The following is a 140,282-nucleotide window of genomic DNA, read 5'->3' on the forward strand; positions in this document are numbered from 1 at the left end:
TGGAGAGTTTGTGTGATGTCTGCAGCCCCAGCTGGATCACAATATAGAACACCCCAGGTCCTGAATGCAGCACTGCTGTGCTCATGGAGCCTAGCCTTGCACTGCAGAGGTCAGTTGAGGTACCTACCATGCAGAACTTTCCCTCAGCAGCAAGGAGGGAATAATATTTTCAAACTTGGTAAGGCTTGGAGAATTAATTATTTGCAACCAAAAAAATTCTAGACAGTGGCAGACTTAACACATCAGGAAAAGAGACATGAAGGCCCCCAAGAGTTTACTAGAGAAATTACTCGTCCACATAGTAATGTCTTCCTGGACCTCGCTATCAAAAGCTTTATTTATGGCCAGAAGAATAAGTATTTTTTAATCTCATTAAAAACAAAGTACCCTGGATGCATCATGTTTTCAAGTATTGGCCTCAGCAGTATCTTGTGAATGAGAGGAGCTCTGGTTCATCTTCTTTTGTATGAAGTATCTATCTTTACCTGTCTTCTCTACCCACCTTGAGCTGTCTCCCTCTTGCTTTCATCAGCTGTCTCATTGTGAGGGTAGATGCTGAAAGAAGTGGAGGACCAGAGCAGAAGATACACAAACTGCACAGGATATTTCCAAAATGAATGGGGTTCACAGCTGATCGCTCTAAATGCAGATTTCTGCTTTCAACAGGTGCTGGAGGCTGAGAGTGGTGTTCTGAAAGAGAGCTTATGTTTTGCTTCCATTAATTTAGTGTTATTTGGACTTTTGATTCAATCCTTCCCTCATCTTACCAGCCACTTACAGAAGAAGGGACCTCCAAACCCCTCAGCAGGATGAACAAGACCAAGGGAGCTTTTGATAGACCAGAACTTTGGAGCCTTGGTTGCACGCAGAGCAGCACCTCCCTGGCCAGTCTGGCACCACCCTTTGCATTTGGACAGCAGGCTATGGACACAGCCCTGAATGTAATCCTTATCGTGGTCCTCCTGGTCATCATGGTGTCTCTTGGATGTACAATGGAGATAGCCAAGATCATAACTCACCTCAGGAGACCTAAAGGTGTAGCAATAGCCATATTGGCTCAGTACAGCATCATGCCCTTGACAGCATTCATACTGGGCAAGCTCTTCCAGCTGAGCACCTCAGAATCCCTGGCCATCCTCATCTGTGGCTGCTGCCCAGCAGGAAACCTCTCCAACATCTTTAGTCTGGCACTGAGAGGGGACATGAACCTCAGGTAAGGAAAGCTATGTACCTGTTCATTGCCCAGGCCAATCTTGTTGTATGGCTGTTTCAGAAACTAATTTAATCAACATTAGGAGGCCCCAAGAAGCTGGACAAAGACTGAAATACTAAATCCAAAACATTTTTAAAGCACCCATACTGCTCAGTAAGTTAATTTGTCCCTGATTTACAACGGGACTTTGTACCTTTCTCTGAATCATTGGCATGCTGCTCTTGGTGGCATGGGTGCAGGAACACGTTTTCATCTCCACATAGCAGTACATAGGGCATATATAATATATATATATATATGCTGTGTCTATACATGCACTTCTGTGTACACTGATCATGCTGCCTGAAGAGGCTGCATCAGTGAGAAATGTTGAACTAGCAGAACACCACTCTCCAACAAACCCTAGTGATAAAACAAGACCAGCACAAAAATACAAAGTATTACTTTTTCTCTCAGTTGTGAATTTCTGAAATGTGAACTGTACCCTCGTCATGGGTATGTATGTACCCTTTCTCAGCATGAATGAAACTTGAGTCATCTTCTCCCTTCTCCATTCATATCACATCCTTCTACAATCTGACAGTGATGTTGGGGAGATCTCAGAGACAAGTTGGGAAAAAGCAAGGTGAAGTCTTCTATTAAAATTATCTGTCCAGCAAGTAATCAGATTAGCATATTCCATTTTTAAAAAGTGTTGTTCTTCTACTGAGGGGTCATTTCTTCATCTCAGTGTTGTAATGACTGCATGCTCCATGGTCCTGGCAATTGGATTAATGCCACTGCTTCTGTACCTTTACTCGGGAGGACTGTATGAGGGTGATTTGGAGGGCAAGGTACCTTACAAAGGAATAATCACCTCCCTGGTGCTGATGCTAATCCCCTGTGCCATCGGCATCATCTTGAATGAGAAGAAACCACAGTACACTGGCCTTATCAGCAAGGTAAGAAGTATCCTGTGCTAGTTGCCTTTCAACCAAGGGCCTTGAGGAAGTTTTCAGAAATAGAATCACAGACATATTAACTTCTCTAAGACATGCCACAAATCAATGAAGGGGTTGAGGATAGAGTTCAGGACATGTACTTCACCACTTTAATGGTTAAAAAACTTGCCCAGAAAGAAGTCATCTATCTTTTCCAGGCAAACACTACGTAGCCAACTTCCTACATTTTCCTTATGCTTCAGTTTTAACTTTAGAAGTTTTTTGCTACATCAGCACTAATGAACATCGTAGGCACTGCCTCCAACTACTGCTGCTACCAAAGCAGAACCCAAATAAAAACCAACCAAACAAACAATAGCCACCCCAAAACAGATTAAAACCAATCCACTGTTCTCAGAGGTCTAGCCCAAGGCAAAAATCAAATCACGAAATTGCTGCTTAATTCATTAAGATACCTATCCAGCAGAGGCCACTGTATCACCAAGTGCCCACTTACGCCTGGAATCATGTCCCTGCTTCCTTTATACATCAGGTGTTTAAACAGCAAAACAGAAATCCAGACAACCAGATACACCATTGTTTAACTCAAGAACTCTGCTAGGCTCTACCTGTGAGTAAAGTGGTTTCCTCAGGACCTGCTTGGGGTAGACTAGAGCTGCAAAGGGACCTGGACAGAGACAAGTAGCAATGCCTGAGAAACAAGCAGCTCGTGCAGCAAGAGCAGTAATTTTGCATATAGACTAGAAAGGTATTTGGTTATTTAAGGTCTCTCTCGGTACTAGCCCAGGATGGTCTCTTGTTGATTACTGATAACGTTAATGTCCATGAAAGGCACTTATGCCCTCTGTGTACTTCATGTGATGGACAGAGAACTGGCTACAGCTGCTTCTAACAGCTGAGGCAAATTTTGCTGGGGATTTCTCTCCTGTCCACACCTCACTTTTATTTTAGGCAGGGATGGTTATGCTTCTACTGTCATCTGCTGCTATAATTGTTCTGTCTGTGGCCAATATGGGAAGCTGTATCATGGTTGTCTTCTCACCACCTCTCCTGGGAACTTGTGCCTTAATGCCCCTTACTGGATTCCTGCTGGGCTATGCTGTCTCTGCAGCCTCCAAGCTTGATGACCGGTATGTTCTTCCACACCTCCCTCCCCTCTCTCTCTCATCAGGAACAGAGAGGTTTGTCAGCTCTGCTTTGTGGAGCAATGGTGAAAACACAAATTTTAGGAATATATTTCTGCAGAACACTGACCCCATTCACCCAAAACAGGCTCTAGAAATACAACCAGGCACAGTACAAGCTGGTCCCAAGCCAGTGACTCTCACAGCTTGAGTGGGAAGAGAAATTACTTTAACCTCTGCTTGGCTTACCTTAGAGGGGAGGAATAGTTAAGCAGGTGTTTTTGGCACAGGCACCAGATCACCATGGAAGGTTCACTGAACAAGTAGATTGATGGTTTTGGCTTAAGGTCACTAGTGACCTGCTAAACATACTACCACCCTCTGCTCTTGGTATTGAAGCTGGGGGAAAAAAATTATTAGCACTGAAAAAAGCCCCAAAGCCAAAAAATTGAGAAATACCAACAGAGCTCAAACCCCAAGTGACACGATTATTCCCCAGCTGGTTACTACTTCAAATCACTCAGTGCATTCTCAGCTGCAGCCCAGGAATTTAGAATGAAAACCTGACATACAAAACCTGCTTCTCCTTTTTTCCTCATCCTACATAAACCAGGTAGGAATCCTCCTAGTCCTATTTTAAACCTTCATATTTTGGACTCCTACCACCTCAGATTACTTCCCTGTAGGAAGCTGCAGAGTCCAGAGCAGGACACAAGGCCTCCAATACCATTATGAACAAAGTTCACATTTGTAACATCATCTGTCTCTGCCCATTGCCAATGGAACAGGAGGCAAAACCTTCTAGGGATTGCAGTATTGCTCCCGACAGAGCAGCTTTTAGCCACAGGCAAGTCAGGCAAGTGCACCAGCAAGGTGGGCAGGGCTCTGTTTCAGTTGTTTGGAAGCAATTTAAATGTGTAATCTATTTAACTTTTTCTCCTTCAGGTGCAGGCGGACAGTATGCATGGAAACTGGCTGCCAGAATGTACAGCTTGGCTCAGCTATCCTCAAGGTCGCCTTTGCCCCAGAGATCATTGGCCCCCTGTACTTCTTCCCACTACTCTACTTGCTGTTCCAGCTTGGAGAAGGATTTCTGCTCATCCTGGCCTTTTGGATCCATGACAGAAAAAAGCAAGCCAATGGCAAGTACAGCTTTACTCCTTTAGCTCTTATACTTTCCACGCTAAGCCATACATGCTTACAATGTAATTACATTGCTGCTTTATAAAGGCAGAATCCAGTTGTTCTTTAACTAGGGTTTACATACCCAGCACATTAAATTCAAACCAGAGTCAAAAATACAGAGGTAACTGAAGACCTTAAAAATTCCATGGACTTCTTGCATCAGCAGGATGCTTCATACAGCTACATACTATCAAAACTATCAGTGCTCAGGTTTTCAGTCCAGTGTCTCAAGCTACAGTAGACACCATGTGAAAGTCGACTTGCACTGAGCACATGCAAAGAACAGAGGTGTTTGCGTGTGGCTAAAACTACACAAAAACATTACATATTCTTTAATGCAACTAATCCCAGCTTTGCTTCAAGCTGTTAAGTGATTCCCTGAGAGGACAGAACTGCCAAATACTGCAGCCAAAGGAACGGTCTCTTGCTAGAAAAGTACATAAAGAAATTGAAATCTCATTTTAAAATATATACAATATTGGTGCAGATGTGAAAGACACTCTTCTCCAACTCCAGCAGGTCCCTATTCCAAGCTCAGCTGACTGCACAGATGGCTGAATGAGATCCTCCACCCATCACCCTTCTGATGCTGCCAGTACAGCTTTTCTCCACTGCCTTGCAAGAGATGCAGCAGAGTAGCTGCTACAGAGCTGCTTCAGGATCACTTTAACACACCTTATAGCTATGCTGGAGGACAACTTAATGGGGGGGAAGCACTTATTTGGATCCTTGGGTGTGTGTTGAGCAAAGCAGTTGATACTGGAAACAGACATGCAGGTGCTGGCAAAACTATAACAAAAAGATGGTATTCCAGCCTCCAGGTCATAAATGACTGGAAACAAAATGGCATCAGTCTTTCGGCAGGAATCTCAAATTCCTTCCTCTTGTTTTAAATGATCCAGTAATTCCAGTCGTAGCTGTCACAATCTCTAACCTGGTTTCAAAATTGCCTATTCTCACATTTTTCTCTTTCTTCAGATGCAGCAAAAATTATCTGTGCAGTTACAGACACATTTAGCGCTCAAGAAATGAAATCAGCATCAAGACATTGCAGAAACAGTGGAAAACCGGGAAAACAGTATATGGTTTCTGCAGCAGTTGCTCTCACAACCCTCCAAGCTCCACCTTCTGAAGCCAGCTCATAGGTCTCCGGCTGTTTTGTCAAACTTTACGGTACGTTCACTTCACAGCAGCCACAGAGCCATCTGCACCCACACTGTTATTCCCCAAAGACCTTGCTCCAGACTAAGCCTCGCTCTGTCAGCCCAGAGAGGAGGAGACTCAGTGACTTCAAAGTCATTGTGACAACCCTTTTGGGACAGCTGAAAAACAAGCCAAGTGACTGTCCCAGTTTTACCTGTAAAAAAATCACTGCCTACATCAGTTCCCTTTCTTAATTTCACTTACCTGTAATTGTCCTGCTGGCACATAATGGAAGCAGATCCTGCCAATATCACTGCAGATCAATGTAATTTCTTAACAGACCCAGAATGAGCTGTGAGTTTCTCCATGCAGAAGCCAGTGAGATCGAATGCACAGCCAAGCAGCCCATGGGCTGTTGGTTTCTCCCGTCCTCCAGCAGGTACTATGTGGTACCACTGATTCCTCAGAGCAGAGGGCACACAAACCATGATCATGGCTACACAAACTGCCTTTGTATGCTGAGTTTGGGCCCAGCAAGCTCTACCTCCAACACCAGATGAACCTTCAACGTGTCTTCCCTTGTAGCAGTCAGTGAACTCAACACCACACCTGTTCTAGACACCACCTAGGTATGGTCACACTACAGACACAGTACCAGGAAAGATCGGCATCAACATCTCCATTGTCCAGACTGTGCCTTGTGACCCAGAGTAGTTCATCTTAATTAAGAATAAACTGGTTTGTACCAAGAACCTACACTAAATAAACAGTGTAATTTCTTACACCAGGAATCAACATAAACCTCCATACTGCAAAGGCTGGGTGTTTAACAGGAAGCCCATCATTACAACAGCCAGCTCCCCAGGGAAAATGCAGGCACCTGCTCATGCTGCTTGCACGGCAAGTTAAGTGGTGTGGTCTAGAAACACAATTCAGAACAACTATTTATAGAGCAGATAATACTTCACATTTAGACTGAAAGAAGTCTGTGATCCCTTTCATCACAGAAGTGCCTTCAGCCACCTGGGTTCCAGTTGAAGCCAAGTCCCACTTGGACACAGATGCCCAGCATCATCCAAGTTAGTATGATCAACTGACTCAAGATCTCTTCATAGCTGACCTTCCACCCCGCTGAGTGTGAATGCTGTTTTACCCCTGCAAGTTAGAGCCCTCTTGCTACACACCTCTTGGGATGAGCATCTGCACCACTAAGGCAGTGAGAATGAAGCCTCCCATTCCCCAAAGCTCACTGGTAACAACCCAGTTAACTGTGGATCCTACCCCCTCTCAGGCCTGCTCTCAGGAGTGCCTGGCAGCCTCCATACAGTGACACCTCGACAGACAGACCCACGCAGTACAAGAGCTCCTCCTCCTTCCTTAGCTTGGCACTCGAGAACTCTGCAGCAGCAGGGAGAAAGGGCAGCAGGGCTGCAGAGACCAAACACCTGACTCCCACAAGGCCAGACCTTGCTCCTAGAGCAACCATTTTGCACTTCCTACTATCTATCCAAATCTGAGCCTAGGCTACAAAGATCTTTTTAAAAGTTTCTACAGATTACTAGAATAGCTCTGTGAAGCACTTTATAAGAAAACATGTTATTTAAAAAATTTCATTCCTAAGTTCTTGTGGGTGAGGGCTTGAGAAATACACTGACTGCAGAGGACTGCTGCCACTGGAAGGCACAAAACACCTGAAGAACCTCATGGTACTACTGCTGCATTACTCCCACCCACCGACTTAAAAATCCCTCTTGCCCCAGAATGAGGACTAATGCTCACAGAAATGGTTTATCTACACTTCAGTGTTCTCATATGAACATGCACAAATACACTAAGGAAGAATGCTGACTACATGTCTTTAACACTCCACTTATTGTTCCCAAGTCATTGAAAGCTAAATGACTCATCCACTCCACTTTTTGCTATGAACTATGACACCCTGATTATCCATGTTCTTATTTCAGAACACAGACACATCCAAGGACATCACACAATGTATTTAAAAGGATGCTAATTCTCACCCCTGCCCAAAACAGTTATCACTTCGGCAGCTCCATCTTTAAGAAACATTTTAATACAGTCACAACCACTTTATTAACACCAAGAAACAAACTAGAAGCACAAATGTTTCTTTATACTTTATTTGAACTATTTTCTTCTTAGGTATCAAGAAATAAGAGTGCTTTATAGAATATTATTACCACAGGGCAGTGAAATGGGCATTTTCTTAGTGTAGTGCAAGTCATATTAAATGAAAATATTTTAAAATAGTTTTATTACCAGTACCGACCAGCACTTAATCTGCTGACCTACAGCTGAAACAATGTCTCAAAAGCACAAAAAAATACCCTCTGAAATAAAGCTTTATGTACAGCACATATAGAGCTCTCTCAGATGTCTAAAACTATTAGTCTGAGACATTAATGTTTTTAGTCGCTATTCACAGTTGAATATACTGGAAATTAAGTGTTCAGATGACTTTAGAGTACAAAAAAATTTGTCTGGTTTAGTTATAAAGAGCTCTGCCAATATACACAAACTATACACTTCAGACATTCACAAAAAAATGTGAGCAAGAAAAGGGTTATCAAAAACATTTAATACAATTAGTCAATAACCCTTCCCACCATGGTCCACATCTACAAAGTTCCCTCTTCCCTCCCCTCTCCCCATCCAAACCCTTTCCCACAGAAAGTCACATACTTACCACAAGTTTTAGCAAGTATGGTTTAAAAAAGGGCCCCCAGGGCAAGTTATTTATAGGTTCAGTTGCCACTGTCAACAGATCTGGACCTTGATCTAGACCTCTGCCGGTCTACGGATGACGGAGATTTGGATCTGCTGGAAGAACCACGCTTCTGGCTCTTGTTTGGCAGTGGAGATCTGCTAACTGACCGCGACTTGCTGCGGCTCCTGCTCCGTGACCTGCTGTAGGACTTGCGGCTGCGGGAACGAGAGCGGCTGCGAGAGCCGGATGAGCTCCTGCTGCGAGACCGTGACCTGCTCCTGGACCTGCTGAGGAGCCAACGGGGAGCGCCAGTCAGTGCCAGCTATGGAACCCCAGGGCCCTAACCAGGCACCCCACAGCTCTCCTGCTCGGCTGCTTGGTCACAGACTTCAAAGGTCCTCTCTGAACGTTTGAGCATTATTAAGAAAGTAGAAATCCGTACCTGTGCCTTTTGCTGCCTTCAATTAGTTTGATTTTCCTTCCATTAATTTCTTTACCAGAAAGCTTTTCGATAGCATTCTTTAAATCACTGTAAGAGGCAAATTCAACCACCCTATGGAAAAAAAACCAAAAAAACCAAACATGAAGCTCACTATTACAGGTTGTAGTTCCCAATACAAGCAAAATTTACACTGGGGAAAAAGCCAAACAAACAAAACCCCAAAACCTACACTGCTCAGTGTAATTATCCCTTGTCATCACTGAAGCATGAAAAATTCACCTCCCCAAACATTTCCCACACACATTTTCAAAGGGTAGCTAAATTAAGCCATGAACAGCTGCTGACACTGAAAGTAGCCACCTTCCCTCCCCAAATATTCTGTATACAGGTTACTCTACAGCTTTCAAGAGATCACTTGATAGGCTTACCCTTCATTTAACTTAGGTCTGTGTGCATCTGCAAAGGTTACTTCCCCGGCTTGCCTCATGAAGTCTTTGAGATCCTAACACAAGACCACTTTTGTTATGCAAAGAAGTGAAATTAACATTTACTTATATAAAAGTAGTTTAAAGCAAACAAAAGAAACTTATGACTACTGAAAGAGAAGTTGTTAGATAAATCACAAACATGGCAACTGCCATACTTAGAATCAAAATTGCATTATCTGTATCACGATCTGTATCAGGGCACGAAATAAATGAGAAAAGCATATTGCTTTAAGCAAAATGCTAATAAAAAAGGGTCTTAACATTAAGTATTAGTCTAAAATGATTTTATAGATTAAGTAACAAAGAGAAAGAAAGAGAGAGAAAAAAAGAAATAAAAAGCACATTTTTATATCTACTGAATTGACTTTGAAATACTACCCATATATTTTTTGGACTATTTCAGTCTCCATTTACATTACAAGTCTTATACGAATACAAAATTACATTTACATAACACCAATTATTTTGTGCCCCATATGTCATTAAAAATATAGTTTACTTTACCTTTATAAACATTTCCCTAGGCTAGCCAAGCAGCAAACTGCATTAAGCGACCGGAGATACCGTCATGACATATGCCCGACTGGCTCTTCGCCACCCACTTGCCGAACACTACCCAGTCGATGGAAGCCATTAATCGCACTGCCCTCCCTATCAGGAGACTATGGATGGATCCATTCTCTATGCTTGATGTCACCAAGGACCACTTTACTGCGATCAGGATTCCAACGACCACCTAATTTCCAATCTTTCAACTCTTTTCGACCAGGACCTCGTTATTCGGAAGCGTTACAGGAAGAACAGCTCTCAACTTAGGAATCAGATCTCGTTAACGCTCTGGGACCGCTGCAATGTGGCACTTTAAGGAGTGCATCGATTACGTCTAGACCGGCAAACACAGATCTAGAGGTGGCCAAGTGACATTGTAGGAGCTGACTGGAAAGTCAACCAGGCCCGACCAAGAGTGACCAAGACAGAACGATTAGGATAACCCACAGGCACTCCTCGTCATAAGGCCAACGACACAGATAGGCTGGCAAATAAAGGGTTTAATATGTGGTTAAAATGGATTTTAAAAACAAGAAAAAAATAAATATATATCCTCAAACATATAAATTTATTATTATTATGAATTAACGTTAACTAGCTTTCATTCAAAATAATTAAGTTACATTACTAAAAACATATTAATTACATAAACATTTTAATAAATTAGGATTTAATTTAATTAATTATTTTACAAAATAATTACGTTACATTACATACCCATTACATGAAATCAAAATAGTTAATCATGTTTCAACAAACCTGCCAGCTGACACGGGAAGACAAATTTTCCACTATGAGGCGATTTTCTGTTCTTAGAGGTGGGGCGTTTCTGTTTTGAAACAAACAATTCAGACTTCTATCAGTAAATACAATATAACCATGTTAATATTAATGAGGGCTGTACCAAGAGCTAGTATCAGCATATCATCATTAGTACTACGACCTGAACTATGCAATGGCCCGAGCAATCTAGGACAGGCATTAAGTACTTAAGGGAGGAAGAGTAGGGATGACAGGCATATCTGAGAAGTTCTGTAATCTTCACTATCCTGCTGCCACATCAAACAACTTAAAAGGCAAACGACACCTTTTAATAGCTCATTGCAGCTCACATTCTCTGGGGTGAGCCCAAAGCATTCTTTTTTTTAAACTGCACTGGTTCAAAGCTGCACGTACCTTCTGTCGCTGCGCGGGCGGCGGCTACTGAACCGGTCAGAGTACCTCCCTCTGCCTCTGCCCCTCGAGCGTGCTCTGGCATGCTCAATGGTCACCCTGTCAAGAGAAACACATAATAAACACCTGTTTTTACATATGTCTTCTTTTCAATACAGTTGTAATTCTCAGGACAAACCAAACAAAAACAAAATAGTTTGACCAATACTAATAACACAATTCAAATTAAAATAATTTTTACAAATTGACTTATACAATCTTGATCCCCAAGGTTCTATAGCTGCGAAATAAGACACCTCACCTTTCACTGCAAAGTTCTTTTCCATCCAATTCATAAACAGCATCGTCTGCATCCCGCGGATCCTCAAACTCCTGCACAACCAAGACAATAAAACCAAGCAATTACATTCCAATGAACGAGTAAGTGCTTATTTGCCACGTGGTGTACCTTGATGGGGACGTTAATTATTTTCTTTCGAAGTAGCTTCATAAACCTCAAACGCGAGTGAGCACTAAAGGGGTGGGGAAGGGAGAAGGGGCGCACTCACCACGAAGCCAAAGCCCCGCTTCAAGTCGATGTCTCGGATGCGACCGTACCCCTTGAAGAACCTTTCCACATCCTTCTCCCTGGCGGCCGGGTTCAGCCTCCCGATGAAGACGCGGCAGCCGCTCATGGCTGTGTTAGCGCGGCCCTGCTGCGGGGACAGGCGCGTCAGGCCCGCCCGGTGACTCAGCACCGCCCGCCGCCGCTGCCGCACTGCGCCAGCCCCGCCCCCGCCAAGGGCCAATGGGAAGGCGGCAGGCAGACACCGCCTCACCTCCGCCCAATAGGAGCCCGGCGCTCGGCCTCCGGCCCCGCCCAGCTGCCTCCCCTCCCAGTTAGCCCCGCCTTCCCAGCTGAAGAAGAAAAGCAAACGCCATCGCTGTGCCACAAAATGGCGGCCGTGCCGCACCCGCCTCCGGCTGCGACCCTGCCGCGGCGCGCACCGACGGAACGGAGCGGCGACAACGCCAGCCGGGGGTCCGAGCACACAGCAGAAGCGCCCCGCACCGCACACGCTCCGCTTCCCCCGCGCCCCGCTCTGCGGGGAAGCCCCGGGAGCTTTTACGAACCTGTGCTGTGGGTCTCGGTGCAGGCCGAGCCGGACGGTTGCGCGGTGCGGCGCGGCAGACGATCGGCGGATCGGTCGGGCTGATACGTCCTCCCCGGGTGACAATCCGCTCCGACTGCTGCGCAACACCGGCGGTGCACCGCGAAATGGAGGCGGCCCCGCGCGTCAGCACCGCCCCGCTCGGCCATTGGCGGAGGCGGCGGCCACGCCCCTCCCCGGGGAATCCAGGTCAGGGCGGGGGGGCGGCACCCGCGCCCCTCAGCTGGAGCCGTGCTGGGGCGGCAGGCGGGGTAAACAGCCCGGGCCACAGGGGGGGCTCGCCGGGAAGGCTGTGCTGAGGGGTGAAACACAACCATCGGGGCTCTTCTACTCGTCCAGTACACAACAAGCTAAAACCTGTGCCGCTCTTGTGTGCGGGCAAGGGCTTGCGTCAGGCGTTTCTGGCTACTGATAAACAAAGAATGAGGGGAGCAAAATATATAAGGACCTCCTGATCTGCTTAAATCCTCATTTGGAATCAAATGTGTAGCGACAAGGGAGAGAGCTGAGCTTTGTCTCCATTTTACATAATTCTGCAGAATTTATCAGTTTGGCTTCTAGGCGGTTGCAGTAAAGGCAAGAGATTATCCCAAGGGCTATTTGAAGAAGACATCTGGAAGATGAACATACACCATTAGTTTTCCAGTACAGAAAGAGACTGCAGCTCTGTGACCCTCCTTTGTGCCTGATTTGTGCACTGCTGGATCAGTTGACTTCACACAAAAAGCCAGCAGGCTTACAGCTGCACCAGGCTGCTTCTTTTGATGCATTTTGATAATTACAGTATGATCCTTTTAATAGCATTTTCCTGACTTGTCACCTGAAGTCCCTGAGTCCCAGCCCCTACCCCTTCCCTTTGTGAACCACCTTTGTTACACCCAGGGTCTGTTATTAATGACCTCTCTGGGATGAATTTCTCATTTTCATGCTTAGTCACCGACATCTACTTCCCCGGAACAACACAGCACGTGATGGTGCTGACATCATGGCTTATGTGACTGCCCCCATAGTCACTCCTCAAGCTGCAACAGCACACAGAGTTCCAAAAATGGGAAAGTTATTTCTGCTACATGCAGTGATGAGAAAGGCTACCATGTAGCTGAAGGTTTGGCAAGGGCACTTGCTTCTCAGTATCACTTGCTTCTCTCTTGTGTTCCAAAGGTGCACATTTCTGTCCTGTGCAGAGGCAGCGTCTGTGAGAAAAACCAGGATGATGCACAGATGGGAAAATCTGCAGTACAGGGAGGACTTTGAGCAAGGAAAGACAATGCTGGTGATTATCCCTATGGACCATAACCTTTGCCTGCTGAGGAAGATACATTCAGATCTGCCATCTAACATTTAAGAGTGCTAATTTCATGATGAGTTACAGAGCTTTAACAGGTGCCATGGGAACAGGCAGTTCTGTTCCTGTCAACACCAGGACTCTCCTGTCTGCAGAGTGAGCTGGTACACAAAGCTAAGCCAGCAAAAGGTAGTGCTGAAAAAGGCAGCAAGCCGACTTCTGAAGGTTTAACTCCATGAATACCAGCTTCTAGTGGGAGAAAAACAAGGGTTAGTACTGAATAAAGAGAGGAAGGGGCAGGAGTGCCCGTTTAAGGAAGAGCTGCTCATTTTAGTGGTGCAAAACTGCAGTTTAAAAAGCCTCATCCTTGTAACTGCCAAGCAGTAATCTCTCTGCATGGGAACACTGGATGAAAAGCATCAAAAGTCAGGAGACAACAATCCCTCTTCAGGACATTCCTGTATCCTAAAATGTCCTGTGTCCTAAGTCTGTTAGCAGCAAAAAGGTCACATACTCTTCTCCTCTCATGGATTTCTCACGAGGGTCATGAGCAAGCATATCTGTTTCCTACCCTCCAAGTTTTATGTAAGCAGGCAGGACTATTTCTCCCTCTGGCTTGAGGTTGTCTGAAGACCACCTAGGCCTTGTTAATATTAACGCCACCCAGTAGTGTCCACATTCATACATTCCTGCAGTTCTGGTTGTTGAGAGCCACACAAACAGGCTAAAATCCTTGCAGTTTATTAATCAAGGTGACTAAGTAAATATAGTTACTATTTAGAAGTGAGAGAGCCATGAGGCAGCAGAAGATGAAAATTGAAACAAAGTCTCAGCCAGATTCCATTAATGTCTGCTTGTGGAAAACAGTCGCTAAGGAATAACTCTTTGCTGTCTCTTCCAAAAAAAAAAAAAAAAAAAAAAAAAAAAAAAAAAAAAAAAGTAATCAAATGAAACTAATGAAGTCCAAGTCAAAACTGTAAATAGAGGTGGTTCTTCACCAAGTGATAGTAGAACTCTAGCATAAGTTGCTGTAGGGTGCTCTGGGTACAAGAGTTTATATGGCCTTACCCTACAGACAGTTTTAAACCAGAGAGGAGGAGGAAACAGAGAAAAAAAGGAGCAAGAGAAGAAAACAGAGACTCTGGCTAGAGCTGCTGAAGACCCTCTACAAAACCTGCTGTCCCACAGATGCACAGTGAAGCTGCTGTATAAGCCACGTAGCCAGGGACTCAGCACTTTGCCCAGTTCTACAAGACTTCTTGAATGAGAGCAGAAATGTAGCTTGCATCCTCTCCTGCTACTGGTGAATATATTTGTTACTTCTTCCGCTATGGTTATCTGTGTTAATCTCCTCTACTGTTCTTTGTTCTCTCCTTTCCTGTACTCTTAGTTACCTATGCATTCTCTGTTCTGTTTTTTTCCAAAGCTCCATGACAAACTAAACTAAACTAACATATTTCTGTTATTGCTACGTAAGTGTAGCTCTCTTAGAAGTAGCAGCAATGAGGGTTCAAGAACAGCTTTACAAAAGTCTCAAGTAGGTGGCAAACATTGAGTAGAGAAGTTAATCATTGAGCACCAATTGCTTTTCTTCAAAATATTTGGAGAAAGAAAATGGAAATTGACCAAAAAATAATAGAATAGCACATTCAGAAATTAGTTTTTCACAGTTGTTTTTTTTTTTTTTCTGTTTTTCCCCTTTTTGGGAAAGCTAAGCTTTTCAAATTGCTCAGATCTAAAAATATAGATTTCTTATATCTTAGTGTCAGGCTGAGAGCCCTTGCCCAGCACCCAGGAGTATATTTAGCAAGTAGAATCCTTTTTTTTGGCAGACTGTAATTCAGGGTGAAACGTGCTGCCCTGGGGCTGTATCACTGAGCAGTCAGTAGATATAGGGAGACTGACTGAGGGTCCAGACAGACCCTCACAGCCTAACCTGCCTTGTTTCAGCTGGCTCCTGCCAGAGCGCCCTGGATAACAGCTCCTCATACTCATCTTTTCTAGCCAAATGTAGTAATTAACATCCCATTAATTATAGCTCAGCAGCAGTATTAAGCTCGTCCTGAAGGTACCTTAAGTACAGGGGGATCTGTAGCTCAACAGTGAAGTTGCAGACTTTACCTTTTAGCTCAGGGGAGTATATGTCTCAGGAAAAAGGAGCAGAGGCAGGAACTGATCATCCCCTCTTCTGGACATGGATGTCTCTGCAGTTTGCCACTGTGTGGAGCAGTCAAGGCAGATTGACCACGGAGTAGTGCACCATCACATCAGGTCATATCCCAGTAGAAATTTAATAATGATAAGGCCTTATGCACCATCACATTTTTACATTGTCTATAAATGCAGCAAGGTTTAGGTTAGCTTTTATGCAAATTTATGCCAGCTGCAGATGGGCAACTGGAACCTGGTCCAGCATGAAGATTGCAGGTACAAAGTGGAAAGGATGGTTTTTTCCTTGGGTTAATATTTGAATCATCAGAATCATCACACCAGCTCAGTGTGTTTACTTTTAGATGCTGAATGCAAACACGTGAGGAAATCTCAGAACACTGAGAGCGAGCTGTAGACTGCTGCAAAAACACCCTATGGGGTCAAAGCTATTTATAAACCTTCAGAGGGTAACAGGAGATCATCTGCAGGATCATGTGTCCTTCCTTGTCTGGCCCTTTTCTGAAAGCCATGTAAGCCCCTTTCTGATTTAACTTCATGTTAGAGCAAATGCTCTGGAAAGGAGATATGATCAAATCAAGTGCAGTTGAAAAAATCCAGAAAATTTGCAAATGGCAGGACTCCAACCAAGTGTACTGAGATGAAAAGAGGTGCAGTAAAAAGGACCAAAAGTTGTTCAAATCATTCCCATTGAAATCCCAAAAGCAGGCCAGAAAGGTAAATAAAGAGACAGGAGAAGAAACAGAAGAAATTAAATACTAAAAAAAAAAAAAAAAAAAAAAAAAACCACAAAAGTCTGAAATGAACAAAAACAATTAAAGTGAGTGGGATGACCTAAAGTGCAGGGAAAGGGACTGAAGCTTGCCCAACTGATCCTCATTGAAATTACATGATTTCATTTCCTTTCCTGAAAGGAATTGGAATGTATATACACCTATATATGACATTCTGCTTCCTTCAGCCTTCTGACAGATGTTGCTGGAAAGCAAATTGTATTATCAGTACTTGTTTAACTATTCAGGAATTATGCATAAGTTGCATTGTATTTATATGTCACTTTAGTTACTTGGAAAAGGTGCGTGTACATATAAGCATTATAACTCTTTGAATGTTCTCATACCAATACTGAGGTGATTCTTTTCATATTGTCTAAAGATACATGTGTACATGCCCTTTCTATAGATGTCATTTGATGCCACAGTCAATTCAGTGACAGGCCTGTTTCTGGAGGTTCCTGCTCCCAGCTTCTCATTCTTGCTGTTCTCTCTCCTTCCATTTTACCAACTCAACTTTCAGGGCTACTCTAATAAGAATTATTTTGGTTTTTTGAACCGGAGCTATCACTCCTCCCCCTTGACAGGGCTCTGCTATCAGAGGAGTATGAATGAGATCCACATCTCACCACATCCACACCAGAGAATTTATCTCTGAAGTGCTTATTCTCTTCTGGGAACTGTGCCACCAGGTAACATCAGGCTCTTGAGCTTTACACTATCCCATGATCTATGTGACAAATAAAACAACACAGAGCTAGAATAATTAGTGAGGGCACTGGAATTCACCCTTCTGCAAACCCATAATGCCAGCCAGCAAAACCCTCAAGAAGACAATCAATTCTCTGAAAATTTCCCTTGCAGCCACAAGTGCTGCAAAGGTTGTCTAAATGTAAGAGAAAATTAAGCAGATTTTGGCTCGTATTATCCTCAGGCATGGATTCTGTCTGCAAGAAGCCCTTCATGAGCAAGGGGGTGTTTGGTGCCACAAAGCACTCTCATCTGCAGGCATTAAGGAGTGATCAGCACCAGCAACTATAGAAGTGAGGTGGGACAGCTCCCAGGGGGCAGCAGCTGGAAGGCTCAGGGGAAGACCTCTGTAGTGGTTCACCTCTTATTCTTAAGCATAGGGATTTGTCTGCACCATGCTACTCTCTGTGTAGACTTTAAAAGCTGCTATGAGGGTCAGCTCAAACCAAGTTAACCTCAGAGCCCTGACACTGATGTGCAGTGAGCTGCAGTGCATGCCAGGCTGCATAGCACAGTAACTCAAGCACATATTCCACATATTGCTCTAGAGTAAAGTGTTTGGCCACCACAATGTTCTGAATATGCATCTGCCCAAAACAAAAGACATGATTGTGCAGATGTCTTTTCTATTTGGCACCATTTCTGCTGCTCTAAAACAGCCAGGGCTTCTCTCATGCAACCCCTCACAAGCTGCACAGTGCATTAAATAATGCCACAACAGCTTTTCCAAGGGTCTGATACTGCTACATGACTCTTCAGCATCCCCAGTTTCCTAGTTCCCAGCATATACACAAGCAGAAAAGTTCTCTTGTGACTACTGTCAAATTCAGGCATGGAATGGCAAGGAGGGGAAGCAACAGGCACAGGCTGTTTTGGACAGGCAGAAAGCTGGAGCACAAAGAGCCTGGCAGGTCAGCCCATTCTTCATTACTTGCTCAATCTCCTCACCACCACCTTCTGCCTTTCCACAGGAAAATATGTCCCCTCCCCAGAGCAGAGACAAGCCAAGAGCCTTGGCTGCTGCTGCTCTCTGTGGAAAGTCACTTCAGTTTAACAAATGACATTACAAGACACTTTATTTTTTGTCTGTTTAACCCATATTTATGTTTCATAATTTCTCCTGTCACACTGAGTTACAAGCCCTTGAAGTAGGATAAAGACTCCTTTTTTTTCCCTGGAGACTGTTCATTTTGGATAGCAATAACAACCCTCCTTAGCTGTCCTGCACAGCTCAGATACACATATTTATCCCTTTTCATCTTTCCTTGTAAGTCCTTCCAGCCTCTGATAATTTCGTTGGTCTTGTGTGACCCTTGCTTTGTTTTCCCCATGTCTTTGACTCAGCTGGAGACAGCTGAAAAAACTGATAAATATCATGACTAATTAAATATGCTGCTGCTCCCACAGGGGCCTCCCACCCCTCCTCATCTCTTGCTGGGAGGGTATCTCCTGGAAGCTCAGAAGCCTTTTCTTCAGGCTAGGTTGAATTCATGTTACAAGGCTGGCCTGATCATCCTCTGCTGCTCTGGGCTGTGCTGCTGAGAGGAAGGAAAATTAACTCCCTGTCTGGTGAAAAATGCTCTCCATGACCCTAGCTCTGCTGTCTGACTGAAATATGGACATGAAGCACTGGCTCTGGAAGGCAGCTTCATGGAAGAGGAGAAGAGTGACTCAGGCAAAATACTGATGGGCTCTGCACTCAAAGTGTAACACACTGTGACCAAACTGTATACACAGGGAAATTTGAAGTGTTCCTGACAGCTGCACTGGGGCTTCAGTTCTATTTTGGATTGTTGTTTGTTTGGTTTTTTTTCCAAAGCTAGAACAAAATAGGAAGAAAAACAAAATAAAGAAGAGCATTTAAAAAAAATCATTCCCTATTTAAAGAAAAGACCATTTTTAGGTTTTTTGTTTGTTTGTTTGTTTTTGTTTTTGTTTTACCAAATCCTTTTCACATTCAAGGAAGAAAAGGGTGCTTTTATGCTTAAACTGACCTCCTTAATTTCAATGGTAAAAGTAACGATGGCTATGTAATAGCTGGGTGCTTCATGATCTAGGCTCCACACTGTGGTAGATAGGTAGGTACACAGGTGAAAATTCAGGCAAGATCTGCCTTGGGTGACTGTGATGCACCAGCCACAAGATGGTACCACCTAAGCTCCTGAAAGAGGGAATAAAGACCCTCACCAAATGATTATGCTCCGTTTTTGTTAAGAACATTTTTAACTTCAACAGCTAAATAACATACTGGCTCACGGCTGCTTTATTTACAGTTTCATTGATCTTACTCTGTTGGGAGCTTATAATGAATACCAGATCCCATATCACTTATATTTTCTATGGAGACAGGCAGAAGGAAAACACTTAAAACAAGGCAAGCTTTCTTTGAGAAGCAGGGGAGGGTGGGAATCCCCCTCAAGCAGTAATATTCCCCTGCTCCCTCACCAGACTGAAAAGGAGACACATAAAAGTTATAAATAACTTTTTGTTCTTGGTTATGGAACCCAATAAAATAAGAAAGATATTTTGGACTTTAAAAAGCAAAGAAGTCCAAAAAAAGTTTGCATTTTTTTTAAATTTCAAAGGAAACTGCATCAATTGCCCAGAAGGGCATCATGTTTGGAGAATTTATTAACTCAGCCATTAACCTGGGTGGCAAAGCATCTCCCCTATGCCCTGAGAGATCACATTTGGGTTGCATGTCACCCCTGACACTTCTGGAGAGAGACTGGAAAGAGTGCTTTTTCTTCCCCCATTTACATCTCTTCCTTACTCCATTGACTTCAGGTTAGCAATAAGATGCTGGTGGTGGGTTTGTGCTCCTGGGGGAAGGGTCAAAATGAAACGGTGATGGGCATCCTCAAAAACTTCAAGAAGTAATCCCAGGTGTAAAGTGAAGATTACTTCATACAAATGCAGAACAGAGGGAGAAGCAAAGAAAGAAAAATATTTAATCTCCCCAAATCTCTCATAATTGTCTTTGCTAATTGCATGAGGAAGCTACAAGACATTAATCCTTGCTTCTCAACTCACTGGGACCAGGACCAGCCCATTAATTGATAAACCAACCAGAACAGCAACACACTTTGTTCCCTATTGCACTAGTAAGCAAGAAAACCTTATTCCAGTGCCTCAGAGGAGCAGCACCGCATGACACCTGCACCCAGACCCCTCCACACTCCATTGCATTTTTACCACCTTGCTCTGAAATTCCGAATTTGGCTGCCAAAATTCAGTAAAGAAGAAAGGCAACCTCCCTGCACGACTGCCAGGGTCCCCACTGACCTTTCTTGGGCTGGGAACGGCCGGGCCTCCATTCGATACCCGAGGGCAGGGCCCTGACTGGTTTATCTCAAACCCATTAGCCACAGGGCAGAGTAAGAAGAGAGTGATTGTGTAGCAGGTGCTACCCTTGGCGTTAGGCTCCAAGATGAGGACAATCATCATCTTTCAATCACCATTGCAGTCATTCCCTTCGGGCACAGCCTGGCTGGAATAAAGGGGCCATCCCGCGGTCACCACATGCAGAACAAACAGGAGCTCACAGCTAAAGCAGAGGTCTGGAAGAAGACATGGGGAAGATGTCATTAAAAGAATTTGTTTTCCTGCCTGCAACACCACCTCTGGTATGACCTGGAGAAGGTTACTTTAGTTTTCTGTGCTTTTGTTTTTTCCCCCTCTCCATTAACAAGGGCAGTGTGGGCTTTCCCTCCCACGGAGATGCCACAAAAATTTGTAAAACTGTTAAAAAAAGCAGAGGGAGGCAATAAGAGAAATACTGAAGAGTTTCACAAATAAATCAACTATTTTAAAGCTTCCTGGAGGAAGCAATTATTTGGAGCCAGGTTACATTTATGAGGGGAACAGACTGTGGGATGGTAACAACTCCATCTTGCAGAGCTGAACCCAGGATAATAAATCTCCAGGAAACAGCTGTTACAGGGACATTTCTGCCATTCTGTGCAGGCGGCTCACGGAGATGGAGGAAAGTTGTGCAAGTCTGGAGTCCCGTCTCCTGTGCAGCACCCAGGGAGAAGAGCACAAAATGGGAAACAGCATATCTGCACCCTTGGGTACCAGGCTTCCACTTCTGGCTCCCATCCAGGAGCTGGCTCCCTAGGAAAGCTCTGCTACTCCCAAATCTGGCCCCTGATCTTCTCAACATGAGGAGATTTTAAATGTGGGTTTAAAGATGAACATATATACCTTCTAATTACAGGTAACATGTAATTCTTACTGGAGGATCTGCCTGTTGGGCAGAGCTGGGGCAGAAGCAAATCCAGCAAAGCAGCCAGCAACTCTGCCCAGTCCAGCCAACAGCACCCCAGCTGCCACTGACCTGTCAGGAAGGTCATGCACTGCCACTGCCAGCTCTCACTGCCACCTGCCCTCTCACCCCCAGCTGCCACTGAACCTGATGAATAAGACAGGTCTCCCTGGTGCTCTTTGGTATTCAGAGGATGCTGCGGCCCACAACAACTCCCCCCTCCCTCCCTGAGAGCAGCAGCTCTGTGCCCAGGGATGCTTGGCTGCTCAAGCTGCTGGGTGCTGTGGTTTGACACATGTGGGGACAAGGGAGAGCATGTCTGTCCCCCAGCCTTATTAGGGTACATGAGCCTGGAAGATAAACCCTGCATGCCACACGGAGCTGCTAAACTCAGCGTGATCTCAAACACCAATCACTAGAAGAGCTGCCAGATCAGAGGGGCGTGTCTGGACAAGGAGTCAAGGGTATTTGTGCCTTGAATACTGGAACCAGTCTGTGCCCTCTTGCCCCAAAATCTGTTTTTTCCCTCACTGGTGTAACATGAAAAGCCTGAGCTATATCCCACAGATGCACCATGGGCTCAGCACGGGCCACATGACAAAGAGCTGTCAAAGAACAATCACCTTACGGCAAGGTACCCTCAGGGCTGCTCAGCTCTGCCTGCGTCTCACAGAAGGTTAAGGTGAGGAGCTTGCTGGTGAACATCATTGTCCTGCGAAAAGGAACAGAGAGAACTGGGAAGTCCATTGCGTGTGCTTTCCCATCCCTTCCCCTGCACCCCAGCTTGGTGCCAAGAGAGACCGATCAGTTTTGCCGAGTACCATCACCGATGAGGAATGGGGGCTGGCAGTGTGTCCTGGCCAGACTCGGCTCTCCGCTCCAGGGACAGCCCCGTAAGGGGCCCTCCGCACTGCCCTGGCAGGTGAGGAGCGTGCTAACGCCTTGTGAAGCACGGGGCTTGTTGGCACGTAGCCTGCTGGCATTCTGCTTTCGGGAGGGGGAATCTGCATTTTCATGACACCCTCAAAAACAAGTCGGCGGCTGGGGGAGCTCTTAGAGCGGGGGAGGGTCGGGCCGGGGCGGCGCTGCAGCGGCGAGGGGCAGAGCTGTCCGCTGGTGGCGCTGCGGCGCAGAGCAGGGACCGCGCCGCTCCGGGCTCCCGGCTTTGGGCTGCTCCCGGACAAACCGCGGGTGCGGAGCATCCCGGCTAGAGGCGAGCAGGACGCCTGGTGAGGGCAGTAGCTCATCTATCCCCTTCCCTGAGCGAGTTGCTCAAAGAGGCTTTGTGGCGGGGTCAGTCTTTGTGTCGGGGCTGCTTTTCTGGAGCAGAGATGTTCCTGTGTGCCCTGGCCGTTTTGCCCTTCCTCCAAAGGGCCAGCTGTCAAGGAAGATTGCCCAGGCCACCCACCGCAGGCTGGCTTCCTTCAGGCTTGTCACCCACAGTCATTTCTCATTGCCAGTACAAACCAGAGGTGACAAATAATTTCCAACGTGTCAAAAAGGGCACATTCCTGGCTGCCAGAACTGTGGCAGGAGACCACTGCCCAGCGAAAAACAATAATTAAAAACAATTCTTGGAGGCCAATGACTCCCATGTGCCAACTGTCTGGTACAGGAAGGTATGCACAGAGCTCCAGTTTCGCAGTAGTAAAATTACAGTAAGATCTGCTTGCTGTGTGGGAATAATGTTTGGAACAAATGGAAACAGGAGGAAAGTAGATGTCACCCCTTCCCTTCTCTTTAACCTGGCTGTTCCTTCTCAAAGAATAAAAGTCATGTCTACAATTACACAAAAATCTTAACATCTTTGCGGACTGCTTTGAACAAGCTGGACAAAAGGATCGCCTCCCTCCATCCCTATTACATTACTGATAAATTCTGTTAAAAGAAAGGAACACTCATTACAACACTCACCTTAGTTTTTGAAGCAAAACAAACATTAATAAAAATAGTAATGAACTGTATATAGCACTGAAAGAACAATGGGTGCCTACTCCTCTGCAGTTTCTGCTTTCTCCCACTCTCCCAGTGCAGCACAACCACAGAAGAGGGACGAGCAGAGCCTGCCCCAGCCTCCCCTCTGCACTCATAGATGCACTAACCCATGTATCTGGAGATCTCCCTAATGTCTCCTATACTGTCCTGCTCCCCACTTGGGATTAGTATTTCACCAATGAAACCTATCTCCCCTCTAAAAATAGCACTCTCTTCCTATACAAACTGTTCTTACACAGACTCAAGGATTAATTAGCCATTTATTACATTGACTGTCTTCCTCTCTGAAATCCACTTGTACCATACACGATCTCTTCAAACCTTTCACCCCTGCCCAGCTTGGTCTCATTCCTCAAGGAATTCTATGCAAGAACACCAAGGGCAGCCTTTGCTTCTGAACTTGGAAACTTGATCCTTCTAAGGCTGCACCAACTCTGAACCTCTCTTCCCCCCAAGCCCTTGAGCATCCCTAGGTTTATCTTCATCCTGGCTTTCACAACTGCAACAAATTAATTAATGATCTGCTAGATTTCCAGGCCACAAGGCCTAAGCAGTTAAAAGAAGACAGAAAAAACCTCATCAAACAAACACAAGAAATTATAGCTTCACTTCAAAAGAATTTTTTTAATTTAGAAATGCAGTTATATACATAGAACAATTAAATTAAACTTTGTACAAATATTAAAATACTATTTTCACACCCACTGCAATGTACAGGATACCAGAAAATACATATAAAATAAAGCAAAATAAAACTGATTGACATCCTGCACAGCATCAGTTATGGTTTTAAATCCCACATATATATGGAGTACCATTCTGCAAATAATTCCATAGTGGTGCAATTCAGATAAAAAGAAAACACATAGAGGAAAGAAAAGATTAATGCAGAAAGGCAATCAAGCTCCCGTTGCACTTGGATCAGCAACTACCAGCAGTCTACCCACCACATCATTGGACTTTGCTTCACAGACAACTTCACTTTGTTTTCTTTTGGAAGGAAGCAACTTAAGACAATCTGAACTAAAACACTCTAGCAGAACTCAGTTGCCTCTGTCTGACTTCACTCAAGGACAGGAGCAAAAGCATAGCTCACAGAAAGCATATGCAGAGCATCAATACAACACGTTCTGGTGGGTACAGAGATCTGAACATCATCTGCAGAGGGTTGAGTTTGAAAGCAGTGCTGAACACAGGGCCCTGAAGTGTGGGAAGGGGCATGTTCTGTCCTGGTGTGCTAGGACTGGAAAAAGGCTTACTTCTTATATAAAAATACACCTTAAAATGAAGCCTGCTCTAGGAAACCTCTTTGCACTTTCAAAGCTTGTAGCAGAGAAAAACTGTTTTCTAATAAAGCTCTTCTGCAAGCAAAGGTTTTCACATAGAGCAAATTCAATCTGCTGTTCCCTGGTAAGGACTGAAGGGTGAGGATGGGGTGAGGCAGGATGTGCAAAGTGAATGGGATTTATTGCATTTATATTAAAAAAAAAAAAAAAAAGTGAAATTTATTTATTTAAATAGATATCTGGATAGAGTAACAAGGCAGATTTTTTGTTTAAACTGCTATCAGAACAGTAAAACCACATTTTTTGCAAGTATGTTCTAAAAAGATCAGCAAGGACAGCTCAAGTGTGTCCAGCCAGTTGTACATTAATTTTTTTTATACAGCAAGCCTGCTGGTGTATGCTAAATCATCTAACAAAGCACAAGCTTCCTTACAACCTGGTCATGATTGCATTAGCTCATTAGTCTGCAGTAAACCTCTGTTTTCTGCTCTTCCTTAGACAGCTCCTTGTGTTCCCTTTTCTGTGCTGCAAACAACTTAACCATCCCAGATTATTTCCAATGGCTGAGCCAGTTGCTCTCTCACCCCAATCCTCAGTACTGACCCAAGTCATCCACCTCTTGGAGCACCTTAGGATGTTTCTTCCCAAAGCATGTGGAACAGATTTCTTCCTACACACCTGAGTACTCCACACACTGAAAGGCCAAATTAAGACTCCAGATGCAGTAAACAATTCACCACACCAGAGCTGAAAGGCCAAGAAGAAACCTCAGCAGAAATGTCCAAGGGGTGAAAAGCACTCTGCTTGCTGAGTACACGTCCTGCTACTCAACAACTTTCCTGGTGGTTAAGGATAAAAATGCATTAAGCTCTTCTCCCTCCCAAACTCATGTTTTAACTCAGCAACAACTCCAAAGGCTCACATGCTTCAGTGCATCTCTCTTAATTTTTACATCTGCAGTTAATGATGGGGAGGCACAAGCTATTTGAAACCAGAACACACAATCCCCTCTCTCACCAGTGCTGCTGACACCCTTCAAGGCTGTGACACAGTCCAAGCTGGCTCATCATTTGAGGTCAGCTTCTTGATGCAGACCCTGATGAGAGACTGGCCCACTTCCCCATGGGTCACTGCCAACTTCACATCGTGGTTCTCTCAGGCTGGTCCAGTTCTACAATGCTTGGGCTGTAAACACTGCAATGAGTTGCATTTATTTCTCAAAAGAACTATGGAACTGGAAAGGAGCAAGGAAGTTTTTCTATTGCACATAATATCCTGAATTTCTGAAATGCCCTTCCCCCACCCCCCAACTATCAGACTCCAAAAATAATGGAAAGCTTTAAAATAAGTGCTATTTTTACTTTTCTCAATATAACTAAATAATTTTAATGTTCTTGAATATCACAGGATCCAGCACATATGACAAAGCATGAGATGATTATGTTGGGAGTGTTAAATAAGAAAAAATGCCTCCCTTTGAAATCTTTTGCCAGACATAGGTGGTGGAAGAAAAGGTATGGAGACTGTGGCCCCATCAGGGAAAACAAAAAAAGGGTAAAAACCCATTTACAGTACTACATCTTGCAAGGCTGAGCCTCTGTGCTTCCTATCCACAACACTGAGATCCAGGCTGCATCTACTTATGGCAAAATCCAGAGAAAACACACTCAGCTCAGAGATAACAAACACTTCTGAGGCAGAGCACAGCTCAGAGCTGAGCGACCTTTGGCTCCAGGCCTTGCTCCCGTAAGTAAAGACAGGACTGTGCAAAGTAGGCTTTCCTGTATCTCTACCCAAAGACTTCTCAGTCCTTCAGCCTCGGCAGAATTAAAATAAACATGAATGAATAATAATTATTTGATAACCAGTAAAGTGAGGCCTTGCTCTCCCTCCCCCTTGAAAAAGTTGTTAGACGTCTTCTGGGTTCCTCCCCTGCTGTTTCACCTCTTTTTATTAACTTTTTATTATTTATTAAGAAAATTAACTCTAAAGCTAAGGACATATATGAGCAGTGTGATGCCTCCAAACTGTGTTCCATATTCTGGCTCACACAGATCCTGGGGGCCTGTTCCCACAAGATTTGCTGCAGGGAATAGAGCTCTTCTGCAGGATCTGGAATAATCAGATGGATTAACAGCCAGCACAGAGACTGGCCTGGAAGCTGCTGGCTCACCCTCAACAAGCCAACAGAAGCTGCCTGTTTATGCTTGATCACAACAGCTACACTTGCATATTTCCCTCCTCCACCTCTGCATTTCCCCAACTCGTTAGTAAAGCCATTTCCAACAACTTTTATAGAATCCAATGATATGAGCTTTAACAAGACCAAGTGCCAGGTGCTGCACTTTGGCCACAACAACCCCCTGCAGTGCTACAGGCTGGGAGAAGAGCTGCTGGACAGCTGCCAGGCAGAAAAGGACCTGGGTTCCCAGACTGATGTCAAACTGAACATGAGCCAGCAGTGTGCCCAGGTGGCCAAAAAGGCCAATGGCATCCTGGCCTGGATCAGGAGCAGCGTGGCCAGCAGGACCAGGGCAGGGATTGTCCCCCTGTACTCAGCAAAGTGAGGCCCCACCTTGAGTGCTGTGTCCTGTTCTGGACCTCCAATTTAGGAAGGACATTGAGATTCTTAAATGCATCCAGACAAGAGCAACAAGGCTGGTGAAGGGTCTGGAGCACAAATCCTACAAGGAGGCTGAAGGAGCTGGGGTTGTTCAACCTGGAAAAGAGGAGGCTCTGGGAGACCTTATCACTCTCCCCAGCTTCCTGAAAGGATGGTGTAGTCAGGTCGGGGTCAGTACCTGCTCCCAGGTAAAGTCTTAAGCTGCACCAGGGAAAGTTTAGGCTGGACATTAGAAAGAAATTCTTCACAGAAGGAGTGACTGAGCATTGGAATGGGCTGCCCAGGGAGGTGGTGGAGTCACCATCCCTGGAGGTGCCATGGTCTAGTTGACAAAGTGGTGTTTGGTCATAGGTTGTACTTGATGGTCTTAAAGGTCTTTTCCAACCTACTTAATTCTGTGTGATTCTGTGAAATTAAAGTACTCCCTCTTTGTAGAGCTTGCTTCCTTTTCTTCCCCACTCAAACTGAATTTTCTCTTCCAAGCTGGCAGTTCCTTGTTTTACAACAGCAAAGAGGAGGCCAGGCCACAGAGGATGTGTTTTCTGCTGGTGGTGCAGGTGCTCATCCAGCTCAAGGTTAGGCCTTGGGATCAGCTTCCAGCTTCTCCCACCAACCCGGAACTAGCACTACTCCTTTCAGGAAGGCAACACATTCCTAACTTCTATACCTTGAACTGCAGAGGGTCAGTTTAAGCAGACAGGACCTTAAATGCATAAAAAGCAACTCCTGCTCTGAGCTTTTTAGGCGGCAAGAAAGTCACACAGACTTTCCTCCCCCCTCCACTTGCTGAAACCCTCCAATAAACCAATGAAGGAGAATTTACTCAAGCTTAGACCATTTCCTACAGTCAAAAAGCTAAATACAATTGTCCCCATGCTTATTTTTAAAAATTCCAGTGGCAGATGTGTAAACAACATTTGTCCTCTACAGCTCTTGAAGATGAGATACCACAGCCCACTGTAAAATGACACAAGATTTTCACCATCCAAACTTAAAACCTAAACCACCCAAACGGGATTTATCAAATTCCTGTGTTAATGCAAGGTAACATGAGCAACAGGGAAGGATGTTTAAAACACTTTAATTTTAAATTAACATCCCTCTATAACAAGGATAGGGGGAAAAAGGATTCTTCCATCCACACACACTGTTCCATGTGTCCTGGGATTTAACAGCTATTCAGGAAAAGGAATAGCAAATACACAGCTGGACACTATGGCCAACCCCCATTTCAAAGAACTGGAGCTAAGCCACAGTGATTTTATACATAAAGATGTTGTATCATTGTTGTCAAGCGCTGTAATGGATTTTACTGTAGCAATGAGGATGAGGATGGTGAGGATTGCAAACCAAAAGCAAAGCAGCAAAGACAGCATCCCTGTTTACCTGTACATTACCACATGATGTGTAAGGCCATGACATTTTGCTCCTTCAACTCAAAAATGTAGCAGCTTCTCATAGGGCAAACACTTCCCTGGTTACTTCAAGACAGTTATGACAAGGTACATGCATCTAAGAAGCCAACTCTTCTTGCTGAAACCAATCCCATGGAACAGTGTCCAGACCTCAGGGAAGAACCTTACAACCACCACAGCACTTGGACTTGGACTGTCTACCCCAGACAAATGTGGCTTCCTGCAGTTATAGAGTCCCAACACACACAATCTGACCTGCTGCAGATAACTGTGGCAGGCAGAAGTACACCTGTTTCTGAATTTTCTCTTCCCTACTACCAGAACTTGAAACAATCCTCAAAACTTCAGCACTGAGCTGTGGTATCCTCTAGCACTGCTGTCATTGTACTCAACTTTCCCTCACAGCAACAGGCTGGCACTGTGTTTAGGAGAAGCTTTACAAAAGCTGCTTACCCCCAGCCACAGGGGAGGAGCCCTTCTCTAGGGGCCCACTGGAGCCCTCCAGGTTAAAACAGCAGACCCTTTGCTGTATGAAGCGAGGAAGACACACCAGCCTATGAGATGGCAGCTACCCAGGATTCAAGTACCTACTATGGCTGGAAAAGGAATTTGGGACTGCACCAATGGCACTAGGAATTCACTACCTACAGGCATTTTTTTGTCTTGGTATTTTCAAACACCTGAACTTTTTCCAGTGGGCTGCACTGGTAGAGGAAGAAGGAGGAGACAAAAGTCATTTTCAGGAATGGACTCCTGCAGAGATGGGACAGAGGGCATTCCTACATGCTGGACTTCTCAGCCTTCAGTGTTTAAGCAATTCTCAGTGAACTGCTCCTGCAGGGCTAAGTTGGCACACAGCCCATCTCAGGCGCTTCTAGACATCACAAGTTGCCCCTTAACTCCAGCCCTCCCAAGCCCAATGTCAGTCCCAGTGAGGCATTTTGTCCTGCCCTATGACAAAGAGGATGCTGGAAGAAGAGCCTATATAACATATATATGTATATTTAAACTGTGTCTGCACCCAGCGAGCAAGCGGGTTTAGCCCCTGCTCTCTGGGCAGCAGAAGGGCTAGAAAGGCTGATAAGCTGCAACAAGCCGGTGTGAGGAGGAGAAAGGCACAAGAAAAGAGCAGCTCTTCAGAGACTGCTGTCAAACATCTGGCTGGGGAAGAGGAGAGGAGAGCTCAAATCCACTCTGTTCCTTGAGCCCCTGATGCTGATGGAATGGGGAAGCCAGTGCTGCACCAACTCCACTGGTGCATCCAGGAGGCAACCTGGCGACATCCTTTGGATCTTCAGCTGAGGGCATCTCTTCTTGGAGGTATCCAGGGTACAGCTTGCAAGGATGGGGAAGACTGCACAGAGTGCTTCTGTCCCAAAGGCAGGGAGAGAAGAGGAGGAAGAAATCCAAGATGGAGAAAACTAGACAAACACAGCAGACCTCATGCCTCCTTCAATAAGGGAATATCTGAATGGCAGGGAGAGAAAAAAAAAAAAGAAAAAGTAGTCAAGGTTCTGTAGTTCAACACACACCAGAAAAAGTACTGTTGAAAGCAAGACAAGCTCCCACTTTCGTAACATGACAACGCAGTGTCTTCCTCTCATCACATCACAGCGGAACTCTGGAGGACTCTGCTCCAACCTGCCCCTGAGAGTGGGACCATCACCAGCTCCAGCCTCGAAAAACTCCAAGGACAGATTCCATCACCACTCTGGGTGTATGTCTGGTCCTGCATTACCCTCCTAGCACAAAGTATTTCTTAATACCACAGCAAGGGGAAGTTCTGCCCTGAGCTATCTACAAGCCAGTTACATTTCTTGCCTAAGACACAGCAGTCCCTGCAGAAGCAACTTTAAGCTACACCTTCACATCAGCTCTGGCATTGCAAAGCCACTCCTCCAGGACAGGACAGAAGTGAGGAATAAAACATGTTTTGACCGTTCAACAGACCTGCCCCTCTGCCCTCTACAGTAAGTTCAAGCACATGGCTCTGATGTCTTGCAGGCTAAGGCTGCAGCACTGAATGCTTTGTGGCAGAAAGCTGCTTACAAAAATAGTCTAAAAATTAAGCAGCCCAAACATCACAAAGGGTTTGTATTCCAAGCATGTCCTCCCACTCCCACCAACTTAAGTTTCCACAAACACAGACATTTTACAGCTTTTGCACTATGATGCTGGAGGCTGGACTTCTCTGAAAATCCTTTGTTAAGAGTAAGCAGACTTACTCAGACTGTCCTAGGCTCCCAGCTCTGAGAAGAGTGAATTCTTCAGAAGGTATTAAATACTGCTTACATGTTTAAGAGGTAAAACATGCTATAGAGACTGCATCTTTTCAAAAGCTGCTCTAGTGGCAAACACACATAGGGGCATCCCTTGATATTTTTTCACCCTAGATAATCAACTCAGAACCTACTCTTAAAAGGGTCTCATTTAGGGCTCCTTGCACAAGTCACTTACCATCTGTGTATTCCTCAGAGGAAGTGAGTGACAAAAGGCTCTGTATGTCACTGCTTTCTGAATCTTGGACCTCTTTGTGTACAGGTCTACTGCTAGCCATGCCAGCTACCCAGGAAGAGGTAGCAGCCTGATGCACAAGAACAGTTTCAGAGCGCTGAGAGCCACTGGCTTCACACAGTCCAGAATGTCCAGGGGCTTCATCTTCTCTTTCAAAGGTATTGTGAGCCCCTTGGTCCGGCTGCTGCATCTCTCTGGGTCCATTCTGTCCAGCTCCCTCCGAAAGCACGATCTGCACTCGCGAGTCTGAGGGTGGAATGCAATTCCCTGTGCTGCCATATACTGCTTCTTCATAGGATGGCAAGGCCACTTGGACACCATCCACCATAATAGAGACCTGATCTCCAGACACACCTTGGTCCCGCCTCAAAAAACAAAGGAACAAGGGGGGAGGGGGGAGAAAGAAAATAAATCAAGTTGAGTATTTATTTTACTATACATATCTTACCAAGAACCCCAGTAACCTCCCTCGGCAGAACTCTAACTCTCACCATTTAGGGGAGGACAGAAACTTGAATGGTGATTTAAAAAGGTCAAGCAAGCACAGTCTTGGAGCCCTACTGCGAATTGCCACTAGACATGAGCAGGGACTGTAATTCACAGCACCCGATGGACTTAGCAGCAAGAGCTGAAAAGGTTACAGTGCCTCCCCCCACCCTCACCGCTTACCTCCATAGCTAAATTTAACAAAGGTCATGACTCAGCTCTGTGCTTTTGGCAAAGAGCACCGTTGAGGCCAGCCTGGTGCACTGCTGCATTCTACAACACCCAGCACTGTCTGTTCCACTGCCTCTGCTGCCGGCCAGATAACCTCTGGCAGGATGGGGAAGACAGCTCTGGCACAGCATGAATCACCTGGCCTCGTAAGACCTGAGAGAAAATTTTTCTTTTCTAGTAGTTTGGGCCTTTTCAGAAGAGGGCAGACTGCAGGGCCCCACCTCTCAACCTCCCCACTGCTGGAGTGTCTGCCTTAGCTGGCAGCAGTGTTATGGTTGGGTCCCTCCTCTCATCCACAAACCCAGGCCAGGAGGGTTCTCCTCCTGCAGCAGAGAAGGATGGCAGACTTACACATGTATCTGAAGAGCAGCACTGCTTAATTTCAGGTCCACAGGACCTCAAGCAGTCAGGGAAAGATGCACATATATACACCCCAACACAGACTTCAGCAGCTATCCAAGGCTAGAAGAGGTAGGAAACTGATCTACAGCCAGGCAAGTAAGTATCATAACTTTTTCCATTCAAAGCCAAGGCAACAGCATAAGGTAGGAAGTCACTCAATGGGTGGCACATAAGACTGGGGACTGCAGGTGGGTATCACAGACCATTTCAGAGAAGCGATGGATCAGCAGGATGGGGCAGACATGTCTCTGAGGCGATGAAAAGGGGAACAGAGAAGCGAGGAGCCAAGTTGCTCCAAAACAAAGGTCTAGCCCACCTACCTGAAGGGGCTTCTACTGCAAAGAAACAGGGGGACCTCTGAGCCCCTCCAAACCCAGCTACACTTACCTGCTGTGATGGAATGACTTCAGCTTTGGCTGCAGCAAAACAAACAGCACAACTAACAGCAGAATCAGGGCGACGGAGCTCGCTGTGGAGGCTACTATGGACAGCGTGGGCACTCCAATTGTGGGAGGAGAGTCCTTTTCTACAAAACCAAGGGGAACACAAGGTAAAATGTGTAACTGCCATAGAGAAGGGAAAACATTCACACTGCTCCTCAGGACTTACTCCTGGGTGTGTGTAAGGAACCCAAGTTTCCCATACAAGACACAGAACCTATCTCAGTTTCTCAGTTTGCAGCTCAAGATGACACCTCTCTATCAGCTGTAAAGGGAACCCAACACAACACAGGCACATACAAGGGTCTTTGGAAAAGCACAGAGCAAACAGAAAAGCAATGGAAGCAGGCCATGGGAACTGACAGATGGTGTAAGGGTCATGTTATATATAGATCTGCCTGAGCAAAAGCTAGAGAATGTCATGATGTCACCAGCAAGGCCAATAATTGTCTAGCACAATAAGCAGCATATTTTAGGCCAAACAACAGAAAAAGTTCCAGAAAACATTTTTTCTCAACTAATGTAACAGTCATGCAAAGAGGGGTGGAAGTCAACTGGCTAGGTATTATTATGCATTTATTACAATTAAGACACAGAAAATATTAAGTTTCTCTCACACACAAACATATGCCAGAGGATAGAGAAGGAAGGCAGATGTTTTGTTCAGGGTGTTGAGTTTTCAGTGTTCACATTACTCTTTCCTGCCCTTCTGCAGCTGTGCTGTGTGACTGCACAGAAACCAATTTGGCTTTTAAAGGACCTGTGCAGGAATAAACTGGGAACGAAGAGAGAATGGCTTGGAGGTGGTATTGCTGAGCACTGCATACCATGCCTAGAAGGCTACACTAGTCCTTTCACCTCTCTAGAGGAAATAATTGTCTCTGTGTTGTTTCTGTCCCTAATTTGTGTCTTTGGTAGAGATCCAAAAAGCCTCACCTACCCACCAGCAAACACTACTGTGAATTGCACATTTGGTTTATGCCATTCCCCAGTTCCTCTTTCTATATCCAACACATTCTTCAGCACTGGGCTCAAACTGCAGAGTGAATTCAGGACACATGCAATGAGGGATGAGAGGCAGAGCAACAGATAAACAAAAAAAAAAAAAAAAGGAGTTGGAGGATGATTTTTTTAAGCCTACAGCCTGAAATCTATCCCAAGACGGGCATTTAAGATGGAAACCTAGTTTGTAATTTTCTGCATCATCTCTTGGGATCAAACCTACTTGGTTTAGTTGTTTTGAACTTGTTCCTTTGAAATCTTTTAGAAGTATCTTGACCCCTCCCCAGGGAAAAAAAACAAAAACAAAAACAAAACACAGTGACGAGCACATTTTTCCCTCTGGCAAATAGGGTTGAGTAAGGAATTTAACTTCCAGCATTTCTAAGGGCACTAACAGGAACAAGGGAAGGCAAATAGAGATGCCCCATTTTCAGCATCAGCACATGATGCTGTCAAACTGCTCACTATCCAGGGTGCACTGCAGAACATTTACCATCACGTATGCCAAAAAAATGTCACTACCTCATACAATAAACTGCCAAAAGGCTATGGGGCTGACAGGCTCAGAGCTGCATAACTGCTAGGGACTTACTTTATCCTATATGGAGCAGGTAGGATCTTACCCTTACCAATAATTTTAAGACCAACTGCCTTTGTAGAGTCTCCCACCCCCTTCCCCCTTCTTTGAGCCTTTTGAAGGAGAACCACTAGTTGAGTCAGCTATCTCTGACCCTGAACAGTTGATTCAAAGCTTGTGTGGTGAAAGCAATGGCTTTTTCATTGGGTCAGACTTTTGAGGCACCATATTTCTGATAATGCCACTGACCCTTCAAGATGCCAAAGAAATCGGAGGGATTTCTGCTCATCACAACACAATCCTTCAGCTAGACCAAGTGCCATCGTGCAGGAATGCCACTCATGGAACACTATGTGCAATAGCACAGCTTTGCTCTCCAGCCTGGGTGCAGTAAGGGGAAGGGGGATCGCTGCAGAAGGGAAGCTTAAGCTGAATTTAAAAATCTCCTTCAGGATCAGGATTTGCTGCCACGTAAACTCCCAGATCCTTCCTTATATATCACAGGAAGGGACTATTGGAGTGGCATAAAAAGACAGTGTCTTTGGGACAGGACAGGATGTTCCAGAGATGAGAGGTATGCAGTGAGCTCCATAAAGAGTTTGATGATGGTAATTTTTATTTCCTGTTTCTTCCCAATTAAGCTGACACATTTTGCTTTATGTATTATGAGACTTAATTCCAAAGTATCCTGCTGGCTCAGCAGGACTGAGTAGTAAGGTTCTATCAACTAGCCCACCTAGAAGAGGGGAGAGAGTTCTCCTTTTATCCAATATACCCACTGTTAAAAGCAGAAGAGTCGTAGGCAAATTAAGAGCTGTATTATTAACATTTTCCTGCAAATCTTTTTACTTTGCTGCTTTGATGGAGGGGTTCCTGTTCAGCTGGGGAGACACAAAACAAAAGCTGTCCACTTCTATTTGGACAGAAGTAGAAATCATTTGTCAGCAATGTCCTTTCCCACCAGTACAGTGAAAAGTAGAACCAATCTTTTCAGCACAGGAAACCGATGGTTACTTAACCTGTTTGCAAGGAAGATTGACTCTACACACACACCCACACACAAGTGCATAGACTCACTGAAGGAGATGCACAATCAAACCCATCAAAATAAAACCAGACAGCATGGAAAATGCTACTGTTAGGGCTTCCAGCATTCCAGGGATGAGAGGCTCAAGATAAGAGGCTCCACATAAGTAACAAGTTGCCTACTTTATACTCCTGTCCATGGCTTTTCTCCTTGTGTTAGGGACTCTAAATCTGTATCTGACAGGCTGCTACTGAAGAGACATTTTAAAGAAAGAGTCGTGATTGTGAGCTGCATTTATGAAATTGCTGGAGCAATGAGAGACAGCCATATGGACTTCCTCAGCATCACACTAAGTGCTTAAGGATAATCTGAAAAGTCAATGCAAGAGCAATTCTAGAGTCAGGGAGCACTCACCTGGGCTAAGTCTGCAGCTGACTTCCATGGCTGGGTTCCACTCTCCATTCTTGCATGTCAAGTATTTATAATCTCCTTTCAGCATGTAGCCTTCAACACACAGATACTCTATGACACTGCCTGAAGTCAGAGGGTTGTTGCAGGGGCTAGGGTGGCATTTATAGCCTCCATTCTCAGGTTGTGGTGGCTGGGGACAATCTGGTAAAAAAGAAAGTATCATGAGGGACATCTCAGAAGAAGACACCTATTACACAGTATATATGACACAAAGGAAGACTTCCACCTACAAACACCCACTAAATTAGGAAACTACTAAAACCAAGAAGAAAAGCTGTTACACAATGGCAGAGAACACCTCTGGTAACGTTTCTCTGATTGTTAAATACTGCTTGTATTACTACTGTTATCACAGTAGTACAGTCCAACTGGCAGGCACCAAACTGGTGATATTTTTGAACAGTGACACAACACAGATTCCGCATGAGAGAGGCCCAGGAAATCCTTACTGCTATCTTCTCTCCACAGCTGTTTCAGTAGAGACTGGGGTGAACCTAAAAACCAGGCTTTCCTATTAATCAGGCAGGGGAGGATTGTGAGACCTATTGAAAGGAATGAGGAATGCAAAAACCCCTCTGTACTATGGGTACACAGTGTCAAGGTGCAGACAGGCTCCATCCTAAGGCACCCTAGAAGCCTGTAAAAGCACACAGATTTTGACTATTTTACATAGATATGCCACCAACAAGATTGGCAACAGAGCTTTGTTGCAGTAGGATGAAATTCTTCACTGAAAGGGTGGTCAGGTGTTGAACCAGGCTGCACACGGGACGGTGAAGTCACCATCCCTGGAAGAGTTCAAGAAACAACTGGACATGGCACTTAGTGCTACGGTTTAGTTACATGGTGGTGTTCCATCAAAGGCTGAACTTGATCATCTCAAGGGGACTTCTCCTAGAACCAAATGTTCTAGTCTACTTTTAAAAAGGAAATAAGTATATTATGAAAACATTTCTTTAAAAACCACTCTGTTTACCTGTATGAGTGTTAAAAGTGCTTCACGTTCCTTTTTGTACCTCCATTACCCTGACTACTGGGTACAGGCCCATGTGGTATCTGGCACATGCCAGAACTTTTCTTGCAGAATTTTCAATAGCCATTCAAATAAAAACAACAAACCAAAATTGAGGAAACTGCACTGAAAACAGGATGTTTGTCTTGCTCAGAACTTCCTCTCTTCTGACAGGTCACAAAGACCCTTCAGAACAGCCCCAATAACTTCTGCTGACAACATACATCAGCTTCCCAGACTTCATAAAAGAAAATACATCATAGATCCCTCTTGAGACATTTTGGGGCACAGAAAATCAGTCAACCCACAGGGTGTTCCATCAGAGCATGGTGACCCAGGCCTGTCCTTCAAGCCCAGAGCACACATTCTCCCATGTTCTACCTCTAAGTGACCCACTTACTGTAGGACAAACAGCAACAAACAGCTGGGCAAAGTTCAAGTAATTGGATTTTTAGCAAGATTTAAGAAGCAAAAGAAAACTTGAGATTCATTCACTGTGGAAAAATTTGCCACATTGCCTTAGTGCAAACGACTCTTGAACCTAAACACGTGTGAGAATGCAGCACAGGTACTGCTTGTAAATGCCAATAAACGCTGAGATGAAGTGCTGAGTGAAGCCAAAAATGCTCTGGTATGAGTTCTGCCAGCTTTAAAACTGCAATTCAATTTACTTCTTCAGAAAAGGTTAACAGGGGTTGAAGCAGCAGCTTTTCAAGAAAACTTTGTTCTTGAGATTTATTCTTAAATAAGCTTCAGAGAAGCCACTGTCCTGTGCCTCATGAGTTTGAACTGTTACCTCTTCTGTGATTTTCATCTTTTCTTTCTGCAATAATTTTGTAAGCAGTGTTTTAATCCTGCACACGATGAGGCTGAACTTCCTTTCACTGTGAACCTGTGAAACATCTCAGGGCATTTGGGATCAGCCAAAGCAACAGATTAATGACAAATTTCACATTCTAACATATAGACAAATGCCCTGGTTCATCTGCAGTCCAGAAGAGGTTTTTGTGCTAAATTGTAAAGCCATCTGAGCACCAGAGATTATTTTTAGCAGTTTACCAGGTACCTCTCCTGGCACTGGTGGAGAGCTGTGGGTAAAAGCCAGCATCACTGTAGGCGAGACTGGGGGTTAGCATGGTCGGGACGGACAGAGACGAGAGATCTCTGAAGCCAAGTCATGGAACTTGCGGTTTATTGCGAAGGGCATGGGTACAGGGCCCTGCTGGGAGCTGCCAGCTGCAGCTCGGAGCAGGCTCGAGAGAAGAGAGAGAATGAGAGGGTAATAACGTAAAAGGCAAGAGCTAAGAGCATAGAAAAGTGAGAGCAAGAGTAAGAGTAAGGGCGCAAGAGTAAAAGCAAGAGCAAGAGAACAAGAGCAAAAGCAAGAGTATAAGAGCGCGAAGTTCCCGTTACAATACAATAAATCATCTTCTGTGTTGAATATCCTGATTCTCACTAACCAATCTAGTACAACATACAAATCCTATAGCATTTACATACAGCCTATAAGAATCACTACATTATCATATTGTGCTACATTTTAAACCCTAAAAACTACTCTTCGGACCCCTTCTGCCAAGCTGGCAGGGTCTGCTCTGACCCTTGGACCTGCCTGCTTGCAGAGGGTATTGTTTCATCAAAAGGGGATTACCTTCAGCCGGCCACACCACTGTTTTCCTGTTGTTCAGTAACTAAGGGATCTCAAAGCTTGCTTTCATTTCAATCTCGCTTATAGTTTCTATATTCTCAACATCTTTTGCCAGGCAATCATATTTGTAAGGCTTTCCTGTTTCATCTTCCCCAACAGTCACCACAGCAGTTGCCAAAACTCAAGAGCAGACAGGACAACTTCCCTACAGCTTTTTATACCACAGCAGGTACCTGGAACTGCTTGGGAGTCATGCACAGCATCTTTCTGCTGACTGCAGCAGAGCTCAGTCCCACGGTTCCCTTTTCTCCTGAGCTATGCCCATGAGCTGAGCTGAGCCTGACCACTGCACTAGGAGCCCTTCTGCACACAGAAGCAGCTCACTGTCGGTTCCCCTTCTATCATAAAGTGCCACCTACACTGATGAGATTTCTCAGTCACGTACAAATATCATCCAGCCAACATGAAACAGGCACTCATTGACTTTGCAATAGCACTCTCAAAGGCTTGGAAACACCGCCACATCAAGCACCTGCAGAACCCTGATCTGGTCTCTGAGGTAAGGTCTGCAGGAGATGCACAGCTATTGAACTGGAAAGGGGATTCCTCCTCACCTCCACAGACAACTCGGACCAGAAAGGAGAGAAGCAGCTGGTAAGTGTGTTCAGGCAGTTTTACCTGACTTGTCCTATTCACAGGAAAGGGACTGCAGAATCAGCCACCTCCCCTTCCCTCTGCCCCCAACCTTCATTGGTCATCACAGCATCACAGCATCGAGAAGTGCACAAGTATTTTAAAATGTCACCGTCACTGTGATGGAAGAACACTGTCTGTGTGTGGGGAAACAGATAAAAAAGGTATGGATTAGGCAGCCAGAACATCAACACCCTCCACCCTCAACATGATTGAGCTGATCCTGGACTGTCCTTTGCCAGGCAGCCTCAGGAGAACAAAGCTTCTTAGAGCCTGCAGCTTTGGGGAGGTCTACTAAACAGTGTTGATGGCACTGAAAATTGCTGAAGGCAAGGCTTGGGTGGGTAAGATGATGGACTAGTGGTAATTGAAAAACTGAGAAAGTCAAACACTTCTGTTCCCTACTAGACCAGCTCTCTGTCCCTGGCATCTCTGACAGAATGCAGCACCTCTGCAAACCAGGACCCAGTCCAGCATAACAGAGGCATCCAGAATGCCTGGGACAGACAATGTAGCGACCTGTTTCCTAAGCTTTCACTGCTCTCAGTTTTCACACTCTCCATAATAGGTTTCTTCAACTGCCTCCATATGTGCACTCTACACTGAGGCTAATAGAAGACAAAGTACAAGTTTGATTCTGCACTACCCTTTATGTCTCCAGCAGCAAAACTTATACCCAAGTTTGCAGCACTGGTGTGTTCACAGCAATACAGAACCAGGCAGAGCACCCCATTTACTGCTGTCCACAGAACAAACCACTGACACTTCAGGGGTGAAAAAAGCTGGGTACTAACTGCTGCCAGAACACAGACCCAGAGCAGCCCATGCCTGGCTGTGGTTAGCAGCAGCCAGAAGGAGCTGGGGCTGCCTGTGTGAACTGTGTATTACCACTCTGGAGCACGGCTGTGTCAGGATGCTTCAGTACAGGGAACTGAAAGATACAAGCAGAAATTTTGTCAACTTCCTCCCTGAAACATGTATTTTTGGAAGTACCCCAGGGCTTGTAAGACATCTTCAGACAAATGTTCATGTAGGGGAGGGAAGAGTAAGAGAGCCAAGTTACAGAAGTCACCAACTTCCTAGGGGGTTACTGACATTCTAGGCTTGCAAAGCTATTGCCAGGATCTTGATTTATCAAGCTTTCAGGAGGCACAGAAATAGGTTTTAAGCATTTCTCCACTTTGTGCAAAGGGAGCAAATACTCCCAAAGGCCCTGTTTCTAGGAGGTACTGAAGCTTATGACACCTCCTGAGAGAGCTGGTTCTCTGCCAGCATACACTGCTGGAAAACAGAAAGGAAATAGAAGTCCAAAGACTTAGAACATTACTGAACTCCATTCAGAGGTAAAGAAATTGTCATTTCCAGATTGACAGGCAGAAATTAAGTTATGCACTGGAGCTTCCGCAAATGCCATTCCAAAACACTAAGTATTTAATATACAGTTTTTCAATATGTAAATGAAAAAAATACTAAGCCAGTATGTACCTCCACCCGGTGTCCCACCAAATCACCTATAAGCAAAATATTTTTCTGTTTTGGTCACTTAAAAAAATACTGTCCTCCTTCAAGGAGGGTTAACTGCTCTGATGTTCTTTGAATAGCTGTTACCAGCTTGACAATAACCACCACAACACTAAGGAACCTCTTTTTTGTTGCAGCAACAGCAACATCACATTTTACCTTCACCAGCTCCCTTTTCCATGGCTCTCCTTCAAGAAGCAATCCTCACTTGCTTCATCTTCCACCAGATTCACAGACAGCAGTGAGGAGCTGGAATCCAGCTTCTTTTAGAGACAGTTGGCCAAATTGATTAATCTAATCACCAAAGGATGAAATGGTTCTTTCATATCCTGGCTGAGCTGAAGCTGAGCAGTGGTCCTGAATACCAACTTGATGCAGAACTAAAAGCATTTCCAGCATAATGTAACAGACACAAACCCGAGCCATGGTCATATATAATGCCACAGATGGAAGCATATGGTCTGTTGTGTGCTGACACAAAAGTGAGAGGTTTAAGTGCTCAGAATATAAACCACAGAAGCACAGCTGAGCCTTGATCACTGAGAGTGAAATTCACAGATAAGCAGAAGATTTACAAAGCTCAAGCAGGATGAGTCTGTTGTTGCAAACACAAAGAACAATACACTCCACTCATACATACAAAGAAAGATTAAATCATACTTCAATCTGACTGGATAATTGTCACAGAATTATAAAAGCTCCTCAGTATTAACCTTCTTTGCACAGGCATAACACCACATAGAAGTCTAAGACCTCTATACAGTCTAATTTGCTTGTCCCTGTCTCTTTATTTTTTCAATCAGTAAGATTCATGGACTCTACGAGGGGTCTTACACCCCCTCCTTTCTGCACCAAGCTGAACTGATTTTCAGTCACTAACCTGTTTTACTGGGCAGTCTGCCTATACAGAGATGAAAACCCAATTCTCCTTAAAAAAATGCATTTTTATGAGAAAAAACCCAAAATCCAAACAAACAACTAAACAAAAAAACCCCACCCAAACCAACCAATAAACCAAGGAAGCTAATGAAAAATCCCTTCTAATCTTGATCTGCCAGAGTGCATACCTGTAAGTCTGTAACTGAGAGAGAACAAGCCACGGCATTGCCCACCTTACATGGGCAGACAATTGTGCATAGCATTGCTTAACAACAGGATGTCTTACACTGAACATCCAGTAATAGTTCTTCTCCACAGCAGGACACAAAGGTCACTAAAACCAGGACAGGAACAGTTTTGACAAAATAAAGTTGCTCTTTACATGAGTCAGGCCCAAATCCCATCAACTTCAAGAGGAAGCTGGACACAGCCTCATGTAAATCCCTCACTGACTACACAAGTGCTCTAGCAGGTTTGACTACCCTCAGAGCACTGGCACAGGAGCCTTACAGGTCTATGCTGAAGCACTTGGGAAGACATTTGTGCTTACAACTGCTCTGCTGGATGCCCTGAGTGTGTGCCCTGCTTGGATACTGTTAACACCTCCTGGCCTTTTAGACATACCACAACTTTTGTGTGATGTGGAAACTAGAAATGGAAGATGCTAAGCTCAGTACTTCTATTTCTTCATGTACAACATTTTCTCCATTTAACAGATACTATCAAGACTCACAGAAGAAAAACATCCTACAAACAAAAACCACCCTCTTAAACAAGATAAATATTCCCCTGGCTAGTCTGGTTAAACTTGTCATGTTGTCTCATGTCAGCAGGTCTTACCTGGTGAGTAAATATCTCTGTGAAGCAGAACACAGAAGCACCCAATTAAATCGTCCCAGTGCTAGAGGTCATGCCATTGCTTTCATGCTGTTTCCCCTGAAGCTCGATCCTAACTTTTTTGTACTACTTTGATTGCCCTACAGTAGGATTTCTGTGGAATAGCTCAGAAAACATTGGCTTGTCTCAAGGCCTGCCATCTTTTTGTCTCTTCTTGTATTTCCTGTCACATAGGAAGGTTTCCTCCTGGTCACAGTCATTTCCTGTTCACTCTCCTACAGGTTGTGCTTCAGCACACTCCACAGTGGCAAGGAGAACTTCTCTGTCCAAGTCTCCAGTTCTCCAAAACATTGTCACCTTTATTCTTTTCGACAGGACTTGCCACCAGCCCTAAAAACAGCACATGTAGAGAAGTACCCGAAATAAACAAAAGATATCCCCATTTTCCAATTACCTGTCCCTGCTACAGAGACTTCGTTTTCAACTTGGATAATTTCTGTGTGCATCACCTCAGTATAGCTGAGGGAACTGCAAAAGCTATTACTAACTTCTGGCAAGGACCTTCCAAACAATCCCAAACTCAAAGGGAGAAATCCTCCCTCTCTACTCCCACTTTCAATCTGGGTCTTGCCATAACTAAATGGGTGGTCTGAAATACTAATTCCATCTGAAGCCTTCTGCAGAGGATGTGCATTTTCAGCATCTCAGACCTGAGGTTCAGGTTTAACACCATGCTGAAAACAACAGAGCCAGATTCCCAGTTCTTTTCCAGTTAGTGCCCTGAACGGGCTTGCAGCAATAGTGGGGTTTTTATCAATTGCTATTTGCATGCAAATTCATTCACAGGGCTCCATCATTTTTACACAATGCTTTTTCACAATAAAAACATGACAGCCTGAAGCAGTCAGCAGGCTAGAAGTGCAAGCCAGGGAGCAACAAGAATGCTCACTTCAGCTTTTATAGGTCTGGCAATTCCAGCAGAGTGCTGCCCATGGATCCCACCCAGGGGTGACACTGAACGTTGGTTTGGCCTCAGCAAATGCATTCGGTTGCTTCCTAACAAGAGCTCTGGCCATATTTGCTAATAGAAGAGACTTTTTTCGCTCCTTGCAGAGTTTCAGTTCTTGCCAGCAGGGTGCTACCTGACCTCTCTGCTAACCTCCTGGTTGTTTAGCAAGCCAATAAGGAAAGAATTTACTTCTCCCTTTGCCCACTTCTTGGATATACTCCTAACTTCTGTCACCAGTACTCAGAAAAGCATGAATGTGATCCAACCAGATAACAGCATCAGTGCTGTCCTTAGCCACACAGCAGGTAGGCAGCCACAGCGTTAAGCTGACTTAGCAGCTTCTTGAGCAAAAACAGAGGAACACATCAGCTCCACAGTGCTGCAGACAGACTCCAGTGCCTCAGGTTGCACCTAACAGAACACACTGCAAGTAACTTTAATGAAATTTTTTTGGTTTGGGTCTTCTTTGGTTTTGCTTTGGTGTGTTGTTGGGGTCTGGGTGTTTTTCTTGTGTTTCAGTGTAACATTTCCTCTCAGGGAAGACATTGTCTCATACACTTCCACATTTGCTATGGCAGGACAGATCCTTACCTAGCGTATGATGAACTCAAACCCCACTATGCACCTACTGAGAGAAAAAAATCATGAAATGCAGCACCAAAACTAAAGGCACACACGCAACGGGCATGTGTAACATTTTCAACAACAAGCACATATTTTATAAACCCTTGGACAGGAAATTCACTGTCCAAGTTAGATGCTTTATCCCCTATTCTCTGCAGAGTCTAGGCAAAAGGTGGTTTCCTGCCTTGAGAAGAAAAAAGATTTAAAAATACATATACACCTATTTTATTCAAAGAACATACAACTACTTGTCATGTCCCTCTAACCCAAACCTCCTGCTGAGTCACTCTCTGGGGGAACAGGGGAAAACAGGCTGACTGAAGAAAAAAAACATTCCACAAGCTTCTTTTTCAGTAAGGAATTTTTCTTCTTAAAATGGGGCCTTCAGTCACACAAGATTTCCTTCTGCCTGAGACAGGAATGGTGTTTGGCTCCAGGAGCCTTCTGCAGCAAGGGAGATGATGGAGGAAGATGACTTGCCCGCTTCGCTTTCAGTGTGAAATCCAGAGAAGCAATAATATCCCAGTTTTTTCCTCTCCTCCCTTGCACACACAAACCAGCCTACAAACAGCAGAAGCCACTTTTGGCAGCCCTTCCCTCAGCAGCTCTTCAGTTTTAGTAAGAAGCAAGCCTGTTACAATTTCATACCCCTTTTAGACTAACTATGCAAACTAAACACCATCTTTTACAAAAGAAACACTTCCTAGCCAGTTGGTCTGGAGAGAAAAAGCACCTTGATAAGCTTTGATCAACAGCACTCCTGCTCCCCACCCACACCTTCCTTCCTGTTGAGAAAGCAATAACAAGGGGATGTGCTTTAGTGGTAGATAAAAAAGCAGTCACCCCCACCCACATTTTCCAACAAGAGTGCCAGTTCCATTTCTGAATGCTAAATACCTTCAGGTTTCCAACTAACCGTGCTTGCCTGGATGCACTCACAAGCTTTCAGCACAGCAGCTTCCCACTATGCACCCTCTGCTCCTGCATTGTCCTTCCCAGGCAGAGAGCCTGGATTAATATTAGGCTAGGAAATTGCTCATCAAGTACTTCAGGGACAAACGTCACTGCTTTTAACAGGAGGTTTGTGCTGAACACAAAGAGCCGCATACTTTACACAGGGGTTTCTCTTGGCAGGCTGGCTCCAAGAAGCACAATGACCTGATCTGGGAATAATATTTGAGATTTTATCCTCTTCCAGCATCTTCAGAGCATTTTTTAGCCCACACAATGAAATTCCAACACAAATGTGTGCTGCAGTCATAAGAAAGCCTAGAAGACAAGAAGGTCTCTCCTGGCCAAGGTGAAGCATGCTTTGCTCCCCTTTCAGGTAGCTCGAGGTATTTTAGTGGGTTTTTTTTTGTTTACTGCCCACCAGTGTACTAGCCTGTGTGTTTTAACCATACAAACACAGTAGCTACAGATAGAACATGTGAAAAGGGACCCAGACTGAAGCCATCCTCTGCCAGCTGGCAACAGTTGACAACGTGGTGTGCTTCTAGCCGGAGACAGGATTCACTCTGTAAAACACGTATTACCAGATGCCCAGGTTTTCCACTGGTCTGTAATTTCTGGGGAGGAGATGGGGATTGGAAGCAGGAGAACAGATTTTGAATCTTCTCCTTTTCAGCGCTCTGGCTTTCTCTAGCAGATGGGTCATTTCCCAAAGGGGCAAACCTGATACAGCAGCTGCTGCTGGGGCCTAGTCACAACAGCTGAGGCTAAAGGACCTCTTTATATTTAACTTACAGGAGGCAGAAGTCAATAAAAGACCTCCATTGTGAGTGCACACACTTCTCACTGACCCTGCCCCTAAAATATTTTAAGCCTTCCTAAAAACACGCTGCAAAACATAACCCTCTTTTGGGTTCTGTGTATTAAGCAGGGGCCAAGTGCACTGAAAAATAAGCTCTCTGTCTTTACTGGCTCCAGATGCTGCTTATTCTGAAGTCACAGACAGAAGACCAAACTGAGCAGGACTGGAGTCTTCACAGGGCAATTACAGTTTCCTCAGCAAGGGCATACTCTGAAAGGGAGGCTTATTTTTTTTTATATCATAATGTGGGTAAATGAGAAGAAGCAAAGCAAAAAGATTTGTATATATAATCATATAGCTGTGCATTTATATAATTAGACACAAGCACTTAAAATGTGTACAGTAACAGGCACCCCTCACAGCCATCTCATACACAGTAAAGCTGCTTTATTTTTTCCTTTTCCTTCTTTCTTTTTTTTCCCCTTAGGGCAGGGGAAGAAAAAGCAAGAAAGAAAAGACTCTAATTGCAGCCTTCCACCAATGCAGTCGCCATCTGGTAACTCAAGAGACACATGGAGACGAATTATCTTAATTAACATGTTACAACAGTATTTAAAAAAACTCTATGCTTATTAACACTCAGCTGTGATTAGCCAACCACAGAGGAAGCCTGCTAGTGCAACATAAATTATAGGTCTTGTCTGTCTTTCTATTAGAAATATGATTTTTTTTTTTACCCCCAGTAGTTTATCCATCTCCTAAAAAGAAAACCATTAGCATCAAAGCTTACACTAAAATGCAAATTATATTTACTTCCTACAAGAGTCAAAATGTTTAGGCTATATAAGCTGCCACTGGTGCTTCTACAGTGCTACAGATTGTCTGGATATAAAACGTACTTCTCTCTGCCCCTTAGAAAGCCTTGCTTCAGTTAAAGAACTCCCAGTGCCACTGATATTTTGGCAGAAAAAGAAATGTTATGCCTTTCAAGTTTCTTTCCCCCTTCAAAACAGGACAGACTTTGCTGTATGCTAGGCAGTTGAAAAACCAAGATCCAAATTTCAGGTCTAACAAAAACCACATCTGTGAAAGGAAGACTTCTGCAATGGAAAGCAGCAACCAAACACAACTGCACTCCAGCAGCACATCTACCTTCCTAGAAGAGTGTTACTCACTGTGACAACTGCATTATTTTCCCTGTAATAAGCCAACCTGTAATGCGGTCCCCTCAGATACATTCCCAAGTGATTTAGCCTGATAGGCTCCGAGACTAACACTTCCAAGTTTTTCAGAGTTGGCTCTGTGTTATGTTTGCACAGGGCTGGCTGCAGCAGGGCTCTCATCCGTGCCAGGCATTCTGGACATCAGGATAACATCATAACAAATCATAAGACAAAAACCTGGTGTTTCTAAACAAAGCCAGGATGATAAATTAATTCCGGAAGCATTAATAAGGAGGAGGAAGCAAACCGGGAACAACTGCAGAAGTACTTTTAAGATCTTCTGATACAGTAATCTTACTGCTGTACACACACACATATTAAAGTTATTGGTGATGTGTGTGGAAGCTCATGAAGCTTACTTATGTCCCATAAAGACGAGCACCAGTACTTTACAACATCCCACACTGCCAGGACAGAACAAACAATTTGCATCTGGGCTGCAGTTGGAGTCAGCAGTACAGGGGCTGCAAGAGCCAATTTAATACAGAAACTTGCTCTCATCCATGGGCACAGTGGCCACATTTCATTGGCTTTTGTTTTCTAAGGCTGCCTCCAGCCTCCCTGTGCCTTCTTCCAGCCACCCTATAATTATTTTCACATGGTCCAAGAAGGAAATTAAGCAAGTGCTGTAAAAATACTTTGTATAATCAAAAGGTTCCAGATTCTGCAGTTGAATCCAAAATCCAGTAGCCCTGTGGGCTCATAAGAGTGGGCTCTTCCAGTTCTAGATTTTCTTTTATATTGCAACAAAGAGGAGATTATTTAAAAATAATAAGATTGTCAAAATAAGTTGATGATCTTACAAAAAAGAAATAGACAGCTGTACAGGAACTTACTTCATACAGCTTTGATTTGTATCTTGTCCCTGCTTACCTGTTTCTCAAAACTTACAAAACTAAAAACTGGTCTCAGTTGCAGGGGTAACCTGCACATATGTCTTGTCTGTTCCTAAGTGGGTTTTCAGTTTGGACATAGCAATACCCTAAGGTGGGGTTTTTTAGGATAAAAGCCTGAACACACTATGGGGCTCTGGTCTAATGAAAAACATCTCATGCTTCAGTAAGAGCAATGAGACAGTATAGGAAAGAGCGTAACTATGCTCTTCAGCATAACATGATATTCATGCTGATTTAGGACATCAGGTTTTGACAGGACACAGGCGACTGGTCTGTAAAGATCTGACTGATATGAATACGGCCCCTCTATTGACACTAGGTGAGGACACCAGGCAAACACACCTTAAAGACATAGCAGAGCAAAACTTGTCTCTACCAGCAAGTGACACAAGGCCTCCAATTTAGCAGTACCTCAGGAAACTTAACTCGCTTGTGGATTTCCATATGGCTACAAAACTTCCACTCCTGAAACTTCAGCCTAGTACAGCCATCAGGCTTCTTTTCCCAATAAGGCTTTAGAAGTTCTTGCTACGAGAGTTTCCAAGATATGTCCCTGTTGTGGACTCCAGCATGGCCACTCAAGCTCAGGATGACACATATCACTTAGTAACACCAACAGCAGTAGGAGTCAATTACTCCCTGTCCACCATGAGGTGGAACTCAGGCAGACACCATCAACCACAACAACTGGCTTCCCCTTACCCTAGAGGCCAGTTCATGCCCACCTTCTAATCACAGTTCTGTTACGGGTTACTCTTGACAAAGATCAATGCACAGTCAAAAGTCTGCTCATGAGGCAGTCCTAAAGTCCAAGGGGACATGGGAATCTGAAGTAATAATTTTTGAGTTTAGATACACTTAGCCAAGTCACTGCCCTGGTAGGCCTCCTTCATACACTAATGAACCTTTTACAACTGATTCATTTTTCATCCTTTCAGCAGCAGCAGCAGCTGTTGCCTCTGAGTCAGCCTATCCAAAATGTACTGATTTGGAAGTTTGGCCAAGGCTGATCTAGTAAAGGCTTGTGCACAGGAGAGCGCTGTGCACTAAATGTTGTTCCACCTTCATCTGTGTGGAAATCAAACGGGGAAGCTCAGAGCCCTGGGTTACTGAAGTTTTCCCATGCAATTCATCTACTGACAGATTTGCTAAGGAAAGGTGGGTAAGGACAGTGATCCTGAAACTCCAATCTGATACATCAACACACAGAGGAGAGCACTTTTTCATTCTGCCATGCTATTTCTCTTCTGGCTTTTGGCTCTGCTCAGGACCACTGAATATAACAGAATTTAATATCTGGGCAGATGTGTTTATCCTTTAAGAATGACTCATCTGTATCATGGGACTTGTCAAAACAAGCACTCAGATAATTTACCACTGACTGGGCAGAACTGCAAAGACTTATTATCCTTGTCTCACTGGAAAGCCTCTCTTGAGCACAGTCATATTTTCAGTCTAGATGTGGTTAGTTTAGCTCTAAGTATTAAGTCATCTTTCCTACCAGCTTTAGAGAAGCTCAGCATGACAAACAACTTCACTACAGAGTCCAGCACGATAGAAAAAAGAAAAACCCCAGACACACCTGAACACTCCTCAAGTCATCCTGTTCGAAGTGGGAGGCATATCAGACTGCACAGTAACAGAAGTACTGCACATGGCAAATGTACCTTTCCCAGGGACCCTAGTGCTACAGACTCCCACTTATGCAAGATCAGTCAGTCTGAGCTTCACTTTCTTGAAGGGACAGCTGATACGGACCCAATCCAAACTCAAATAAATTCAAAAGCTCTACAACAGAGTGAAGCTGAAGAACTCATCTTCAAAGAAAAGTAAGAAGTTTCTTCTACTGAGACAAGCTAGCTGTGACACACCTCTCTAAGTTGCCTAACACTTGAATGGTGTCGGAGCAATTTAAGAGCTAGGGAGGTGATAGTAGGAAAGGTGGTGTCAGACCCTGCATAACCTGCACTGAAACTTAACACCCACTCAGCAAGTAATCTCTATTTACTGGCAATACAAATACTAAAAGAATATTTTTTGGCAAGAAGGGAGGAAATACAGCAAAGCTACTAGTAAGCTTGCTTTGTGACTGAAGCATGACTAGCAAGAGGCATCAAGGTCTGGTAGGATGCTGCTGCTACTTTGATTTACCAGTCACAGAAGACATGATCAGCTCTGGCAGAACAGGCAAAGTCCCACACATTCCACCAACTCAGAGTCTGTTTGGGATCAAATGATACACAGTAAGAAAATAGCAACTTAGTATTATGCATACAAATGCAGTGTATAGAAAATTCAGATTATCAGCCACCTTCTTTGAGAAGACTGTCTTGCTATACAGATGTACCTATTTCAAAGTGTTTGTTTTTTCATCTCTATTTTCCCAGTCCCTACCAACATCTCTAAACAAATCAATGGATATGAAATGGCAATTGTCAAAAGCATTCCTAGCAGCAAATGTGAATTCTTCCTTTCTGTCTTTGTAGCTTCTCATCCCAAAAACCCACAGGGTAAACACAGCTGAACTGAAACAAGCCAGGATTGGGAAACTGTTCAAAAAGAAGCTCCTTCCACAGCTGGCAAGAACAGTGTTCAGAAAAGACGCGTAAAAGGAGTTCTCACCCTTTGAAATACTATTTGTCCTTTGACACTTTAACTATAACCACTGAATCAAAGCACAGGCATGGCAAAATATCCAGCTGAAAACAATAATAATAATAATAATAATAATAATAATAATAATAATAATAATAATAATAATAATAATAATAATAATGTCAGAAGTAGCAACTGCCAAGACAGAACTCATTTTTAGCCCTTGATGCCTGATAAAAACATAGGAAAATTTTAAATACCATTATGTACCTTTGACATAAGAGGAAGTTATAAAGCATACAACCCCAAACCCTGCAATGTAACCATTTTCAAAAACAAAATCTTCAGGAAAGAAATCAGGTCTCCTCAAGGACTACTAAACTTCAATCTTTTTTCTCAGCAATTCACTGCTTTTAAGCAATAAGAAATACAAGACTGTACATATTTTTTTCTTCTTGTTTATATTCCCTTGCAAGCTAGAGAGGTTCTTTGTTCTGTAACAATTAAAAAGCCAAGTTTAAGCCACAAAACAAAACAAAGATTCTCCCAATGCTTTATTATGGGGTTACTTTTCATAGGAAGGTTTGGGTTGAAAGGGACCCTGAAGATCACCTAGTTCCAAACCCCCTGCGATGGGCAGGGACACTTTCCACTGGATCTTGCAGTGCTACCCTTTCTTCTTCTGCTTCTGGCATGCCAGCTGTTTTTTTTTAATATTATTTGTGACATTTCATTAAGTTTCCTTTATTGTTCTGAGGCACTTATTTGCTCAGCATTCTCAAGTGGCTTCCTTCAGCTATGTCTTATCTATACAGCATCATTAGTCCTGTCAGAGCAGTTCTTGCTAAAGCAGCAGTATTTCTCAGGGCAATGTACATTTCACAGGATATCAATAGCGTGAAAATGCTTAATTGAATTTTGGTTCCATAAAGCACCAAGAATCACACCTCAGTGACTGCAGTTTACCTGAAGCATTCTTGACTTCAACAGGCCAAGTCTGACAGATACTATTATAATTTCCTGCCAGCCAGACCTTGAGGTCTAGGACAGTACCTTATTGAAAAGGAGAGACTGTTGCAGGCCAGGTTCTTCCAGACAATTCAGCTGATTTTCAGATGCTGTTCCAAACCCTGTTTCCCTGACTACCACAAGAACCAAAACAACATGAGACCATTTTGTTTGTTGTCCTATGCAATTCCACACAGTATTTGCAGCATCAAGTTGGAGATATTTCAAGTCCCTCCTGAGCTTCTTACAATTTTTTCTCCTCCTTTCTCAAACCTTACTGCTCCTCCTCACAGCCATCTTCCATCAAACACATGAGTACATTTCTGCTCAGCTCCCAGCATTCCCTCACATCAGAGAATAGTTTAAACTCCTGTTTCAACTACCTAGCTCCATAAAAGAGATTGTGTGGTCAGCTGGGATTTGCAAGGTGTATTTTATTTTTCTTTGGGCTGGGTTTTTAAGTCGTAGGGTTTTTTTTAAGCATTTAACTGTGAGGAGAGTTTTGCCACGTTTCAGCAATGTTTAATGTAATTACTACATCTACTATGCTAGTAGATAATAGTATCCACTACATTGCTACTTACTCCTTTTTATCTAAATTTTCAAATCCAGCAGGACAATATTTCAAACTTCATTTCAAGAGCTGCAAAACCATCTTATCACAGAGAGACCTATCAGAATGAAATTATGATTTTACGCTGCAAGATGTCATTATAACAGCTTAATTCTGTGATCCTCTGAAGAAGATGAAGAGGTGGGAAAGCCAGATTACTCAAAAAAACAAACAAAATAATTACTTAAAGGATTTATTTATTTATAGGTTCATGATTCCCTAGAGCAAAATCTGTTCCACTACCTAGGTCAACACAGACACTGATTTAGCAGACAGATTTCACAACCACCACCTGACTCAGGCATTGGAAGGGAAACAGTAAGCAAAAGCAACCAATACGGTGGGAGAAGTTACGGCCTGTCAGCTAAAAACAACATAATCTTCCCCAAATCATGCAAGAACAAAGCAGTTTCAAGTTCCTACACAGAAAAGAAAAGCCTATTTCAGATGCTCCCCAGGGAAGAATGCAGCAGAGGAAGCTGCTGCAGCATGCCTGAGTGCCACAGGAAGTGCTCTGCTGAGCACAAAAGAGAAAAATTCATGAGCGCTCCCAGCTTCCTCAGAGCTGGGGCCAGAGCTCAGAGGAATGCTGAGAACACCCTGGGGAGTCCTCACCCCTCCACAGCTGGACCCAGATCTGCCTCCCACATCATCGCATGAACATACACAGTAGGAAGCAAGTATCCAAATCCAAGCTCTTCCTCAGTATCAGTGCTCCCATCTAGTACTCCCTGAACCTAGCAAAAAAACCCCAAACCCACCAGAGGGGAGGGCAGAGATTATGCTCACTCCCTCCAGAACCAGTCACTGAACCTGCCTTACACCTTCCCGGTCCTCACCAGGCTTCTGCCAATCAGTCCTGACATCTGACACGTACAGGCACGGGCACTGACTCAGGAAGCCCCACTTCTGTGAGGATGCAGCTCACAAGCACATCATCTCACACTTTCAAGAAAACCACAAGATCTCTCCACACATAAGGCAACCCATATCCTCATGCATTTTCCCAGGTCACTTTTCCAGGGAGCGAAGAAAGTGCTTCCTGCACAGGACTCCCCAAAGAGAGGGCTCAACTCAGGCTCAGCTAGTTCTGAGGCACCAGACACCCACACCAGGTGGGCAGACAAGGCACAGGGCCTTCAGAAAGGAAGCTGACGTTTAGGCCAGACATGCAGGCCACTGACTTCAGACCACTTTCAGTCACCAGGTCTACATCTGAACAGCTTCCATGCTAATTCAATTCCTGGACTGAGAAGTCTTTCTTCATCATTTAAATATTCACTAGTTAATACAGTTTTTCTTTCTTCCCATAGCAGATGTTATAATTTCTCTCATCACATCTTCTGGACTGTAATTCAGTCGAGAGGCAATAAACCACCAAGAGTTATGGCCAGATGAAGTTCACCAGCAGACAAAAATGAAGACCCCAAACACAGTGAAAAAAACCAGTGCACAGACAGCATCCCTACAACAACTCTTTCTGAGCTGTAGAACGCCTGCGCCAGGCTACTCTCTAATGTCTCTGCAGCTGCTCAGAGTAGAGCTCACTCTATCAGAGTGTTTGGCAAAAATGCCCAGACAGTGCTGACTACCAGGTTTCTTGGTAGTAGAGTGGAAGCTTCCCATGCAAATTTGAGATCCATTTATTATAAGGTTCAACCTCTTCACAATTAGTAAAAGTTTTTCACACAAAGGAAATGGAAGATTTGAAGAAATCATGCTAAAAATAGCAAAACTGCTGCCCTCCAGAGAGAGACACACTTGGGAACTCTCCCAACCGTATATGCAGACTCCTTGAGAATGCTGAAATAACATGCCTGGGAACTAGTGGGAAAAACAGCATGAAGGGAAGTTATTTGATGCTGATAAATGAACATCCAGAGTGTAAAATACAGCTCCAGAGAAAAAAACAGGAGTCCATTTACTAAATCAATCAGTTACTGTTCTGTAACTGATTTCTTTTTCAAAGCAATATAGAAAATTTCACAGAACAGCACATGCATTTAATCAGGAAGAACACGTATTACATGGAAACAACGTATACAGCAATCTGAGAGCTCCGAACCCAAACCTGAGCACTTGGGCCAAGTTTGCTAGGAACACATGGGGTCTTGAACACGTACCATCTAGGAAGCCTAACAGACCAGCAGCAGGGATTACAAAGTCATTCTGATACTAAAGACAGAACTCCTTTACTCAGACCTTTCCTGGGTTTGTTCATTTGCTTCCCTATCTCATCCGTATGACTGGGGGAAATGACATTTGAAGTTTTTAGGGGAAGGGAATAAGACAAACCCCACTGTCTTAGTAGTAAGGTAACAGGCACTGCAGAACCATGTTCAGCAGGCAGCAGGGAGCTACCAGGACAAATGATATTAAAAAAATGCTACAGCCCCTTCTTTCAAACTTCTGGTAATCTTCAGTTCTTCCAGTCTCCTCCACCTCCATACAATTTGCTCAGCACACAGGAATTAGTCTTTCTTACCCTACAGATCCCACAGACACTGTCAGAACTTTCTTCCTCTTGCCAATTATAGCCAAAGACTGTCTAAAGACTGTTGTGCTCAATTACACAGCACTCATATCATGTTAGACAGCCTGCAGCACCACCCTTTATTCTGCCCCTTGTCCACCCCTGCCTTTTCTGTTAACTTCTTAGAAAAGGCTACTTTAGGCACACTTAGTATTGAGGATGCTACTCACAAAAACAGCTACAATCTGGCAGCTGACATGGAGAACAGATGACAATGTTCCTAAGAGACAGCTTGGCCTCTGTTGAAAGTACCTCAAGTTTGGGAAAGAAGGGAGAAGTGTTAAGAGTACCTACTTTCCCAAAGGGACTTCCTCATAAATAATCTGTATCTTTCATCAGGGTATAAATGAAATACTTAATTGTCCTATTTAACCTTAAGAATTCTTGTGTCCTCCCAAATCACTGCTTATTGATTGGAACACCCAACTGGAGTTTGACAACACATCCTCCAGCTAATACCACTTTCTTCTGTGCATGCACACAAGAGCCTACTAAAATCTTAAAAGGGATATATTAGTACCAATGTAGGAGTGCCCTTTTCCAAAACCTCTGGATTACATAGATCTTTTTACCTAGGATCCAGGCATTTCCAAATCACTGTTTCCAAAATACACGTTCAAGAATTAGCACTGTCAAGATATATATTTTCATTCTCTCACAGTCACCCAGCAACAAACCTCAAAATAGGTTCTCAGTACTTAACCTAACGCTGCAATTGTGTAAAAGCTATTTTGTGGCTAAACACCATTATACTGTCTTAACTCCCACCAGAAGTCAAAATTATTTCCCAAGAAACAGAAAGAGCATTTAACGTCTGGAAAACTAGAGTTTTCCTCAAAAGACAGACTTCTCTTCCTGATGCCTTTTTATTTGGTATCTTGCCTGAGAACAAAGAAAGCAGAAGTCTCCCAGGAAGTGGGAGAAGTCCTGGATTATGACATTGGACCTTTTTCTCTCCCATTTTTCCTCCCAGTCTATATGCCTTTGTCAGAAAGTAAGGTAGAGATGTCCTCTTATATCAAATGCCACGTTCTACTTTCATAGCCCTGCCCTCACAAGCATCCAAACTTAAAACCTTAAACACAAATCACAGCAACCTAGTTATTGCACATCAAAGCTGTCACTGTCACTCATTCTCAGGGGAAAAGAGACAACCAGACAGTTGACATTCACTCTTTAGCTCGCAGCGTAAACAGAAACCAAATCAGAATATCTCTTCTGCTGCTCTGGTAAGGCATTGATCCCACACTACCCTGCAACAACCACACCACCAGGCCTAGACTCCAACTGCACCTGTTTTCCTCTTAATAGCTGTGCTTTTTGAAGTTCTCTTACTGGTGTTTTTAAACTCCTCATCACAATGGAAGTCACAGCAGTGTGTAGAACACACTCCAACAAGAGCATTTCTCTGTTACAGAGGCAGTTTGTGACCACATACCTTCTTATTCAAGGGCACATACCGCTGCCAATTACAGAAATTGCTTGCACTGAAAAGCAAAGAAACATTCAAAGCTTTATTTTAACACAATTAGAGCAGTTTGAAAGCAAGAAGCTATCATCATGTGGCAGGCAAAACTACATGGGCTAATGTTATGTGTTCCAAAGACCACTGCTTGGAAACTTCTAATCCTAGTCTAGCACACATACTGACAACAGATTTCCAGTCTAGACTCTGCAAAAACCTCCCAGAAAAGTATTTTTTTCCATAACAGTCCATTCTGACAGGAGGTCATGTGGCTGCAGATAGAAAATTTAGACATAACAAGCGACTTGCTCTCCTCAGTAAAAATGGTCAAAAGCAAGGTTCATGGCAATGGGAACATAACATGGCAACCCCCTTGGGCAACAAGACCTCAGTGAGTTTCTGCCTAGAGGTGCAAAATGCCTGCACAGGCAGGGCCATACTGCAGTAAAGGAGATCTCCAGTGCTGCAGAGGCTGAGAGGAACAGCAAGGATGGTTTTGCAATAGGTGCAGATGGTATTGTCTGGGGATACGTAGACACCAAGAAGAAAAGGCATACGGTACTACACTGCCTTCCTGAAACAACTCAGAACAGACTGCCATCACTGCAAATTGTTTAAGGAAATGGATTTAAGCCTTCTTTCAAATGCTTTCTTAGTCTGCTTATGGTCAAAGCAACCTTTGGAGAAAGGCAGCTTCAATGTGCGTTCATGGATTTCCAAATGCTACTTAGTTGCTCTGCTAGAGTTATCTCATGTTACCCAGTTGTCATGGGAATTTTGCAGCTTTCCTTCAGTAATATATTACCTACAAACTTGAGCAGCAGAATACTAAATCACTCTTTCAGATTGTTAAACACTCTGAGCAAAATTTCAGCAGCGTTTGCATGATTTGAGACATCCTCTCCTAAGCGATTACCAGTGGGACACAAGCACATTGGAAAATTTCATTTGATGGTAATGTACCTGACATCAGAGCCATCCCACCAGGTATCTTCATAATTAAAAGAAGATACACTACTGTTTTTCTTTGCTATTTACTTGCTTAGCTGCTTTATCACTTTATAAAGACCTGTTCAAGCTGACAAAAGAACAAACAATTTAGTGGAATCTAAACTATACCATCAAGAAGTGAGAAATTTCTGACACATGTTTTATTTATTGTACTAAGATCCTTTCCTGGCAATCTGCCCCATCTCCTTTCTCCCACCTTATGCACTCTTGCTGCTTGCTACACAGAATCACACTACTTTGTACAGCCATTTCCTTTCCATATTTGTTTCTATATTTTCTGCTGACAGGAACAAATGAAAGAACAACTTTATTATTATAAGGATCTATTTAAAAATCAGTATCTCACTTGCTTCCCTGCATTTAGAATTGCATCGTATATTGCCCTGATTTCTCCCTCTCAATACATCAGAGGCAAATTAATTCAGTTCTCAACATCTGACACAAAGCACTTGCAATGAGGGATATAGTGGTTAAGGTCTCATGTCTTCAATTATTTTTACTGAATTGCCTCCTCTATTAAAATTTGCAGTCTTGTAAGAAGTACATTTGAAAAAAACCACAAGTTTGCTACTAGCTATTTCCAAGTAATTAAATTCATTAATCCAAACAGGGAGCAAGGGAAATAAAACTACTTTCTCCTTCATGCTTTTTCCCCTCCTCTTACTCCATAATAATTATAAACGGTCTTAACTCACAAAATATTATGACCAGTACTTATTCATTTGGGTTTTTGCTGTCCTTATCTTTCTTTTGCAAGCCTTAAAACAGTAATTGCCCTGAAATTGAAAAGAATAAGAGGGTTTTCCCCACAGTAAATCTCAAACTTCATCAGCCTCTCAGAAACAAGGCTGTTTGTTGCTTCTTACATTCTTTGGTTCTTTGGTTTTTAGTTCACAATATTCAGATTTACAGTTTTCCTTTTTCTGCACCCTGCTTCCAGCACAATACAGAATATTTAATTTCTAGCATCACTGCCAGAAAAGGAGTTTTGAAAAGAGGATACAGAAGCTCACACATCCCAAGACCAGACACACGTAGGTGCACAGGAGCTAAGCTGAACTGTAAATCCAAAAGCCTGTACCACTAGAGCTGGGGGCACAGCCACTCAGTGACTAACTTCCCAAGGAGCCAGCTGGTCGCTTTGCATAGCTGTGTGTGCTGCTGCATCTGCAGAAAAAGGAAGAAGGAGAGGACAAGACAGAACGACCACAGCTTTCTGTCCAGTACAGGGCACCCAGAAGCTCCACCTTTCCTCTGTGCAGGTTCAATTGAACAGCTAATGTTTAAGAAACTCCATCCTTGCTGAAGTTTATAGACAGAAGTGCCCTCCACGGAAATACGCAGATTAGAACATGCCTGGAGATGGGCAGAGCTCAAAATACCCTGAATAAGCACGCACACATTGTCAGCAGCCACCACGCTACTGGGAGGCCTTCCACAGTTCCTGTTTCCACACAGATAAGTTAAATGCCTCCTTTTCTCAGCACACCAAATACCCTGCACTGTGTTTATAGAGGAAACTACTCCTGCTCCTTCCTGGTTCCCAGAAGAACAGCTTATCTCTGGCTCAGGCCTGCCATGTCCCTCAGGAAGAGCCACAGCTGTGCAGGAGCCATGAGTCATGGGAGCAGGCCCCGCTCCCGGCGGCACCCAGAGCAAGGGACACCCACAACACCTCAGCACTGCTCTGCAGAGCCACTTGCTGAACTCCATCCTCTGTGAACATGCAAGACAAGGCCTTACGGACACACACAAAGATTAAGGCCTGTCAACACTTCAGCCTCCTCAATACACACCTTCCCCAGCCCATTCAACAGTGCAATACACACAGCACTGGCAGTACTGCTCCAGACAAAGCTCCAGGCAACCACCAGCACTTCCTGCTGCATGCCCTCCAAGCGTGCTCAGTCAAGGGAAGGGCTGCTTTGGATACTGACGGCCAGCTAATAATTTTAGGGCTCATGCGTTTGGAGAGGTTGTACAAAGTAGTCCTGCCTCACTCTGGCAGGCAAAGAAGGCAATTCCTTTTGTTCTGTTCCCCAGGGACTGTCAACAATCTGTCTGGCCCGATCTGACATTTCTATAGCTAATGGAACAGGAGAGGAAGTAGCAACCACATGGATTTTCCACCAGAGTCCAGCATTTTTAGAGCCTTAATGCAAGTTTCCAGCACAACTAACATCACAAAGGGTAAGTGAACTTAGTGAAAAACAATCAACTGAATATTGATCAGTGGTGAGGGTAATGTAACAGAATTGCAAGAGTCAGGAGCTAAGTTTCACAAAATAATTTTTGTTGCTAAATAAGACCTTATAAAAATACAATCACTTCCCAAGGAACCACCCTGAAATCCCGAGCCTGGGCACAGAAAGGATTTTTTTTCATGACACAAGATGAGTGGAAGGCAGACAATGAATAGGATGCATGAGCTGCCCATTTCCTTTGGTTGAAATACGCAAGACAAACTAGTATAATGTAACTTCTTCCTGTAAGCATAACTACAGGATAGTTCTCTAGCACACAGCTATGATCATAACACAGACCCTTTAACTTTCCCATCAGGAATTCAAGCAGTCACTCCAAATCAGTAAGAAAGAATGCTATCAGAAACAACCTTATATCTACTAACCCACATTTAGGCCAATAAACAACCAGCTTCCTTGCAACAACAACAACAATCCACTTTCACCATGGCATGTATACCTTCATCAACTCTTCAGGATCTACGGGGAAGGGGCGGGGGGAGAAACTGACCGAGGTAACCAGAAAGCAGCTTTTCAAGCAACAGCCAAAACAGCCTCCTCTCAGAACCCGGGGTTGTGGTAATCCCCTTTTTGAAATGCTAATGTCATTACAACCATAGCACCAGAAGACAAGCACGGGGCCTGAGTGACAGAGCTTCTGCTGCACCCTTACACAGATGATTTAAACTGAGCCTTTTGTAACTCTCCTCCCCAAAGCTCCCTGCCCGGCATCATGCTTGACAGGAGCTGCAGCTGCCATCCGACCCTCCCGAGGAGCAGGGGTGCAAAGATCAAGCTGATGAATTGATGTGTGCGGGCCGGGGGCGCAGCAGCCATGTGCTCTCTGATGCCAGCACAAAGATGGGCTCGGGGAAGACTTGAAACAAGACAAAGCAAAAGGTCCCCGACTGCTCTCTTACTACTGCTAAACAACTGCACAACAGTAAAAATCATTACAGCTGGTCATTAAACTGGGCACAGCGCATACCAGTGTAAGAGAGCAGGGCTCAAAGAAACTAATCAGCATAAATCTATCCTTCCACCCGGGGAACCAGCTCAGCCTTGGGAAGAAATCCCTCCCATGGAGAAAGCTACTCCAAAGGGACAGGGAACAGTCAGTTCCAGTTGCTTTTGCTAGGGAAGTTATTTGCTGTGATGAGATTGGAGACCACACCAGGCACCATAAGTTTCATCTTGCCATCACATGATATTTAACAACTGACAGATGGTTACCAGAGGGCTTTCTAGTTTTGTTTTCAATTCAGTTTTTATTACCTCTGATACCAGTCATAGAAAACCAACTTCCAGTGATTATTCTGTAGTAAATACTACAGGATTTACTGCAAAAAATGTTTCCTGTAACTTACCATTTCCTACCATCTCACACTGTATGGAAAAAGAGATCATCACCACAATGCCTGAGAAGTAAATCAAGCTAAGTTTAACATCAAGTGGAATACAGGTAAACTGGAAAAGCAAACTACAGACTGAAACATTCGCCATTCACAAACACTGCTGCATTTACAGCAATTCCCACTTCACCAATGACAGTGGGTGAAGCTACCCTCACCCCACAGTCAAAGCAGGAGATTGTCCTGCTCTGTTCTGCACTGCTGTGGCCTCACCTCCAGTCCTGCATGCAGTTTTGGGCACCACAATATAAAAAAGCTATTAGAGCGTGTCCAAAGAAGGGCCATGAGGATGATGAAGGGTCTGGAGGGAAAGCTCCGTGAGGAGCAGCTGAGGTCACTTGGTCTGTTCAGCCTGCAGGAGACTGAGGGGAGATCTCATTGTGGTCTTTAGCATCCTCATGAGGGGAAATGGAGGTGCAGGCACCAATCTTTTCACTCTTGTGACCAGTGACAGAACTTGAGAAAATGACATGAAGTTGTTGTGTCAGGGGAGGTTTAGGCTGGATATCAGGAAAAATTTTTTCAAGAGGGTGTTTGGGCACTGGAACAGGCTCCTCAGTGAAGTGGTCACAGTACTAAGCCTGAGAGAGTTCAAGAAGCATTTGGACAATGTTCTCAGGCCCACGTGTGACTCTTGGGGTGTTCTGTGCAGGGCCAGGAGTTGGACTTAAGGTTCCTGATGAATCTCTTCCAACTCAGCATATCCTATGAGTCTACAAAATAATACGTAAGAGCACCTCATCCCACTCCTGCTTAGGTGTTTTAAGTCTTACCTATAGAGAAGTATCTGCATTTAATGAGGCCAACCTCTACTGCCGCAGAAAGAAGAAAGGTGACAGACCCCTCTGGAAAGAGAGATGTGTTTGGTTTCATTTGTGCACAGCGCATGCTGGCAAGCAGATTTGAAACTCTGGATTCAGTGGCAGCTTTTTAGAAATAAAACCACAAAAGCTCAGATTCTGTAAGCATCCTCCCTTGGTGCTACTAACAAAAGTCAGGAGAAAAATTTCCTTCATCTGAAGCAACTAATTAAGTCAAGAGTTGAGCGGATGGAAACAGACCTAATGATAAGATGCTTTCCTGCTGTCAGAGGATGTAGAACAGACATTAATTTTCATCCTCTCAAATCCCTCCATGGCAGCCAATGCAGCCAAGCATGAAATACTTCTGACCTGCCTCAGACGACTGGCCAGACGTATGCAGTAAAATAGCTATGAATTTGCTCACCTTGGCTGTAGTCAGAGAATGAATCTCTTCACAACACTCCTAGTTAGCAGCTTGCACCAATCCCTCTTTGTTTTACTAAAAGCAGGAATCAAGGATGCTAAAAGCAGCCCTACCTCTGTCCCAGATGACAGGCTGCAATGTGCCTTTTCCCCCATGCAGTCATACCACTGCCTGCCCAAGGACTCAATTCATACAAAAGATCAGCTCATGACTGGAAAGACCTAGTTAAAGTGGGACCAGACATGACCAAGGCAATACTGACAGAAAAAAAATATACAACAAAAAACCAACCAAACAAACCCAAAAAAACCCAACAAAAACAAAAAAAAATCCAGTTTTCTGAAAAGGTGCTCTAGCCCTGAGCAGTTTCCACAGCTGAAGGCATGTGCCAAGAGGCAGTCAGTTCTCCAGGGTGTTAAGAGGAGGCAGGGAGGCAGAACTTCCCACAGGAGCTACCCTCTTCCAGCACAGCCCCCACACTGCACTTCCTGTGTGTTTGCCCAGCAGAGGCATGGCCTGGTGCCAGCAGACAGCGATCAGGCCACCACTGCACACACCTCCTCTCCCCACAGCACAAGTGCATCAACAGGGCCTGCCCTGTCAGTCTTGTGATCTGCCTCTATGTGTTTCACTAGCGCTGCAGTGACTAAAATTTACGAGCGTCCTTTACCAACAGAGAGCTCAGCTCTCCCAGCACTGTACATCTCCCCCCTACTGTTCCAAAAGTGGAGTCCAGCTTACTAAATGCCATGGAGGAAACAGCCACGATCAAAGCACGAACTGTCAACTCGAAGATAACACTTAAATATTTGAGAAGTAAATGCAAATAAAGAGATTCAAAGCGAGAAGGCTCAAAGGTCAACCCTGCTTTGTGCTAATGGCATTAACATTTGCAGCAAGACTAGTTTGCTGGGAAAGGCAAAGAACTGGAGGACTAAAAAAATAAAGTGTAAAAAAGCAAACTTGCCACCTTCATGGGTTTCACTAAGACTTGCTCTTAAAGGCATAGTCATTGCAGCTTGTGATGACATTCAAATTTCTCAGCTTAAATGTGAAAAATTAGTAATTTCCTCATTTGAGAGAAAAGTGACAGCTGAACCCAAACAGGCAAATGATAAACCTTTTACCTTTTCTTAGTATCTCACAACCTAAGTAATTTACACCAAAGAAAGTCTTTACAATGAAACCTGAAAGTGGTCCTCCAGGTGCTTTAAAGTGTTACTTTTGCTCAGGAAAGCAAAACCAGGGACAGAAGGGAAGTACTAGCTTTAGGATAATAAAGAGCATTACAGATACTTTAATACACTTAGCCTATCCAAAAGAGAAGATGTGCTGCAGCACAAAGCATGGCTCAGCACAACTTGTACAATACAGCTCCTTTTCAAAATGCACACCAGTAGGCCCAAAACTTGAACTACTGGAGACTGGTTACAGAGCAGGGCATACCCAGGGCTCTGAGTTTCAAAGACAGCTGCTCTGAAGTTACAAGAGGAATGGGCAGAAGGAAACTGTTAGAAATACACATTTCTCTCCTCCCATGACAGAGATATATCAACAGCTGTGAGTTTTTTATGACACACCAGAAGCACATTCCTAAAGGTCTCTGCAGCATCAGCTAAGTCTCCTGGAGGTTAAATCTCCAGCATGCTGGTGGTCCAAAATAAAGGCAGCTCTAGAAGTTACTTACCCACTCTGACATAATTTCATTCCACGCTTACAGTGACATACAGACACCACCTGGAAGGGATCATCATCAGCAGCAAGGAGTGTTGACAAGGATCTAGAGTTAGGCAGCTTTAATAGTTTTATCTTCTCACAAAAAGGGTTCCTCTACAGGGGTGAAGCAGCCAAACAAATGCAGGATAGGGGAAAGAGCAAAGCAGCTTTTAACTATTCAAGTGAACACAAACTAAGAAAAGCAGAACTTTGAGAAAGTCAGATACCACTCTAAACATGGCACCAACTTCCACTTGAAATTCCTCCCTACATCATCTTTCACAGAAAACTGCTATATGGTCTTTCACAACTTCTCACCATCCATGATGTTAAAGCACTTATAGACAGGCACACCCAGTGCTCCACTAACTGGTCTCTTCACCCTGATCTGCTTCTGCCACTGATTTCTGTACTTCAGTCCCTGGAGGGCACATCCACTTTGTATGCTTTAAATTCTTGAACTCTCCATCAGTGTCTCACAAGTCAGTCTTGCTGCCTACAGAAAAGCTTCAAAAAACCCTGATGCTGTAGAGGCATCCTCCTGCATTGAGACACTCTTACCTAACCCTTAAAAAATAAACACATATTTTTCTACTAGAGTTCTCCCTCCCAAGACCATACTATTCTCAACTGTTCTAGTCCACTTGCATAAATTAAACACTACCTTCTTTTAAGATTTGCACTACTATCAAGCCACTAATTTGCTTTATAAATCACTAGGATCTTTGTCACAACTCCACTTCTGGAAACAGTCACTCTTCTGTTTTGCTGCACTCCTGTCCCCCTCCTATCCTTCCTATAATTTTATTCTCTACTGATCCTCATTCACATGCAATCTCTTTTACCACCTTCCTACAAATCCCCATTTGCCTTACAACATTGGTAAGAGCACAAAAAAGTTTTCTTCTCTTTCTGGACAGTTTTATCAGTGTCTAAGAATATGTCTGACACAATTCTTTACACACCATGTTGGTCTTGTTCTCAGGACATAAAAAATGGTCTTTCTAGCCAGAAATGCAGCAGCAGCATTCGACTTTCTAATTATTGCATGTGTCAAAGCTTACAAAGCATGTTTTGTCCCTGTCTATGGGCTGAAAACTCAAGCAACATCCACCAGAGGTGCTTATCTCACTCTACAGAAAGGCAGCATTTTCAAGTAAGACATATTTTTCCCTTTACTGATGAAGTAAAAGATGTATTTCAAAAGCAGCAGCAATGGTATTTTTTTGCTTTCAAACAAGAAATACTTTTCCCAATTGAATTAAGATGACTGGCTAGACCTAAAATGCTGAGCCCACAAGATTTCAAGATGCTCTTTTGTTACCCTACTGTTCAATTCTTTGGCTTGTGCTCCCACTGAAATGCTTCTTACTAGGCCAGGTGGATAAACATACTTATTTTTGCATTCACAGCATTGGACCTATAAAGAAACACAGGAGACATCTCCATCCAGCACCAGCCCTGCCAAAGTACACAAGCAATGAGGGAGCATCCCAACCACCTCTTGAGATTAGGCACTCTTCTCAGTACAAGAAATCCAGAAGTTCCCCTCCATATAAAATTCCATAACAAAAGGATCACTGTACTAGGCTGGGCCAAAAACTCTTTTTTTTCTTCAACAGTTTAGCAACAAGCCCACTACAGCCCAATCCACCTAGCACATCCTGTAACTCATCTATACAGCCCCACACCTGAGGAATTACTTCAAATCCCTTTAACAACATCTGAAAGCAGACCTCAAACTCCAATGCAACACTTTGCAGAAGCAGAGCCTCAGGAATTCCTGTTTGCAGGGGAAGATGAATGCTCCCCAGAGGTTCCAGTTCATCAAAAGGAAAATGTGATTTTATATACAGACCAGCACACACAGATAAGCAGGTATACAACCTCTTGTGACAATGCCATAATCCTCTTCCAATTACTTTCACAAAGGTACAAACATTTCTGAGCTTGCTGTTCAAGTGCCTTTAGTACCATCTTCACTCTGGACTATGGGCAGATTGTTACCAGCAGTGTTTCAGCAGCCCTCATCTAGACAGATTCCCAGGTTTAGCAGAGCCTTGACAGATTCGACCCCAAAAGCTGAAGACTCAACAATCTACAGTTTCCTACCTTGCCCTACCCCTTGTTTCTTCCTTGTCACCCATGTCAGCATGCTGAGGTCATACCCACAGCTTTACACACCACACAGCAGCTATTCCAGCAGTATTTGCAGTAACAGTCCAGGCTGAAGTTTGCCACAGTTCCACAGCAAATGTACTTCTTGCTCTGCCATCCCCACTGCAGAATCACTATCAGCTGGCAGCATGAACAGGAAGTGGTAACTACTCGTGGCACTTCAGTTAAATGTAAGGGCTGGAGAAGCAATGGCAGACACGGGTTGCACAGATGAAAAACATTCCATATATTCTAAAAAAACAGTGCCTCAGCTGCTCTGGGAACCAGTGCAGGATTCAAAAGGGACAGAAAGCAGGAAAGGAACTGGGACGAGGTGATAAACAAGCAAACTTTCTTCTATCCCACTGTCAGGAGTTTCCCTGTAATACTAGGGAAAAAAGCAAACTCTTCCTAAATGATTGCCTCTAGCAAATAAAAAGGAAAGGACTGAGTGAAAATAGGAGGAGACAGAGAAATCTGTATCTTCAGCCTAGCAGGAGGCAGTCCTCAAGGAACACCAGGATGGTGATAACTCAGAACCCGGACTATAGTTCACAACTAGTTTCTCCTGAAGAACAAATGGCACTTAGCACCCCTCCTGCTTCCCTTGACAATGAAACACGTACCAGTTTCCATCTTTCACATTCTAACCCAAGAAGATGAATTGGACCAGAAAACTCTTGAGGTTTTTCCTAAAATGGCTGATTTTCCTGCTAGCAACCACAACCAAGAATTGAAAGCCCCTTATGTGTATGTGATACACTCTCTTGCCAGGAGTAATATTGAGGCATTGAATAAAAAAAGAGGATTCAGAAGATCCCATCAGCACTTCTCTTAACCCCCACTTTCTGAAGATCAAAATTTGGTAGGTGGCAAAATTCCCTTCCCACACCTTTAAAGTCTTCTTCATTAATCCATTCCCTTTGGATTTTGTTCCGGTGTTTTTTTGGAGGTTTTTTTTTTTTTTTGTGAGGGTTTCTTTGTTTGTTTGTTTGTTGGTTTGGTTTCTTGTTTTTTTTTTCAGAGGAGGGGAAAGGTTCAGACTAAACAAATCCTATTTCAAAGGTTAACAAAAACATACAGAAAATTTTATTTTATATTTTTAGAAGAGATAAATCAAATATGCTTCCCAACTGCTTCCAAAGTTGCATGCATCCATAACATTGCATGCATCCATAATGTGGCTACTGGAAAGACTTAGACTTTTTCTGAGAACATGAAATGAAAAGCAGGAGTATCCAATGGAACATATCAAGAATTATGCTGAGACGTTCACTTTTCTTGATAAAAGGAAATGAAATATTTTTTTTACCTCAGCCTTTCGCCCCTGTCCTCTCAATACTCTGTCAGCCTCTCAAAACTCTCACAAGCAGTATGTCTCTGCATTTACTGAAATACTTATTCTGATTTGTTGTTTTCTTGAGTCATTTGAAGTTAAATGCTATAGAAGGCACAAGGATCCCTTCCAAGCACAGTGAAAGATGGGAAGCTGAACTCCATCTCTCAAACTAAGGGCAGCTGTCATTCCCAAATCCAAGGGTCAAAAATGGGACATAGAGATGAATCTCAACATGACAAAAAGTATAATGGGAATCCTAGCTCACAGACACTTCTATTAACCAGTAAAATATTGCACTCATTTCTCATAGTACAGCAGTGAACGTAAGTTTACTCACATGCAGGTCCTTTGGATTTGCTTAGCCAACCTAGGACAGACAAAAGGAGAGTTCAGGATTATTATTATGCTATCATGGCTTAAGCCAGCAGTTGGCTAAACATCACAAAGCTTTAATTCATTCTTCAGCCACTAGAACTCGTTAAAATTTAAAAAGTTATGTGGCTTCTTGAGATCCTTATTACTCCCTTCAAGGCATTTACTTAAGTAACACTGCCTGGTTCAGTGTGTGTAGCAGTGTGAATATTATTATCATTATATGAATACTCTAATTCTGAGCCCACCTGCATCTGCTTCCTAGCCATCTTTGCAGCCTGGCCATTATTCTGCAGCTCCTCACCTCACGCTCTTCCATACCACTCTGTTCTTATTAAGCTCTACAAAGGGACTGAAAAGAGGAATTGCTCCTGAAAATGTTCCCTCTTCTCTCCACGAAGAAAGGCACATTGCTTTGGGCTGACACTAATTTCTCCAAACCCACACTTACATGAAGCATATAGGTTAGAATAAAGATCATCTGTTCAAGCATGACACTTTCCACATTTCTGTCTGGCCATCCAGCGCTACAGTGTCCTTGTTTTCGGGGCCATTGAATTCATCCCTAGCTGTATAAACGCCTTCCTTCCAGCTGCACAATCAGAGACAAAGGAAAGCTCTGCTTCGCAGAGATTCCCAAAGAATAGGAACAAGCCTGAATCTGCTCAATGAGCAGAGTGCGCTCTAACAAGCTGCTCTGTGCAATGCAAACAAATGGCAGCGGTGTCCAAGAGCTTCTGTGCAGAATAACCTTGGCACTGAAAAGACCTTAGAACAGCAAGCAGCAGATTGGCTGCATTTGCGTCACAGACAACACACAGCAATGAAGTCGTTTCAGTTTATTCAAGCTCAATTTATCACTTTAATGGCAATCCTAAAAATTAAAGAGCTAACTTTATAGCATTCTGCACATGCACTCAACAAAAATCAGACTGTGTCTAAACCTAAATGGACTTAGATTCACCGAGCCTGCTTTACTATTAATTTTAAAAGGTTAATATTTACACACTCTCTGTTACGGGTATTGATATTTGCTTAATTCGGGATGTTTAATACTTTTACCAACACATTTACTTGCACGTCCCAGGATCAGGTGATGCTATTATCAATAATGAAAGGCCCAGCCTGTTTTGATAGGTTTCTGACAGAGCCAGTCATGAATCCAAGAGAGATTACACACTTGGAACATAAATCATAGGAAGCTTTCAGAGTATTTTACAGACTACATGTTAAAATTTAATGAACAACTTAATCTGATCCACTGTCATTCTTCCAAAAATAGCCTGGCCAGGCAGGAGGACCGCTGTGAATGAGATATAAATACAAGGCCTTAAGGGACAGAGATGGGAGGGAGAAGGGGTAAAATTACAAAAGTCACAGCAACAAAGAAAAAATGGGGAAGCATTATCTGTGGAAATGCATATAAAAAGGTTGCTACTGCTCTTCTCCAATGCTTTAAAAACTCTCCATCTCAATCTACTAAGCATCCTGGCTCTTAGCAACATTCCAGTTGAACCCTCAAAGAAACAGAAAAGACAGATGAAGAACTAAGCCTCAATATTACTGAGGAGCTTTCCAAGTCTCCTTGCTTGCTCATTCCTTCATTTTTTCCCACAACTAATCTTGGAGAACTTGCCAGACAAGGAAAAACACTGCAACAGTGATAAAGCTCAAAAAATATTCCTGAGCAGCACTCAAGTTTCCATAAATCCTCCTCTTCTGACACAGCTTCACTGCTTGCCTATTACCAAACACTGCATTTGTTTTGTCTTAAAATATGTGCAGTGGTTATTTTCATATTTATGCATATCTTCCCATGAAAAGGGAACAGTTTCCCCAAATTCTGCAGTATGTTTAGTGACTAAGCAACTTATATTCATCTCATGGTACTTGAGGATATTTGGATAGATTGCTTGAATCAAAGTGCTGAGGATTTTTCTTAAAAATCCATGCATAAATAAAACCGATTTATTACCAGAGGACAGAGCAGATGCTTGCTGACTGAAAATGAGTCTGCTCTCTGCATTAACCACATGGCAAAGAGAACATCTTCCTGCCCAGATCATGAATATGTCTCTAAGCTTCCTGGAACTTAAGCAATAGAATTTCTAAGCAGCAAAATGATTGCAATACAATATACCTCAGATGGTTTTATACATACGAATCACAAGCTCTGCTTTCTTACTCAGGGCTGAGCCAGGCATTGTCTCCATGCTCGTCTTTTTATGAGAACATTCTTCAGCTTTTATAACAATTTTGGGCTTGTCACACTGGCTCCACATTCAAGATAAGCATTACCACCACGAGATTTAATACAGTCTCCTGCTTCATGTTAACATCATTTTGCTCTGCTTGCTCGGAATGACTTTGCTCTGCAAAGTAATAAGGATGGCAAGGTGGTTGGGGGACCAAGATGAGGGAAAGCTGATTTTCCAAGCCCCTTGCCAGTACTCCTTGTTTCTCCATCTGGCTCTCTGCTCCTCAGCTGACTTGCTCATTAATGTTACTCATGGCTGGCACGCCGCTGCAGGTGCAGCTCCCTGGGCCCATGACGCATCACTGAGCACCGCCCATCCCTCCCAGCAATTGCCTTTTGGGTTGCTACATCCCAGTCTCAGAAAAACTGTACATGGATGCGCTCCTCAGCAAGTCCTTCCCCAGGATTTCTTCCCCTGCATGTCTTGCCCTCTGCTATGATCCTGGCTCCCCTCTGTTTTCTCACTTCCCCGGCAGGAAATGGTTCCTGCCTAGCCACTATAATCCTGTTTAGCTGATGATCTGCCTTGATTAGTTCACCACAACTGGTTTCAGATCCTGAAGCAAAAAGAACACAGAAAAGGAAACACAATGCAGAATCATTCTTGGGTCTTCTGGCATGCCTAGCTAGTGCTTTTGTCATGTGATTGGATGTCTCAAAAATTATATTAAAAAGGATTGCCAGTATTGTGGCAGCTTTTCCTCATCCAGCAGTCCATGCAGCACAAGGCATTTGCATACTTATTGCAGCCTCAGCTGAAGGTGCTGTAGTGCCTAATGGGGGGTTCAGATGGCATATCTGACAGGCCTACATCTGAAATGAGGCAGTGACACTATCAGTAACAACAGCAAGGCTGGAAAAAAACCATGGATACCCCAGATCCAAAAAGATCTTGTTCCTTTCCCACTATCACTAACTAATCATGACAATTTGTCATGCTCTTAAGGCTGTCTTCCCCACCCCCTCATTATCTACAAGGCCAAAATCAGGTCAGGAAGACGTATAAGTCTAAGATAGCTGATTTCAGTAGTCTCTCCCTTCCAACTCAAAGAGCCAGGAATAGTAAAAGGAAATCAACTCCTCCTCCAGAAGTTTTTAGCACCAGCAGACTTTTCCATACAGGATCACCTCAACTTTGACTACATCTGGAAGCTAATGTTTATTCTGCTGTACCACACTGATGCTGAGGAATGTTGGTCACATGACATTCTCAGGTGCCATGATTTGTCAAATAAATAGGGCTTTTTAGAGTTATGTCAAGAACTGAGGTTTTCTTTCCACAGGCAAGCTAATGCTCTATGTTACAACAGCTGCTCAAGTCAAATCTGTCTTTTTGGGATTAACTCCTTCAAAGCTCTTGCAAAAGCAAACAAAGTTCCTCATTCCATCTCCTGCCTCCTATGACCTGACATCTCTCTACAGACAAAAATTAGATCATGGCTGGTCTGAAAAAAGACGTATTTCAGGGTATCCTGAGTAACCAAGCGCATACTTCACATCACATACTACCTTCTGAGTATCCAGTACATTTCCTTCCTCCACTCATTTCTAAGAGGCAGATCTCCCATCTCTGGTGACATTTTTCATATCATCCCATTCCACTGCTTTTTACACTATTCACAACACTCATCCATCTGAGAAACATCAAGAGATGAGGGGAGAAGGAAAACTTGAGCTGAAAGAGGATCCAATAAAGGGGCAGAGGTAGCAGTGTTAAGGTATCAGAAGATAGCATACAAGGAGCCACTGAACAGTTTAATAAGCTATGCAAAAGAGCTGGACACAATCTCTGCTTCTACCCCTTCACATGAGCAGTTGCTTCAAGGCACAGAGATAGCACTGCCGACATGAGAATCTCACTCAACAAAACCATGGTCCGTGATCTAGAGATGCCCCAAGTGTCCCCAGCTGCAGCAAAGGGATGAGAATGAAGGGGAAAAAAAACCCATGAGAGTCAAAAGTATAGGATGAAGAACAAGCAATAATATTTACTAATATGCAAGACTCATTCAGTTCAGACACTTCCCGCTCTGCTCAACAAGTAGTGATGGAATTTTTCCTGTGAGTACTGAAAGATGTGTACAAATACATCAACCATCACCAGTTTTCACCTAAAAATATACAGCCACTTCCAAACTGATATAGTTCCCCCTCCCTGCAGCATATAAAAAGGTTTCACTTACCGGTGGACTGTGCTTCCAAGATAAAGGAACCAAAGATAACTAGCAGACGAAATAACCCATGGCCAGTCAAGGCAAGAGATGATCCTGTGTTGCTCTTTGATGCTACCATTCCATGGCACATCTTTCACGCACCAAGGTTTCTTTTTTAAAAATTTCTGAAAGATCTGGTTGATCAGGAGCACCTTGGTCTAAAAAAAACAGACAAAGCATGAAAAAATATTGAGTCAAACACCTACAACATCTGGAGAGGAAGAAGAGAAAGTTAGAAACAAAGAGAAACCTTTCATATGTTCTAGCACTGAGGAATCTTACTAAGTATTCACAGTTCTCAAGGTAACAGGAGCAGAAAAAGCAATCTTCTACACAGGAAAGACTAAAAGGAGCTGTATTAGAGAGAGACCATAACTTTTCACTCACTGATGTTTCAAATGTGAAGACTGCCTAGCTTACAAATTAATTTTCGCTTTTCCTTTCAAGGCAGCCGCAGAGGACATAGCATCTGGAGGATTTGTTTCAAAAATTCTTCAAGAGAGCCAATCTTCCTCCACTCCCACCACTTTTCAGAGGGTCTCTGAGACACAGCAGACTGTAGGATAAATCAATCAAATGCTCCTTCAGCCACCTGGAGAGGCACAGCAATGCTGACAGGCAGCCAGCAGGCAAACACACGCTTGTGAGGAGGAATGTAAAACAACTTGCTAACCTCAGGTATAATGATCTGACAGGACAGAGCACAGCAATTAAAACTGCAGGATGTGACACTGCTCATACCTGAGGACTGAGGAATTCACCCACAGCCTATGAGGCACTGTCATAGCAAAAACAGCCTTGTATACAAACACACAAAGCACAGCTGGGAAACAGAGAAAGCACAAAGCTGAGCCCTTACTTTTAACAAAGACCCAGCAGAACACATTGCACCAACCTACTGTAGTTTTAACCTGCAAGGCCTCTAATGGTAAACACACCAACAAACAATCAACCAACCAAAAAACATCCTGGAAAAACAAATCAACCAACAAAATAAAAACAGCCAAAAACCCCCCACATGGAAACACACCTCAATACTTGTATCCTGATATTCATTACACATCTGAAGCTCTCAGGTGAAAACAAATTTGCCAAAATTAATGGTTTTTACACCTGACAACAGGAATACTTTTAATTCTGAGGAAAACCCCATTCAGCCACAGTTTCTTCAGTTAAATGACTGAAGGAAGATTAGATTTTTTTATGTGGCTAAGTTTCCCAAGGAAATTCAAAACCGCTGGTTAATCTCAAAGAGATCTGAGAAGTGCAGAGGCAGGTACTGTACTCTTTTGTACCTTGTGAGGACAAACAGGACATCTGGGTTATCACTCCTACTACTGGGGAAGGCAGAACCTTCAGATCCTTAAGTACTTCCAAGATTAAAGCAATACATCAGAGCAGACTAGAGAAACACACAACTCAGCCTCAACTCACATTTCCAATTACTCAGGCAAAACAGTATATGCATTATGGGAGGGAATATGTAGATTTGTCAATAAACCTGGTAGCCATTCCAGTGAAAAGGTTTTTCCCTTAGTTCCATGTCACTACTATGCTTATACTTCACAAAAGGGCTATCCAGTGAAAAGGTTTTTCCCTTAGTTCCATGTCACTACTATGCTTAAACTTCACAAAAGGGTTGTCTTTAAAACCTGGATCTTTCTTCTTGGATCTCTCTCAATGAAAAATTTTTTGTCTGCATACACCCTGCCTTGAAATGTCATTTCAAGATGACAGAGAGTCATGCGTATTGGAGCTGCTGCTACAATAAACTCCGTGTCCACCCCTTTTGTTTCTTGCTTCATTTGGAGTAGGAGGGAGAGGAGGGAATCTATCCCACTATGCCTGCAGCACAGCCTATAGATTTCTCATGTATTCCATGAATAAGGAGGCAATACTTGTTCAGCAAACTTCCACCATGCAGAATGGAATAAGGATACTTTCACTTACCTGCTAGAATACCCTCAGCAATAATGAGACCATGGAATGAAAAAAACACTCCATGTGAAGAAAGCCAAGCCAGTTAATCTGTGTATCTGCCCCATCTTCTTGAGTCAGACCTCCTGCACAGCACCTAAGTTCATATTCAGTCAGAAGAGGCCAGCCTATGCTCCAGGCCAACAGATGGCTGCTCTCCTCCAAGAGTCCCTGCTCTATACAGAGTTACAGCTCTGAAAAAGCAGTGCATCATCTTCAACAAACACCCTTCTGATTAGACCAAGAAAGCTCGGTCCTCCCTATTCCAATTTAATGAAGCCTCATTAGTATAAGAACCTCTGAAAGTATTGCCACAGTATTTTTTAAAGGTGGCCCTTCCTGCCCTTGGAACAATGCATGTCAGGTGACATAGCAGCAGCCAGGAGAGGTAGGAAGAGGGCATGCAATTATCACAAAATCTGCTGAGCCACCTGAAGTGTACTACCTTTCCCCAGAGGCATTTTCCTCTGCCAGAGAATGTACCCAGAAGTCAGCAGTCCATTTTGGGTCTCTGAACAGCAAACAGGTCAGAAATACCTAAAACAAGAATATCTTCAGAGGGAATCATTTATTGCTTATTCTTGATTCACTAACAGATTGCTCCAAAGCACATCACAGTTTCTCTCCTTTCTTTTAAAATCAGACGTGGTTTCCAGACCTCTTTTTAGCTACCAAGTCACTCAAATCCCAGGTTACCAAATATCCTGTCTATTGCAGGCACAGGACTGCCACTCCAGGAATGCTGTAAATAGATGCTGCTGTGCCTACAGAAACATCCCACTAAGCTGATCTAGTTTGGTGTGGATTTGAAGGAGACACAAGGGTAGCCAGCCCATTCAGTGGGTGACAACATAGACAACCCCCTCAGGACTGTTAGGAGAGATGGGGTACAGGTACTGCTTGTGAGGATCCTCCCTTTGGGCTTCAGTCATGTTACAAAACTTGTTCCCAGGCTTGACTGGTCCCTGCCAAAATTAGAAGAGAGAGGCTCTGACTAGATAAGAAACTATCCCTTCTTCCCAGAGGAGAGCTGATTTTAAGGCTATTTAGACAGACATTCAATTCTCTGAAAATTAACTGTTGTTTTAGCAAACTCCTTATACCTACAGCTCAGGGGGAAGCAGCTTTCATAACAACTCCACAGGCCTCCACTGCCTGAAGTTAGCTGGAGTGCAGGGTAGATCACACACAATTGTCAGACATACTCCCAGGGGCACAGCTTAACAATTCAGGGGTTTGGGAGAACCAAAGTGTACATAAAGCACTAAGGAACAGGCTGGTTTCTTTAATGTATACTAAGAACAGTAAGGCAGAAGCTGACAGCGGCACAAGTATGAAGAGCAAGGATATTTCAGACCCATTTCACATGCCACAGCCTAGGCTGAAGGGTTATGTAAGGATGAAGTTTAAACAAAGATGTTTATAAAGATAATATTCAGTACAGCCAGCAGTGCCCATAAACACAGTAAGGAGTGGAGGAGATTTTTCTTTGTTAAAAGTATATCAGTCAATGAAAGTGGAGGTTTTTTTGTTTTCTTTATAATGTGAACCTTTCAAAACACCTACTAAATATGGATAAGACAATAAGCCATCCTCTTTATCTACAAAGTCAATAGCCACACACCCTCTTAGGGAATGCTATGAACAAGTGAAGAAGTACTCATTGCTCCCAGCTTAGGGACATCTCCAGCTCCTTCTTCAAGTCTTGGCATCAAGCAAGCTTCCCAGTGATGCTTCAGCAAGAGTCCCCCTTGTTGCATGGCCAGCCTTGCCTGCACAGGGAACAGTAGTTTGCTTCTACATGAAGTCCTCAAGCAGACATCAACTCTCACGGAAACCATGCAGGCCAGACTCCCTGCTTGCTCTCAGCAGCCCTTTCCAAAGATAACACACTTGTATATGGCAAGAGCTCTCTTTAAGATAAGTTCTTTGGGGCCCTTTGCCATTTATCTTCCCGACTTTCAGAAGCTGCCAACTCATATCCCTTGAACCAAGATCCCTTTGTAAGCACGTGTAAATTTTCACAGGATTATGACTTAGTTTTCTTATTTTTCTTATTTTGTCATAGAAGGACTCCTAGGTCCCCAGGGAAAAGCATTCTTTGGAAGGTCATATGCTCAGGACATGCCCTGGACAACCAGAGACTGGACAGTCTGAAGCTCTCTAGTTGCTCAAAATGCCTGGCACAGTTATGTCCTGTGTCACTGCTGTTGGAAAACAGGTCTTCAACCTGAATTCTTCAAAGTTTATTTAGGGAAGTGTTCAGAATGTTTGGAATGCTACTGGCTTGCTTTTAAATACCATACTTGAAACTTAACAAAAGAAAATTAGCTATCTTCATGCATGTAAGAAATCTCTATTTTATCCACATGATTTCCCCCTCACAGAATAATACTCAGACATTGTTTGCTAACTCTTGAATGCACACAGCAAAGATCTTAGCAGTGGCATGAGTGATGGGTGTGCACAGCATAGCTTTTGAAAAGCTAAGCACAAGTGTTGTTCTTGCCTCATGGTCATGCTGCAAGTGGAATCTAACGTAAGCAGTGTGGTTTAGAGGATGTAACCTTCACCCTTAGTTGCTGGTTTTGTTGTATCCTTATTTTGCCCGCTTTCAAAGAGCAGTTAAGCTTTAAAGCAAAAGAAGTCACCCTCTTGACTGCTAAATAAAAAAAAAATACAGAAAAATCAAGTCCAAGTGACAGCAGAGGAAAGAAATCCTTCATTCCACTTGACTTTCTGTGGTTAAACCAGTTTAGTTGAAAGCTTTTAAAAACAGAATTGTGTTTTTAACATTTAGGAATAGCATCACAATTCAATTACACTGTTCAGTTTAAGTTAGGGACAAAGGAAAAAAACCAAAGCCTTTGAAGTTACCTGTAGGCAGTTCAGAAAATTCTTAATTATCTGACTTTTCAGCACAGCCAACTTTTAACTATTCAGGATAATCAGAAAAGGTGGAAGAGTAAAGGGGGAAATATGAAAAGCCAAACAATATGCAACATTCCTCCTGTCCAGTAACCAGATTATGTGTTTGGTAGCTTCATTTTACACCTTCATATTTGAATTATAAAAAGGCAGGTTTCTGCATAGCACAGTCACAGCATAAAGCAGATAGGGAAATTGCACATATTCCCTGCTACAAAGAAGAATCACTAGGAAAGACCAAGCTGCTTATTCTAGACATTGGAACCAGCACACACCCTACTGCAAACAACCCCACTGCTGAAGTGGAATCCTAATAATAGTTGGATTTCCTTCCTCATTGCCCAACTGCACTCAGGGTTTAGCCTGTGACCTTCAAATTTGGCTGTTTCTTTCATATAATTGTTTTGATTTAGCTTTTACCTGCTCTCTCCCACAAAGGTTTCTCAAACACTTCTTTGAAATTTTAAAATGTTAAATTAAAAAAAAAAAATCCCAACAAACTAAACCAACAATTGTTGATGCACAAGTTCCATTTTCAAGAGAGAGCGTTGGAGTTTGCACAGAAAGAAGCCTGCTGGACAGGTTAAACTCTGAAATTCCATTTTAATCTCTGATAAATGGCATGTACCTAACTCTCTACAGACTCACTAAGGCACAACCAAGCTTTAAGCCAGGGAACTGGATTTTTCACTAGTGGATAATCAGTACCTTACAACTGATAAAGTCACATCAATATTCCTACCTCAAGTGAATAAACCTGCAAGATTCACCAATTTGCACAGCCTACTCCCTAGCTTCCCCCTCTCTACCCTTCCTATCACAGGCTAAAGTTCTCTTGGCACCTAGATTGTGCTTTTGTACCCCTCCCTTGTTTGCCTCCTTATCTTGCTTGATGCTCCTCTAACCATCCTGAGGTTAGCCAAGCATATTTTCCTGTGTGCTGACTGCTGGGAGCACTTCCTCCAGCTAGTCCCCTTCCATGCTGAGTGCAATCCTTTGTATACCAGCTTCTTCCCTGCTGCAGCCCAGAGAAATGGACAGCAGGTTCAAAGATACTCCTGTGGGGTGTAAACAAGCTTCAACTCCAACATTCCTTTTAAAGGTAAGTAACAAGGAAGGAACAGACTTTCCAAGGGTGGGTGCAAAGAAGAGGTGCAAGGTTGCCAAGGGGAAAAGGGGTGGTATTCAGTACCTTACACTGTCCATTGCATGATGGAAATGCTCAAGTCAATGTGGATTAACAACTGCCGAGCATGGCTCTGTTTTCATTCTTACAGATAGCACTCACACTTTTAGAAACAGAATCAGAAACAAACTACTAGAAACAGTCTCAGTATTGTGTGATCCTTCCCCATTTCCCCATACTGTGGTTGTCATGACAGATTCAAAGAAGATTCATATTGTATTACTTTAAAAAAAAAAAAAAAATCCAATTTTCCTTGCTTTGGTAAGCCCAAGAGAAAGCCCTAAATATCATCAGCTCCCCAGATTTTAAGATGTTTTCTTTAAAGTCACAGAATTTCACTGGAAAATTTTTCTGGTTTACTTGGGAAAAGGAAGATATGAGATCAAAATCCACTGTCCTTCCAAATAAGGAAGAAGTTAGTTATGGGCAGGCTGTGAACTTCCAGGAACCAGTAAGAAAAATAGAGCTGCAGAGGAGCAGTGGAAGAGTTAGGTTAATGCACACAACTCCAATGCACTGCAGATTTCTGCACTATTACAAAAATGCTTATAGCAGTGGGATCATGTCAACAGTGAATGAAAAGAAAACAGTAATTTATTTTTAAAGTGCTGGATCTGCTTTAAAGGATTATTTTTTTTAAACATACTGTCATCTATGCAATCTATGGGAAGAATTAGATACTGGGGGATCGTGGAAAACAAATATCTCACAATCTGTGTCAGTTTTGTTTTTGGGTGATTTTTTTGTTGTTGTTTGTGGGTTTTTTGAAAATGTCTTTATTTGGAAAAGTATTCCCTTTAGAAACCATTGTTTCAGCACTTTTTCCCCTGCCACACTGCATCAGAAAAGCTAGGTTTCATGCTTTCAGCTTTAATCAGTACAACAGCACATTTACAGAGGACCATATGCACAAAATGTTCCAGAATGCCTTCCAAAAATAATAAGTCCTAAAAAAGAAAACTCACAGTAAACTGGAATGGCTTCAGGGAAGGAGAATAAAGAAAATTCGTGCAAAGGCAGAACTTCTTGTAACCACATCCAAGCTTGAAATGTTACTTTCAGTAACAGGGTTGACAAAGAAGCACTGGATAGGTAAGGTCACTTGTATATCCAGGATGCTATTCTCATTTATGCAGCAGTCTTAATCTGTTTCAGAGAATGAAAGCCCATGTACAGTAAAGGCTTATTTTATAATTCCTCACTACCAGAACTCTCCCTATCCTGATCATTTCTTGTGCTTTCATTTCAACTAATGAGGCTAAAAGCATCAGTCTGCTATACATGCAGCTGCAGTACCACCGGGCTGCACAGCCACTTGGGAGGACATCCATTTGGAAGTCTTTTTCCTATCAAAGTCCTCTAAATATAAACTTCAGTGAAGCAGCCTGACATTTAAGTAAGGAACTATACTAGGAGATGAAGGAACTCTTACATTTATTCCTAAAAGCACAGCTGTGAGACACAACTCAACTTTAAAATTATTACATTTCCCAGATATAAAAATATCCACTATACAGAAGTCTCACCCCCTTTCAAGGAATGGTGTCAAATATTGTACAGTGCCTGTTATTTGTATTCCACCTTATAAAGAAGGTTCTCAGCAAGAGACATATTGTTGTATCAGAAGATTCCAAGCTAACAAATCCTTAATGTTTCAATGTCTGTCAGCACATAGATCTTTTCTGAGATAAACACACACACACAAAACCGCCGAAAAATAAGACTGGCCCTTAAGTCCTCTGAAAATGTAATCTTCCAACAAGACAGATCATTGACCAAACCAAAAAAGCCTTAACTTCTGGCTTTGGCCTTAAGACTGCATTCGAGATTCTAACACAGAAGAGAATTACTTCAATAGGTCTTGATAAGGCAGGCCCTCAAAAGGTCTAGGCACTATGGCTTGGTTTTGCATCCATTAGCCCACTATTTTTCTTTACTTTTGTTTTTTAGAAGCTGCGAAGTTGCTAGATGTTTCTTACTGCTTTTCCTCCTCAGGATGCACTGTGTTAACAGCACAGATGCACATGTACTGCCACAAACCCCTCACTGTGGCAGACATCCATCCCAGTGGCACTGGGCAGGTTTTATTCCACAGCACCACATCACTCTTGCCAGTGCACAATAAAAAAAGAACAAATTTTGCATGCCCATTCAACCCTGTCGCAATTAAGACCACAGGACGATTAGCACACTGCCTGCACACAGACCCGCTGTCGGTGTCCCTGGCAGGTCCCCTAGCAGAGCACCCTCACCAGCAGCAGGCACACCCCACACAGACTCCACCCCAACACTCAACATGAAGATTTCAGACTTCAGGCAAGTTAACATAACTAATTTCAAAAGTCAGTAGGACCAAGAGATGTGGGGGTGGGGAAAAGGAGCCGAGACAGCTTGCTTTCTTTTAAATCATTCTTACAATTACCAGAATTACTCACAGAGAAGACACATCACTATGCAGAAGACCCTCACAGCCTTTTTTCCTCTAACTAGTCTCCCTCAACAGGCTACACTTAACTTGATTTTCTTACAAGGGATCAGTTGCAATTACATTCTAATTTGAGCAGCACAAGCTAGAATAATCAAGTCAGATAGACACTCCAAAAAGGATAGTGGCTTATTACATGTCTCAAGAGGACATACACACAAAATGATATGGTCAAGTGCTCCAAGCAGAATTCTCAGGATAGATCCCTTACCAGCAGAGTACCAAACTGTCATCTGAGACCTACAACCATCACACAAAGATTTTGTGTTAAAGATGTAGATTTTGTGTTAAAGATTTCCACCATCAAATTGGGGTGGGAGAGAAGCATGCCAGAAAGAAGCATAGAGAAGTAAGAGTTTGCAGAATGAAACTTTTCATAAATAACACCTGTTTGTTGTACCTCAATAGAAGGTCAGTTTAAAGCTTCAACTTCTTCCTCACCTGACTCAGTGGCATTTAGGCTTCACAAAGCATGGCTAGTAGAGGAAAAAATATTTTAAAAAATAAGTCACTGTTAGCTGGAACTAGGGTAGTCCAGAAGTGGTACACAGGATGCTCTGACTTATAGCAGGAGAGGGAGCACAGCCAGTCTTCTGCACCACCCTGCAAGTGTCAGAGGGATCCCCATTCCTCGACTCCCCAGGGAGGGGCCTCTGTCAAACTGTTATCAAACTCAAACAAAATGTTAGGCAGCCAAGGGACACTGTGAGAGCAACTGCTCACTTAGCAGCTCTCAGCACCTTGTTTATATAGTAGGACTGGTTCCTCAACCTTTACTGACCTGCAGTCTAGTCCACCTCTTGTACATCAGCATCTCCCCTTTGCAGAGCCAGCTGGGGCTGTCCCTCCACCACCTACAGGCTACCTGGGCTGAAGGATGACCCTTGCTCCTGAGTGAATAGACACCGCCATGCTGCTGCTCCTACACCCACCTTGCAGCTAAATATCCCCTTTGCAACAGTAATGAAATTTTTGGGAACTTCTGGGAGAAACTGGGCCCTTGCACAAGGTCAGCTCTGGGGCCAGTGGAAGCAGCAGCTGGGGAAACACTCCCACCTCAGATTTGCTGCCAAGGCCTGAAGTGTCTGAAAGCACTCTCTGGCTTAAGCAAGCAGCCCACTATCCTGGGCCAAGAAATTGTACAAGCTTCTTGCCCCTAAAACCATCTCAATTTTCAATCCACATTGAAGTGCAGAAAAAAATAATTTACTATACATAAAGATATTTTATATCGAAATCATTCCCCTAAATCATGGATCCAGCATCACGGTTTCCATGCAGATTAAAGGCCAGAAAGGTAGGTGAGAGTGCTCCAAAACAGCCAAAGGTAACACAGGCTTGTTAGAGTTAGAGGCAAGCAAATGAAATCAAAGCCAAAAGAGAGGGGAAAGTTACACAAGGAAGAACAGCAAGAGTCAGCAAAAGGCTCAGCAGTAAATGTTACAGTTTTGTGCAGGGCTACGAAGTGGTGCTGCACACAAGCAAGAATGACACACATGCCCGTGCTAGGCCAAAAGGAGATACACCCAGGAGTCAGAGCATACTGGTTATTCAATCTTCTATGTCACACTTTGGTTGTTTTGCTAGACCACCTAGGACTCCAAAAGCACAGCTAGGCTTTGTCCAGTCTACCTCAAAACTCTAGGGAAAACCTTTCCAAAGATCATAATCCCCCCGATACTCAAAATGTGCGAAGACAAACTCTGGATTAAGCCACAGGCAACACCTTTCCACCAGGGACCAGAACGCAGAGGTAAAGCATCCCGCTATCGACCTGAGCACTTGCTTCCCTGCCTTTTTCCCTCAGCCAAGCACACCACTCCCAGGTGCTGCCTGCCTCCTGGCTCCAGGCATAGTGTCCCCCATGCCTGAATGGGCCAGCTACCAGGCAACCATCCATGAAACACAAGCAAGAAGACAGATTATGGAGTCTTTTGGATTTCTACTTGTTTTTTTCACTTGTCCAGCATACTTGAATTCAAATGTCAACAGGCTAGGCACATGAACATAAAGATACCACACATGCTACCCCAAACACCTCCATGCCTTGCTCCCCTTGCACACACAGACCTGAAAAGTGGAAGATCATTCCCCATTCCCTCTAAAAAGTACATTTTAGAGTAGGAATATTTAACTCTCTACTATCTGAAGGTAAGGAATAAGTATGTCAAGCAACTAGCAGCTAAGTGAACAGTACATCCACTTGGGAAACAGGTCACTCCCTGCTTTGCTTGGGGTTTTAAGGTGTCTCCAAGTATCCTCCAAAAGTACACTGAAACTATGAAACTATTTCTCAAGAAAAAACATTCTAGTGAATGTGACCAGTGACCTCTACCCAGCCTCATGGGAAAAGCTCAGCAACTCCAGTTTCAACTGCCTTTAAAGGAAGACTGATCCTATTATTATTTTTTTCCAGACATTTTGCAAATAAATATGAAGGTCCTGCCACAGCCAGTAATCCTCAAGCAATTTCCTGTCTCTGGAAACAAGGTTCCCTCAGACTGAATTGATTAAATAAAGGTTATTAGAATTAGTATAAAGCAAGCTTGTTTAAAAGTCCTGCTCTTCATGTTTTTACCTGTAACACAGTGCTCCAAGCAGCAGGACAAAGAGATCAGCTACAAGAGCTTACAGCAAAAAAAAATTAATATGCAAGACCCACCAAAGAGTGAGAAGGTGATTTACAATTACTTTCAACAGCATAAGATTTTCATGTTCCTTTAATCTATTTTGAGATGAGTTTCTCAAAGGGTATGCACCTTTTTATACTGTACTCTTAAGACTTGATTTGTTTTCCCCATTTTGTAAATCTGATATACAATTTAGTCTTTTGAGAGTCAACAGCTGCCATAACCAAAGCTGTTTTCCTTTTACCTCTGCAGTTTAAGGATGGGCTGCAAAACAACTGGTTAAATCCACTAACGCCATCTTTCAGCATTACTGATTTCCTTTTCCTCTAAAGCCAAACATTCTAAATAAAACCCATACAGAGATAAGTGTTAGTTTCTACAAATGCTACATGTATGTAGAGGAATGCAAACAGCTTGGCATAAGGATCAGACACTTGATCAACAATTCTCTGGCATCTCTTGGACAAGAAGAAACAGGAAAGTAATGACACTGGTGCAACAGTTTAAAAGAAACAGAGCAACCATTTAAATTAAGGCATGCTTTACAAATTAAAAACCCTGAATCTCGCAGAAAGATCTAAACATCAACATCAGACTGGCAATGGTCTCCAATGCACAGGTTAACTGAGCTCCTTGTTCTTATCCGTAACAAAAAAATACATTATGCAGAGTTTTCAGAAATGGTCCCTGCACAGGAATTGACCAAGAATGGGCGGGAGGGTTGGTGGTTTTATTTTAATAATCTCACTTCTCTTCACTATATGCAGACTAACAACTGTTAAAAAAAGACAACAAAACACCAAATGTCATCTGTAGCTCCACCTATACGGTTCAGAGAGACTGTATAGCGCAAATGTCGCAGCAGCTATATCCAGAGGAGTTGGTGGTCTGTCACTTGCAACTATCTGGACTTCCACTGGCATCTTTTAAAAAAGCCACTTGCAAGCTTCCTTTTGTGAAAAGACTAGTCTCTGCTGTTTTATACACATTCTAACTCACCTAGAGCTGCTTCTCTAGGTAAGCCAAACATTGCATTTAACAGGTGTAAGCCGCAGTTGGCTCTGGATAACAAAGGATCTCCATTTGTCTCCTTTTGCACGTCACGGTCTGCTCTCCTCATGAAGCAGAATCACCCTTTCACATGAAGAAGGAAGAGGGGGGAAGACAAAGACAAGCCTGCATTGTGGAAAATAAATAGCTCCACTAAGGCTCCACAGGACACTACAAGGCTCATTTTGAGGAAACCACCCTTCTTACGGCATACTACAGAGCCCAATAGCTATCAGAAGCCTTTTCTCCAGCCCTCACATACCCTTCCCTGGTCTCTAGCAACACTGCCTCAGCCTCCACCTCCAAGTCCTGCTCCTCAGAGGCACTTGAGTATAGCTGCTGGAAATCACTGCAGATGCTGCTTCACAGCGCCCTTGAAAATGAAATCTCAGAGAAATGCTACTGTGAGCCCTTTTGAAAGGTAGGAACACGTGGTAAGGACAGAACTCAACAATGTACTTCTGAGGGACCAAGGTTAAGCTTCATCATCTCTGCCAAGAACAGCCGCACTTTATTTACATCAAAGGCATCAACAGTCTTTACAAGCTCCTTGCAGACAAATCAAATCTGAAAAAGCTAATTATATTTAGGCAACATTTGCTACAAAATAAGTGAAATTGGGCAGGAGTTTAAGTTCTTTGAGGAAGCAGTTCTACTAATAAATTTTTAATCCTGACCAAGAAAAACTGTTGGGTTTTGTCACTAGACCAAGAGCAAGTTTCACTCTCAGAAGTCATGACATAAAAGGTTACTCTTCCCCAAAAGCAAAGGCCCTCAGGAGTGAGGCCTTTTAGAATTTACAGCTACAACCTCAACACTACCATCATCAAGGGAACACTAGCCCTTGCAAACACTGAAAGTACTTCCACCAGCAAGGAGAAATGCAGAGCAGGTGATGGTCTGCAACATCAATAGTTCCAAGATGCCTGACCCAACATTTTTGCTTGCTTTTTTTCCTGGGGAAATAATGTTGACCTCCTAACTGCAGGAAGGACTCCTGATCTGATGGGAATGAAGGAATGGAGAAAAGAAAGAACTGGCCTTGTGAGAGCCATGTCATCTCTGAGCACAGCAATGCTCAACACCCATTGCACATTGCTGAGAAAGGGCTACAGAGCTCACCTGCAAATCAGTCAAGAGATGAGAACATGCAGAGGGATCCCAGCTCCCTTCTACAAGCGTCCACCAAAAATGCAAAGGGTTTAAGACCAATGATAATAACGTGAAAGAGACTGCAACAAAAGAAAGATGTACAATCTATATTGAGACTCTGACTTTGCAGAAGACTGAAAAAAAAAAGCTGAGGAGGAGATTGAAACAGGGGACACTCACATTACTGCCTAAATGTCATCAATCCTGGGGTGGTCTGGTCCCTGAAATTAGCTGAAGTTCAGAGTTGAAACGATTTTTTAGATATTAAGATTAACCCAAGGCCTGCAAACACCTTCATTTCAAGATGCAAAAAGGAATCCTTGGCTTCTTCAGCCAAGAAAATTATTAAATCCCCATTTCTGAGACAGAATTTTTTTTCCTCCACTATTTTAAGTCAAGAAAAAGTATGAGGGGGGAAGGGTATCAGGAATGAAAGTCTAAAAGAACTTCAGAGAAGTGATTAACATAATCAACACTTCTTTTTAAAACCACACCTGAAGTGTAGGTGGCCTTGTATAGGTGACTTGCGTAAGAAATCATTTACCAAGAGTCAAACCAGAGCTCTAGAAACCTTCTGGGAAGGTGTTGGCTTACCATCAGCTGAATAATCCAGTTATGCTGAGTTGAGAAATGTCAGGCCTATCCCCAGCAATGCCTGGCTAAATCCCCTCACCTACAAGTAGTCAGTAGACTTTAGGCAAGCCTGCTATTTCACCAGAATCAAGCTGGAGAAGACTAGTCCTTAAATAGCATAAACGTGGGCAACAAAGACTGCAGCTACCACAGGTTTCTTTGGTCTGTTTTTCTACAGCTGAATGCCGAGACACATTTTCTGAAATAAATGACAGCCACATGCTTCCTTACAGCAGTCCCTCCTTGCCTTACATGGAAAACATTTCTTGTAAGACACACAGGAAGCAAAGGTTAGATCAGATTTTAGTTGTGGGATCTTTTCATCCTGTGCAATAAAAAGCCCACTGATCTCACGCTCCTCCCCCTCATATGAAAGCCTCTGGGCTGAAACGTCATTTCCCATCCCGTTCCTATAGCACATGCTTTTTAACATCCTTTTTCCTACAAAACAGCTAGCTGTTGTGACTCGCTGCAGAAGAACCTGCAAAGGAAGAGCTGCAGACAGGAAGCCTGGGGCACATGCCAAAGGATAAACTTTTGCTTTCAGAAAGGTATGTGACTAGGCAAAAAAAGCCCTACACAAGCACTTCTTGCCTCATTAACACTTGCAGGTCAAAGACAAGTAGAAATCGGAGCCTACAAATCAGACCATGCTGTGCTAGGTGCTGTATAAACACTGAGAAAAAAAAAAAGTCCACTGCAACATGGATATCGCAAGCTACCATCACGTGGAGAAAAAACACCCTTTTAATCTGAGCGATCACTGGTCCCTGAGATCTTAACTCTCACAGCAGGTTCTTGCTATATCACACCCAAAGAAATACAGAGCTCTACTGCAAACATGCAACAAAATCTGCATCATGCCTGTTCTTAATGCTTTCTTTGTTCACTTCATTACTCAATACAGTTCAGAAGACTGAAAAGGAAATTAAAAGGTCACTCAGATACATGAGCTATTTCTGACTCAAATATGCCAATAATTTGACTCAGTAGCAAGAATCAAAGAGCAAAACTTCTTGAAAACATGTTTTCCCTCAAATTCTTTTCTGTAAATATTTAACCCCCTTTATATTTTTGTAGCTACAGTCACTGACATGAGCTTGATATTTATTGATTTATAAAATTACATTTATGAAAGGACTAACAACTAAGACTTTCTTTGCCAATGGCTACCCTCTCCAGTTTCCAGCTCTTTTCCTTCTTTTTCAAGTCCTAACACTGCCTCACCTCTGTTTCATTTCTTTCATTCCTTCCTAAGATATTTGCCACACCTCTTTACCCTCTTTGCACACATTCTAGCTCACGCTTGGCACGCCAGAAGGAGCCTTCCCTCTCCCACAGTTCTTTGTGTGATTTCCTCAGCTGAACTCATTAACAGTGTCTCCATGATTGAAAAGAACTGCCCTTGGGCAGACAGGAATGAGTTTGCAAGGTTTTGAGGGCAGTTACTTTGTGCATTTCGCCAAGGTCTGCGCGCTGCAGCAGCGATGCAGGGCGGCCCGTGCGGGCACAGCAGGGCTGAGCAGGGCCCCGCTGCAGAGCTCAGCGCACAGGGGGCTGCGCACGGACAGCGGGGACCATGCTCCTTCATGCAAGGGATTAGCACCACCCGGGAGATACTGCAAAAGGCTTCTTCCCTAAACAACCACAAATGGCAACAAAGGAATCTCCTGCTCTGGGAAAAAAGAGCAAACTCTCCTCTCCCATGCCAGATGAGCTTTCAGGAAGTGTACAGGTTTTGGGGTAGGGAGAGCTGTCGGGGGGCAGGGGTGGAGGAGAGATGGGAATGGGGTGTAGAGGTTTTATTTTGTAATCTTTTTTTAACTGTTCCCAGTTTAGCCTTGCCTCCGTAAGGGACAGAACCTACACAAGCATAGAGCATACACCCCCTCCTTGGCTGAGATCATGAGCTGATACTGAACATATCTTTCAGAGCTTGATATTAGGCCAAAGCATTCCTGCAGCACGGAACATGGGGTGCTAAAATGGCAGTGCAGGGTAAATTACTGAGAGCAGTGAGACAGAGAAACACACACATTTGCTACAAAACACCTCCAGCCATTTTGAACACTGGTCTTGTCTATCAGAGTTTAAACAACCTTTCTGTTGTTGTTGTTTTTGCTTACACTGTGTACATTGCGGCAGCACCTCAAGGACTGTAGTAACTCTGTAAATACAAATGAGATTATTACAAAGAAAATCTGTCTCTTCTCAATGTCTTAGAATTTATCTAGCCTTTCCTTGCATTTTATCCCCCAGAGCAGCTGTTCCTCTTTTGATTATGGACAAAGATGAAAACACTGCTTTGTTGCATCCTTGTAACTGGGCCCAGTGGGATTCTCAGGGAGCATGAGTCTGCTCCCAAACACAGTTACGAGGAGGTTTCACTCTTGTGGTTTTGTCTTCTAGTAACAGCAGTATTAAAATTTTAGAGCCACCTATCATAACTGAACAACTCTACCATTAATCCTACCGTCATCAAACAGACTCTTTCCCCCTTAGACAAAGCACTCTGGGTTTCAGTCTCCCTCACAAGCAGATGCTTAAGAGTTCAGTCTCTTGACTGGCTCTGCTAAGGGGCCACACTAAGTTTGGAAGTACCTGCAAGTGACAGTATTTTGCAGTTAAAGCTTCCTACAAAACCACCTTGTCTCACTGAATGTGAGAACTACAAGCCTTCACATGCTAAGCAGAGTGCACAAACCATCACAGGTAACTTACAGCACCAAGCAGAAAACAACAGGCCCAAGAGCACCCAGACACAAGTCTTCCAGAAAGGATTAGTGGTTTCTGAACACAGACAGGAAGGGCAGTTCCTTACTACACATTTCTTCAGTGCATGATCTGAGGCTAAACCCTTTGGGCTCTGAGGTAAGCACCTCCCCACTTCTATTTCTTTCATCAGAAAGACAGAATCTATCGTCTAAACACCCATGTTTTCCCCAAAGGGGAATCGCCCCATGTCACTACCAGAGGCCTTCCGAAGTAAAGCAAGAGATAAAGTGTCAACACGCTGGTCACAAGTGAGTGCTGTGTTAAGTACTTCATACCCCATGCAAACAGAAGACACCACAGAGAACAACACTTTATTCCTGCAGTCATCAAACTCCTGCATGCAGACTGCCAAATGCCACGGTGGGGTGTAACACATTATTATGCTGAAGACCAAGGTGCAAAGGTCATAAGTAACAGTAAAACAGAAGGAGAAGCTATTGAGCTGAGCACAGAACCATGGTTTTTACCACCTATACACACACAGACATCAGATCCACAACCCAAGCAACATTTCATGCACCCCGTCTTATCTCTAAATGAACATTTAGAAAATCAGGGCAATAACCTGATATACTCAAGATGAGCAATATCACAGCCCACTGCAGACAGGACAGAAAGAAAACAAAGAGAAATTGTGTACCAAAGCAAAACACAGCAGAAGAACATCTGCTGCTTTTACCAGGAATACCATATGGCCAATATCTGAGGTAAGGAGAATGAGTTCATTCATATTTAAAAGCAGAAGTAATAGGTCATTCCATCCAAGTTAAGAGGAAAATTGCCTGTTCCCCTTTCCCTGTTATAGACACAGCATTCCCAGTCCAGATATGGCCTTCAAAGGAACTAGTACCATCAGTATTCTGGCCCAGACTGTCAAGCTCAGGGCACTTTCAGTGTCAAGAAGCCAGAAAGAGGAGGATGAGAATGTTAATGTAGGAGTTTTCTTAGTCCTAACATAAGGCTGGTTTATACACAGCCAAGTCAGAGCTGCAATACTGAAAGACCAATTTTGTCACCAGCAGATTACAGTTAGCACTCTGGAGCTCTGTGGCATTTGGCAGCAGTAAGCACGGTTATAACACAGTACATCTCAACCACTATGGTGAAACAATCTTCAGTTCCTGAAAGAACTGCTCAGAATTGCAACCAACACAGTTGGTTCCAATCAGAGCACCCAGAAACACATCTTTCTTCAACAAACGTGAGGGCAGGAGCATGGCAGCAATGTTTCTAATATCTTGCAGAACACTTGCCTGCCAGCTGAGAAAGTTTCTACTTCTGCAGTGCTACACACATGTGGATCTGCCATACAGCAAAGTTACAAGGCAAGAGGGACAATCTTATTGCATTCCCATTGTCTCATCAAAAAATCCAAACCAGATCAATAAGGTCTTTTTCTATTTGAATACCTGTTGGTGGGTACCATTTAGCCGTGGAAGCAGCAAAGGCCCTCAACAGTTGCCAAGATAGAGCACACAAGTTAATTCACCTCTGTAAGAGTCCCTCCTTCCCAACAAGATCTTGCCATATTTGCTGGTTCTTCATTCTTCCCAAGCCTGAATCCACACTTGCTCTCTGGAATTCAAGTATTCATTCTGTCAATTGAGTTTTTGTTACCAGAGACAGATAGCAAAAAGGATTAGAAGGACTTCACAGGAGTGCTGAGCAGTCTAAGCCACAAAGAGAACACAGTATAAAAGTCTAGTCTGACAATCAAGTGTCAGGAGTAAATAAAATGAGAAACGACAGGCCAGATTAACTAGTGCCAGCATTACTTCCCAGATCCATTCATGTCAAATGTCCCAGCCTCCCCTTCTCCACCTCTTTAAAACACTCTGCTGTGAATCCAAGTATGTTATTGCCCCGACCCATACATCTCACTTTGTATTTGCTTTCTGCCTACAGGAGGGAATTCAGGAAGGAAGCCAGAGATGAACATTCTTACATGAACAGTAATCCAAAAGTGCCTCCATCAGAACCAAGCATTTGTTTACAGGAAGACACAAAGGCAGTGTCCCAGGTACCTGGTGTACACTCTTGTGTGGGGTTCAAGTCCACTGCTGAGACAGCAAGGCTTCTTCAGCCTCCTCCCAAGCAATAGGTGGAAAAAGCAGTGCAGCACAAAAGAGACCCAGACAGCCAGTGTCTGGCTTAACGGCCCCACAGCCAGAGGTAAAAGGAGATGACATCAGAAGTTTAGCTACTGCTAGGCTAAGAACTTCCTGAGAGAGTTGTCTAGAAGTGTCATCTTAGGACCAGGAGTTTTATCTTTTAAGCTTACGGAATCCAGCTTTTGATGTGAATTTGTAGAACAAAGTGTTATTTTCTTACATGTTTTGCCTTCATCATTTACTGATGATCCTACTATAAAAGGATACATTTTACACCAAAGTGCAGCAGAAACAGTGCACTCGTGTGGTGTAGAAACCTATGGAAGCTAAAACGTGAATGCAAGCTTCTGAACCTAAAGCCTTGTGCAACTCAGGCATCTGCACACAGTTTGTTATTATTATGTCAGTTTTTCCATGTAACCAGAAGTAACTCACAATCAATTTGTTACAAGATCTCTGGTCTCCATTTCTTCCATGTGAGAAGGAAGACTACTGCCTATAAAAGCATCTCAAAATTAAATGCATTTTCAGACACAGGGCAATCAATAGTCCAGGAAATCAGAAAGGCCATGGCACAGTTTTATCAAATCAGAAAGGCTGTAGCAAGCCAAAGGCTACAGGGAGAGATCTAAAATGGACTTCCATAACAAATACTCCTAGGCTCTTTTTTGTCTAGTATCATTCACTCTGATTGCAGCAAACAGCAGTCAAACCATAGCAGACTTGCTACAGTTTCCAGAAAAGGCAGATTTTGTGGACACAACTAAAATCCATTTTTTTCCTGTGTGAAACTTGGGATAGCTTGTCTATTTAGGATCAGCTGAAACCAGAGTTGGACAGTGATCCCTTTGCATGTGGAAGCCTAAGTAGAAAAGGTCAGAGCAGACCAGCAGTTGTGTGTGTCACCTCAGCAGAAGCACATAGGACTGCAGAAAATTACAGTGGCTGAAGTTACTCTGCACGTGGCACCTGCCCTCTGCCAAGGATAAGGAGGTCAAGGAGACAAGGCCAATATATCACAGGACAGACAAAAGACTTTTACACTGTTTTTCCCAGGTCTGTCCTCAGTTCTGTAGCGCCAACATTAAACTTCACTACAAGAGCCATGATTACTTCTACCTTATAAACCAAGCTTTGCCTCAAAAGTCTCACTTTGATCTGTGTATTTGTCACCTACCCAATAATTAAAGGATTTTTCACCCCTGCAAATTACAAGAAGTTTCAGGTATAAGCAATGCCACCCAGCTGCTGTGCCAAGATCTGAACTTTAGATACAGGACAGCTTGGTTGCTCATCACCTCACATAGCACAGAAAAGAAAAGCAGCAGCATAGCCAGGCCTTCAAATTTGGAAGGACCAGATGTATTCTGTGGGATACTAAAATGACCACACCTATGTCAATGAGCACACTATGATCTGAAAAATAAAGTAACATTTCACCCTCCAAACTTTTTAATAATCTTACACAAACAAATATAGAGAAACTTCTGCAAAGATAGCAATTTCCAGTTGACCAAGTCCCTTTACATAGTCTGCTCACGAGGCATTAAGAAACCCCAGAACAACAGGATTTTTGTTTTCGGAACACCAAGTATTTCAGCTTTCCTGCCCAGTGAAGTTTGGTGAGGAGGCACTCCTGTTGGATGCAAAAGGAGCTTTCTGCTCAGGCTACTGCTCTGAGCAGAAAGAAATCAGCAGCAGCACCTAAATGCTTCTCCTCCCTGAGGCTGTCCATGCCCTGCACACCTACAAGGTCACCTCCTCCCCGTGCGCCAGGTGTGGCTGGCACAACCCTACACCAGCTTGGCAACCTTACAGCCTTACACACTGGGAAAACCACAACATAACGAAGTCACACACAGACATGCAGCAGCCACATGTTACACCCTCTTACACTGGAAAGGGCCATTAACTGTGGAAGCATATAATTTTTACTCAATGAGCTTTTGCTTATGTACTTCAGCTATTTTAGCTCTTCCAGAAGGCATCAAATAAGCTCACCCTTTGCTACAGAGTTACCTACAGAACACAGACCAAGTGCAAGGCTCACCCCAGCAATGTCTTCATCATAGAAAGGTCAAGGAGAATGAATGGGACTAAGTTTTAATACCAAAAAAATGCCAACTGGATTAAATGTACCTAAAACTTATTTTGCCAAACATAGCCTAAAGGCAAAAACCTACAGCCAAATGATAACTCTTCCTCACAGGAAGCTAATGAACATCATTGCATTCTAAGAACTAGCTCCTGGACACCAGGAAACCGGTGGATTGTTGCAAGGTTTGTCTTCCCAAATGTATTCATATCACCGACATCTTAAGAGTAAGGTCACATAAAAGAAACAAGCTATTTCAGTTTTAGTTACATTTTTACGTGCCTTTTTATCCCCCTTACCTTCCTCCATCACATGTTACTGGCCTTTGACTGGGATTTGTGTTCTCACTTGGGAGTACTGCCTAGCATACTGTAGATTACACCTTGATTACAGACAGATGTATACTGAGGAAACTGATCTACCCTCAAAAATTGCACACATATAGATGTGCAAAAATCCACAAGTGATCAAAACAAGCTCATCTAACTTACTGTGCCATTTCCTGCAGATGCTTTGAAAGGCAGGAAGCTCGCAGAGAAGCCAGGCAGCAGCTATACAACATTCATGGCACTATACAAAGCTTGCATTAATACTGCCTACACTAATCAAATTCCCTAACCTCACGGGTTTTTCCTGAGACACTAACAGAGCCTCACCTCCAGAGCTATCAGTCTGTTCTCACAGACAGTGCAAGTCAAATAGCTTTCTCAGGATCCAATTCCTGGCTAGCAGGCACAGAGTCACAATCCTTAAGGCACTCCACACACTCTGGGTGCAATGTTCTTGTTGTACTTCCCTTGCCCAAAAGAGGAGAGGATCTCTGCAATAGTCTTTTCAACATCAGGTGAGAGGATAACAGCAATCACCTTCATGGTGCAACTCTGAAGTAACTCTACTGAACTCATGGGATAATCTCAGTATACTAAAGTATTAAACCAGCTTCAAAAAGCTTCCTTCGAATATCTCACTGCCCTCCTGAACCTCATCTACATTTAAAATCTTTTTTTTTCAATTTGAAAAACAGGCTGCCTTCTACACTTAGAGGGAATTCTGCCATCATCACGTATAACATTTTTGGCTCCATAGCCAAGCAGAACTCAACGACAAGAAAGACTAAAGTAATTGTGAGTCCTAGAGGAAAAAACATGTAGATAAAATTTGCTGATTTTACATTTAATATTGATCTTTGTGGCATGGAAGACAAAAAAACCAAACCAAACCAAACAAACAACAACAAAAAAAAAAACAAACAAACAAACAAACACCTCTGTTATTGTATCCATCCTATAAAATTCAGCACTTAGGGGAATTAAGCAACTTGAACAGTCTGTGTGAGCTGCTAAAAGGGAAGAAAGTGTTGCCTTTAACTTCTCTGAGCACCCTGACAGTGCCTGGCTGTATCTTCAGAGTTTAGGATATACACAAGCCCTTGTTAAGACACAGCACTGTGTTTTCTAAGCTGACTACCTCTCAACAGCTACAAGTACTACTTTAAGTAGAAAAAGGGTGCAAAATTTCCCTATGTACTTGGAGACTGTTAAACAAATGGTATAAAAACCCCCACAATCAACGCTGGCATAAAACCCACAAAATCAATGTATGCTTGACAAAGAAAGAATCAGTTATGCAGCAATTAATGCACAGCACAAGAGGACTATAAAATACCAGCTTGCTTTAGCAAGTATGGTTGCTTGACACCAAGTACATCAGACAGTAAAAATAAATCTGATCACACATCTTCAATTCAGCAAGGCTTGTCTGGAACAATGCCTGGAAAGCCTGCAGCATGCACATCATCTGTAAGATGCCCAGCTGGAGATGGTGGAACACACTGGGCACAGGTAGCTATGTTTACCAAGCTAACAGAGATCAACTTACTTTGTTTCAAATCACAAAAGATGAGCAGGATGTTGAAAAGTGATAGAATATGAATAACTAAGTACAGGGCACTCATTTGCAGGAAATGCCCTGCAAATGCAAATCAAGGGTAAAGAAAAAATAAAATCAACACCACATACATCTTCCAGGTTTTATTTTCAGGCTGTAAAAGCAATCACCCTGAAAATGAGCATTTCCTGGGATTTAACAGTTGCTGGGTTAATAGCACTAGGCAAAGGCAGTTACACCTAGCCCAGAATTTTACCCAGGTAAAATGTACCACATCTGGTCGTGATGTCTCTTCAGGATATTGTCAGCAGAATCAACCTTAAAAAACAAAATTGTTTAGAAGTGCTGATAAACCCCTTCCCACAGCTAATGTTTCCATGCAGGTTTGCATCAAGGAGCCAGGCTGCATGACTTTGAAATGTAAACCCTGCATCTGTGCATAGTCACTTCAAGTCAGTCACCTCAGTTGAGCATCTTTCTCCCTCTGCCCCATTACCTTTTCACACATGCTTTTTCGCTCAACTTATCTAGATATTCCATGTCTACACAGGCAAAATTGGGCAGTTGGCAAAGAAATCAGATTTTTACACCATCACTGCAGGACTTCAATTCTGCATTAAGACTCCACCAAAATGAAACATGATAGCATTGCACCAATATGCTCATGCTACCTGTGCACACAAAGGTAATCTCTATCTTCTAGAGAAGATCTTAACTTGTTTAAATCCTTCCCATCCATCTGTTCTGTACTGATACCAAAAAGGGTCTCAAACCACCCTGTGGAGGGAACATCCCCTAGCAAAAGACTGCAAACTCCCTCACAAATTCACCCGAAGGCCAGCCCAGCCAGATCCAGCACAGATTATCCATGGAGGATTGCCACCATCGATCCTCAGAGAGCCCACTATCACTACCTGCTATATTAGCAGACCTGCTTTTAGCAGCACAAGGATGAGCTTCTCATCAGCTTCTTACTGCCAAGGAAAGGCTAAAGAGGATAACCCTGAACACTTCTTCCCTCTTCTTGATCTGCATGACATTTTTTAACAGCTCTGTCTGATGCAAGCATTTCACACGAGACAACCATATTTTCACCACCATCCTTTCCCTATTGTCACAAATAAGATATGGTGAAGAGGCACTATATTCTGTGTTACATCACAGGCAGTCATATTGCACTATATACTTAGGTTTCAAGCTTATCTCTGATGCTATGCAGATTATGTTTAGGCTGAGAGCAGATTACTGACATTAACCAAAACATTACCTAGGCTGCACACACATTCACTCTAGAAAATTTACAGAGCTCTTTGGACTAGGGATGAGAAGTTAGTCTCTTAAGAAATCCTTGAAAGCATCTGAGAAACACCACTTGTTTGCTTTGGCCAAGAAGAGACAGAATGAAAAATACCTTCTAAATTTGAGTTACATGTCCCCAGCATGCAGCAAAAGATACCACTGCATTCAATCCACTGTGTCTTGCATCAACAGAGTTGGAATTTTTTACTTAATGATTTAAAAAATAAACACACACAGAGCCATCAAGATATATATTAAACTGAAGTGTACAAGTACCACCCAAGAGTACCCAAAAAAATCTCGTAATATTTAAGTAAACATTCCTATTGAGGCCTTCTTAAAACATGAAATTTTGCACTCAAGGTAGCAGTTACAGAAAACAAGGACATCAGTCAGGCACAGAAAAAAGAGAGGTAGCAAAGGAGCTTAATGCCTTATCAATGCTAGAGGGTTCTGAGGGGAAGAGGGTGTAGTCAGAAGAATTATCCCTATCTTGATTAGCATCAGAACAAAGGCTCACATTAGTTTGTCTGCCCTAGGACTCCCCTAGAGTGCTGGATAATAACCTGCTTGAAAGCATTTAAGGGATTTCCTCCCCACTTCACCCCCCTGAAATCTACACCCCTTCTCTAAAGGGGGATAAAAGGATGAGGTCCAAATAACAGCTTTATAATTTAATTCTCTGAAAGACATATCTGGGTAGCTTTTTACAACTAAAACATCAAATATACAATACACAAGTAAGATCCTTCTGCGATAAGTTTTCAAAGGTAACATTTGGGAGCAGGTAGGGGAAAAATTCAAATCAAAACAAAACCTATTTTTTATTCAAGAGTAAAGGTCATATAGCACAGGTGACTTATCATGCATGCTTAACTCTGGAAGGCAGGAAGGACTTCAGTAGTTTCTTCAGCAAAACCAGGGAGTGGTACAGGAGTGAAGAATACAAGGAAAAAAACCCACAGCTTGTGATATCTGAACACCACAAAAAACAGGTTAACAGAGGAGTAAAGAAAAAAGCTAAAGCATGGCTACAGAGAAGTCATGAACAAAGGAGTCTAAGAACATTTTAGAATACTTCCTATTTCAAAAGCTAGAGATGCTAACACAAGTGGCTGTCTCACTGCAGGATGAGAACATGGAAGGCAGCGCTTCTGCTACAGAAGCGTCATGGCATTTGGACAAAATGCAGGTTTTAAAAGCAAAAACTCAGGAAAAACAAAGTAACAGCATCGGCTTTCATCTTACCTGGTATTGACACAGGCCGGATACAACGGTTGTCAAGTTAGCCAGATTAAACTGAAGATTCAGTGATGATAGGTTGATTCACACACCTAGAACTGCACAAAAAAAAGTAGGTATTAGCCCTGTAAGTACTAAGAATGGCACTCTGTCACATAAAAGAGCAGGAGGCTTGAGGGGTTTGAAGTAGTTCTATTATGTTTTTAGGACACAGGCATACAGCTATGCTTCTGGTACAGATGTTACTCACAAAATTCAGATCTGGGTCTGAGATGTACTGCACAAGTTACTCAAAAGAATATGCAAACTATCCTCACACATTCCATTTAAAAATCTCAAGGACAAGAAGAGAACTGTTTCAAGTGTAGCAGAACATTACCAAGAACATTTTTCAGCAGCACTCAAGCTTGCTTGATGGGTTTTTTTTCAGCAGCACAGAAACTTCCCAAAAGTTACTCAAAATACACATACTTAAACTACATCAAGTCCAGCCATCAGATACACACATGCACTTTCAGTGACTGCAAATCCTGCACACTTCCCAGATAAGCATAACATGAATTTATTTCTACAGTGCCAAAATTCACAGGTATGTTTCATTATCCCATCACTATATACACCCTTTTTATTCAGCATTACTACTAAAAATTCCAATACTTAAAAAGATGGCTACTAATAAGGCAAACCTTCTCCACTTTGGGAAGCACAACAACAGAGAACTGGGAAAACTGGTCATCCAAGTGAGAGCAAAAGCTATGCAGCTGAAAGGAATTTTTGTCTAGCCTGCTTAAAGATCTCCTTTGTTGCTAAACATTTCATTGTCACATTTAAATGTCAGCTTTTTAAGTCACAGAAGTGTGCAAGCCCTGCAAGACAGGAAACCACAAACAGACTTGAGATGAAGGTTCTCACAGCTAATGAAATGAAAAGTAAACCTAGCAAACTGCTCCTCACATCTCTGATACGCTTACGAAAAGACACAAACCCTGATCTTACAACCTTCCTCCCCGTACCCATGATATTATTTTTAATTAATCTCTGTTAGTAAGTTTGTATGGTTTTGTAGTCTACTTATATACCAGGGCAAAGCTTGCAATGAGTCTCCAGCACACTTTTGCTGCACATCACAGAATGAGTCCGCAGCATTTCAGGATCATGCAGCTCTTTGCAATAGTGCTTTAGCTTATAAAGATAGACTACTCAGTTTTCCTTAGGGGAAAACAGGACCCTCCCTTTCCTGAAGCAAGCAGCATGCCCTTTTTGGACTCTGAAAAGGAGTGAGGGGCCCTCAGAGAGAAGCTGGCTTGAAAGCTTTCAGGATGATCGCACATATGGCCACTGGCTCGCCAGTGGCATATGCGGCAGCAGATGGAGAAGTGAAGCTTTCATACCCTCTGAGCAATGCTCTGCAATTCTGACACTTCTCTTGAAAAGCAGATATGTCAATCACCCTCCCAGGCTGGTGTTTTGGCACAGAAGAGATTCTCCTCAGTCTGCGTATCAACACCAAAGGACAACCTATACAGGGTATTTTAGAGGCAGTTTCTGTCTTAGCTTTTAAATACAATGAATCCATACACAGGAGAGAATGATAACTTACTGCTGTCTTCACTGAACATCAGCTGGCTTTCGGCTCATTAGAGAGCAATACATACCCAGTGTGCACTTTCCTTTAAAGGAGAGGTGGGGGGAGGTGTTTTAATCAACATTAGAGCACCTTACTGGGTCTAACAAATAAAATGCCTTTTGAGAGTGGTCAGCACAAATGGGCTCCAATACCCAAAGGGGATTCTAACACATCCCCCCCATAAAACTGTATTAGTGGGGGCTGCTCTAATATATTGTCCTTGAAGACTTTTAAGAAGTTATTTACAGAGAAAAGAAAACCCAAAGAGCATAAATTGGTTGAAGACATTCAAGCATTTCACTAACCTATAGGTTTAACACTACACATACAGCTCCTTTCAAAACAAGCAGCCTTTAACACCACTGTCAAGCTCATTTACAGGAATTGGGGGATTGGGAAGGATGTTGTTTGGTTTTGGTTTGCTTGCTGATTTTTTAAAGAGCAATTAATCAGCAGGGTTTCCCTCTTAAAATTTGTGTACCCTTAAAGGTCCTGCAGAAAGAGATCTAACATACCAACATAACTTATTTTCTATCTGTAGAAACAGGCTGTAAACTTGGTTTTGATCAGAAATTCTTGCAAATCCCACTCATTTTATTACAAAATCCCATTAAATCAATGCAAGGAAAAAACAGGAACTGCAGTGAAGCACAGCAATATTATAAACTGTGAGGAAAATTAGTTAAGGAAAAATGTAAATGGCTTTGAAGTTTTCCAAGTGGTCCTGGCACTTCTGAAGTGTAAGCTAAGGGAGCTATGAACAGAGACACGGTATTGAAGCTGGTTCACTTCTGAGCATGAGGTTAAAATGATGCACATTTCAGCCCTACAAAGTTCAATTGCCAACAAGGAAGTTACTCCTATGGCAAGTGTACACTGTAAGAATTAAAGCCATTCTATTCTGTAGCACAAATAGGACGTGGTGTTTTATTTACCACATGAAAGTGATTCCAGTAGCCAATTTCCCTTGACTCTGCTAAACCAGCTCCAAAAGCTGTACTTTGCCTTCTTACAAGGTTACCACAGCAGTGATGACCAACCCATTCCATTCAACACTCACTTATACCAGGAAGCCAATTTACTTTACTGCTGGTGGGCTCGTTGCCAGGCTAGCAGCTCCCCTCAGGGAATTGCCAGAGTGACATGAGACACAGAGATCCCTTGTGCTGCAAAGTTGTCCATGTATGCTCCACTTTTGGAGCATGCCCACTGTTCAACACACAGGGAAAGACAGAAACTGGGGGGACAACTGAGACAGTGGGAAAACAGTAGGGGTGTTACACTTCTAACTCCTGGCTCTGCAGCTCTTCAATATGAGCTTCTTCAAAAAACTGTCTTGAATTACTACACACAAATATTTAAAATAAATAAATAAGCAAGCAAACAATAGGCCAGGCTTTCCCTGGTCTCTTATTAGCATCATTATGCTTGGTCTGAAAACAGACTTTCCAGACTGCATCATGTAGTAAGCCATGTGAGAGCACTAAGCTTCCTGTGAGAGAGCAGTAGCTACCACTGTTCGGTAACAAAACAGCCAACATACAAATGGCAGATGAAAACTTTTTCTGGTACATACAAAAGCTCACTTCCTGACATTTATAGGAAGTATTTCTACTGATTAAAGGTAAAATCAATTTTTGCAGCTGCATAAACAAGACTTCTAGCAGAGTCAGGGAAAATACCATCTACATTAACTACAGACCAGCAAAGCCAGATGAATTATACAGATGGGCTTAAAAAGACAGAGTGCTTCACTGGAGTAATCTATCTGCTCCCAACTACAACACTGTGTTGGAAGTTAAATTGTTACATCTGAAATAATTCTATTTGTACCCAGAGTAACTTAATGACAAGAGATTAAACATGTATGATGGCATTTCTAAGGCCATGACACTTGTCATGAAAACTAGACATAATTACAGATTACTGTATTTTGGCAAAAGAAATCTACTGTAAGTAATACCACAATACTTTTGCTATATATGGGTTAATTTTTCCCTTTCCCTGTTCTAGGAAATGCCCTCATGTTTATATTTATATATCCCTAAAGCAGAATTCAATCCCTGCTGCCTCTCCTCCCTCCTTCCACGTCTTTCAGGCAAACAGGTTGTGGGACCAAGCCTGCCAGTGAAAGATGCCTCTCCCAGCTAAGCCTGATCAGCTGGGATCAGCTGGTTACAGCAGCCAACAAGTGGCTCAGAGGGCAGAGGAGCTGCAGGGAGTGTCTGTGCCAAGCAGAGTGCACAAAAGGACACAGTCCAGGAAACTCTGCAGCAAGGCTTCCAAGCTACTGTCCTTTCATGCAGTTATTCATAGATAATAGGCTTCTCTGGAGGTATCTCAGGCAAGCAAAAAGAGATGCAACTTTTAAAAGGGAAAAAAATACAACAGCAGTGGCCTGACACAGACCCTGAGTGCAGCATCCAGCCTGCCTGGACTGACAGAGGCCAGCAACTTACATCCGTTTGCTCACAAAAGCAGAACAAGCAAGAGGTGTACTTGGGCAGTAGAGCAGTAGGCAGCTGTGGTGTGAGCAAGTACAGCGATAAAAAGCAGAAGTGACGCAACAGGAACAGTCACAGAAACCCAAATCTGTGGTTAGGATGTTGCACAGCTGAGGTTGTTAAGACCATTGCAGGCTGCTCTCACTGAGAGTTGTAACAATTCTCGAGGCAGGAGCAAAGCATCAGAAAACAACTCTGACCCCAAGACAGAATGAATTCCATCAAAACCACTACACTGCACGCAGGACGCACATTTAGTGACTCCAGTTACCATTACTTGCTGACTGCCCAGGCAGCTGTGCTCAAGCAGCCATTTCAGTCCACCTTCACAGGCTGCACTAAATATAAACTGCTGATAACTGTGTGGAAACTGTTTTAGCAGAGACACGGAGCACTGCACAACTCAAGGACATTGAGTCCTCCTCAAATTCTGCAGGTGGTCAATTTGCATGACAAACAGAGAGAGAAGGGGACAGAGCCAAAGTCTCTGCTACACTTGTGGTTGGGAAATTTCTGCCTCGAGATTAGTACTTTCCCAGACCCATACTTCAGAGAATAATCTGCCTTTAAAGAGGATATGGGGGCACCTGGGTTTTGACAGTAACTTGTCTAAGAGGAGGTTATGGCTCCCTTATCACGTGGTACTTCATTCTACAGTGACCTTCGATTTTAAAATCTAGTTAGATTAAGTTGCAGATCTTTCAAGCACATCCTTCACTCAGTGGCCCTTAAAGAAACATACTTTCCTACTTTCAGATGGCACTGTCTTTTCTAGTGATCCATAAAACACTCATATAAATAACAGGACAAGCCAATGTAAGAGGGAAGATGAAACTGCAAACAAGAAAAGGAAAACTAGTTCTTTCTCAAAGTTTTGCTTAGAGAATTACTACCAAAAACAACATGAAAGTTACAATGACAAAAGTATGATCTGTAAAGCTGCCAGTGCCACAACTGGCCACCAGATTACACTACTAGAAAAAATTTTTCTCTCTTCATCAAAATATATCCCCCAAAAAAGCATGTCATGAAAAGAAGAAAAGGAGGCAGACTTGCAGAGATTTATGGCAGACACCTGAAGAGGAGGTGCATGAAATCAACAATAAACTACAGACACCACAGAGAGCACTGATCCTTAGAGCACTTGCATTTAATATGTAAATTCCTTCTCTGCTTAGGCATTTTGCCTCCCTTTGATGTATACAGACAAGTTCAAACTAGAGATGAGAACTGGGAGAGTTCCCTTTCTCCATTATCTCAAGTTTTTTCTCGTCTAAGCAACAGTTAAGTGCTTTAACTATATCACTTTTGCATCTGTTCAGAAGGGAAAAGAAAAAAAAAACACTAGAAAGAGAAGCATAACAAATATTATTAAAGGAGAGAGTCAGTGTTTTCCCAGCTCTGATGCAGATGTAAGCAGCTAGCTGGTGCCCGACAGCTATAGCGCAGCCTAGGAGAAGAGAAAGACAAGCTGAACAACAGAGGACAGCAAAGATACTCTGGAAAAGATCCAGATGTCTTGAGCTTAGTCCTACTGCATGAAAAATTAAAGAGGTTAAACACCGCCTCTTAAGAACTTTTCTTCCCATTGTTCTGACCACGACTCTTCTGAACAAGATGCATTGCTCCAGAAACCTCAGGAATTACGGTGACAATAGATTCCTGCCAAGAGAAGCACCATTACATAATAGCTTTTATGGGAACACGCACAAAAAGCCAATAGGAAGCGCAAACAGACAAGTGCAAGATCCTCTCTGCCCATCGACTTAGTTTAGCTCCTAACTACTTCAGAATATTTTTAATTTATATATTTACTTCCTCTCATTTCTTTTCACCCAACAAAATCTGTGTTACTGTAACTACACTGAGATCACGTCTATCCCCCACAATAACGTAACCCCCTTGAGAATACGCCCACTTGAAACTACTGTATTTGCATTAATCTATTTAAAAGAACACTACAAAGCTGAGAAACTGTATCACTATTTCCATTCGTATATTAGAAATAAAAACAATTTATTATGGTATTTTTTCATCCTTTACCCAATTTTAGGGATACTTAGAACAATTATTGCTTGTCGGTTCTGAGAAGCCCAGCACGGCTATTTCTGAGTTCCAGGTCTTCGCAGGGGATTTACCATAGATTTCTTACACACACAAGCAGAGGCTCAGCCTAAGCACTGCACAAGCGTGAAGGCAGCTGCTAGGGAAGCTCTGACCTCTGGGCAGTGTTAAAGCACCATAAAGAAGAAAGCAAAGATGAAAACCTAACAAACGCAAAGTTTCTCACGTTGAATTGTCTACAGCAGTGCCTCCACTACCACCTTCATCTCGGACACCACTTTCCCCGTGTTTCCCCACGCACCTAAAAGCTCTACGAAAGGAAAAAGCGAAGACCGCGGCGAACGCTTATCCGCTGTTACTTAGGGGGTTTAAATCCTAGAGGTTCATCCCGCACCAAGCGAATCCTCACGCCCGAAGACACATACACTTTAAGACCGCTGACCTCAGAGAAAGCCCAGCTCTGCCGTCACCACCGACCACCCGCCGCTGTGACACGAGGGAGCCGCAGGTACCACAGGTGACATTATGTAAGGCAGGCGGCCGGGCAGCCGGGCGGGGAAGGGCTCCCGCCGCAGCCCCGAGCGCCGCGAGCTCCGTGCGGGGCCGCACCCGGGCAGGGCTCCCCGCGCGGGCCACCGGGGCAGCGCCGCCGACACCTTCCGGCTCCCGGCCCCCGCCCAGCACACGCTCCCCGCTCCTCGGCGGCGGGCCCGGCTCAGCGCCCCGCCGCAACCAGACCGCTGCCCCTGCCCCTGCCCCCGCCCCGCGCCCCGGCGGCCCCTCGGCTGCGCGCCCTCCCCTCGCGGCGGCGGCGGTGCTCACCGGGCGGGCGGGCTCGGCGGGCGGGCTGGGGCGGCGGTGCCGCTGGCGCTGCAGGTCGGCGGCCGCGCGCCCCGGCCGCCCCGGCGTCTCGCCCGCCCAACGCCCCGGCCGCCGCCGCGCGCCAGGCCCCGCCCCGCGAGCTGGGCCCAGCGGCGCGCGGGCGGGGCGGGGCGGGGCAGCCCTTAAAGGAACCGCGCGAAGGGGCGCGGCCGGAGGGGGGCGCTGCGGCGCGGCCCGCGGAGGGCGGAGCGCGGCCCGGGGACCGGCAGCCCCCTCCCCGTTGAGGGACGGGCCGGAGCGGCGTCCCGTTGCATCCGGCGACGGCCGCTGTTGGGAGCAGGCGGGAGCCCTGCGAGCCTCCTCGCCTCTCCGCGGGGCGGCGTGCGGCTGCACGGACACGTGGCGCTCGCTCTCGGCACGGCACCGGGGAACAACGGCTGTGAGCGGAGCTGGAGCCCTCTCCGGCCTTCTGCCGGAGCAGAAGCGGCTCCGCAGCAGCGGGGGAGAGCGGTATTGCACAGCCCCGGCCGCTTCCTTGCGCTGCCAGCCCCTTCTGGGCGGGCCGCGGCGGCAGCCCATGGTGAGGGTGTCCCTTGGTTTGTCGCGGCTGCGGAGCTACCGCAGAGCTCGGGCAGTGCGGAGACAGCCACGGGCACAATACTGCGAACTTGCCACAGCGGCACAGAAGCCATGCCAATGCTCTTGCAGCAGGCACACTCCTGCCAGCCCGTTCCTTGCCCTGGCACACCCTTGGGCACTCCGCTGGTGACAGTGTGCGGTAGCACAAGGCACGGCTGGGTCCGTCCTGCTGTGCAGCCCCAGCAGAGCCAGACTGCTGGCTGAAAGGTCCGAGGCTGGGTTGTTGCAGGAGGTCGCGCTCATGCTCGCAGGGGTTTAGTGCATACAGGTGTAGGGGGATGCTTACACCTTGCCACCTCCTCTCTCTTCATCTGATTTTTACGGCTGCTCCCAAGACAACACTCCTGTATCCAAAAGTGCTTTCAGGGAATCAAGGAAGGATTCCTTGATTTGCTTTCCTTTCTATTGCTTGAACTAACACCTACCTTCTGTGGATCTGCTACATTACTCATATTTTGCTGTGGAGAATGAGCTGCCTTCCCTCTTATATGGGGAAGGAACCATATATAGTTCTACTGGAAAGATGAAGGGAAATTTACCTATTTTTCTGCAATAGTATAGTGATCATTCATAGTAAAAACCCATAACAGGTTAAAGCTTACCAATGGCTTACCATCGTTTCATCAGATGTAGGAAATAAACATGATACATCACAAAACATTCCCTATAAATACTCCCCTTGTAAGCACTTCAACACCAAAAAGCAGGAAAAAAGTACATCACCATCTGGAAAACATGCTTAAAGGCAGGAAGGAAGAGTGGGAGCTAGAGCTGCATGCAAACCTGCTGATTCACACAGCTGTTCTTTTTGTGACATCTCAGATGCAAAGGTGGAAGGCGTGGAGAGAAAATATTAGCCTGTGTTTTGCTGTGCTTTGATCAATTACTGCAGTTGTCCTGGGCCTGAAGGAAAAGTTAAGAAACCTTTGTACCTCTGAAATAAAAGAGCTGTGAGGAGGCTGCCACAGTACTCCCTCTGCTCATGGCATTAATGCACAGAGAAAGGTGCAATTCCTGGCAAATTCTCACTAAAGTGACCTCTCACTAAGGGCTGATTCATCACATTTTTTGCTTTAACCAGTTCCACTTGTTTAACATTTAGAGATCCTTTTATTTCTATGCTATACTTTGTTTCTGTAATCTTCATTCATACATATTTCTCTTTATAACTATATCAAGCCATAATAAAAACCACTATATTCTTCCTTTGAGGCCTCATATACACTAATTTGGCTGTGCTTATTTTTTTGTTTACCATTGAACCACAGAAATCAGCATTCACAGACCATCTTAAATGTCCAAAGTATCACACAGACATTAACAAATGCCTTTTACATTGAATGTGCCACACTACATCAGACCACCAGCCAGTCTAATCCAACATCCTGTTGCCAGCAATAGCCAACTGCCAATGCTTCAGAGGAAGAAATGCCACCAGCTGCCCCCAGAACAGTTACAGCCTTCTTGCAGGCAAATGCCTGTGACCGACTGGTTCCAATCTTTTCAGGCTCCAGGTTCTGAAGAAGGAGGTGAAACATTTTCTCTTTATTACATGTGTCAACAAAGGAAGGTTGGGAGCTGCTACCATCAGAGCACCTCTCCCCAAGGCACAAAGCTTGGGGTCTCAACACAGGTATTTTAGCACAATTTTCCTAATGTTCATTTTCCAGTTGCTTCAATGGAGATGAAAATAAATAATTCATTGAAACATTTTATTTTCAGTAATAGAAATTTTAAAGCATAAAAGCTGCCAAACTCCACCAGAAGGTCAAAGCATGCTTAGTTTGTGTGGCCCCACCTGATTAAATAATTAATTTCTTATCCAGTGGTTATGGATGTTGCTTTTACTCCACGGAAGAGTTTTACTGTCACATAAGTCTTAGTCCATCAATACACTCCTTTCTGGCAGAGACACAGATGGAATTTGGTCAGACTCACTAGCACAGGGCTGGGGAAAAGGGCAGCCCATACATGGGGGCAGTGAGACAGCCCACACACACTTTGCCCTGGTTCTTTTTGGCAGTAGAAGCTGGGCTAGAGAGGACATGTTTTACAACAATATAAAACATCTCGATAGTGATTCAAATGCATGCTGTTCTGCATACCTTGATAGACTCCACAGGGACAGTGGCTGCCCTCCAGATCCAGATCTGCCACTGGATTAATCAAATAAAATAAACATATTTTTAATCCCAGACTTGAAATTTGTATCCTGCCATTTAAACTGCCAAAAGCCTTTCACAACCTTTTGAAAACAAATGTTACTTCTTACCCTCCTGCACACATCTGCCCATTCCTTCCCTCCCATGGTGGACTTCTGTAGTAGGTTGACTCTGGCTGGATTCCAGGCACCCACCAAAGCCTCTCTGTCACTCCCCTCTGTAGCTGGACAGGAAAGAGAAAATATAACAAAGGGTTAATGAATTGCAATAAGGACCAGGAGAGATCACTCATCAAATACCAGCACGGACAAAAACAGGATAGAATAAGAGATATTAATTGAATTTATTAGTAAAAAATTAGAGCAGGATAATAAGAAGTAAAATAAAACCTTTGAAACACCTTCCCTCCACCCCTTCCTCCTTCCTGAGCTCTACTTCCTCCCCCAGCAGCACAGGAAGACAGGGAATGAGGGCTATGGTCAGTTCATCACTCATGGCTTCTCACACTGCACAGGGAGGGGAATCCTTCCCCTATTCCACTGTGGGCCCACCCACAGGAGAAACAGTTCTCTATGAACTTCTCCAGCCTGAGTCCATCTCACAAGCAACAGCTCTCTGTGAACTGCCACAGCCTGGGTCCATCCCACAGACAACAGTCCTGCTCAAACTGCTGCAGTGTGGCCCACTCTTCCATGGGGTGCAGATCTTCAAGGACAGGCATTACCACCATTTCTAACTGGTGTTTAGCCTTGATCAGAGGCACATCTCTCTGTGGAGCCACCAGAGACTGGCTCTGCTGAAGATGAAGGAAGCTTCTAGCAGCTTCTCACAGCAGCCACCCCTGTAGCCCTCCCCACTGCTACCAAAGCTTGGCCATGGAAACCCAATACAACTTCAAAAATTATTGAACTCTGTTCAGGTGCCACATACCTAACATGACTCCAATTTCAAGGTAAATTCACTTCTGTGAGAAGCCACTGATGAAATATGATTTCTGATGCTAGTGCTCAGCTAGAAAAGGTCTCATGACAGTCTAAGCACTATCAGCGGAGAAAAAACATAACCTAAGAGATAATGTTACTTCAGGCTGTCACACAATCTATCCTTGGCCACGATCCTTGGTAATGTTACCATCCTATGTGACCTCCTTCTCCCCAGCGCTGTGTGCCCCAGCAGACAAAGAGGGAGTGCTGCACTTGCTCCACACCATTTGTTCTGTCCTCCCATTGCTGCCCAGCCAGCAAACCAAAATACTAAGACAGCTTCACTCTAAGGATAGGCTGCTACAGACACCCTGAGCTCCCAGCTCAGTCATCAAAGACTTTTTGGCTTCAGAGGACTCTCTCACAAGCACTTTTTTTTCTCAGAGAGAGCTCTTACTGCTAAGATGCAGGAGAACTACTCACATTTTTCTGTTTCCATCAACCCCCACGTCCAGATTCCAGTGGGAAAGCAGGTAGCTGACATCACACCAGAGATGTCTTTTTTTTCTTGGAGCTGCCAGCATGCCAGGCCTCATTCTAGCAAACAGCATCTCCCACTTGGGCATACATGACAGCCACACACACTCTTGCTCCTCCTTTGCCTTCTTGCTGGTAACACCTCTGCGACCTATTCATTGGCAACTTGTTTGAAATGGGATTTGTGCAGGAGTAAATCAGTTTTCAAAATCCTCACAGCCCATTAGCCTTCTGTAGATTACACCTCTCTTGTTTTGCTTTCGTTTTTCCCCTACTTGCTTCTGCACATATCTCCTGGCCTGCTAGCCCTCAGTTACACTTCCAGATCATACACTGGAACCCATTCACATTTTTTGTGTTTAGCAGGGCATTATATTCATTATTAATACTCAGAGTAGATGTAAATAGAGCAGCTCGTCTCCAAAAGACTATTAAAGCAACATGGGAAAAACAAGAATAAAAGAGTAATCTTGGCATACCATCCACCCTTTTGCCTTGTTAGGGCACTTCAAGTTCACAGTCTGCTGATGAAGAACAGGTAAGGCTAAACCCGGCTCTGAGCATCATCCTTGACATGCCATGACATTTCCTTTCTTGGAGTACCACAAACATGCACTGCATTAAGAGACCTTTTTATTTCTATGACTTGAAATGCAGTATATAGTTGTGGAGCAGTCACCAGGGCTGTCATGCTGTCATGGGAGCAAGAAGGTCCAGCTCACAGCCTGGAGTTTATAGGGATTTGGGTCTTGAAGCTGCACTACTTTCTTCTGTACATATAGGCCTGTACCAGAGAAGCTCAAAAAAATCCCATCTCCTGGAAACTACCCAGAGCTTTTCTCTCTGAGGGAAACAAATGAGGCCTTAATTAATTTTCTTTCGAATACAGCAAATTGACTTCTGCTCCAGTTGTGCTAGTTTCAAGCCACACAGCACAATGGTATTAATTCCACTTCACTTAAGGGCTAAATGTTCAGAGCAAGGAAAAGGGAGTTTCCTGTAGGTCTTGCTACGATTGAAGTCAACAACCAAACCACCCTGGTTTTCACAGGAGTGGCTTCTTCAGGGTCAGCATTTCTGAGGGTGACTGTGACATGTCCCTGGGTTAGCACAGCAAAATGCAGGATACATGAAAGGCACTGGCTGAGCAAATTGCCTGGTCCTTTGCATATTTTTAAAGGTCTGCCACATCCTGCCTCAAATTTCATTTTAAACGCTCAAAGATAGAAGCACTTTTAGTGTCCTGTCCTAAGGCTACCTTACTGGTTCACTGATCATCCTAACTAGCCCTGCTGTCTCAAACTCAGTTTAATCTTTTTTAACACCAGAGTCTTGCCTGCAGGATTTCCCAACATTGGAATAATACACAGTGTTCTGCACAGGGTCTCCTCAGTACCTTGCAAACCACTGGTGTATTCCCTTGCTAATAGACACACTTTGTCCAATAAACCAGAAGATCACATTTGCCTTCTTAGCATTTGCTTCCTTTGGGTACAATCAGCACCCACCCCATGTCCCAGAGAATGACACTCAAAACCCAGCAGAGCAATTTGCCTGGACACAGTAACACTGTACAGCAGCCACCCTACACAGATACCTCACTGTGGTGTTCTTCAGTGCCTTGGACCAGTACTAGCACCATCTCATGAATCTCATCCCTACATTGTGCCAAAAAGCATGAGAACTGGAAGAAAAAATTGTACAACAAAACCCAAATCACTGAGTACAGTGAGCCTGTTAGTTTAAGGAGAGAAACTGCAGGATCTGACCTATATACACATGTATAGGAAGCACCAATTCTACAAAACTGCTATGGTAAACTATGCCTCATCCCACCCCCTCTAGTACATTCAATGATACAGTAGCTGCATCGCTGCTTACAGTAAAGAGGTAAAGGGGATCTAAGATGATGAAGGACAAAAGAAACCTCCTTGGATTTGTAATGGGATGTAATTGCATTTCAGCTTCAGCTTGAAAATGTAACTGTGTAGCATTAGCAGGTAGCCTTCCTGTTTTGTTTACATTCAAGGGCACTTGCTTATTAGAGACTATTCTGGGTCACTGCTTAAAATCCTGTAAGCAATTTAAGTTACCCTCCAACCATCTTAAATTCCTCCCACTGCCAAGTTTATCTAATGTACTTATTATTCAGCTTCATTATCACATTGACTATGCACTGCTTAGGGAAGGTGCTATTATTCCTCTTCACAGATGGAAGAAGGTGGTACAGATCCCATAGATACCCACTTATATAATTTGCTTAGTAAAAAAGTGACAAGCAAAGAACTGAACTTGTTCCTGTCTAACATTCATTGTTCTCAACCCTTCCTTCTTTCCAACAACTTCATGTTCCACAATTTCCCAAAAAGCAACCCAATTTACTCTCAGCTTGTCCTCTGTCAACTCTGAAAATTAAATTAAGAAAGTCAGGCATCTCTTGACTAATTCTTCAAAATAAAGGGTAGCTGTAGAAGTCTTTCTATTATGAAGTAGGTTTTTGTTACAGGACATTTGTTAACTTCTTGGATTCTCACCTGTTCTTTCCACATGATTTTTTGTAGCATTGTTTGGCTACATACAGACTCTGTACACCTCAAGAAAGCAGCAAATCTTAATTTTCTTTTCTTTATATAAAAATCAGCCCTTTTCAAGCTGCATACTAGAACTACTGTCTGCTGACTTTCATTTTTTCTGAGGCAACATCTGGCATAAAAAATTGATTGCAAATATGATCAGTTAGGAAGATTTTCTTCTAGCAGTCTTCCAGCTGGCTTTATTCCCAGAAATCAGCCCAATGGAAAAGAAAAATCTATTTGGCACTGTCTCCAGTTGCAATTACTCATTCTTCAGGTAGAACAGTTTCCCCCTTGGGGAGGTTTTGCTGACATGCGATTCACATGATGGGTTCTGAACTGCACTGGAACTGGTATGGCCTCTGGGGTTCTGGACAGATGCTCCCTGATGCCTAAGGAATTCAGAATCCCTGTCCATGCTGTAAAAGAGTAATAGAGGTTATCCGCTCCAAAATCTAAGCATATAACTATAGGTATAACTTGAGGAATTTAAATGTAATCCTATCATTATGGGTACTAGGTTTCAGCTGCAGACATTCACCTGTAATTAAGCAGAATTATTCATAAGGGGCTTTGGCCAAAGTCATGGCAGCATTGGTAGCTCAGGTCATTGTTAAACAGTGTTAAAACAGCAGGGGAACTCAGGCCTGGGCTACCTCCTGTGGACCTAATGTGGGACAGTGATGCAACCCTGCCCATGTGTGTTCACTTTGCCTACATGAGTGGGATATTTGTCCTCCAGCTCTCCTGAATTCAAGAACAGGTATCATGGGTTTAACACCTCTCTGCCTTTCTCCTCAGGCCATAATAGACAGCAGTGCAGGCTGAGTGCATTGGCCCCATGTACATCCTTTACACTCCAAAAGCATGGATGTACGGATAACAAAACAAGGAAAGGTCCAGCTTCCAACTCCTGACCCCTCTCATGCTCCCTGCTGGGCATCACTCCCAGATGAGAGCAGAAGGAAACAGCAAATCTCTTCCTGCTGGCTGCCAGCTCCTTGGCACAGCACCATCAGGCAAGACCAAGTACCATCTAGGAATGGAAAAGTAGCTCATATTTAAATTGGAACATTAAATACTATATCCTAGAATACTGTGTTCTGATGTGGCTTCCACTAGGCCAAGGAGGAGTGATGTGAGATTTTTGCAGTTCTAAAAATACCTAACTGATAAAATCCAAGCAGTGGTGAAGGTAAAAATCATACCAAAGAGAAATAATCTTACTATTCAGCTAATAAACACCTGAGTTTAAATGAAAATAGTTTAACTGAAAATAATTTAAAATCTCCAGTCTTAATTTGACAGTTTGTTCTGTTTGATTACACTTCACATTTTACTTCCCTGGAAGAGCATCACCAGCAATGCCACATTTCCTACTGTTCTTCAATAGCTTCATGTTGTGATTTCCAGGCTGTGCTAGGATAAATAGTGCAGCTTGGAAACTGAAGCAGCATGCAAGACTGATCATTTGCTCAAAACCAACAGTTTTCAAGTAAATGAATGGGATGTAATTGCATTTCAGCTTCAGCTTGAAAATGTAACCTATGTAGCATTAGGATGTAGCCTTCCTGCTGAGTTTACATTCGATGGCACTTGCTTATTAGAGACTATTCTGGGTCACTGCACTATTTGTATATGGAGAGTAGCTCATATACATGTAGTTTGTAGTCCTGCTCGGATCACTCCAGTGGTGTATTCTGACCACTCATAACAAAGGCATCCTCATACTCATTTCAGCTATTTGTTTACCTCATCTGAAGGTTGCTCTATGACCTTGGGGCCAAATCCTCCATGATTCACTGTGTGCAAGGGCTCTGTAACTCCCTCATGACCCATGAGTTCTCTAAAGAAGCCAAGCCTGACCAGAAGAACTGCATGCATTAGGTTCAACAGACATCTGAGGTTTGGTTTCTGCCAATATATGCCAACATTCTAATTGCTCCAGAAATCACCACTGACAACAGAATATCTTGAAAACCAAATAAAATCTACCCTAATATCTATACTTGTTTCCATGGAAATATGCAGTGACAAGGTTTTTTCCCCTCATTTTCTCTGCCAGCCTACCATAGTTTTGTTCAAACAGCCCTGGTAACTGACTAGGTTTACCCAAATACAAAACTACTGCAGATGTGCCAAACTTGCACAAAGCCAAATAGAGAGCTGTTCAGCATGACCCCAAGAAAGCATCCATGCAGCAAGACTGATGCCAGTCGTCAACACAGAGACAGACAATTCTCTCCAGATCCCTTTAGCCAGGGACCAACAAAATCTTTTCATTACTGAGGACTGGCTGGTTTCAGTGAGACAGCAGACAGCACACACCATGGTGTTTCCTAGCAAGATGAACACAAAAAACAATTCCACCAGCACACCGGCCTTAGACTCTAGCTTTACATTAGAGTGAAAGCTATAGTATTTGCAATACAAGTCTGTCCCCAGCGGCTGCCAAACATTTTTCTTCTGGCAGTAGCCCTCTGCATCGCCCCCCACCATATGTCACCATTCCCAGCTCCCTCCTCATGCCCTGTCTCTTCTCTGCTTCCCTGCTCTGGGCATCTGCTCCAGACAGAAGTTCCATTTCCCTAGAGACTCCAATGAGGGTCAGGCACGGGTGACAACATAAGGCAAAGCCTCTGGGCTGTGAGCAGTGGAGACGGTGCTTTGGGCAGTTTCTTTGAAGTCTCTCAGGATGCTGTGCACTCACCACACCAGAACAGCCTGGCAGGGGGCAACAGAGGAGGGATGCCTTGCCACGTCTCTCAGCAGGCAGTTTGTGATGGCAGGAGGAAAGCAAATGCCCATCCTGCCATCTATGGAGGAAGGTAAAGGCAAGCTGTGCCAGGACTGTAGGCAGAGCAGAAGCACAGAGGGATAAAAACCAAAGGCGAAGCGTGGGAAATATAAAAAAGGAACCAACACTGAAATCTCACACAGGACTTTGGCTTTTGTCAGGTTGTTACACTGACACTGTGGCATGCTGGGCTTTGGACCTTGTCTATCAGGCTAGCCCAATGTATAAAGTCAAATGGGACTTTATGTTCAGCATTATCACAGAGCAGGCTGTAAAATCACTCAGGTGGATGGGCTGCAGGACTGTAAACAAAGGATTATGGCATGTGACAAGTGGCTGTTCAGAGGGAAGGAACCAGGGATACCGTGGCGCTGGGGATCAGTAAAACATTAGACTAAGTGCCTCCTTAAAGTTTTAAATGAATGCTTAAACCATCCAGCTGACAAAAGAAGGTTGGGATGGAGAGGCACTGGTGTGTCCTGGGAGAGGGGCAGGAGCAACATCTGGGCAGGGAAGGGACATATTTGGTGCCTGTGTCCCAGCAGCAGCTAGGAAGAGAAGGGCAATATGCCTGGGAGATGCTAGCAAAAATTGTGTCAGAGGCCTCCTTACTCTCCTCTCTCCAAGGCTGTCACTTTCTCCTTATCCACAGGGCTCAGGAAGGTGCAGGAGTATTCTGGCGCAAAACCAGGAAGAGTCTAAGGAAGAGGAATATGTTGAGAGTTGAGGTAGCTGCACAATAGGTCAGGGTTCTCCCAACAACAGTATAAAAAGCCTGAGACAGAGAGTAGAAATTGCAAACTAGATGAAGATATGATTCAGCCTGGAAAACAAAGGCTATTTAGCAAGGAGGAAATAATTCATCAACTAACATTCCACTTGGCAGAGGAGGGAAGAGTTCTGGAAAGTCAAACTGTATTGATCCAGCCTTAGGAGAGCTAGAAAACTAGAGAAGGGGACACAAAGAAATTAGCTAGACAGGAGGAAGGCAACGCACCAGCACCAGGAATATGCATGCAGCTACCCTGCCAGGCAACACAGAGCTGAGTGCTGGGCAGGAACCCACTACTCACTTCAGGGCTGTGGCTACCATGAGAGTCTGACACACTGGGAGGAGACAGAAGGCGATAGCTCCCTGTGCAACTGTGGGGGATTGATTTGTGATGACAGTTTGTGTTCCTTGTCTCTGAGAGGACATAGAAACAGTTTGCAAATATTTGTAAGGCATAGACTCAAGCAGGACAGAGTGCAAATTACTTAGAGATGACAAAACAAAGAGAGGGAAAACCGAAGCTGAAAGTAACTCAAAAGCTTTTACCAATGAGCTGTAGTAGGTTGTTAAATAGCTCTCATGAAGAGAAGCAGAGAAGAATCCAGGTATGGGCAGTTTTAAAGTTGGATGGGAAGAAAGGTAATAAATAATACATGAGCAATGGAAGGCATACTGAAGAATTTGTTGAAGTGATACAAAAATTTCCACCCACTCAATCTGTAGTTCCAGTTTTCCACTGCCCCACATCTCTTGCTATCATTAGCAGTGATGCAAAATTGGAAATGTTTATTAAAGCATAATGTTATAGTACTGCTCCACCTGAGCATATAGATTTCTAGACACATCTGGCCAACAGAGAATTAAGCTTTATAATTGTGTCTGGGAAAATGACTCACTAGTAGCAATCCACTTAAACTCCTCCAATGATCTCCTTCCCCACCCCAAAACTCCTTTAGTCTTGATGAGATAGGGATATGACTCTGTGTTTGGATAGTGTGTGTCAATGTCTCCCAAAGTCACATCCAGCTACTTCTAAAAATCTCCTGATAAATCTCTTTTTAATTTCATCTGGGAAACCACTTACAGGGCTCCCAAAGATCCACACAGAAACCTGAAAAGATCAAGGCCCAGATACAGTCCTGATGAAGGCTGAAATAGCAACATGCCAAAAGCTTGGAGGAGCCTACACCTTACCTGGCATATGCACTTAGCAGCTTAATACTTCCCATGAGGAGGGAACGCAGCTACGGCTTGACAGCTACGGTGCTACAGCAAATATTAATGGTTAGCCCCATCAGCCAGAAGGCTGGGCTCTTCATACGGCAGAGCTGTTCCCTGGCCTGAGGATTTTTCACATGACCAATAGCCAAGCTTTATAACTGTCCCCTGCAGACTATCATGATGATGAATGAATGAGATAAGATTAGTCAATATGGCTTATTGATGGAGTTTGCTCACTTGCTGTGGATGTTTCACTACAGTCTTTGCCTGTACAATATGAAATGCCAACCAACCTTCAGCTCATTAGCTTTCTGCTAAGAACTCCCAAGCCTTTTGGGGTCCTTCTTTTGCTCTGTATCCTTTTGCTCTGTATCCTGGGCCATCCTGGAAAGTTGTTTGGTGAGTACCATATCCTTCCTTATTAAAGCAAAGCATATTAAAGCATACCTGTAGAAGTTAAATGAGAAATTGCTGAAAAACATTGACTTCATAACACAGTGACTAATGGTGCATTTACTACTCCTGTTCTCTGCCTGAAAAAATCAAGAGTTGCTCCACTAAGTGGCACAGATGCTCTGCAGCTCCACAAGCAGCAATGATCCTCTTTTGGCTGAATGGTATTTCCAGAGCAAAGCATTTCTCAATTCCACTCAGGCTGTTGAGCCCAGGATTCCTGTAGAAACCAGGGATATTTCAAAGTAACTGCAAGCACCAAATTCAAAGTGGGTACTCAAAAAGGCGTACTGTATTGCCTGACACATCTTTGCATCAAGCAATAGCTTACACTAGCACAAAAGGGAGTAAGGTTTCATGGTTGGAAACTGCTTTGAACTGAAATCTGAGAGCTTTGCCATTCCTTTCCAGCTCTGGCGTGAATTCCCCAAGCAGCCCAAGGCAGGCATCTTCATCTCCCTGGGGCTCAGTTTGCCATCTGCAAAACTGGGTTAGCATCTCCTGTTCCTTCTTACACCCTTTTTATCCTTGTCTATATTAACGGTAAATACAGATAGGCTTGTTTGTGTGGAAATACAGTGCAAAACATGGGGCACGACGTCAAAGTGCCGCTCATTTAGGGATGGTCCGCAGGGAAAGACGAGAACTCGGAGGGGCAGGCGCAGGGCAGGACGCACGGATTAAGGGATGCGCACAGGAGTGGGGATGCCTGCAGGGAAGGACACTCTCCTGGCGGGCCGGGCGCTTACCCGCCACCCGAGCGAGACCCGCGCCGCGCTCGCCGCAGCAGCGCCGGGCCCGGCCCCTCGCGGCGGGGAGGCGGGGGCGGGTCCCCGCCCGGCCGCAGCGCTGCCCCCGGCCCGGCGCCGCGGCGGGGCTGCGGGGCGGGCTCCCCCCGCGCCCGCCTCCGCCCGCCCCCCGCGCGGGGCTGCAGCGGGCAGCGCGGGGCGCCGCAGCCTGCGGGCGGCCGCCGTGCCCGCCGCCGCCGCCCCGCAGGTGGGGGCGCCGCGCGGGGCCCGGGGTGCCATGGAGAAGCCGCCGCCGCCGCCGCCGCCCGCCTGATCCCCGAGGCCGCCGGCACCGAGACAAAGAGCGGGGCTGCGGCCGCGCCCGCCCGGTGAGTGCCGCGGGGGACCGGGGCGGGCGGGGGGCTCCGTCTTGCGCCGCGGCCCGGGAATAGGTCTCGGTCCCGCTGCCAGCCCTGCCTGACACCCCCGGGCATCCCTTTCTCCGTTCACCCATTCACGCGCGGACACCCTCGTCCGCCACTCCCAAGCCCAGCGCACCTACAGCATCCTCCTTCATAGCCCCGCTACGCTCAGCCCAGACTGCCCTCCCGGCCCAGACACAGGCGTGCACCCCCAGCACCCCCGTTCCTTGCCGAACGATTCTGCGCCCACCGCCCGAACCTGCCGGAGGACCCTGAACGCCCCCGCGTCACCCCGCACACCCCCGTCACCCCGAACGCCCCCGCGCGCACCACAAGGCGCAACCCGCGCGTTCCGAACTCCGCACCACGCCCCTGTGCCCGACCGCCCAAACGCGGCTCCCCGCCCCGGGCACCCCCGCCCCCGGACACTGCCCCTCCGCGCCCAACACCTGCCGCAACCTGCCCCCTTCCTGCACAAACGCAGCCCAGCCCGGGCACCCCCGGTGCACACCTTGCCGCCCCCTCCCAGCCGCTCCTCGCCGCTGTCCCGGAGACACAAAGGGGTCTGTGCGCCCGCTGCCCGCCCGCTCACCCGCCGCCGCTCTTTGCCCCGCAGGCCGAGCCATGGTGGAGCCGCCGGCCGAGCCTCCCCCGCAGCCCTGCCCGGCGCCCGGGGGGGCGGCGGGGGGAGAGCCGGCCCGTCCTGGAGAGCAGTCGCCGCTGCTGCACCTGGACCTGTACAACTTCGACTGCGCGGCGGCGGAGGGCAGCCGGTACGTGCTGACCAGCCCGCGGTCGCTGGAGGCCTGCGCCCGCTGCGCCGTGCGGCCCGTGGAGCTGCTGCCGCGGGCGCTGGGGGACCTGCTGAGAGAGGCGCCCGGGCGCTCCATGCGGGTGGCCGCCGGCCTCTACGAGGCCTACGAGCGGGAGCGCCGCCGCAAGCTGCAGCAGTGCCGGGAGGAGCGGGAGAGGATTATCCGGGAGGAGAAGAGGCGGATCCTCGGGCCCCTGGGCAGCCTGCCGCCTTCGCCCGCTGCCCGCATCTCCTCCCGGGCTGCGGCCGCAGCTGCCGGTGGGCCCCGGACCCATGGCGGGGGGAAGGCCAGGGCATCGAGGGGTGCCAAGGGCAAGAGCCACTCCCTGGACTCCTTGCAGAAGCGCCGCGAGGGTAGCTGGGGCAAGACCTCCTCTGAGTCGGGCGCTTCGTCGTCCTACAGCGGGGAGAGCCTGCGGGAGCGCGGGGGCAAGGTGTGCGGCCGGGGTCGGGGGTTAGCCGCCGCCAATGGGACTCTGCTGGGGCGCAGCTTCAGCCTGGGCGACCTCAGCCACTCACCACAGACTGCCCAGAGAGTCGAGAGGATCGTCAGGGAGGTGAAGAGGAAGAAGGGTCTCTCAGAGGTGCCAGAAAGAGACAAGAAGATCGCTGCACTGATGATCGCCAAGCACCAGGAGGCCAACCTCCTGCGGGAGCAGCGGCAGGCAGCTCACCTGCAGTGGGACAGCCAGCGGCGCCTCGCTGAGCAGCGGAAGGAGCAGGAGGAGAAGGAGAAGCAAAGGGCCCTCCTGCAGGGTCAGCGGATGTGGGAGAGCCAGGTGGAGAAGCGGCGAGGGAGACTGAACCAGGAGCAGGAGGAAGCTGCCCTGATGAAGCAGAAGCAGCTCCTGGTATGTGAGGAGAGGTGGCGGGAGCAAGCGGAGAAGCAGGAGCGGCTGCGGAGGGAGAGGCTGGAGAGGGCCATCAAGGAGGACAAGCAGAAAAAGCTCCATCAAGAGCTCAACCTGAAGGCAAAGGAAGAGGTCAAGAAGGAACACCAGGAGCGAGAGGAGCAGCTCCTGCAAGAGAAGCTGTCCACAGCTGCACAAAAGAGGCTGAAAAAGGAGGTGCAGCTGCAGAAGGAAAAGAGACTGTTCAACCAAGCAGAGAAGCTGAAGCATGAGGCCTTGCTCAAGGAACTGGCCAAGCAGGAGGCAGAAGAGAAGGAAATGCTGAAGGCATCCCTGAAGATGAGTTTGACAAAGGCTCAGGAGAACTACGAGCAGCTTGTGGAGAAGAGGAACCAGGAGCTGAGGGAGAAGGCCAGGCGTGAGGACATGCAGATCCAGAGAGCTAAACTGGCAGCAGAGAAGAAGGAAAGAGAGCAGAAGGAACACTTGGAAGCACTGGCTAGAGAGACGGAGAGAAAGCTCCAGCATGCTGCCCAGGTGGCTGAAGAGGCTGTCCAAGAAAAAGCCCGCAAAGTGGTCTTGAGCCGCCTGGAAAAGGAAAAAGTGCAGAAGATGAACAAGCAAAAGGTGGAACAGTATGAGGACTTACGGCGTAGGGAAATTCTTCTCTCTATAGAGAGGAAGCTAGAGAGAAGTGAGCAGATCTTCAAGGAAAAGAAGACTGTCTTAGAAAATGCCAGGTCTGTTGCTCGAGCATCCTTCCATGTCCGGGAAAAGGTGCGGGAAGAGACGAACATGCGCACCTTTGACAAGATGGCCTTCGAAGCAGAACTGCATGCTCAACTTAGTAAGAAATGAAAGATCTTGTCATGGATGAGTGAGGATGCACCACGGGTTGTTCATTGTAATGCGACAGAAAGCTCCTTGGCATGAGCATATTACAAACAACAAAAACCAACATCCACCCTAATTTCGTATTTGGGGGAGCAGGGTACCGCACAAAAATGAGGCAGCTATTTCACGTACTGTTTTAAATACATTTTATTTCTGGGTGTGTTTTAAAGACTGACCTCAGTCATCTTTACAGAGAGGAAGCAAGTTTTTCTGTCTTCCACCCCACAAGCACATACATTTTTTTCAGAGAGGGCTGCAAAATCTGCTTGAAGCCTCTGAGTTATTGATCAATTGTTTACACCAGAGATGACTACAGCTTCACTCTCCAGCGGGAAATGCAAACAGAGGTTGCTGACTACTAGAGCCTGCTGAATAAGAACCAAAACCACCCCAGCTGATTCTGCCTGGAGTGACAGGCAGTTTGGTTTAAGTTACGGGAATGCATTTTCAAAGCTGCTGCAATCCCATGCTGAAGGTGAGGAAGGCTGGAGTACAGAATGCCATATACCCTGGGTCCCCCTTGGCTGCTGCCAGTACCAAGCTAGGGAAAGCACAGATCAAGGCCATGTAAGTAGACATCATGATCAGAGCTGGGCAGAAGCTATCTGAAAGTGCTCGCAAACACAATTTCTTTTTTGCTGTTACCCCTCCCAAGTTATTCCCCCTCTCCTCCTTTCCAAGTTTCTCTTACAAACATCTCTAGAATGTAGAATTCCTTCTTTTCTTTTGGAGGAGGGAGAAAAGGAGAGAAATTTATGGACAGTCCACAAACTGACAAGCACCCACACAAGCCACTTGTTCTTTAAGATTAAAAAAAATGAACAAACCTGTGGAATCTGGACTTTTGGGGAAACAAAGAGGTCACTTGTAAATGGAAATCACCACCCTCAGGAATTCTCAAAACTCAAGAAGACCCTCAGCCACCTTATCCAATTTGCCCTATCTTGAGCAGGAGGTTGGACCAGATGTTCTCCAGAGTTCCAGCCTTATCGTTCTCATGAGCTGCATACAATGACACGTTCGCCCAGCTCTTATCAGTGTCTACTGAGCAGGGCAGCATTTCTCTGCCACTGGTGCTAAGAGATGTATTCTTATATAGAGCACAAGAAAGAGTAGATGCACAAAATAAGGTACATTACAGATTCTCTGAGGATCATGTCTTTTTTATAAGAGCTAACTCAATGCTATTTAGGGGGAACTGAGTCCTTCTGCAATTAAATACACCAGAAATGTGAAAAGCCTACCTGTGCCCTGTGTACAGCATTCAAGTACAACAGTGTTCTGCTCCAGGTTTCCACATTTACTCTCTATTGAGTTGGAGTTGTAAGCACACATCCAAAGCAGGCACTTTGGTTTGGTTTTTTCTGGCTCTGGGCAGCATCAGCTCTCTGTTCCACCATCCGTGACGTCGTATTGGGTTGCTCTGGTGATAGCAGTCAGACCTGGAGCATGGAGGAGAAGCACCAAGAAGAGACAGGATCTCGTTTCTTTGCGGATGTCTCTGACGTACAACATAGTAGAAGAGACAACCAGGAGAGGCTTGACATATGGCACAGACATGCAGTCTAGCATGCATAGATTGCTTACCAGAATTTCCCTGGAGGTAACAGCAGGTCAGAGCCCTCCTAGAAGGCTTTAAAGAAGTTGTTAAATGAACACTAACAATAGACCAAATACTCTGGTGCCCTGCAAGGTTAGAGACATTACACAGTGTTGAAAATAAAGACATAGGTATTTTTTTTTATTTTTATAAGACTTGATCTTTGAATCAAAGTATGATTGGTGGTGTTAAGGGCAGGCAGTATGAAAGTAGGAATTAGGGCACCTGAGCAATGTTTGCTCTGTCAGTCATTGGCTCACTGTGTAATGCCAGGCAAGTCCTCAGAGGCTGGACCTGCTCCTATTGATATAAAGGGAAGCGGAGTTGGGCTCTTGGGACTCAGAGGAAATGGTAAGACTCTGATTGGCAAAGCACTTCAAAGACTTTGGACAAATGTTGCTTATAAAGTACAAAGTAATATTTATTTATGTATTTATGTATTTATTTATTTATTTATTTATTTATTTGAGTGGTTATTAAAGTAAAACATTCCTCGGTGAAAAGCATTAACACCCAAATCTGGTAACTGTGGAAAGGACAGCTGTGTTAGTGTTTCCAGCAGAGAGGCTGTCCCCTCACCCTCATCCTCAAAGCAGCAATTAGAACACTTAAACGAATCCTGTTCTAACACTGGACAAGGTCCTTGAGAAAACACAGACTTCTCCACATGTTGTCCTTGCCTCAGTGATTTATGTGTGCCCTTGTACCTGCAAAAACCTAGAAAAGAGATGGTCAGTGGCTCAAATCCAGCCACTGCAGAACTGCCCTTCTCCCTGGCAGCGCTAGAGTTGGGATAAAACCTGCAGTGACTCCAGCATAGCCAATGTTTCATCTGATTTGTAGCCTTTGGGGCTGGAGAGAAAGCCTGCCAGCATGTATATGAAGGGTTTTGCTTCCTGTGTCCTTGCACTGGGGTTGAAATTCACTGCTTGGTTAATTTAGCAGAGAAAAGGGGGAGAGATGGGAAACAGTGGAAAGAAGGCAAATGGTGATGGGTGAATGAGCAGGCAGCCTCTGACTGGAGGAGCATGTTTTCCCTAAAACTCTACTGCAATCTACCTGAAGACTGTCCAAACCTCCCTCTGACAAGGGCATTTCGAGACAGAACATTCTGCAGCCCAGGAGACATGTCTTGGCCGCTGACTGTAATTACACCTGGGGTCCATCTCTTGCTGCTGACTGAGTTTGACACCTTGGGGCTACAGCTGAACTAATCAACACAAACCTACATGAAGGTAATTGGATTGGCAAACTAGTATTCCTCTACTGTGCAGTGTACAGCTCGAGTTTTGAATGTGCAATCTGAGAAAAAATATTTTTTTTTCAAAAGACACTGATCTGTGTATGGATATTTCTTACTTCTGTAGTGGTTTAAGTCCTAAGTCCATGAAATACAGTGAATTTTATGAGTTTAAAATTGCAGCATGGAAAATTTAGGTCAGCAGTTTGGATGGAGGCATGAGGTATTTCTTGGGTCTGCCTATGCTTCTGTTTATTTCAGAAGGAACTCTACTGCTGGATTTCTGTAGGGACAAAAGTCAAACCCTGAGTCACATGTAAAAATTATGGCCCTTTTAGATCGGGCTTCTTTGGTGTTTTTGCAACTGAGCTGCACATTAGGGAGAACTAAAAAAGCAATCAACATGGAGGAGAAGCACTGACTAAGGAGCAGTTTCTTTTGGCTGACCTCTGGAGGAATTTTGGAACACAATGGAACACATTTTGCAGGTTCAGAAATTCTTGTTTATGTGGATTGTCTAGTCTTTAATGGCATCTGGGCTGAAGCTGGAGCCCTTCAGTGCCAGAGAGAGTGCCAACAATCTTACCTCTTCACACAGAATTCATCACTAAAACTCATTATCTTTCTCAAGGTTGAATTTGGCAGATATGTCTAAAAGCTATTAGGAGGAGCAGCTGCACCACCACTGGTTGGTATTTTGCAAGGTAAATTTTAAGCCAGTTTATATGAAGTTCTTTCTCCACATACATTAGAGGGATGTGAGGATTAGATTTCTTGCCTTCATTATCTATTTTCCTCCTAGGATGCTATGGAGCTGCAGACTCATTTTTTGCTGAAGTTTCTCCTAATGCCAGGGGAATTCTGTTTGCTAAACAAATGCTGAATATGCAGTGCTCACAGGTTTGAGAGGGAACTTAGTTAAAGACATCTACATGTCTTTATTAAGCCAAGGCTGGACAGGGAGGTGTGGGAAACAGAATTTGCAATACATAGCCTGGCTTATATCCTACCTGAGAATGGCTTCTCATTGCTGCAGTTGTTGCATTAAAGAAAGACTTGCTTTCAGCTGTGGGCGTTCTTCTGCAGGTAAAGACAAAAAAGTAGTAGTTGAAATGCCATTTCAAACATGTTTTGGTTTTTTTTGTGGGGTTGGTTTTTTTTTTTTTGTGTGTGTGTTTTTTTTTTGTTTGGGCTCTTTTTGGTCTTGTTGGGGTTTTGTTTTAACGAAGATGCAGGGAGATGTAAGGATGAGATACAAAGCTAGTTAGATGCAGCACATTACAGACGGTAACTGTTGTCTTCACACATAGTTCTGCTCTGTGGACCTGAGACTGTGCTGTTTAGTAGGGCAGCCACTACATCCAGGAGAGCAGAGGTGCTCTGTGATCTGTTCTCAGATCACACAGGCTCCCTTCAAAGCAATCCAGTGTAAGCTCTAATGCTTTGCTGAGTCAAGCTCCAAGGGAATGTAGTTTGTTAGAATTGGATTTAGCCTGCATAGTTGTAAAAGAAGGCTGTCATAGGTAAAGGAGAGGAAGACACTGGCCTAGCCCAGTCCTTCTGGAAGTCAGCCCTGAGACACCTGCTTTGCAGTGCAGTACAGGGATGTTGTGGTGGGAGCTGACAGAGCTCTAATGCAACTTACTGGGGGTGTGCAGCCCCACAGGTCCTTGGCAAGCAAGTAGCACCCACTCTGAAGAGCCAGTACAGAGGCACGGTAAGAGAAGCATAATGCTTCTGGCTTCTAGGCAGGCAGCAGCTCTGCCCTCCTTTTTGGTGAGATTTGACTAGGTGATGGTTTGAAGAGAAAACACTGGGAACAAGAAAAAAAAAAAATGCAAAACTCTTCCAACACAAGATACCTGGAAAGAGATTCTCCATTCATGGAGACCATCCAGCACTCTGAGGAGGCCAGTCTTCAGAGCCTTCATAATGGAACATGCTCCCCATCCCACATGGCTCTTAACACTAGGACATGAAAAAAAATTTGTTTCTAGTCTGACTTCTTTGTCCTTAGCCCATTATTTGAGCATGCATCTTTACTGTGAAACATTACCTTGTTATTTATTGTAAGATTCTAGTCTGAAAGGACCCAAGTCTTTCTCTGGTAACTTTGCATTCATCTTCTACATCCCTGCCATTCAGCAAGGAGTCCTCTGCATTGCAAAACCACTCTGGCAGTAAGAATCATCCTGTATTACAAAACCAAACTGCCAGTGCTGTTTTGTTCTTATGTGCTTTACACAGCTTCCTGCATCTTATCTCAGGACCTGGCTGTGAGGTAAACTAGTTATTGCCCCCAGCCTAAGTACAAGCAAAGTGAAGCAGAAAGAACTGATGTGATTTGCCCCGGGCCATGCTGGCCTCCCTGATCTAGCTGGAGCTCTCACTCATGTCCTCCCTAATTCCCATGCAGTCCTCTAATTGACCTCTTCTAGTTGCAGTGGAGGGATATCCCTGTGTCCCTGCTGTGGCAGCTCCCCTGATTCCTGATCTGCTGCTGGTGCTTCATGGAGGATAAAGGTTTTAAACCACCAGCCACCACTTTTGGGCATTGTCTCCAACCCTGGGGGGATGGGGGGAGGAGGCTCTGAAGGTTATATAAGGCTGTGCTGGGAGCCCAGGCCAGGGCAGGGTGAGAGGAAGGTGCATTAGCAGAAATGGGCAGGAGCTGCAGATGGAAATGTTAAATGAATGAGTAAACATGGACTGAGTATCCTTATACCACCCTGGCTTGCTAGAATCACTTAGATCTCTATGTGACAGAATACAATAACACTTTCTTTCAGCACATTAAACTTACAGGGCCCAGTTCATCCCATTAGTTACCTCTCTAGGGCCAGCAGAGTTATTCCAGGAGTGAATACAGTCTAGATATATTAAACTTTTCATTATTTATGTAAATCACAGTGGCTTGGCAGAGCTTATGCTTTCAAGAGCTCAGTGGAAATTTCCTCCTGCCTGAGCAGTACCCATGCAGTGAGATGGGAGGGTCACATATCAGCTGATATTTTTAGACTGGGTGACAAATTTGTCAATACCCTGGTGCTGGACGCTGTGTTCCTGGGTGTTTACAAAGCAGTGTCTGCTTAAGCAGCTCAGTGCAGCTGAGGGGAAAAGCAGCTGGCACAGAAGTACCTTGTCAGACAATGAGTTAAACAATGAGTTAAACAATGAGTTAAACAGTAAGAGATTTGGCTCTTTGTCTGGGGCACTACTGGGAATGGTTTGGTTTGTAGAAGGGTGATGTGATAATTTAATCTCTTTTTTAATCACCTCCAAAGTAAGTTGTGCTATTTTTGACAATTATTTAATGATTTATAAGAGGCAGGAAAATAAATGAGGAAGGGAGCACAAAACACAGATGTGTAGGTAAAGCTGAAAGCCATTTTTCTTTCCCTCCTGAGAAGAGCCATATTATCCCAGCAGGTGAAGGTTTTGTCAAGTGCCACGTTCTGTGCAATTTCTTAGGCCCTAGGAGGGGACCACTCTGTTCATAAGCTTTTCTACTTATACACCTGTCTCCTGTACATGCTGACAAGACAGGCTTCATGTTTACCTCCCAGCAACAGCTATTTCTTCAGATTTCAAGGAAAATCTGAGATCCATGAATAGGGTCCACTTTCACTATAGAGGACCACTACACAGCCATCCTGGGTGGACTCGGTCCACATCTGACATGAACCCTGATGGAAGAGTGGTACTTTGTTCTCATCAGGGAATTTCAGCAGCCCTCATCCACACAGTCTAGGAGCCTCTGCACCATTTTCAGCTTCCAGCTGAAGCTGTCAAGAGGTCCTTGTGTCCTAATTTGATCCTGAGGCTCCTGCTCCCGTTGCCTGCAGCTAGGTAGCTGGGGGGCTGACCATAGGGTGCAGCCAAGTCTCCACATGTCTGCAGAGGCTTCAAGAAAACTGAATTGTCCTGTTCTTCCTTGAACTGGGGCATGTCTTGTGCACAAGCAACTACAAGAACTCTCTGAATCTGGGCTTTGGGTACAGATTGAAAACCTACAGAACTGGGGTGTTGTGGCACAGCAAAGGGATGCTACTGTTTTATTTTTAAATATCAAAGACCACTGCTAATTTACTTCCCCTGCGTTGCTTTCCCAGACAGTACCATGAATGGGGCAAGCATTAACAGCCCCAGTGGAAGTGCTTAGCTGTTGCCCTCCCCACTTAGACCAATGCTCGGCATGGGAAGTGGTGCCCCTTCTTGCCTGAGAGGGAAGCTTTCCTTTCTGTAGTCAGCATCACATCATACACAGGTGCTCTGGGGCAGGCTGGCATCCTAAGATACATCCATCCTATGACCAGTTTCTCCTTATCACCTGGACTCTACCAGGGAATTCATATCTAGCTCATAAAGGTCTGCATGACCTGTCATGACAGGGATTTTAGGTATGTTGTGACAGCTATACATCATGATGTTACTTTTTCTGTTATCAGTTTCACCTACTGCTGCTCAGGAGGAAGTAAAGCCAGGGAGGATTGTTTCAGTAAACCAGAGCTGACCTGCCTGCTCTCAGAAAATGGTAGGCAGGTAGGCAAGCTGAGAGCTTCAGGGCTTTATGCAACACTAGAACACCTGACGTCTTAGGTTAGCTTTAGATATACTCCATACCCCTTTTCATGGTAGCTGTCACTCCAACTTACATCTCTTGGATGCTGTGAGTCCTAATATTTTCCAGGCAGAAAGCACTCTGTCTAGTAACAGAAGTTTTCTAGGATTTCTACAATTTTTTTAAAAACTTGCAAAATCTGTTTGCAGAATCAGGTATTTCAATGCATTTTACTTTTGGTTCCATCAAAAAAATTGTAGAAGTAGAGATTCCTGAACGCAATGATGTTCACACCCAGAGCTGCTGTCCTCTCTAAGTGTCTCCGATCAAACTGTACTGGGCTACTCCAGAGATTTCTTGCAGCTCCTGCTGTCCCTGGTAAGCTGCAGATCCCTCCCTGCAAAGCCACTGTACCATAACGTAGCTGCCACGCGATTCAGTTGCAGCCTGCTAGTCCCCAAATGCACAGAAAACTTGCTGTAAGCTACCAGGGGAATTTCTGCAGTCTCCTGGAACCCACAGGGCCCTTCCCATCCATCCTGATGCCAGGGCTGTATAAACTCCCTGTACAGAACCTGCTGACCCAGTAATGCTGTCTGAGTCCTCTCCATGGCAACGCACTGCAGTGTCCTCAGCTACGGGAAGGCATCCTGCAAGCAGGCAAGGATGGCCAGGGAGTCCATGGATCAGATGTATAGAGAATAAGTCTAGCATCAGTTCTTCCATGGGGAAATTGGAGGCACAAAATTACTCCCCAGAGAAAATGAAAGAATGTCTGAAGAAGAAAGAAATAATGAAATTAGTTATTTAAATATTGCTAAAATCATAGGAGATGTGGTTTTTATGTCTAATGCAACAGATGTACATGGCCAAGCAGCCTCACACATTTTAGGTACCTTTGGGGAATGAAGAATGGTGGAAAGTACTTAGGACCTCAGGTGAGAAAGGAATGATGTTTCCCAGCAAGAGTTAGGGCTGGCCAGAGTGGAAAATTGTAGGAAAACTGTTCTAGACATCTCCAGCTATGATGGCTCTCATACCACTACAGCAAAGAAACATGTCCTGAATGAATGGTGGGAGTAAGGATGGAAAAGAGAAGCCTGGCATAAGCATATACAGGACTTAAACAAATGTATAAAATAGTGAAAATAAGACTAGGACTCTACCTGAAAGTCACGAGGAATTGTGAATTTTTTAGGTCTCCTTCCTGGTGAAGGCTCCTCCATTACAGTGGCAGAGAAATGCCTTCTGGAGCACCCTAGCCCAGTGGCTTCCTCTACCCCAGGCCTGCATGGGTGCTGCTCCAGGCAGCTGTCAGGCAGCACCCTACAATGTTAGGAAGGAGCCTGAGCTAAACCACCTCCCTTTGGGCTCTAGGGCAGCAGCCAAGAATGCCCAGGGTTCTCCTGTGAAGCAGGTGATGAGAAGCACCTCTTTTAGTATTTGAATCTGGGCAGGCAGAGAAAAGATTTTACTGTGTGTCAGTGCTAGGATCAGGAGGATGAGCTAAGAACAGGTACGTATCTCAAGACCACAGGATAAAAAAACCACTTTTCTACTAAAGACTGTTTTAATTCTGCTCTTTTTTTTTTTTTCCTTTTTTTCTTTTTTTCAGAGAGGGGGAGGGGGGACGGTGTTGGGTTTTTTCTGGTTGGGTTTTTTTGGGGGTTGTTTGTTTAGGTTTTTGGGTTTTTTTTGGTTTTGGGGTTTTTTGGGGGTTTTATTGTTGTTGTTTGGGTTTGTTTTTTTTTTCTTGGTTTTGGGGGTTTTTTTTGTTTTATTTTCTTTTATTTTTCTTTTTAAGTAGTTTGGTTTTTTTCTTCCTCAAAGACCAAATTTAATATCAAACTGCCAGGGTTTGGTAGAGACCCACAGCATGCCCATAGTCCTGTTCTCATTAGGGAACTGGGTTGCTGGCTGCCAGTGTTTTGCAAAGACCAATCCATACCCGCCTTTATTTGTAATCAACCATTTCGATTCAGCCCCAGACCCGGGATTGGTTCCTGCCTACTAAGGTCAATTGCCCAAGGGCAAGCACATGGTGACAGCTAGCACATTCCTGTGCCCAACAGAGGAGGCACCACAGCCAGAGGTAATCTGAGGCTGGGGCTGTTTCCAAAGAGAGCAGGGATCTTGTGAAAGGGAAAAGCCAGATTAAAGGGGAATCATAATCCTTAACTATGCAGTGACAGCCTGGGAAGAGAGGTTTGCTCAAAAAACCCAAGGGTCTTCCCTCAAGAATGATAGTGCCTCACTGCTGGCAAGCTGGATGTGGGCTCATGTCTCCATCTTCTCCTTCTCTGGCAGGGGTAAGAAACAGAATTACAGCAAAAAGCAGGGGACAGAAGTCTGGCTGTGGGGATGAAACCTCCTAGGTGAGACCCTGTCAGTCAAAGCTCTCCCTGATTTCAGTTGCAGACAGAACCCTAAATACCACTGGAAGAGTGTGCTTCAACCCTCAGTTTGTACAACATGAAACCTGGTCATGCACCCATGCTCTCATGCTTTTGCTGCACTTGCTTGGAATAAGGCAGGCTTGTGGGACATTCCAGCATGCCAGCTGCATGCTTCACAGCCATATCCCAGCCACAGCTTTGAAACAGCAGGAAAGGTTCTATCTCATTCTTTACCAGTTCAAATCAGCAGGATTAGTTGTTTATTCAGGAATCCCTTCCCCCATCAGCAGGGGAAAATAATTATAAACCTTCTTTTTATATGTGCCAGCTAGCAGACAGGATCAGTACGCAGAGGGACTCCCTGATTTCTGACATGCCTAAGCCCTCAGACGACTGTGGGGTTTTTGCACCATATGGCTCTATCACTTGACAAAATAGTGCCCTAGATAGGCTGGTTGTTTTCCAGCTTGCCACCAAATTAACTTAGGAGGATGGGCACACACAGCCACAGTTTCTGCATTGTTGCCACAATTTCTGAGGTCTCCAGACCTATTGCAAGCCACTGTATTTTAGCAGCCCCTCCTGCCCCCCTCCAGGACCAGCTACCAAAGGGATTAAACACAGCATGTTCTCTACTGCTGTGGCTTAATCACTAAGCAAAGCACTCATCCCCTGACCACAAGGTCAAGGAATTATCTTCCTGACAGATAACATAGCCAGGGCTTGGAACAAAATGAGAGGCTGAACTGTCATTGCCAGCCCACAGACCACAGTTTTATTGCTGTTTCTGGGGAAGAAGTGCTGCTAAGATGCTGTGAAGTACAGCGTGACTCTTCACACCAGCCCCAAATGTCTCTTGGTGTCAGGGGAAGAGAAACACAGCAAAAATGGTATTCACTTTTGGGTACATACATCCCCCTCTCTTAAACACCCCTTATTCCAAACCTGGCCCTCTGAAAGCAAGAGGTTGTGATGGTTAGATGTTTTTGGCACTGTGTACTAAAGAAACTGAAGGACTAACTGAGCACTAAGACTGGGCCAAAAGAGAAGTGACCTTGGGGGACACATACATATACAGAAATACAGTTCCTGAGGACATGGATTCTACACATCAATTTCAGCAGAAGATGGGAAGTCCTATTCCCATGTAAGGTGGCCTGTTAGGGCAGAGCTGCAGGGCCTGCCAGCCCCACAGCTCACTGCACAGCAGTAGGCTGTGAGAGAGCAACTCACACCTATGGGGGGAAAGTTCTTCGTTGGAGACTTAAATATAGAGAGCCCAGGTCTGCTGCCACCCTATGAGAGTGAGGAAAACTCCTGACACAGAGAGCTACAGAGTGAGGTTCTTACTAGGCACTAGCACAGGGCATCAGCTGCCACAGCATGGCTGTGAGTGCCTCAGGACCCTCTGCACACAGCCAGGCAGGATAAGCCATGGTCTCCTGCCTGGTGGCTGCCAGGAGCAGTGTCTTTTCATAGAAGGGAAAGGTGTAAACTGAGATTACAGAAACAGGCTGAGAGGATGAGGCTCTCTACCTGAAGCTGGGTAATACAAATAGCTTGCAGCTCTCCAGATGACTTCCTCATGGTCACATACATGACAGGAACTCCAGAGGTGGAATCCTCGTCTCTACAAGAGTGTAGGTCCTGAAGATGCTGGTTGTGCCTTTCAAAAACAGCTAAGCAGTCAATTGACATCTTCTCACCTCCCTCAGTACATCTTGCCTTTTGCAGTCCACCTGCTCCCTAAAGGCCCTGGTTGTTACCATTTGTCTGTGAAACATTCACACCCTGCCAAGTCTGTGTGCCTTACCTGTGAACAGCAAGGGCCACACTGCAGCCAGGGGCACTGCTCTTCTCTATCTTCCCACTGGGAGATGCTTCCTGCAGCACTGGTGTGGAATGTGAGAGAAGCAGCTCCCACCTTAGAGCAGAAGGTTAACACATCTTGGCAAATTTCACCATTCTTCAGCTATAAATCAAAAATAAAAATGTTTTTTGTTACTTTAGCTCAGAACATGAAGGGTCTGATTGTCTGTCTCTATTAAGCTTGGTGGATCCTCCAGAGAGCTCACTGAGGTTATGTGCATGCTGTTCATCCTCCTGGGACAGGGCACAGGTATCAGAGCCCTTTCCATACACCCATCTCCACCCTAACAGCTAAGGCACAGCAGAGACACAGGCAGGACAGGCAGGCAGAGTAAATAACCTGCCTGCTGTGCAAGGGAACTGCATGAGCTAGCTGAAAATAAAGGTCCTTTTTCCCTATCTCTTATCTCAGGCAAAGTACACAACACCCCACAGCACTCTGTGGAAAACAGAGCACTAATAAAGCTTTAGATTTTCCACTCAACTGCAGCTCCTTGGCTCCCCTCACTTTCCCACCTGCATTTCTCTGTGCCTTTGGGGAAATTGACATTAAGTATTTTCTATATTGTTCTTAATTAGGAAAACAAAAAAATCTCCTTCCATTAAGAGACGGGGGACATGCACTGAGAGCAATCTACCTTACAGTCTGCCATGGGCCCTCTCCTCAGAGTCTCTCCCATGGCCACTGTCTCTGCAGCCCCAGGATTTGCAGAAAGCACAATCCAAGCCTCAATATCACTTTGTCCATAGCAGAAAGCTGCACAACCCCTTCAGAAAAAACACATTTCTCTTCTAGAGCATGTGAGAGAAAAGGAAACTACCTGGAAATCAAGCACTGCTCTTAGCTGTCTTGTCTGTGTGTCTCTCCACAGGGATGTGGCTGTGAAATGCAGCTGGGTATGCAACCCAGAGCTTGTTCTGACCAAGCTACAAGGTGCTCTCCAGAAAGGGAAATGGCTGCACAGGTTCACCAGGTCAGCAGGGGAATGGCATGAGCTGCTTTCTCTTCTCATGGAGCTCCAGCCTCTATTACATGGCACCTCTACTTACTAATTTCTCCATTTCATTAAGTTTTACCTCCTCCCTACAAGCAGACTTTAATCATGACTTCTCTACATTTCTACCGTGCTCCAGATGACAGCATGGCTACCAAAACCAGGACCATCTCTTCCAGAGGATTCACCAAACTTCAGCCTCCAAAGGTTACAGCACCAAGCCTGGATAACAATAATCTTCCTCCAAAAATGGTCCATATATGTTTAGATACAAATAGTTCTTGGAAAATGTATGTAATTAAATATAGCCTTTGCAGTAGTGAGTCTAAGGGCCTGGGACAGCAACTGCTTTCTTTTTTCTCCCCATTAATGGTACCAGACCCTGCCTGCTGTGTGAGATGGGCTCCCTCCCACCAAAAACCCTGGTTCCTCTCCTTCCCCTTGCTCAGGCACTGCCAGCTGGGTTTGCCAGGTTTCCCCTGGGAGCTCCTCTGCCTCCAGCTCTCAGTGCACAGCCAAGCCTGCAAGCCCATGTGCTCCCCAGAGGGCTGCTGCTCCTGAATGCCTCCTGGCTGTGTGTAGGAATGTGTTGGCCCAGGCAGCAGTTAATGCAGCTGGAGAAATCCCCAGTGTATTCCAGAGATGACATGCCACAGATCCTGTTCCCAAGCCTTTTTTGCCATAGATTAAGAACAGCACTAATTTCACCCTGTGGTAAGTAGGTAAAACGTACTTGTCTGTGGCAAACAGAAGAGATTAGAGGCTATTTTCAATAAATCTCTGAAGATTAAGGAGAAAGGAGATTCCATAAAGTAAAGTCTGATTTGTCCTTGGCACAGCTGTCTATCTAAAGATGAGTACCCACATCCCACTTCTGTACAATTCACATTTCTCCACACACAGCCTCCAGAAAGTGAGCTGAAGTCATGGCTTTACTACTGTAACTAGCATTCATAACACGGCAGGCTGTGCTGTCAGGGCTGTGGGGATGGCAGATATTCACCCATTTCTCCTTAGAAAGGAGACAGGATTCATCTCACGTTACCTTGGGAACTCACACTCTGCCATGGCAAACATCACACAGACAGGCAGAGAAAAAGCTGAATATAGTCCTGTTTGTCCTACTGTCTTCTGACCTTATACAGCACAGCCTCCTTCTTCCATAATTGATGTCTCCTGCTGCAAAGGCAGCCACAGCCTCTGATTCTCTGGCGATCCCATTACAGCAGTAGTAAGAGCAAGGCCATTATTCTGCAAAACAATTCAAATTAATTCAGAGCCTTAAACCAGGAAGTCTTTCTATATAACACCACTTCTCCCTTAGTGCACTGCAGCTACAAGAAGTCAGCATCTCTCCATCCCTCCATTTTCCCCATGAGCCCATTGTCTGGGACACACACGCCATCTCCTCCAAGAAAAGAGTTTCTTGTTTTTTTCAGTGACATTCAGAGATACTTAAAACATCCCTGGTGAATGTAATAGGGATGTCTTTCCATGGCTCTTAGGATATAGCTGCAGTCTGTTAAATCATGCAGATAGGAAAATGTTGAGGAAATTTCTGGCACACCAGCTGTCTGACCTGACTTATTTACATGATGCTAGAGCTGGGAAATGCACTAGTTTTATCACCCTTGTGATTTGAGACTGCTTTTCCAGGGAAGAGCAGCAGCAAGGAAAAGGGCACATCAGGCTTTCTATGTGCTTAGCTTCAGAAACCACATCATCCCTGAGTCCCGCGCCCCAGCCCCTGCTCTGGGCCAGGCTGCCTGCCCCCTTCCCCAGCATGGGAGCTGTGTGCCCAGCCCTGATCACAGAGAGCTGCCCCCACTGACCCTCATCCAGGGCAGCTGGGAAGGTGCTCAGCTGCCTGTCTTTAGCAGGTTGTTGAAAGACTTGGAAAAGCTGAAACCACAGCTGACCTGGCAGCCGCAGAGTGGAGGCACAGACGTGTCTCTAATGCAGGATTAACAGGCTGCTGTCCTTGCCAGGGCTGCTTGCCCACACACAGCCTTCTCTGTGGGTTTGGCAGTGTAGCTACAGCAGAGACACAGCCACCTTCAGGTATAAAGCACACCAAGCTGCATCTGAAGGTAAAACTTTCTGGTCTGCTCTCTGCCTCTGAGGAAAAACCAGAAATTACTTTTGAATAAATTATTTTCAGGGAAAATAAAAAACATTAAAAAAAAATCCTGATTATGAAATATTTCTTTGAATAGATGACAAACTCCTCTGAGTGAAGGTCCAGTGGAGGGGAATGGCTCCTCTGCCTGCCCCTCGCCCCTGTGAAACACACTGGGACAGGACCTGGCACAAAGACTCCAGAATGGCTTACTCTGCATGTCCCAGGTGAGGGGACACCCAGCATCACCCTGCCCAGCTCTGTACCCACATGTGGCCCGTGAAGCAGGGAGGGAAGGTGCCTGCTTAAGAGCCCGGGGTGTTCACTGCCCATCGCTGTACATTTTCTACATGAAATGCTCAAGTCGGAAGGACTTTGGATCAGGATGAGTAATATTTCTAGACAGGAAGCCAGTGTTATGAAAAAACCATGAGCAGCTATGAGGGTGTGTCTCACCTCCTTTGCACTCTAAAGAGAGCAGCCCCCCCATCCCCACCATGGCAGAACTAACTGTCCTCCCGTTGTTCCTGGGTGCTGCAAACCCCGCCAGGGTGAGGCTAATTTCCACCTTGGGGAGACAGCCCCATTTAAGCAAAGAGGAATAAACAGAAAGCTGGGGGAGCTGCCTGGAGGGGAAGCTGAGGAGCAACCAGCTTGCAATCCTGTTCAAAGCTAGGGAGAGCTGGATAGACAGGGCAGTGTATACTCACTGTGTAAAGCAGTATTTGTTTGCTAGCTCTGTGATCCTCTTTAAGCACAGGCAGGATGGAAACTCTGGCTATGGGCAGTGCACCAGAACCAAGGCCCAGAAGCATTTCTCAGGTCTATTCCCTCCTGTCTTCAGGACACGACTTCTTTACAGAGTTCTACCCACAAAAGTTATTCATTTTTTGCTTCCCTGGTAGGACTGTTCTTTCTTTCCCATTCACCCAGAAAGCAACAGTTCTTTCTTGCCCTTCTCTGGTTCCCTGGTCTGGGAATGAAGCAGAGCCCACACACATCTCCCCTGACAGCCAGGCTGCACTTAGGAGCTGAACCAGGAGGTCACAGCAGACCACTAAGGGGGCCAGGATCAGGAGATGCTCTTCTCCCTTCAGGAAGGGAATAGAATAGCTCCCACCCCTGCTCCCAGTAGCCTTTCCTAAGGCTGGCTCACTAAACTGCTTCCTTCCCTTCTGCTGCTGGAATCTTGGTGTAAGTTCTGCCTCGGCGTGCTGCAATCCAACAGGCAGGAGCAGGATGGCAGGAGCAGCTCAAGCTGTGGGCATGGGGCTCTCTGCTCCTGGGTGGCAGCAGAGCTGCAGGCTGAGTTCATGCCCACTTGCAAGGCGAAGCCAAAGGTTCCCGTGATGTGGAGACGCTGTGAGTGTGTCAGGAGAGGTATCATGCACATCCTTTGGGGGGGCATCCAGGTCTGAGGGTGCTCCCTGGATCCACAGCCACCACCACTGCTTCTGGGCAAGGGTACAACTCAGCAGCAGCTGCTCACAGCTGGAAGGATTTTCTGTGTAGCCAGCAGCCATCAAAACTAATTCCATGCCAGCACCAGGAGCCAACCACATGCTGAAGTGGACTTAGTGTGCACATTCTCTTCTAGCTCCTTCAGCATCAGCCAGGCAAGGGACTAAAACGTTTCCTTCACCGAACAAATCCATTTTCCCTTACAGCAAGGCTTCAAGCTTCAAATACAGAGTATCCCACTACTCCCTCTTATCCAAACTTGATATATGTGAAAAGAACAATTATTGTACCCATCTGTGATACCTTTGAATGGCTGAGAATTTTCTGTCCTCATTTTGGAGCCCACATTCCCCCTACACAGGCAGGAAATATAGCTCTGCCTGCTACATTCTTTCTCTTAATCTAAAATAAGTTCCACATTAAACCACATTTGATCTGTATTTGTGTGAGGGAGGAGAGAAATTTAGGAGAAGGAGAAGAAGCAGAAGCAGCCTTCACTGCCATTCCCCACATCCCTTTGTGGGTTACAGCATCTCTCTGAAGTACCACACACTTGATCAGAGAGGGATCTAGAGGGCTGCTGCTCCAGGCCTGAGGAGTTTCTGAACACCCAAATCCCTCTAGAGTTACAGGAATTTCCAATATCTTCCAGTACGTGTTTAGATACCCAAAACCTTTCCAGCACCTTTTCAGCTCCCCTGAGCAGCCTCTGTGTAAACCCAGTATACCCACAAATACCCACAAAGCATAACCAATAACCCTGAATCACAGGGACCATATTCCTGCATCACAAGGCATGCCTCATGTTAACTGGGCAGAGGGGAAAAGGGCCTTAGCTGCAGACTCCTTTTCTCTGAGCACCTGGGGCTGGACTCCTTGGCTGGATTCACTGAGCATTTTGCTTACTGGGAAATTGAACAGCTGTCTTCAAGTTATTGAAATGCACTTGCCAAAGCACACACTTTGTTTTTGAAGCACATTGACTGTCGGCAGTGCTCCAGCTTTTAGTCACACCTCCTGCACTCCTACCTTTCAGTCTCCTTCCTCTTGGAGCCTCCAACAAGCTCCAGTTGCCACAACAAGCATGTGGTATGCCTTTGGCACAATCAGGAAAGGAAAGGAGAAATTAAAACAGTAGCTACTCCCAAGCAAGTTACAATCCAACCAATCTCTGGCAATCTTTGCATTAAAAGCCTGCTCCTCTACTTTGCTACAAAAGCCACAGCATTCTCACCTTCTTGCTACGTCATTTTTATTGTTGGTAAGATTAGTGCACCTACAAGCACAGCCCACCTCTGCCACCCAGGGACCTTGAAAGCTCTGTGAGCTGTCCCAAAGACAGAGTTCTGCCAAACATGCTATCACCCTGGTCATGGCTGCGCTTTCAGCAGCGACTGACACAAGCCTTCAGCCTTATTCCATCAAGGCTGAGAGCCAGAACCTCTTTTGAACAGGGCCTAATTCCATTGCAGGGAGTCAGTATGCTCACATCCACCACAAACAGCTTGTTTCCAAACCCCCTCATTAACATGGAGATGTCAAAAATATTAATTCCTGATTTGCAGAACTTAGATAAAAAAACCCACAACAAAAAAAGAACCTGTTTTCCTCATGTTGGAGAGGCAGGGGCTGTACCTTCTGTGGGCAACCACTGATGTGTGGAAGAACAGGGAGCTCTCTCCTACCCTAGAATTAATGATGAAGAAACCAATGAGAAGAGCAGCTCTAGGAGAGGACATATACTGCTGCTTTTGGATGGTTTCCTCAGAGAGGTCTGAGGCAGGGGTGCAGTCAAGAATAACTCAAGGATAAGCAGAGTTCACTTAGTAATTTAAGCAATGCAAGGTTTGCACTTTTCAGGATACAGCAAAACAAGAGCACATGACCCTGCTGAGTTATTTACTGCAACACCTCTGAGTTAGCAAAAGGTGCCTTTGTTACCCCCACAAAATGTCCTTTATAATTTTTCTTCCTTTGAAGTGCCAGATCTGCCTACACTGAAAAACCTCAAAATCTGTGTGTTGGTTCAGGCACTACAGTGTGTCCTGCAAAGAGCAGGAAGGACTCACCTGAGTACTCAGTTGGATCTTTCTGCATCCTGGCTGTGGAGATAAGCCTGCAGTAAGAACTAAGTGTTACTTAATATAGAAAAGGGGATGTTATCTCAGTACATAGAAACGCACTGCACTGGTTTGTTCAACAAACCACACATAGTGGCTGAACTCATGGTGACTGTCACCTCAACAGGCCTCAGACCCAGCTCTCAGGTGACTCACTACAACAATTCCTCTTGCTTGGTCATTTCACCCATTCAAATCCATGCTCGGACTAGGTGGGTAAAAAATTGTACAGAGAATAAGCAAAAAACTGCAGAGTTGTTCTTGTGCATGAGGAAGAAGATGCCAGAATTAATGCATCCTTCACAGGCACACCAGCACCAAGGAGCACTGAGTGTCCAGGCAAGCCCCTGCCTTGGACAAGACTTTCAGAGCATGGGCCACTTTTTTGGGAGCAAACATCTCCTTACTGGATAGAACATGAGCCAGCTTCTGTCCCTCTAACAACCACAAAAAGTGACTGCATTGAAAAGATTCGAAACAGACTATTCCTATGGAAATCTCTCATCTTATTTCTATAGAGATACACTAATATTACACTAAGTCCTAAGCAGAAAGCCTGCCTACTATCTGGAGCTAAAAAAAGTGCCACACTTTGTCACTAAAAACTGCTACCAGTTTATGTCACTTGTGTGCCATGCACAGCAATGCACAACATGCACCAGCAACCATTTATCCTTCATTATCCACTTCTGACCCCAAGGGCAATTTCCATTTCTTATCCACTTTCTCTGCTTTAGAAACAGCACAGACTGGGGGCAACAAGGCTAGGGCTGCCTTTCTTTCTCTGACATTAACTTCTGTGCAAGAGCAAAGCCTTGGGGCGGTGGGCACTCCTGCAGAACCACTCTTCTTCACTAGAGACTGAAACAGCCTCTACATCTTACAAGGAGGATGACGTTAACCCTTAAATCAGTTAATTGAACCTTTAACAGGATCCATCCTTCACACTGTGAAAAGTAGCCAAGATAATGCAGAGAAAATCAGCAGGCTTCACATTTGGCAGTGTCTCTGATGGGAACAACAGGGAGCATCTTCAGGGAGAAAAGAAGTTCCCAGGTGTTATCCAGAAGGTGGAGGTGGTGAAGAATGGCCACAGGCTTTTCAGAGACAGTCTAGGTGTTTTGCAACTCCTGAAGTGAAATCTTAAAGGTGCAATCCATCCTGTATTTTCTTCTATCCTCAGACACCAAAGAACCAGTTAGAGAACTCTTCTCATTGGAGGAAGTTATTACCCCCTTCCCAGTTTTCCCAGCAGAAGAAAGCAACCTAGGATTCCTAGTGGAGGTTATTTGAACAGAGGTGAGCTTCCTAAGTCGTCTTCCTGTTACTGCATTGTGTTAAAAATAGGCAAAGAACATTGAAATCAGTAATTTCTGTGTCCTTTGAAAGGAGACAGTCACTTCATTTAGATGCTGTGGTGGACAGACACAGCTCCATGCTGGCTCTGCCAGGGAGATTACAGGGTAGATTCCTGTGCAGCAGGGAATGACTGATGGAAAGCTCCTCCTCACAGGTGGCTCAGGGCACATCTTGCTGGTTACACACAGAGTCATTCACTGACT

The 140,282-nt window shown here is 44.5% G+C and overlaps 4 protein-coding genes and 1 long non-coding RNA gene across 16 annotated transcripts; 3 read left to right on the forward strand and 2 right to left on the reverse strand.

The window, feature by feature from the left end:
- Window positions 1–690: 690 nt before the first annotated feature.
- Window positions 691–5,608, forward strand: SLC10A1 (solute carrier family 10 member 1). The gene is made up of 5 exons (XM_059848218.1): window positions 691–1,213; window positions 1,944–2,154; window positions 3,106–3,284; window positions 4,224–4,420; window positions 5,442–5,608. Exons 1-5 carry the CDS (start codon window positions 810–812, stop codon window positions 5,606–5,608), a joined length of 1,158 nt encoding a protein of 385 aa, XP_059704201.1. The 5' UTR covers window positions 691–809.
- A 2,123-nt stretch (window positions 5,609–7,731) lies between these two features.
- SRSF5 (serine and arginine rich splicing factor 5) lies at window positions 7,732–12,254 on the reverse strand. 4 transcript variants are annotated; one of them, XM_059849673.1, is made up of 8 exons: window positions 12,100–12,254; window positions 11,535–11,678; window positions 11,288–11,358; window positions 10,990–11,085; window positions 10,573–10,642; window positions 9,205–9,278; window positions 8,777–8,887; window positions 7,732–8,618 (listed from the first exon to the last, which is right to left on the reverse strand). In XM_059849673.1, the coding sequence occupies exons 2-8, from the start codon at window positions 11,658–11,660 to the stop codon at window positions 8,372–8,374; spliced, it is 795 nt and encodes a 264-aa protein (XP_059705656.1). In that variant the 5' UTR covers window positions 11,661–11,678; window positions 12,100–12,254; the 3' UTR covers window positions 7,732–8,371. The 4 variants fall into 4 exon arrangements, 3 of the variants coding, with proteins under 3 accessions (XP_059705656.1, XP_059705654.1, XP_059705655.1); XM_059849671.1 differs by having other exon boundaries at window positions 7,732–8,621; window positions 12,100–12,252; XM_059849672.1 differs by having other exon boundaries at window positions 7,732–8,621; window positions 11,535–11,681; window positions 12,100–12,247.
- Window positions 12,255–12,381: 127 nt separating this feature from the next.
- Window positions 12,382–19,005, forward strand: LOC132329047 (uncharacterized). Its single transcript, XR_009486940.1, has 2 exons — window positions 12,382–14,725; window positions 18,522–19,005. It is a non-coding gene; the product is annotated as an uncharacterized LOC132329047 (long non-coding RNA).
- A 4,975-nt stretch (window positions 19,006–23,980) lies between these two features.
- Window positions 23,981–104,632, reverse strand: SUSD6 (sushi domain containing 6). Of its 9 annotated transcripts, none has more exons than XM_059849683.1 (9): window positions 104,574–104,623; window positions 97,563–97,654; window positions 90,412–90,497; window positions 72,077–72,264; window positions 67,602–67,631; window positions 35,794–35,991; window positions 32,721–32,859; window positions 31,158–31,579; window positions 23,981–30,167 (listed from the first exon to the last, which is right to left on the reverse strand). In XM_059849683.1, exons 4-9 carry the CDS (start codon window positions 72,195–72,197, stop codon window positions 30,142–30,144), a joined length of 936 nt encoding a protein of 311 aa, XP_059705666.1. In that variant the 5' UTR covers window positions 72,198–72,264; window positions 90,412–90,497; window positions 97,563–97,654; window positions 104,574–104,623; the 3' UTR covers window positions 23,981–30,141. The 9 variants fall into 9 exon arrangements, with proteins under 9 accessions (XP_059705666.1, XP_059705665.1, XP_059705664.1 ...); XM_059849682.1 differs by lacking the exon at window positions 104,574–104,623 and adding an exon at window positions 104,194–104,371; XM_059849681.1 differs by lacking the exon at window positions 104,574–104,623 and adding an exon at window positions 104,177–104,371.
- A 13,646-nt stretch (window positions 104,633–118,278) lies between these two features.
- Window positions 118,279–123,288, forward strand: CCDC177 (coiled-coil domain containing 177). Its single transcript, XM_059849674.1, has one exon. The coding sequence runs from the start codon at window positions 118,425–118,427 to the stop codon at window positions 120,321–120,323; it is 1,899 nt and encodes a 632-aa protein (XP_059705657.1). The 5' UTR covers window positions 118,279–118,424; the 3' UTR covers window positions 120,324–123,288.
- Window positions 123,289–140,282: the final 16,994 nt, after the last annotated feature.

This window comes from Haemorhous mexicanus, chromosome 6, assembly GCF_027477595.1.
Source record: "Haemorhous mexicanus isolate bHaeMex1 chromosome 6, bHaeMex1.pri, whole genome shotgun sequence".
Lineage (NCBI taxonomy): Eukaryota > Metazoa > Chordata > Aves > Passeriformes > Fringillidae > Haemorhous > Haemorhous mexicanus.

What these genes read in the sequence shown, in the direction of transcription:
- SLC10A1 (XM_059848218.1), top strand. Translation starts at nt 810, where the DNA reads ATGAACAAGACCAAGGGAGCTTTTGATAGACCAGAACTTTGGAGCCTT. An exon ending in GCCTCCAAGCTTGATGACCG is followed by an intron (nt 3,285 to 4,223) that starts GTATGTTCTTCC and finishes TTTCTCCTTCAG; the next exon opens with GTGCAGGCGGACAGTATGCA. An exon ending in CAGAAAAAAGCAAGCCAATG is followed by an intron (nt 4,421 to 5,441) that starts GCAAGTACAGCT and finishes CTCTTTCTTCAG; the next exon opens with ATGCAGCAAAAATTATCTGT.
- SRSF5 (XM_059849671.1), bottom strand. Translation starts at nt 11,660, where the DNA reads ATGAGCGGCTGCCGCGTCTTCATCGGGAGGCTGAACCCGGCCGCCAGG. An exon ending in AAAGAACTTTGCAGTGAAAG is followed by an intron (nt 11,086 to 11,287) that starts GTGAGGTGTCTT and finishes TTCTCTTGACAG; the next exon opens with GGTGACCATTGAGCATGCCA. An exon ending in CTTCCCGTGTCAGCTGGCAG is followed by an intron (nt 9,279 to 10,572) that starts GTTTGTTGAAAC and finishes GTCTTGTGTTAG; the next exon opens with GATCTCAAAGACTTCATGAG.
- SUSD6 (XM_059849678.1), bottom strand. Translation starts at nt 72,197, where the DNA reads ATGTGCCATGGAATGGTAGCATCAAAGAGCAACACAGGATCATCTCTT. An exon ending in CTTGGAAGCACAGTCCACCG is followed by an intron (nt 67,632 to 72,076) that starts GTAAGTGAAACC and finishes TGTCTGTCCTAG; the next exon opens with GTTGGCTAAGCAAATCCAAA. An exon ending in AAGTCATTCCATCACAGCAG is followed by an intron (nt 31,580 to 32,720) that starts GTAAGTGTAGCT and finishes TTGTTTTTTGAG; the next exon opens with GCGGGACCAAGGTGTGTCTG.
- CCDC177 (XM_059849674.1), top strand. Translation starts at nt 118,425, where the DNA reads ATGGTGGAGCCGCCGGCCGAGCCTCCCCCGCAGCCCTGCCCGGCGCCC.